At 39.6% G+C, this 143,280-nt stretch overlaps 10 protein-coding genes and 1 long non-coding RNA gene across 12 annotated transcripts in view; 10 read left to right on the top strand and 1 right to left on the bottom strand.

Moving 5' to 3' along the window:
• Window positions 1-10,591, bottom strand: part of LOC147302711 (protein NLRC3-like) — an 18,529-nt gene extending 7,938 nt beyond the window's left edge. Inside the window, exons 1-4 of the mRNA XM_086284418.1 lie at window positions 10,482-10,591; window positions 10,021-10,152; window positions 4,035-4,166; window positions 1,048-1,179 (exon numbers count right to left, since the gene is read on the bottom strand). Of these exons, the coding sequence (XP_086140544.1) occupies window positions 1,048-1,179; window positions 4,035-4,166; window positions 10,021-10,152; window positions 10,482-10,591 (506 nt within the window). The remainder of the gene's footprint in view (window positions 1-1,047; window positions 1,180-4,034; window positions 4,167-10,020; window positions 10,153-10,481) is intronic.
• Window positions 10,592-20,728: 10,137 nt separating this feature from the next.
• Window positions 20,729-21,610, top strand: LOC147302710 (uncharacterized). Of its 2 annotated transcripts, none has more exons than XR_015127162.1 (3): window positions 20,729-20,836; window positions 20,917-21,197; window positions 21,373-21,610. It is a non-coding gene; the product is annotated as an uncharacterized LOC147302710 (long non-coding RNA). The 2 variants fall into 2 exon arrangements; XR_015127161.1 differs by having other exon boundaries at window positions 21,312-21,610.
• A 16,939-nt stretch (window positions 21,611-38,549) lies between these two features.
• On the top strand, window positions 38,550-40,368 carry LOC147302709 (uncharacterized). The gene is made up of 5 exons (XM_086283243.1): window positions 38,550-38,785; window positions 38,889-39,209; window positions 39,403-39,517; window positions 39,907-39,940; window positions 40,023-40,368. Exons 1-5 carry the CDS (start codon window positions 38,716-38,718, stop codon window positions 40,170-40,172), a joined length of 690 nt encoding a protein of 229 aa, XP_086139369.1. The 5' UTR covers window positions 38,550-38,715; the 3' UTR covers window positions 40,173-40,368.
• Window positions 40,369-57,268: 16,900 nt separating this feature from the next.
• Window positions 57,269-61,731, top strand: LOC147302708 (OX-2 membrane glycoprotein-like). The gene is made up of 7 exons (XM_086282874.1): window positions 57,269-57,424; window positions 57,920-58,078; window positions 58,439-58,540; window positions 58,711-58,959; window positions 59,177-59,491; window positions 60,444-60,525; window positions 60,623-61,731. The coding sequence occupies exons 2-7, from the start codon at window positions 58,039-58,041 to the stop codon at window positions 60,672-60,674; spliced, it is 840 nt and encodes a 279-aa protein (XP_086139000.1). The 5' UTR covers window positions 57,269-57,424; window positions 57,920-58,038; the 3' UTR covers window positions 60,675-61,731.
• Window positions 61,732-68,800: 7,069 nt separating this feature from the next.
• On the top strand, window positions 68,801-74,818 carry LOC147302707 (nectin-4-like). Its single transcript, XM_086283394.1, has 7 exons — window positions 68,801-68,913; window positions 70,005-70,343; window positions 71,181-71,483; window positions 71,563-71,601; window positions 71,705-71,792; window positions 73,496-73,558; window positions 73,723-74,818. Exons 1-7 carry the CDS (start codon window positions 68,844-68,846, stop codon window positions 73,838-73,840), a joined length of 1,020 nt encoding a protein of 339 aa, XP_086139520.1. The 5' UTR covers window positions 68,801-68,843; the 3' UTR covers window positions 73,841-74,818.
• Window positions 74,819-76,048: 1,230 nt separating this feature from the next.
• On the top strand, window positions 76,049-79,851 carry LOC147302706 (nectin-3-like). Its single transcript, XM_086283393.1, has 6 exons — window positions 76,049-76,138; window positions 77,379-77,717; window positions 77,850-78,167; window positions 78,243-78,281; window positions 78,378-78,477; window positions 78,883-79,851. Exons 1-6 carry the CDS (start codon window positions 76,075-76,077, stop codon window positions 79,001-79,003), a joined length of 981 nt encoding a protein of 326 aa, XP_086139519.1. The 5' UTR covers window positions 76,049-76,074; the 3' UTR covers window positions 79,004-79,851.
• Window positions 79,852-91,742: 11,891 nt separating this feature from the next.
• LOC147302705 (OX-2 membrane glycoprotein-like) lies at window positions 91,743-94,982 on the top strand. Its single transcript, XM_086283589.1, has 7 exons — window positions 91,743-91,806; window positions 93,318-93,656; window positions 93,779-94,081; window positions 94,161-94,199; window positions 94,307-94,400; window positions 94,472-94,544; window positions 94,944-94,982. Exons 1-7 carry the CDS (start codon window positions 91,743-91,745, stop codon window positions 94,980-94,982), a joined length of 951 nt encoding a protein of 316 aa, XP_086139715.1.
• Window positions 94,983-102,553: 7,571 nt separating this feature from the next.
• LOC147302704 (OX-2 membrane glycoprotein-like) lies at window positions 102,554-106,644 on the top strand. The gene is made up of 7 exons (XM_086282501.1): window positions 102,554-102,923; window positions 104,404-104,742; window positions 104,837-105,130; window positions 105,207-105,245; window positions 105,353-105,422; window positions 105,514-105,556; window positions 105,791-106,644. Exons 1-6 carry the CDS (start codon window positions 102,860-102,862, stop codon window positions 105,536-105,538), a joined length of 831 nt encoding a protein of 276 aa, XP_086138627.1. The 5' UTR covers window positions 102,554-102,859; the 3' UTR covers window positions 105,539-105,556; window positions 105,791-106,644.
• A 6,236-nt stretch (window positions 106,645-112,880) lies between these two features.
• LOC147302703 (OX-2 membrane glycoprotein-like) lies at window positions 112,881-116,456 on the top strand. The gene is made up of 3 exons (XM_086282699.1): window positions 112,881-112,929; window positions 115,707-116,051; window positions 116,140-116,456. Exons 1-3 carry the CDS (start codon window positions 112,881-112,883, stop codon window positions 116,454-116,456), a joined length of 711 nt encoding a protein of 236 aa, XP_086138825.1.
• A 5,837-nt stretch (window positions 116,457-122,293) lies between these two features.
• On the top strand, window positions 122,294-128,657 carry LOC147302702 (OX-2 membrane glycoprotein-like). The gene is made up of 7 exons (XM_086282881.1): window positions 122,294-122,433; window positions 125,948-126,286; window positions 126,407-126,706; window positions 126,787-126,819; window positions 126,929-127,025; window positions 127,112-127,176; window positions 127,792-128,657. Exons 1-6 carry the CDS (start codon window positions 122,370-122,372, stop codon window positions 127,152-127,154), a joined length of 876 nt encoding a protein of 291 aa, XP_086139007.1. The 5' UTR covers window positions 122,294-122,369; the 3' UTR covers window positions 127,155-127,176; window positions 127,792-128,657.
• A 5,550-nt stretch (window positions 128,658-134,207) lies between these two features.
• On the top strand, window positions 134,208-141,394 carry LOC147302701 (OX-2 membrane glycoprotein-like). Its single transcript, XM_086282882.1, has 7 exons — window positions 134,208-134,309; window positions 139,007-139,345; window positions 139,445-139,738; window positions 139,818-139,850; window positions 139,937-140,033; window positions 140,110-140,176; window positions 140,821-141,394. The coding sequence occupies exons 1-6, from the start codon at window positions 134,246-134,248 to the stop codon at window positions 140,150-140,152; spliced, it is 870 nt and encodes a 289-aa protein (XP_086139008.1). The 5' UTR covers window positions 134,208-134,245; the 3' UTR covers window positions 140,153-140,176; window positions 140,821-141,394.
• The last annotated feature ends 1,886 nt before the right edge of the window (window positions 141,395-143,280 follow it).

The following is a 143,280-nucleotide window of genomic DNA, read 5'->3' as shown; positions in this document are numbered from 1 at the left end:
TCCGTTCTTGTAAAGTATAACCAATCTTTTTAGCGTTTGAGCCGCCATGTTTCCTGCCAGGTAAATGACGCTCCGCAACGTGGTGACGTCATTCAGGGTGACTGGAATCGATAAGGGAATCGTTTGCAAAAATGGCAAACGATTCCAAGGAATTGAAACAGTGGGAACCGGTTCTCAACAAGAACCGGTTTTCGATACCCATCCCTAGTGAGCGGTGTTTGTTTTTAACATAGTTCACGGTGGAGAACAGCTGCTGACATAATGTGGATCCGAAGATCCATAATTGGCCTACCTGGGGTTGAAAGTCTCGATAAATGCACGGCGTTTCGGCGGGTACACCGGCTTCCGCGAGTGTGACGCTTATTTGAACGATGAAAAAATAAAAAATATAATTTTCTTTTTATATTTCAATATCACAAAAATCTTCCAATTTAGAACTACAAGTTAAAAAAGAACATAAATAAAATACACTTCAGCTAAATACTTCTAATTTATTTTCCCAAACCACGAGGAGACGCACTGTAAGGACTAAAGAGCCGCAGGTTGCCGACCCCTGCATTAGTGTTAGTCAATGTTGCAACTGAACTGAAAAACAAAAGATTTTGGTCCAAAGAAACAAAGTCACTATTAATACAACACAACCCCCCCAAAAAGAGCCATGTAGACCCCGGGCTCTATGGGTCTTGTGCTCGGAGCTTGTTCCTGTGCTGCCATGATTAGTGCCTCTGTGCTGTCTTTCAGTCCAGCTTTGTTCAGCCACTGGTAGGATTTCTGGATGTCAGCCACTTCCTCTGCCTGCTGGTGGTGCAAACTGTGTTGTTCTGAGTTTCATTGGACGTCTTTGTCCAAAGCACCAGACAAAGGGCAAAGTAGATGCATTTGCATCAGCAGGAAAATACACCCCAAACTAGCATCATCATTATACAACTTTAACAACTGCCACTAAATGATACTTCATACACAGACCAGTGTTAGGTTAAGTTATGATGTCACTGGTAGAACATTTATAGAAACAACCTTTGAACTCTGAGTCAGCAGCTCTCTTACATGGTCAGCTGAGCTCCATGATTGAAGTTCACTGTTGGTGCAGGTTCATGACTGAATTGTAGAGGTCTGTCTCTGGACCGGTCACTCCTCACAGACACACAGCTGGATACTGGAGACTGTGACCTCTGACCTCTGCAAATACAACCACATTGCATTCATTTCACATCAATTAGTACACCACAAAAGGCATGCAAGAAACACAGTATGAAGGCAAACTTCTGGCTTCAATAACATTCAACAGGTCAGGTGGAAACTTTTCTCAGATTTGATTCATGTTTTTATAGAACGATCCAGCTAAAAAAAATATACCATTAGGTCAGGGGTCAGCAACCTTCAGGACCCAAAGAGCCATTTGGAGCCAGTTTCCACGCAAAAGAAAACACTGGGAGCCACAAATACTTTTTGACATCTAGAATGAAGATAACACTGTATATACTGTTTTTTACCTTTATGCTTTGTGTGAACAACTAAGGTGTGTTGCTTATGAAATCCATGAAGTGCTACAGAGAAAATTACATGTTATTTATGTAATGAACACATTTGAACTCTTAAAGAAATATAACAAAAGGAAAGACACCCAGCTGAACTAAAATGATGTAGCAAACAAAAGCTGCTGTGAGCCGCCACCCTTATATCTCCTTTGGGCTTTTGGAGCCTTGAGCTGACTTTTAAAAAATAATTGGAAAAAAAGCTCTATGCTGCTGAAAGATGAAAAATAGATATTTGCAAAATTCTGCCTAAATATGTATTTTACCTGGTTAATGTGTGTGGCGGGGCGTGGTCTGCAGCGCCGCTGCAGGGGAGGCGGACGCACCTGAGCGGCACCCGCAATCACGCCTCGCCGCCTTAACGTCTGTGCTGTTGTTGGTGTGTGTCGGGCTGTGAGCTGCAAAGCTACAGCCGGCTGTGTGCGTACAGCAACCGTGTGTGAAAAGTGGTCAATAAAGAGAAGCTGAAAAGCGAGTTCATGCAAACATCGTCGGGTCTGCCGTGATATGTTTACAACGGGACTTCTGCTCCTGAACCTCTGCGCACAGCGTCTGCAGGTCGGGGCTGTACGAAGTCACTTTCATCTTTACAGGACTGTAAGCTGTCGTCTGTGAGGCGTGAGCGGTAGGGATGGGTATTGATAAGATTTTCACGATTCCGATTCCATTTTCGATTCTGTTTAACGATTCGATTCTTTATCGATTCTTTTTTAAAAAGGAGAACACTAAGGTCGATTAGCTTAGAACTTTGTTTTATATCTTCTCTTTGAACAAGATAGAAATTTAGGAGTAACATGGCCTTACAAACCCAACAGTGAGATCTTAAGAGATCCAGCCTACGGCTCTTCAATGTGGTGTCACAGGGACCCCGGGGAAAAAAATTGTAAATGTAAAATAATAAAATAAATATTTTTCTGTAGCAATAACAAAGTATAACATAAATTATTCTGTAGCAATTACACAAGAATATCCAGTAATGTCCCTGCCTACAATTAAACACATTCACTTACCGAAAATCGGGGGCATCTGCTGTGGCAAATGGGTGCAAGCCTTTGACCACAAACTTAGTCACTGCTCGGTAACATTAGTCTATCCTGGCTTGAAAGGAGACGCTACTGGTAGACTGCAGCGAGAACTGCCAGCGAGCGCCAGCCAGACTCTGTCTCTCTCATCATGGTCACCTAAACGCGCAGTAATGGCAGATAAGGCAGATCGCGCTAACATAATATGCACTGTTAGCTGATTATTTACCTGCCGCATTAACGGGAGAGGACGTGCAAACGTTACCGCTGCTGCTGGGTTGAGATTCACGAGTCCGGAGCGGAATTAAAAACACGACATTCATTTAAGGTCATCGTGTGTTTTGTGAGCAAATGCTTTTGCATATTCGTAGTGTTTCCTCCCTTAAATGAAGTATCTACTTTGCAAGTATTGCAAGTTGCCCTGTTGTCATCCGTTCTTGTAAAGTATAACCAATCTTTTTAGCGTTTGAGCCGCCATGTTTCCTGCCAGGTAAATGACGCTCCGCAACGTGGTGACGTCATTCAGGGTGACTGGAATCGATAAGGGAATCGTTTGCAAAAATGGCAAACGATTCCAAGGAATTGAAACAGTGGGAACCGGTTCTCAACAAGAACCGGTTTTCGATACCCATCCCTAGTGAGCGGTGTTTGTTTTTAACATAGTTCACGGTGGAGAACAGCTGCTGACATAATGTGGATCCGAAGATCCATAATTGGCCTACCTGGGGTTGAAAGTCTCGATAAATGCACGGCGTTTCGGCGGGTACACCGGCTTCCGCGAGTGTGACGCTTATTTGAACGATGAAAAAACAAAAAATATAATTTTATTTTTATATTTCAATATCACAATAATCTTCCAATTTAGAACTACAAGTTAAAAAAGAACATAAATAAAATACACTTCAGCTAAATACTTCTAATTTATTTTCCCAAACCACGAGGAGACGCACTGTAAGGACTAAAGAGCCGCAGGTTGCCGACCCCTGCATTAGTGTTAGTCAATGTTGCAACTGAACTGAAAAACAAAAGATTTTGGTCCAAAGAAACAAAGTCACTATTAATACAACACAACCCCCCCAAAAAGAGCCATGTAGACCCCGGGCTCTATGGGTCTTGTGCTCGGAGCTTGTTCCTGTGCTGCCATGATTAGTGCCTCTGTGCTGTCTTTCAGTCCAGCTTTGTTCAGCCACTGGTAGGATTTCTGGATGTCAGCCACTTCCTCTGCCTGCTGGTGGTGCAAACTGTGTTGTTCTGAGTTTCATTGGACGTCTTTGTCCAAAGCACCAGACAAAGGGCAAAGTAGATGCATTTGCATCAGCAGGAAAATACACCCCAAACTAGCATCATCATTATACAACTTTAACAACTGCCACTAAATGATACTTCATACACAGACCAGTGTTAGGTTAAGTTATGATGTCACTGGTAGAACATTTATAGAAACAACCTTTGAACTCTGAGTCAGCAGCTCTCTTACATGGTCAGCTGAGCTCCATGGTTGAAGTTCACTGTTGGTGCAGGTTCATGACTGAATTGTAGAGGTCTGTCTCTGGACCGGTCACTCCTCACAGACACACAGCTGGATACTGGAGACTGTGACCTCTGACCTCTGCAAATACAACCACATTGCATTCATTTCACATCAATTAGTACACCACAAAAGGCATGCAAGAAACACAGTATGAAGGCAAACTTCTGGCTTCAATAACATTCAACAGGTCAGGTGGAAACTTTTCTCAGATTTGATTCATGTTTTTATAGAACGATCCAGCTAAAAAAAATATACCATTAGGTCAGGGGTCAGCAACCTTCAGGACCCAAAGAGCCATTTGGAGCCAGTTTCCACGCAAAAGAAAACACTGGGAGCCACAAATACTTTTTGACATCTAGAATGAAGATAACACTGTATATACTGTTTTTTACCTTTATGCTTTGTGTGAACAACTAAGGTGTGTTGCTTATGAAATCCATGAAGTGCTACAGAGAAAATTACATGTTATTTATGTAATGAACACATTTGAACTCTTAAAGAAATATAACAAAAGGAAAGACACCCAGCTGAACTAAAATGATGTAGCAAACAAAAACTGCTGTGAGCCGCCACCCTTATATCTCCTTTGGGCTTTTGGAGCCTTGAGCTGACTTTTAAAAAATAATTGGAAAAAAAGCTCTATGCTGCTGAAAGATGAAAAATAGATATTTGCAAAATTCTGCCTAAATATGTATTTTACCTGGTTAATGTGTGTGGCGGGGCGTGGTCTGCAGCGCCGCTGCAGGGGAGGCGGACGCACCTGAGCGGCACCCGCAATCACGCCTCGCCGCCTTAACGTCTGTGCTGTTGTGTTGGTGTGTGTCGGGCTGTGAGCTGCAAAGCTACAGCCGGCTGTGTGCGTACAGCAACCGTGTGTGAAAAGTGGTCAATAAAGAGAAGCTGAAAAGCGAGTTCATGCAAACATCGTCGGGTCTGCCGTGATATGTTTACAACGGGACTTCTGCTCCTGAACCTCTGCGCACAGCGTCTGCAGGTCGGGGCTGTACGAAGTCACTTTCATCTTTACAGGACTGTAAGCTGTCGTCTGTGAGGCGTGAGCGGTAGGGATGGGTATTGATAAGATTTTCACGATTCCGATTCCATTTTCGATTCTGTTTAACGATTCGATTCTTTATCGATTCTTTTTTAAAAAGGAGAACACTAAGGTCGATTAGCTTAGAACTTTGTTTTATATCTTCTCTTTGAACAAGATAGAAATTTAGGAGTAACATGGCCTTACAAACCCAACAGTGAGATCTTAAGAGATCCAGCCTACGGCTCTTCAATGTGGTGTCACAGGGACCCCGGGGAAAAAAAATTGTAAATGTAAAATAATAAAATAAATATTTTTCTGTAGCAATAACAAAGTATAACATAAATTATTCTGTAGCAATTACACAAGAATATCCAGTAATGTCCCTGCCTACAATTAAACACATTCACTTACCGAAAATCGGGGGCATCTGCTGTGGCAAATGGGTGCAAGCCTTTGACCACAAACTTAGTCACTGCTCGGTAACATTAGTCTATCCTGTCTTGAAAGGAGACGCTACTGGTAGACTGCAGCGAGAACTGCCAGCGAGCGCCAGCCAGACTCTGTCTCTCTCATCATGGTCACCTAAACGCGCAGTAATGGCAGATAAGGCAGATCGCGCTAACATAATATGCACTGTTAGCTGATTATTTACCTGCCGCATTAACGGGAGAGGACGTGCAAACGTTACCGCTGCTGCTGGGTTGAGATTCACGAGTCCGGAGCGGAATTAAAAACACGACATTCATTTAAGGTCATCGTGTGTTTTGTGAGCAAATGCTTTTGCATATTCGTAGTGTTTCCTCCCTTAAATGAAGTATCTACTTTGCAAGTATTGCAAGTTGCCCTGTTGTCATCCGTTCTTGTAAAGTATAACCAATCTTTTTAGCGTTTGAGCCGCCATGTTTCCTGCCAGGTAAATGACGCTCCGCAACGTGGTGACGTCATTCAGGGTGACTGGAATCGATAAGGGAATCGTTTGCAAAAATGGCAAACGATTCCAAGGAATTGAAACAGTGGGAACCGGTTCTCAACAAGAACCGGTTTTCGATACCCATCCCTAGTGAGCGGTGTTTGTTTTTAACATAGTTCACGGTGGAGAACAGCTGCTGACATAATGTGGATCCGAAGATCCATAATTGGCCTACCTGGGGTTGAAAGTCTCGATAAATGCACGGCGTTTCGGCGGGTACACCGGCTTCCGCGAGTGTGACGCTTATTTGAACGATGAAAAAACAAAAAATATAATTTTATTTTTATATTTCAATATCACAATAATCTTCCAATTTAGAACTACAAGTTAAAAAAGAACATAAATAAAATACACTTCAGCTAAATACTTCTAATTTATTTTCCCAAACCACGAGGAGACGCACTGTAAGGACTAAAGAGCCGCAGGTTGCCGACCCCTGCATTAGTGTTAGTCAATGTTGCAACTGAACTGAAAAACAAAAGATTTTGGTCCAAAGAAACAAAGTCACTATTAATACAACACAACCCCCCCAAAAAGAGCCATGTAGACCCCGGGCTCTATGGGTCTTGTGCTCGGAGCTTGTTCCTGTGCTGCCATGATTAGTGCCTCTGTGCTGTCTTTCAGTCCAGCTTTGTTCAGCCACTGGTAGGATTTCTGGATGTCAGCCACTTCCTCTGCCTGCTGGTGGTGCAAACTGTGTTGTTCTGAGTTTCATTGGACGTCTTTGTCCAAAGCACCAGACAAAGGGCAAAGTAGATGCATTTGCATCAGCAGGAAAATACACCCCAAACTAGCATCATCATTATACAACTTTAACAACTGCCACTAAATGATACTTCATACACAGACCAGTGTTAGGTTAAGTTATGATGTCACTGGTAGAACATTTATAGAAACAACCTTTGAACTCTGAGTCAGCAGCTCTCTTACATGGTCAGCTGAGCTCCATGGTTGAAGTTCACTGTTGGTGCAGGTTCATGACTGAATTGTAGAGGTCTGTCTCTGGACCGGTCACTCCTCACAGACACACAGCTGGATGCTGGAGACTGTGACCTCTGACCTCTGCAAATACAACCACATTGCATTCATTTCACATCAATTAGTACACCACAAAAGGCATGCAAGAAACACAGTATGAAGGCAAACTTCTGGCTTCAATAACATTCAACAGGTCAGGTGGAAACTTTTCTCAGATTTGATTCATGTTTTTATAGAACGATCCAGCTAAAAAAAATATACCATTAGGTCAGGGGTCAGCAACCTTCAGGACCCAAAGAGCCATTTGGAGCCAGTTTCCACGCAAAAGAAAACACTGGGAGCCACAAATACTTTTTGACATCTAGAATGAAGATAACACTGTATATACTGTTTTTTACCTTTATGCTTTGTGTGAACAACTAAGGTGTGTTGCTTATGAAATCCATGAAGTGCTACAGAGAAAATTACATGTTATTTATGTAATGAACACATTTGAACTCTTAAAGAAATATAACCAAAGGAAAGACACCCAGCTGAACTAAAATGATGTAGCAAACAAAAGCTGCTGTGAGCCGCCACCCTTATATCTCCTTTGGGCTTTTGGAGCCTTGAGCTGACTTTTAAAAAATAATTGGAAAAAAAGCTCTATGCTGCTGAAAGATGAAAAATAGATATTTGCAAAATTCTGCCTAAATATGTATTTTACCTGCTTAATGTGTGTGGCGGGGCGTGGTCTGCAGCGCCGCTGCAGGGGAGGCGGACGCACCTGAGCGGCACCTGCAATCACGCCTCGCCGCCTTAACGTCTGTGCTGTTGTTGGTGTGTGTCGGGCTGTGAGCTGCAAAGCTACAGCCGGCTGTGTGCGTACAGCAACCGTGTGTGAAAAGTGGTCAATAAAGAGAAGCTGAAAAGCGTGTTCATGCAAACATCGTCGGGTCTGCCGTGATATGTTTACAACGGGACTTCTGCTCCTGAACCTCTGCGCACAGCGTCTGCAGGTCGGGGCTGTACGAAGTCACTTTCATCTTTACAGGACTGTAAGCTGTCGTCTGTGAGGCGTGAGCGGTAGGGATGGGTATTGATAAGATTTTCACGATTCCGATTCCATTTTCGATTCTGTTTAACGATTCGATTCTTTATCGATTCTTTTTTAAAAAGGAGAACACTAAGGTCGATTAGCTTAGAACTTTGTTTTATATCTTCTCTTTGAACAAGATAGAAATTTAGGAGTAACATGGCCTTACAAACCCAACAGTGAGATCTTAAGAGATCCAGCCTACGGCTCTTCAATGTGGTGTCACAGGGACCCCGGGGAAAAAAATTGTAAATGTAAAATAATAAAATAAATATTTTTCTGTAGCAATAACAAAGTATAACATAAATTATTCTGTAGCAATTACACAAGAATATCCAGTAATGTCCCTGCCTACAATTAAACACATTCACTTACCGAAAATCGGGGGCATCTGCTGTGGCAAATGGGTGCAAGCCTTTGACCACAAACTTAGTCACTGCTCGGTAACATTAGTCTATCCTGGCTTGAAAGGAGACGCTACTGGTAGACTGCAGCGAGAACTGCCAGCGAGCGCCAGCCAGACTCTGTCTCTCTCATCATGGTCACCTAAACGCGCAGTAATGGCAGATAAGGCAGATCGCGCTAACATAATATGCACTGTTAGCTGATTATTTACCTGCCGCATTAACGGGAGAGGACGTGCAAACGTTACCGCTGCTGCTGGGTTGAGATTCACGAGTCCGGAGCGGAATTAAAAACACGACATTCATTTAAGGTCATCGTGTGTTTTGTGAGCAAATGCTTTTGCATATTCGTAGTGTTTCCTCCCTTAAATGAAGTATCTACTTTGCAAGTATTGCAAGTTGCCCTGTTGTCATCCGTTCTTGTAAAGTATAACCAATCTTTTTAGCGTTTGAGCCGCCATGTTTCCTGCCAGGTAAATGACGCTCCGCAACGTGGTGACGTCATTCAGGGTGACTGGAATCGATAAGGGAATCGTTTGCAAAAATGGCAAACGATTCCAAGGAATTGAAACAGTGGGAACCGGTTCTCAACAAGAACCGGTTTTCGATACCCATCCCTAGTGAGCGGTGTTTGTTTTTAACATAGTTCACGGTGGAGAACAGCTGCTGACATAATGTGGATCCGAAGAGCCATAATTGGCCTACCTGGGGTTGAAAGTCTCGATAAATGCACGGCGTTTCGGCGGGTACACCGGCTTCCACGAGTGTGACGCTTATTTGAACGATGAAAAAATAAAAAATATAATTTTATTTTTATATTTCAATATCACAAAAATCACAATAATCTTCCAATTTAGAACTACAAGTTAAAAAAGAACATAAATAAAATACACTTCAGCTAAATACTTCTAATTTATTTTCCCAAACCACGAGGAGCCGCACTGTAAGGACTAAAGAGCTGCAGGTTGCCGACCCCTGCATTAGTGTTAGTCAATGTTGCAACTGAACTGAAAAACAAAAGATTTTGGTCCAAAGAAACAAAGTCACTATTAATACAACACAACCCCCCCAAAAAGAGCCATGTAGACCCCGGGCTCTATGGGTCTTGTGCTCGGAGCTTGTTCCTGTGCTGCCATGATTAGTGCCTCTGTGCTGTCTTTCAGTCCAGCTTTGTTCAGCCACTGGTAGGATTTCTGGATGTCAGCCACTTCCTCTGCCTGCTGGTGGTGCAAACTGTGTTGTTCTGAGTTTCATTGGACGTCTTTGTCCAAAGCACCAGACAAAGGGCAAAGTAGATGCATTTGCATCAGCAGGAAAATACACCCCAAACTAGCATCATCATTATACAACTTTAACAACTGCCACTAAATGATACTTCATACACAGACCAGTGTTAGGTTAAGTTATGATGTCACTGGCAGAACATTTATATAAACAACCTTTGAACTCTGAGTCAGCAGCTCTCTTACATGGTCAGCTGAGCTCCATGATTGAAGTTCACTGTTGGTGCAGGTTCATGACTGAATTGTAGAGGTCTGTCTCTGGACCGGTCACTCCTCACAGACACACAGCTGGATGCTGGAGACTGTGACCTCTGACCTCTGCAAACACAAACATCAATAACTGATCAGTTCTCTCTGACAGCCATATGATCAGCTGATCCCTCTGTGATATTGTGTCTGCCTCATAACGCCGACAGGTCAGCCAATCATCAGCCAGTTTTTTCTGTCTCTGAATGAACTCAGTTTGTTCTCAGCTCTTCTCTCTGATTCTGCTGCACTGACTTCACTTAAACTTACAGAGTTCAGATCTTAGCAAGAAAACAAGTCAATAAAAATCAAACTCAGATCAAACAGTTTGAACCAATCACAGATCAATGATTCTGTCATGGTTATGTTGAAATGACTAATAAAGTTAGTAGTGTTCTTACATTATTGCTGCAGGTCCATGACTGTAAGGTGGAGGTGTTTGTGTAACTCCGTCACTCCTCACAGACACACAGCTGGATGCTGCAGATGCTGCTCCGTCCTCTTCCTCCATCTTCTTGATGTCAGGGTGGAGTTAGTCTGAGAGGTAAACACACACACTCAGAGGTGCTGTTGTACTGGAAGCATCACACTGACGGCTTTCTAATGTTGGAGCTTTGGCCCTAAAGTCCAAACCAGTTATTTTAGAGGCTCAAAGTCTTTAAAAAACACCAAAACCATCACATTATTTAATAAGTACATGATCAGGTGGATGAAGGAACTCAGTGTGTTTGGGATCATCATCATGGTGAGGAGCCCACATGTTACGGCTCCTTTGGAGAGAAGCTGAGGATCACTGCAGGAAGTGAGCTCATGAAACCAAACTGCTGTTTGTGAGCAGGATGACTCTGTTATTGGACCTGCTCTGTGTTCTACATATGATCAATACTTCAAATATCTGTAAACATCTCATCTTATATTTGTTGCACTTGGTCACATCGGTCTTTAAAAATAGATTTTTAATGTCACTGAGAGTTCTTTTCTACCTTTATTGATTTATTTTGGAATAAATTAAATATAAAGGTGCCAAAAACTGCCTGCAGCTTCTGCTCTGTGACAGGAAACTACTGTCAGGCTCAAAATGACTTCAGATTATTCATCACAGAGTGTTTATAGATCACAGGACACGTTACAGTTTCACTGTCGATGTTTTAGTTAAAAAAATGCTGCGATAAGGTCTTACTGTGAATCTGCGCGCTCATTGGCTAATACCCTGAGACTGACAGGTGGTTATCCAATCAGCGTGCGGCCTCACACGGACATAAAACTCTTAAAGTTTGTTTTTTAAGGGATTTTCAGATCAGACCTGATGTTTCTGCCTACAGCCTGTTTACCGATATAATGGATATCAGACCAACAGAAACCTCGGTGATCAGGACGCCGGGACTGAGAACAGGAAGTGGCTCAAACGTCGCACTTTCATAAAGTCAGCCTGAACTCCACTCACCGAGTTTCTGTCGCCATTTTAGTTTTAAAACACGTCGAGATAAGGGCGGGTCTTACTGTGAACCTGCGCGCTCATTGGCTAATAACTTGAGATGGACAAGTCGCTATCCAATCAGCGCGCGGCCTCTTCCGACATAAAGTAGTTTCGTTTGAAAAACCAAAGTCTGATTATTTTTGCCTCCACTGACGGAGCCTGTTGTTCCCGCCACAGAGACACAGTAATGTCAGAGCGGTGTTAACACTCACCTGCCTCAGCACAGCTCTCACTCTCTTCCTGCTCTCTCAGCTAAACTCACTTCCTCTCTACTTACAGGAAACCAGCGCTCAGAGGAGCCGACCGGCCTCACGTTTCACCCACAGACACGAACAGCGTGGAATTATTTTATGTCATAAGAAGAAACATATTCATGTTAACACTCGCCTGCCTCAGCTCCACCTTCCTCCTCCTGCTGCTCTGAACGGAGGATCAACACTTTCACTTTCACTGCTCCTCCCTAAACACAGAGGATGCTGGGACTTGTAGTCTTTAAACTTCGTTCAGCCGTCTTTAGTCCATCCAGGACACGCACTGCATTTTGGGACAGTTACTGACCCCACATCTGGGGCTCTTCTCAGCTCTTTCCGGGGGTGAGGTGCCCTTGTACCTCGGGCCTCTGGGACTGGGGTTTGGTCTGCTCTGGTGCGACTGGCTGCCGGCAGGGCCTGCGGGCTTGTCGTTGCAGCCCCCTGCGCCCTCTGTACCTTGGCTACTGGGTGACACCAAATGACTCCTTCAAATTACAAACATATATATTGTTTATTAATAAGCAAATATTATGCAAAAAAACTACAAGAGAGGAACAGGCAGACCAGAAAATGACAGACATGAAACATAACTGAGACAAGGACACAGGAAAAGCGTCGTAACAAAACTAAAAACTACACATCAGGAAACCTTAACATGAGTCATGGAGCAAGGAATACTAAAACTAAATAAACACAAAATAAAAACTATAGACACATATCATAACCAAAGCCACTGGGTCACCAGACCCAGGAAAACTAACACCAAAAAGCTGCCTGGTACAAAGAAAAGTCACTGCTTTATTGAGCGAGGAAGAGAAGGATGTTCAGGTTGTGTTTATGCATCCATCCGGCCCTGCTGCAGGTTTCATCTGGCCAACAAAGGAAGAGAACTGCTCAGAGTGCTCAGAGTTATTGATGGACACACAGAGAGTCACTGAAAATGTCTGAACTAAATACTCTTATATGGAGAAAATTTTAAGCTTTAATCTTTAATAGTTGTGAGATATTCATGTTCAAACATTCCCCAGATTTCAGTGTGCAAGACAATGGCCTGAAAGTGGCTCAGTAGACTATTTTATCTTCCAGAGTATTTAAAATATGAAGGTTCACAGCAATCATCATATATGTTCAAACTTTGTATTATAACATTTCTGGAGAAATCAGAGATAGAAAATAAAAGTTCTTGTTTGAGATGGGATGACTTTTGTTTTGTTCTTTCACACTAAATAGTTGAACGACTGAACACTTTCACTTTCATTACCGTTCCCCATTTACAAGAAATCAGCTGACATTTGGTGTGTGTGTGTGTGTGTGTGTGTGTGTGTGTGTGTGTGTGTGTGTGTGTGTGTGTGTGTTGTAAACCACCAGAAGTAGTGTATAGTGCTTCATCACACACATGCAGGCGCAAAGTTGACATAGTTGATGTGTCATAGTTGGCACATCTGTTAGTTGACTAATCACATAATCAAATATTAAAAATGACTTAATTAATAAAATCATTTCGAGTCCCTGCCTGATCATCTTCAACAAAGAGACATTTTCTCTTTTTTGTGTCGTTGTATGTCACATTTGGACACTAGGGAGCGATAACATTTAAACAAGGCCAACAGTGTGTAGCAGTGTCCTCTACAGGCCTCGAGGGCCAGTGTCCTGCAGGCTTTAGATGTGACCTTGATCCAACACAGCTGATTTAAATCGCTAAATGACCTCCTCGACATATCTTGTAGTTCTCCAGAAGCCTGGTAATAAACTAATCATTTGATTCAGGGGTGCTGACCCAGGGTGTTATCTAAAAACTGCAGGACACTGGCCCCTCGAGGCCTGGAGTTCTCCACCCCTGCTCTACAGGTTTGTCAGCACTGACCCAGTTAGGCTGGGCTGTCTCTGTGTAAGTGAAACTGAAACTCAATGTTTGTACTAAAGGCCCGGTAGTTCTGGTTTTATTCTCTTCAGTTGTTAGTTTCTCTGGTAGTTTTTTAGAGTTGCCAGTAGAGGATACCTCACCGCTTTGTATGCCAGAGACAATGGGCAGGGAGGAACGTGGGCATGGCACCTGAGCTTTTCTGCTTAGTTTATTTCTAACCTGTGTTTATGTTGATGTACTCTTGAGTTGTTGATGTGAACATCTTAGTAATTGAGGATTTTCTTTCTGTTCCTTTCAGAGACCACACCCACATACCTAAACCTGTACACTATGCTAACTAGAAGTTTTTCATTATTAAGTGGACTGAATATTTAAAAGAACACAAAGCAAACAAGAGAAGAGAAAACCAAAGAGGAGCCGATTCCCTGTTTGATTCAGCTGGCTGTATCAAACTAGTATTAAAATGTAACCGATTCCTCTGCTGATGAAATAACATTGATGATTTTTGTCAGGAAGCACTCACAGAAGGTTATTAGCTTACAAACAGAGCTTCTCCCCCACAGTTATTTCATAAAGAACAATGAGCACATGCAGTATAAAAACAGGCTAACTCCATCTGAAGTCATTTTCTGGTCCCACTTTCAGGCCTCTTTTTGACATCAAACCCTGAGGCGATGCTTGAACATGAATATCTAAAAAAAAGATAAAAGCCTGAAATTTTCACAGGTCTTTTTTTTTTTTAACCATCAAATGAATTTGTAATTTGGAAAAGCTGCATCTAAAAATGTCTGAGTAATGGCAACAACAAAAAAATGTTGCTGTCCTGTAAAGTCGCATATTTGAGCACACACTAATAAAAAACTTTGCAAAACAAATCGTGATAATTGCTGAATGATTTATAATATTTAAAATAAAACAGAAAAATGTTTTCTCAGTTTTCATGCTGGATTGAACAAATATGACAGTTTTGACATATTTTGTCAAATATGTGCACAGGTATCATTTTTGAGACCTACTATACCTAATGTTTTGACAACTATTGGCCAATGTGATAATTCAGGTGAAGTGTAAAATCTCTGATGGAGTTTAGAGGTTTAGAAGCACCAAGAGCTCAGAAAAGTCTGTAGCATGATAGAAGAAGACTTTAGGGAAGTGAAGCAGTTTCAAACATATGAAGGATTTTCTCTGATGCTCCGTTTTCAGCTTTTTTTCTGTTTTCTAAATGTGAATCTTAAATTGTTCAGAGTCAGCAGGTGAAGTCAGGTTTCTCTAATCCTAATGTGGATCATGTCACCTGGTTCCTAGGTTTCATGACAGGTCAGAGGTCAGCGACTGTAACTCAGTTCTGTTAATGTGAACTCACTGAGTGTTTGTGCTTCACCTCTCAGACTGACTGAGGGTGATGATGGAGGACAGAGCAGAGTTTGCAGCATCCAGCTGTGTGCCTATGAGGAGCGAGCTGTCGAAAGGAAAAATCTAGACTTCAGCAATGAACCTGGACCCACAGGCACAAAGTAAGGAACAGTTTCTGCTGTAAGACTGACGATGATGATGATGATGATCTGGTTTACTATGGAGCAGATTCATTGGCTAATACCCTGAGACTGACAGGTGGTTATCCAATCAGCGTGCGGCCTCACGGACATAAAACTCTTAAAGTTTGTTTTTGAAGGGATTTTCAGATCAGACCTGATGTTTCTGCCTACAGCCTGTTTACCGATATAATCAATATCAGATATCAGAGCAACAGAAACCTCGGTGATCAGGACGCCGGGACTGAGAACAGGAAGTGGCTCAAACGTCGCACTTACATAAAGTCAGCCTGAACTCCACTCACCGAGTTTCTGTCGCCATTTTAGTTTTAAAAGACGTGATAAGGGCGGGTCTTACTGTGAACCTGCGCGCTCATTGGCTAATAACTTGAGATTGACAAGCCGTTATCCAATGAGCGCGCGGCTTTTCCCAACATAAAGTAGTTTCCTTTGAAAAACCAAAGTCTGATTATTTTTGCCTCCACTGACGGAGCCTGTTGTTCCCGCCACAGAGACACAGTAATGTCAGAGCGGTGTTAACACTCACCTGCCTCAGCACAGCTCTCACTCTCCTCCTGCTCTCTCAGCTAAACTCACTTCCTCTCTACTTACAGGAAACCAGCGCTCAGAGGAGCCGACCGGCCTCACGTTTCACCCACAGACACGAACAGCGTGGAATTATTTTATGTCATAAGAAGAAACATATTCATGTTAACACTCACCCGCCTCAGCTCCACCTTCCTCCTCCTGCTGCTCTGAACGGAGGATCAACACTTTCACTTTCACTGCTCCTCCCTGAACACAGAGGATGCTGGGACTTGCAGTTTTTAAACTTCGTTCAGCCGTCTTTAGTCCATCCAGGACTGCATTTTGGGACAGTTACTGACCCCACATCTGGGGCTCTTCTCAGCTCTTTCCGGGGGTGAGGTGCCCTTGTACCTCGGGCCTCTGGGACTGGGATTTGGTCTGCTCTGGTGCGACTGGCTGCCGGCAGGGCCTGCGGGCTTGTCGTCGCAGCCCCCTGCGCCCTCTGTACCTTGGCTACTGGGTGACACCAAATGACTCCTTCAAATTACAAACATATATATTGTTTATTAATAAGCAAATGTTATGCAAAAAAAAACTACGAGAGAGGAACAGGCAGACCAGAAAATGACAGACATGAAACATAACTGAGACAAGGCGACAAGGACACAGGGAAGGCGTTGTAACAAAAATTTTAACACTTTTGCTTGTCTTCATTTTTCTGACTTCAGTTGGCTTCAGTCTGACTTTAACTGACTGAAAACTTTATTTGAACAAAGTTAACTGACTTGCATTCTCTGTATGTTGATAAATGTATGAAAACATATAACATTTAATCAGCGTCAGTTTTTAATTTGGATAGAGGATCATCCAGTGTCTTAACAGACAGCCAGTTGGATCTTGACTTTTTTGATCAATAACCCTCATTTTAGAAATTCCAAATGACTGTCTTACTGCATCCCACCTCAGCAGCGATGGCGCGCTGCGAGAGACCCTGCTTATGCAGTTCAACAACCTGACCGCGTTCAAGAAAGGAAAGTTGTTTTGCCTTTGCCATCAGAACGTCATGACAGTGTGACTACCTGACAGTAAATGACAATGAGTCCACATTTTTGCACAGATTTGGCCTTGTAAAGGCATGTGGTCCTAAACTTTTGAACAGCTGTAAAACAGCCTGTTTCGGTTTAAGCGTTGTTTTCAATAAATTGACCAGCTCATAAAAAAGTTTAGTCTCACTCCATTTCTTCTTGTTGCATGTTGAAGCTGTACTTGGAACCTTGTTAAGATCCAACTATGCAAAATATGATGTTTTGGTTTTACAATTTTTCAAGTGGTCTTAAATTTTTGATTGGAACTGTATAAATATTTGCTTTCAGTTATTCACAGTGAGATAATGTCAAAATAAATGGAATAAGTGAAATATTACTTGATTGCTCCACATATTTCTGTTGAATGTGTTCTAAAACATCCGTTCTTCAGTATTTTTAACTTGCATATATTTAAATTTATATTTCAATAATGCTGACATATCTCCTTTTTCAGTGTAATGGTTTAAGCTCAGAAACATCTGCAGTATCTATACATGAAGTTTATGTGAGTAATTGTCAAATCCAGAAATATGGATATTTATTTCAGAACTTTATTGCATAACTTACATATTTTCACACACACACACACACACACACACACACACACACACACACACAGATCTCTTTATTAAGTTGTGGGCTCATGTGTTCAGCATCACGTTGTTGAGTGCACAGTGCTGTAGCTCAAAGTTCATTCTTCTAAACATGTGAAGACCACAAAACCCAAAGAGTCACTTTTAGCATTATGACTCATTCTATATGAATCTTGCCAGCCATACATATGAACCGTTTGAAACCTGTGTGAATGCTTTATGCTACAGTGATACACTGAATATGCCACTAAAGCTTCTCTTCTTTCTGAAACTACTTGAAATGTGTCTTTATCACAAACAGTAAAAAGTTACGGTCATATAAAGAGCATTCATGAAACTGTCAGGCCGGTGGTAAAGAAAAGCTTGATACAAGTAAAGCACAGTTTGGTCTTACCGGCTGACACATAAAGTGTTGCACTGTTTTTCATTTCATTTTTCTTTACCTTTTATTATTACACTCACTGACATGAAAATGAGCAAATGAGTATGTTTTATGTTTGTATGTGAGTCTGCTCAGCGTTTCACTGTAAGAGTGCTTTAATACAAAGGAACAGGCAGTCATGTACATGCTCTTCCTTTACAGAAATACCCTCACCAGCATGTACCTCTGTGAGTGATGCTACTTTAAGGTCAATATAACTCTTTTCAGTACATCATCATCTGTACTGTCAGCAGCAGTTACACTGTTACTCTGACACCTGGACAAATATGGATGCACTGAAGTTGTACTTAATTCTTCTTCTACCAGTAACTGCAAGCTCAGAAGATTAAGGGGGAGGTAATGTAAAAATCTGATTCATAAAGTAACATTGATTTTTTAATGATACTCCAGCCTCTGTTTTTTTTTTATTGTAGAAACTGTTGTGAAAACAATTGGGAAACAACCAGATGTCACTCAAATATGCACCAATGAAACACAGAGAATCATCACACTGATAGTTTGTACGATCAGAACTCAGAGAAGTGGAGGCGAAAATTGTAGACTGCTGTATTATTATGGACGGTGTGATTTGCACTTCAGGGCCACCGTACAAATGTGACTCCAGGTTCACACTGATGAAGGAAAATCAGACTGAGTTTCTCCACCTGATCAATTTAACATCAGAGGACAGTGGGAGCTACACCTGTCAGTGTTCAACTCCTGAAAAAACAAATATTCTCCATCTTACAGTTCTTTACAGACACTAGGACACATTTCTCAATACTTAGGTCACTTTTGCAAAACTCCTCACACAGTGAGCACAACAGAAGTCTATGTGGGCTAAACTGAGGATCATTTATCATTGTTTTGGCACAAAATGCATTCAATGACTACATCTCTCAAATTTCATGAATTATTTTCTAACTCAGACGCAACAACTGCCAAAAATCTTTGTACGTACAGGACATTTTGCATGTGCTTACATACTGTTTTCAAAACTGTTAAACTTATGGTCAAAACAATAACATAATGCAAAACTGAATAAGACAGCAAAATTCAACGGCAATATTTTATTGAAACATATTTTAAATCTAAAAATGCAGTTTAACCAGCCACAGCTGATTCTCATTGTAGATGAACATCTACACAGGTGTTACTCCTTCAATTTCATTACAAAAGGAGACGACTGCTGAATAGGTTTGTTTTGTGATGTAAACATGGACCCAGCCAGAAATGGAGAAGTGGCTGAAAGAGGAAGAAGAGTGGCTGGGAGGGGGCGAGGAATACGTATGCGTGGTGGAAGAAGAATAAGAGGAAGATCAGAGCTACTGTAATTGATCATGTAGTAAATCATGGTCACTGTTGTGTCTTCACTGCTTATGAAGAAATCGCCTCGGAGCCGTCATACTGGTTCTTTATTATTCCGTAGATATAGGAAACGTATCCACACACTGTAAACTGCTAAGCTAGCACATGAACACACAACTAGCTACTTCCGGCGATTTTCACAATAAAAGTTCGAACATTACAGTCACTCAATGAGAGAGGCTGGTCAGTAGTGATGGCCAAATGAAGTTTTCTGAAGCACTGAAGCTTGTATTGAAAAACGGTTCATTACTCGAAGCTTTTCAACACAGTCCTCTCTGGTGACATCTGGTGGCCAGAAATATGAAGCGCAGCTTGAATCCACAAAATAAAACCAACTGCTTCATTATGATTGCCCACTCTACAGAGTGGAATCCTGTCTGATATTGGGCCGCTGTTGTGTTGCTTTGAACGTGTATTTTTTGGTGGTTAAGAAAATGTGTTTTATTTGTTTAATAAATAGTTTTGACCAGTAAACTCCCCTTGCTTAAACATGCGCCATGGTGTGGTCTTTCTTTGCTTGTGACTTCTTGATGTTGGTAAATACAATAATTGAAAAATACCACGTTACATATATATACATATAATAATGTAAAACACATTATGGAGTAGGCTTCTGCTGTGAGGTCTTGCCTCCATGCAGGTATGCAATTAATCGCCGGAGGGTATATTTATAAATAATATTATATTAAGGAAATTTTCCCAGACATATTTTTGACCTGGGGGTAGAATTGATTGTGAAATGGAAAAGGAAAATGCTTATGAACTTGCAAATTAAAAACATGATGCATTGACGGTAACCCTTTTTCATTTTTATTTAAAAAGAGAATTTGTTCTAGTGTGCGATGGCCGAACCTGTTCCTTTTCGTGGAGATAATTTATCGTGCCTTAAGGAAAATCCCTTCACATGGCACAGAGGAGGCTGGAGTGCAGAGAAACTGGTAGAGATGCAGTTATACAGTCTAACTGGGCCCCACAAACTATCAGCTAAAGAGAATAAAGAAATTCAATTGCTGTACATTTGGCAGACTAACATTTTCAGATTAATTAAACAATAAAATATATATTTTTACAACATTACAAGTAAAGAGTCAAGTGGAAGTTTTTCTAAAGTTATTTAATGATATTTATATTATGGAAGCAGATTTTTGACATTTTACCTTTTTCCCGTTTTCAGATAAAATAAACACGCACAAAACAAAAGCAAACGGCCAGAACACAAAGCTGGAAAACCCACCCGATTGACAAAAATCAACTCAAAATACTCCCACACAACAGAACCTCCTCTATTCCTCGCTGGCTCCAAATCTCTCAGTAGAATGATCAGTGGTTCGCTATCTGTCACCATCAAAACACTCCACAAATCCCGCAAATGATTCGCTTCCTTATAAACCATTGAATCAGACACCGAAGCAGTTAGGTTGGTTCTAAATGAAGCTTCGGACGTCACTGATCACGTGACTCTGGCCAAACGAATCAAGCTTCGACACAGTGCTTCTGAAGCAGTGTGTTGATTTTTTTGACACACGCACCGGAGCTTCAGCTTCAAGCGGACCATCACTAACTGGTCAGAGAGTGTAGCCAAATCTGCAACGCTCTACAGTGGCATCTATTGTTAGAGTTTTCCGGCAAACCAACAGGTAACTTGTATTCTGCAGGGCATTTGCACATTTCAGAAGTAAATAAGCTTTTGTGTAATTGTTGTTGCATTTCTGCTTAGGACTCAACGGTTACCTCACACAGGAGGGAGAGGACGGATGTTCACTGATGTGCAGGAAACTGCCATTGTTGATATGGTCATCAGAAACAATGGGATAAAACTCACTGAAATTAGACACAGTCTTGGCAGACAACGTTACTTTGGCAAATATTCACAGTGTAAGCATAACAACAATTTCTAGAGTCCTGAAAAAACATCAGGTCAGGATGAAGCAGTTGTACACTGTGCCTTTTGAGATGAACTCTGAACATGTCAAGCAACTCAGGAACCAGTATGTCCAGGTAAGATCACAATAAAATACAGATCTGTTTTTGAACAAAACCAAACACACACAAAGACAACTTTTACAAATTTACTACTGTAACAGCTTATGTTGCACTGTGGATTTATGTTAGAGAGTCATGGAGATCGAAGGCAGGCAAACACACCACATTTTCATCTTTGTGGATGAGGCAGGTTTCAACTTGGCCAAAGCACGGCGACGAGGGAGGAATGTGATTGGGAAGAGAGCCACAGTGACTGTCCCGGGGCAGAGGGGTGCCAACATCACAATGTGCGCAGCAATATCCACTGATGGACTGCTGTTACACAGACCACTAATTGGGCCATACAACACTGAACGGCTCCTTGTGTTCCTGCATGATCTCTATGGAAGGGTTGTGCTAGGTGAGGAAAGGGATGCGGAGGGAAGGAATCAGCCAACATTTAGAATTGTATGGGACAACGTGGCATTTCATCACTCCCGTGCAGTCACCGAGTGGTTTGCAGCCCATCCCAGAATGGAGTCTCTTTTCCTCCCACCTTACTCTCCATTCCTCAACCCCATAGAGGAATTCTTTCCCTCATGGTGGTGGAAGGTTTACAACTGAATGCTGGATGCCTGGAGATATCAGCAGAAGATTGCCAGGGATGGATCAGGCATGCCAGAAGATTATTTCCTAGGTGTATTGCCCTAGATGACATTAGATGTGATGTGGATGAGAACCTGTGGCCAAATGGAGGAGACCGAGTAGATTAGCATTACTATTGTATGTGTATCAGTGGATGGTGTGAATACAAATTCTTGTATTTTGGGATTACTTAGTGCAAAAAAATAAAAATACATAAACAAATATTAACGAATTCTGCATGATGTCTGATTCATTCCAGTAACATATATTGAAATTATAAACAGAGATGTGTCCTTGTTTTACACAAGAAAACACTGTGTAATGCTACATGTTGTTAGTGTTTTTTAGGTCATTGTTTTGTGGGTGACAAAGTGTGTTTGTCAGCTGTCAACCTTTGCTAGTGTTCTGGAAGAATGAGTTTATTTGAGACCTGAATAAAGTGTTTTGGTAGTTGTAGTGCATTTTAAATGTGAAATAAACTGCTTTGCCAAGCTGAAGGTCGGTTAGGAGAATTGTGTGAATAGTTTTGCAAAAGTGACCTAAGTATTGAGAAATGTGTCCTAGCGGCTGTAAAAAAAACTGTAATGTCACTGTGGAAGGTAAACAAGGTAAACAACCTATTTTCTTATTTTAACCATTAATTATTTAGCAATATAAAGTCTGTACTGATATTAGAAGGTGACCTTCAGGATTTGTTAACTTCACAAGTCAATAGTCATACATCACACTTAAAACCTTTGTTCACTAGTAATGCCAATACTCCTTTCATGTTTCTGACAACTGCTTTTCTCCTCATACAGAATTAAGCAGCAGGTCTGGAACAGAAACACTTCCTCTTACACTGATTTGTGTAACCGTGTTCATCATTGTGAGTTCAGTTATCTTTGGATTTATTTACGCACGACTGCGCTGCAGGTGAGAAACTACTGTCAGAGCTGTTTCACATGTTTCATGATTTACCTTTTAACACGCTTCATAACTTTAAAATATGATTCTCTTTGCTCTTTTCATTTTGGTTAATCCACTTTAGCTGAAGGTCATTTTGATGTAACGTCCTCTTCAGCAAGACTCTGCACTACTGTTCTTATGTTTAAGTGAATTAAAGTCAATTAGCTGCCTGATAATAATTGATCAGATATATTGATCATAAAAAAGTAATGCTAGCATCATTTGTTATCCAAAGTGGCTGTTCAAGGTCAGAAACATCTGGACTATCAATGAAGGAGACTCACGGCTCTTTGCTGAGTAATTTCCTTGTAAAGACAAAGCAGCAGGTTTAAAGTTTGTTTTATATCCAGTTCTATTTCAAAATGTTGGCTGAGGCTGTTTTTGTGAAGTTACTTTGATTCAACATACCTTTGGTCACCTTGAGTTTTTTTTTATCAGACTTTTAATTTTAGCTTACAGGATGAAAATGTGCAAAATGACCTTTACACAAACCTTCAGTATCCAACAAACGATCTCTACCAAACTGTCACCTCAGATCACCCAAAACACAATGCAACTACAAATTACGCACAATAGGTGTTGTTGTGATTAGTGTTGGCCTTTATAATCAAACTCTTTAATCTATGTAAATTTTAACAGTTATATATAATATATTTATATATAATATGTGAAATAAATAATAATAACTGTAAGTGGCACATGAGCATTAGTGGTCTAAAAGAAATTGTTTTGGATGATCATTACATGCCTTTACTTTCACTGTTTTGTTGTAACTGAGACCATTCAGTCACGACACTCCAGCTCTTTGAAACAGGTTCACAGATTTATACGTGTATACTCTGCATAAGCGTGTTAACAGAATACAAATGCAATAAACTGTGTCAAATATGACTCCTCCTGTAGCATTTTTAATGCACATTCCTTTTACTGTCATTGTGTTTAGTCACTAACAGATGTTCTTGATTGTGATGTGTCATTACTTCAGACTTTTCAGATTCTAACAATAATTGTAATCACCATCCAGATACACAGAGACATCAGTCTGGATGTCTTAGTCGTGGCTTAAAAAGTGTTGGTGATGAATGAAAAATTACATCAAAATTTAAAATGTTTTTCTTTTGTATTTAAGAGTTTGTGCTGTTTGACTTTGAGACTAACAAGAAACAACAGCTTACACTTGCATTTCTATTACAGATATTTAAGTTTAAGCATTTCTGCTTTCAAAATGCTCTACCACACACTGCCAGCCACAGTTACTTCCTCACCCATATGACTGTGTGGAAACTCTGCTCTTTGTCCTAAAAAGTTTATTCTGTTATCTTGGTTTCAGTAGGAGAAAGGTGAGGATTTCCTTACCTGGATAATTGAGCATACACCAAGACATCTTCTCTTTGTCCTGCTTCTGCTTTATTATAATAATAATAATAATAATAATGGATTGGATTTATATAGCGCTTTTCAAGGCACCCAAAGCGCTTTACAATGCCACTATTCATTCACTCTCACATTAACACACTGGTGGAGGCAAGCTACGGTTGTAGCCACAGTTGCCCTGGGGCAGACTGACAGAAGCGAGGCTGCCATATCGCGCCATCGGCCCCTCTGGCCAACACCAGTAGGCAAGTAGGGTAAAGTGTCTTGCCCAAGGACACAACGACCAGGACAGAGAGGCCAGGGATCGAACTGGCGACCTTCCGGTTACAGATGCGATTCCCAAACCCCTGAGCCACGGTCGCCCCATAATATAATACATGTTTATAATCATAATTACTTAAAAAAGCAACCTATCCCTGTGTTTTAAAGATGAATGCTAAGCATTTTATTCCAGTGATATTAAATTTAAATATATATGTGATTAATATATTGTTATGGCCCGTCTAGGCGCGGCCAGACCACAACATAAAGTGATCCATCCCCGTCCAACCCCAAGCAGCACGTCACACGCTTAATATTTTGTGACAGTGATTTATTTACAATAAGTGCAGTTAAACAAAGGAAGGGAGCATACCATAACTTCAGGGTGAACCCAAGGCCAAAACAACAAATAAAAAGTAACCTATCTCAGGAAATAAACACGACAATCACTTTCCTCCCTGCCTAACAAAAACAGGAGAAAACTGATCAAACAAAAAGGCGGTCCACCCCTACATGCTCTTACATTAACATAATATTTTGACACAGTGAATGGTCTGCCGGTTGGGTTGGGCCGAGGATGAATCCCTTGACAGTCCCTGGTGGTCTCTTCTTATCCGCTGCCTCCCAGTCCTCAGCCAATCGGTGTGAGCCATCCACCCTGGGTGCACCAACCCCGGAGGAGCACCTGGACACTCAAATTCACACACATGATTACGGTCACAGTCGTAACACCCCCTTTCCCAAGAATCAACATTACCCCCAAAATGTTTAATTCAAGGAGAAAGTGCTCTAGACAGGGTATCAGCCAACACGTTATCTTTCCCTTTCTTGTAACTGATCTCCAAGTTAAAATCTTGCAATAACAAAGACCAGCGCATAAGTCTTTGATTGGAGTTGCGCATTTGGGAAAGAAACACCAGTGGGTTGTGATCGGTAAACACCTGCACAGGCAGCACACTTGACCCAACATAGACCTCAAAATGTTGTAACGCAAGGAGTAAGGCAAAAGCCTCTTTCTCAATGGTGCTATAATGGGTCTGGTGTCTGTTAAACTTTTTTGAAAAGTAGCAGACGGGATGATCCACGCCGTGACCATCTTCCTGCAACAGAACAGCGCCTGCGCCACACGAGCTGGCATGAACCTCTAGTTTAAAAGGGCGCTCAAAATTCGGCGCAGCTAGCACTGGTGCACTGCACAACAATGCTTTGGCAGATTCAAGTGCCACCTGACATGCTGGAGACCAAATAAAAGGCTTTAAGGGGCTAACAAGATCAGTTAGGGGACTAACCACATCAGAAAAATTTCTGCAAAAACCTCGATAAAAACCAGCCATTCCCAAAAAACGACGCAGAGCTCTTTTTGTCTGCGGGACAGGAAAATCAACAATGGCCTGTACTTTCGCAGCAACAGGGCGCACCTGCCCCTGTCTGACCTGTTTCCCTAAATAAGTAATGGTGGCTTTGCCAAACTCACACTTAGAGAGGTTTAATGTGAGGGAAGATTCACAAAAACGTCTGAACACCCCAGAGAGCGTTTCCAGATGTTCTGACCATGTTGGAGAATAAATGACAATGTCATCCAAGTATGCCTCACAGTTTCTCACTCCAAACAATACTTTCTGCATCAGACGTTGAAATATGCACACATATATCTGCCTAGATATATGTGTGCATATATTGGTGGCATATATATGTGCCACCTCAGTGTCACTGTCTGTCAAAGTACACCAAGAATGTCAACTCGAGGGGCAGGACTCAGTGACAAAGCTAAACAAGGTTGAGTTTCAAAGTTTAAGACAGAATGAAGCCTTAAAAAATATTTTTGTTTTTTTCCTTTCATGACCTTTTATTTTCTCTCATGTTTTCTCTCGTATGTCCTGCAATAGCCTTAAGAAATCTTTCAGTTTCAATATGAACATCATTTTTTCCCCTCTCATTTCTTCCTCTTCGGCACATTATGTGAGTCTCTGTGTCACACAGTGGAAATTTGTATTTATCTTTTATATTGGTTTTATTCTGATTTTTATTGTTTACTTGTGAGTGCAGTTTTTATTGGCATGATTTTATTCTGTTTGTATTGCATGTTTTTAATGTGTTGTTTGACATTGTTTTAATCCACTGTGGATTAGGTGAGCATGGGACAAATTAAATTATAGTGATCACCTCCTGAGGCGTGGGTGTGTCCAGAGGTGGCCTAGCAGCTGTTTAAAGGACCTATTAAAAGGAAGCTAGCGGAGCACTGGAGGGAGCGAGGCTCCATATATGAAGAGAAATGCATGAAGGCCAGGTGCAAAAGAGGGACCCGCTGCCTGATCGTGGGGGAGCAACGTCTCATCTAGAGACAGACCGGTCAGCGTGACGTGCCGACCCAGTCAGTAGGAGACAGCGCGTGTGATTGAGAGCAGGGCACCTCTGCATGGATATGTGAGTAGTGTCTCCTCTGTTGTTCACGGGGTGCAGCCGTGTTGGGAGAGGGTCACCATGGCTGTAAGCCAGGGCGGCTTCTGGGACGGTGGTTATGGCCCCTATCTGTTTATTTACACGGTGATGATGCAACGGGATCCGCGATGGCATCGAGCGACGGACTCTAGTGCAGAATGAAAGCTGGGCTGGGATGTGATGTGATGGGCCCAGTGAAGGAACGAGAGGGGGATAGGTGCTCCTCCTCGTCTGCCTGGGACGAGGCTGGCATGAACCCCGCTCTGGAGAAGGAATTTCTGGACTGCTTGTAAACCCATAACAAACATTCATCCTGGGTTGGGGGATAGTTACATCGTGGGACTGGGTGGGATTTTAGTGCATGCAGAAAATTGTATTTTTACAAGTTTTAGAATAACTTTTTCTACACTTGGTGGAACTTTATCATGTTGAGAACTTTTTATTGTATACTTCTCTTTTCTTAGTATTTGGTTTGTTTTATCCCTGCTGTGCATCTCGGGGAATAAACTGTTTCTGATCAGCCCTGCTTCATCTTTGTGTCCTGGGTTTCTGGCTCGCTCGCTCCTTGTATCTAAAGAACGATCCTCTAGTATGACATGCTGGCACAACAGCTTTAGTGTCTACAGCTGCAATCAACTCCATACTTAAACACACTATGGAAACACTTTACTACCCTATTTGTCTCAAACACCAACCAGCATCACAAAGTGTTTTAATGTGAACTCTTTCCTTTTCAGTGAGTTCTCAGTGTCTTACCATTTTGAACAGGGGTGAGGAATTCAAACTGAAATAATACTTTTATACATAAATTTGAGCCGACACACTGGACTTTTCTGATTCTTTTGCTAAAAAAATCAAATTGTTTCTTCAACTTGAGTTTTAACTTTAAGTTGGAATTCATTAATGGGTAGAAATTTTAACTTCAATAGTAACTTCCAAAAAAGAACTTGAATTCAGCTTCCTTTGCAGTGGACGGGCTTACTAACTCCTGCTTTCAAAGTCAAGCAGAGGGCAGAGTGAGGCAGAAAGGATTTAACTCAAAATTGCGAAAGGAATATCAGAGCTAGAGCTGTAATGAGATAAGGTAGAGGAAGGCAAAAGCCTACACCAGCTTGAGAGATGGCATGTTATTATGCATTACAATTTATAGAAAAGAAAATAAGAGCCTTTTCAGATGAAGTCATGCACACACCGACACACGCACGTCAGCTAAAGGTTTGATTTGTTCAACTGTTTACCCTGTTGATTTTTATAATTAATATAACGTACTAAAAGTGCATTAAACTGTAGCAAAGGGTAAAAGAGTTTTTACATTTCTGTAACCCTACAATTTTATCGAAAGTGCACAAGTTATTATTAAAAATTGATAATTCAATCTCCCTCCCAACCACAAACGGTGAACGAGTCCTTTCCATGGATCCAGATGAAATCCTCTGGACACAAATATGTATAAGTACCTTCAAAATGAATGAATGAGTTTCATAGGCCGCAGCTTTTCACACAAACTAGAAACACAGGGCTTAAATACATAGAGGGAGCAATCAGGGAATGGACAACAGGAGGGAAACACAGCTGGGGCAAATCAGAACTGACGAGACAAGGAAGCGTAAACTGAACACACTGTGTTCTGTCCTCACTAAGCGTTGTCCTCGTGAACGTAGACTCAGCTATACAGACAGCTAAACACTGTCCTAATCAAATTCCAAGGAACAGGCCAATGTGTTGAGTTGGATGATTTAATAAGGAAAAAGTGTGAAACTGTTGACAAAACCAGAAATAAATCAATAAAAATGTTGCATCAATATACAGTATAACAAACACATATTCAAAAATATGAGCACAATATTTATCTGCTTAGTGAGTGCCCGAATAAAACATCAAATGAAATCACACTCATGATCAAAACGTTAAAGAAAGCACATGGCATATGAGCTAGCTTAACCTTACTAGCTTAGGTTATACATGCATTCAAATTAAATTCTAACTACAAACTATATCACGCCTTCACAACAAATAATAATGCACACAAGTTGTCTCAGTGATAACAAACAATATTACTCACAGATGATGCCGTTTATCAACTTGTGAAGGCATGGATGGCAGCAGATTAACAGAGGTGAAACTGCCTCTGGCTAGATCTTACAGAGTAGAAAAAATACACAAAACCAACCACTAGAGGGCAAACTGCTGCAGAACAGAAAATACCTAATGCCAGCATACACTAGACCTTCAAAGTAAAACAGGAAACACATAACACAGACTAAACAAAGACATAGACTCAAATGCAGGCACTACAACAGAGGGAACAGAGACGTGGGACCAGGGCAGACACAGACACTGACTGGACACGGGGATATAGCGGACAGGGGAGACAGCAACTAAGGATTACACAGAGACAAACCATAAGACATGACTCTAACAAAACCCAAAGACTAGAAATTATAAATAATATAATAAACTCAAAAACCCTGGGTCAACGACCCAGGCATCCTAACACTTTTTACAGCAAAAACCCCCCCAAACTTCTGAGCAAGCACCGAGTGCGCTGCCACGGGAATGTGAAATTCACAGAGAAACTCCAGGATCCTTCCACCGACATGACCGTTGCAACACACCTGCACCAGGGCAAACATCCGCCTGCCCCACTCCTGCTAAACAGGTGAAAATAGAGCAACAGGACCGCTGAGTCTTTGATTTTATTCATTTTCTGTTGTGTTTTACTTGCATCTATTTGAAAGATTCAGTGTAAACACAAAAGGCTATTTTATTTTATATGCTGGAATATGCAGAAAAATGTTTAAAATGTTAAAAAGGTTTAAATGTTAAACAAATTTCTTCCAGTAATTAGTTACTGATTACTTTTTTCAAGTAACTTGACCAACACTGATGGTGAGGATGTTCTCTTTACTGCAGTTCTGGTTTGCAGTGATCTGGACAAAGTGTTCTGTACCCCCAGGAGCTTGGTGTTACTAACAAGATGAGGATTATCTCCTTTCTTCTTCTTTTCAAGATGAATTAAGTAAACTGTATTTTTAAATTATGTTGTTCCACTCTCTGTGTAAGTGTCACAGAAATGGCTTATGTATAAAGAAGTTTAATAGATGGTTCCAGCAGTTAAAATGTTCTTGCTTGTACATTTCTGTGGTCAATATTGTAAGGGTGTGTTTATCTTGTCACAAAGAACAAGTTTTGTTACACCACTATTATCGCGAGGTTTGGGCGTGATAGTATAGGCTGTGAGTCCACGTTTAATAATCACGCTAAGGAGTTCAGCGAGCTATCTGCAAAGGCCTGGTTAGTCTACCAGCTGTACAAGGTATTTGTCATTTGCCATAACTGTATTGTAATATTGTGAATATTTGTAATGTATGGTGTTCTAATTATTTTAATGTTTTAATTTAGAATGAACAAGACTGTAAAGGTATTCTTATAGGACCTCCGAAGTGGCAGGCGGCCACGAGGTAATTTTTGTTGTTAAAGCACAAGTGTTACTTTTGATAGACTGAAGCGCTTAAAGCCTTTGTGTTTTATGTTTGTAGTTTTCACGGCGTTCAATAAATGCAGCGAAGCGCCCGTCTTGAAGAAGCCGTGCCTGTGTTGTCATTTCGGAGTTACACTCTGGCTTAAATTATTCAGGCTTACAGAGTCTTTTATGAACCAAGATGGCGGCACGCACAGACGCAGCGGCTTACAGCAGCTCTCCCTATTTGTGCCTTCTTGTATGTTTATTGTGCTTATCGTACATTGTACATGCGTCTACCTGCACAACTGGACGTTACTGTCGTCTGGAGACATTGGACATCGGTTTCCAAACAAAGATGACCATCTCCATCGCACACGCAACATTCCACTGCTGGGTGCTTATCATTACCGAGACTTGGCTATGTACACAAATCCCGGATGCCACAGTGCAGCTACAGGCCGCATGCTACACAGATGGGTCAAGAACAGTGACTCCGGGAAGAACAGAGGAGGGGGACTCTGCATCTAAATGCACAAAGGTTGGTGTAACAACAGCACTGTTGTGGACAGACACTGCTCTCCAGACCTTTTTTTGCCCAGAGAGCTAAGTGCTGTAATAATCATGGCAGTCTATATAGCACCGGCCGCTAATGTAAACACAGCTCTCTCTCTGCTGCTAAATGCCATCGCTTCTCATCAGCGCGCCCACCCTAATGGTATCCACATCATAGCAGGGGACTTTAATAAGGAAAATCTCAAGACTGTTTCACCAAAATTTTACCAGCATGTAAAATGCCAAACAAGACAGGAAAACACTCTGGATCATGTGTGTTGGAGTCAAATTGTTAAATGTTGTCACTGTGCTACTTAAATTTGTAAGTCTTAGTTGAAAATGTAAGATCAAGTACATTCCTTTGTTGCTATTGCCCTCCCCAGCCTGTTGACTGGTGGCAGAGGCTGTAGTGTTTTATTATAGGGACGTCCAATGTGAAGATTACTTCTTGTTTAGTAAGCTTCCTGCCTTTTGGTGAGCAGGAGGTCACACAAACGCACCCACAAACACACACACTCGCATGCATACACACACACATTCTCGCACATACATACACACGTGCTTACACGTGCACTCACATACACACATAGTACCTTATCTTTTAGAACCATAGGTTGTTTTTTTTTTTACAATGGGTGGTGCTTGTGTGTGCTGTAACGGTTTTCAATAAAAGGCAGCAAGCGGAGGCCTAAGTCGGGGTCATTCTGCGGTTGGAGTCAGAGTGCTTTTCTGAGACACCGACCGGGTCTCCCTTGCGCAAGTAAAATCGATTGATCGCTGATTGTCTTGCTTCCTTGTCGTTAACGGGAATAAGTGTCTAAACCAGCGGGGCCTGTGGAAGTGCAGACCCAACAATGTGTGTTGCAACATCAAGCACGCTTACAGAGCCACACCCTTCCCCCACCTGGGCCAGTCAGACCACCTTTCTCTGCTCCTCATACCAGCATACACCCCCCTTAGCCGGCAAAAAAAGCCCATAAAGAGGACCATCACCACCTGCAATGCATTGTGGGAGCGCAGCACCATATTGGCAGCCCACGAATCAAAACAAACACACTGTGTTGGAAGGAAGATTGCTACAAACCATACTTAAAAGCAGCTCAAAAAAAAAAAAGAAGGACTGTATAGAGACAGATTGCATCCGGATGCAAAGAGACGGTACTTGCAAAAAATGGCGTGCACTGGAAATGTGGAATGTGAAATACGGCTGTGGAGTAGAAACCTTATTAACTTATCATGATATATTCTCGTACCTTGTCTGTGGAGTCAGCGCATACACAGCAAACCAATTTTGCAATTATAAATCTCTGGAGGCTCACATCCAATTCACCAAGGATTGGGTACAAGATTTGGCTATTTTTGAGCCTCCACGTTGTGAGTACGCCGTCATTCAAACAAAGGTAAGTCAGCTTGAGTACTGCGAGTAAAATCCGTTTGATTTCCCCCCCGAACATTCAGATTAGTGCAGCATAAATTCATTCATGAGGGGGAAATGACCGTGAGAACATGTGAAGGCTGTTAGAGGGATAACATTGTGAGTTCAGTGCACTGATGTGACATTGTCCTGAAGGATTTAGTTATTTATGGTTAAAGAAATTACACTAAACAACAACAACAACTTCTACTGTTATAACTTGCACATTACTTTTCTCAGTTTGTATATACACTAACTTATTGGAAGTTACATGTATACTTTTTAATGCACAGGTAAAATACACAATCTGCACTTTTCTAATTATTCTAAATATTCTTAACTATTTAAACATCTTTCAGTATCCTGCTCTGTTTGCAAAGTACAGCCTGTGTTTGCCACTTATCTGTACTCTAATTTTAATAACTGTACAGTACTCTGCTTTGGTAACTATTGTCCATCATGTAAATATGTAAAAATTGTGTTTCTGTTCTGTGTCCTATTCTGTTTGTATGTGTGTTTTTGCTGCTGATACAACCAAATTTCAAAGTGTGGGACAATTAAAGGATTATTCTATTCTATTCTACTTTCTAAACACTTTATTTGTTACATTTATGATAAATGGATTTGAAAGTAGATAAAACACATGTGTGTCAGCCTTGGCTCATTAAAGTCCTTGTCTTTAAATTAACTTTGTCTTTGTATGTTTCAGGTACTGCACTCTCAAAGACTGAATGAACCAGCATTGCAGCCATGGGTCATTGTGAGCATCACAGGGAATGTTGAAGCTGCCCACTGCAGCTGTAATCAGACGCGGAGACCTGCACCCATGTCACCGCTTTTCTGTTTAAATTAAACAGTGAGGATCTGTGGCACAAGGACTGTTACAGATGAACCTGCATACTGGGTTTTGCTGGGTAATATGGCCAAGATACAGCCAGAGGTTGGCCATAAGATAGACTTCTCCTTTCCAGCTGAATAAAAAAAGGCTCTCAATCAAACATAAACAGACCATCTGTAGTGACAGGTAAAAGAAGCCGTCCTCAAAAAAGAAAAATTCCACCTGCTACTGTGGAGGAGTCGTCTCAGCTGATGGGACAATATTTCTCCAAGCATCGTTCTGTTCTGAATAACCCATAATGTTTTATTTAGGGGGGGTCTACATTTGTGGCTGAAGTGCATTGCCATGTAAATAATTTGCATTTACTGTGTATGTACTTACTAAGTAACACTGTTCAAAAGTTGAATAAAGAAACACATTTTTTGCCTTTTTAAAAAAAAAAAAATTAAAACCCCTTTGTAGAACATCACATCAGTTACAATGTAGAATCAATGTCATGTATAGTTTATAAATGACAAAATGTTCACATAAAATCACAACAGCATTTAAATAATATCACCCACTACTAGCATTCTGTAATTTACTGTCTCTTTTGAAAACCTATTGCTACATATACAGCACAACACTTTTAAGACTATTTAACAAGAGTATTTTCCCCTGGTTTTACTACCACACTGGGGCACATGTTCACCAAAACGCAAACCTTCACCATCTTATCCAGAAGGGTCACCTCTTCACCCTCACATGGAAGAAGTAATCTGATTGGCATGGTGGTTTGTTTGAAGCAGGGATTTCGTAGTGCCCCATGTGTAGCGTTGGAACCCAGTCAGGATTTGTCTCATTCATTTCATAGGCTGGTTTGCCTGCAATAATGAAAATATTAGCAATTAGAAACTCTATAAATAGAACGTATATCTACAAAATCACTCATTAGGATGTTTGTTCTAATTTTCTATGTCCTCAGAGCGCATTGAAAATAAAACTAACAGGCTATAAAGAGTGATATGAACTTATTTAGAATTTGCCTGAATGAGAATGTCTGGACCACACCAACAGATATCTGTGGCTGGTAGAGAACTGGATATCAGCTCGTCTCACAGCTGCTATCCAGGCTAGACGCCTTCTTTTAGTAACATCCGGTCCTCACCTCTCTTTCCCTCGCACCTGCCAGACAGAAGGAAAACGTCATGGATGGGGTAAAGGAAGACATGCGGTGGGTTGTAGTGATTTTTTCTTTCTCTCACCCTCTCTCTCTCATTTTTTTTTGCTTCACTCTGCATGTGAGCCTTGTGCTTGGGCTGAGCAGAGGGGGCAAGGGAGGTAGTTACACTCGCAGTAGCACAGGAACAGAGCAGGAGGGAGAGAGAGAGAGAGAGAGAGCCAGGGGCAACAACAAGAAACAACATCATCAGATTAGAAAGGTATAATGATCATCCACAACTATTTTCAGTTGCGGATGATAAAGGATTCAGAAAGTTTATTCATGCAGTGAATCATATGTATGTGATTCCAAGCAGGAAAACACTCCCAAAAAATCATCCCAGTTTATTCATGCAGTGCTTCGGAGTTTGTACGTGCTTTTGTCTCTAGGGGCCACCATATGTCTTTGTATATATACATATACACGTTTGTTTTTTGTTTTTTTTTACATTACTAATTCATTTTGTGCATAATTTTATATTGTTGTTGAAAATAAATAAATTAAAGCAACAAAACAACCTGAAGAGCCGGTTGGATGCCCAAATTGCCGGCTCTTCTTAGTGAGCCGAGCCAAAAGAGCCGGTTCTCTAAAAAGAGCCAGAATTCCCATCACTAGTGGGTTGATGTGACAGAGGAGGATGTCCAGTATAATGGAAGCAGATATGTCTAGGTCCTGAGTCTCTGACCCAACATTTTGAGTTTGGTGTGGGTTCATGATTCTTTCCTTTGCTTCCAGAGATTATTTAAGTTTAAGCTTTGTGCGGTTTAGTCTTGAGTTCACTTCTTTTTAGTGTCTCTGTATTTGTTTTTCTGATTCATGGTTCCTTTTGTGTTTGTCCTCAGCGACTCATGTGAAAGTCAGTCTTATCTCTTACCCCAGTCATGTCTCTGTTTATTCTCCACTTGTCTTGGTCAAGTTTGTGTGTCTCTGTCTCCATGTTAGAGACATGTATAAAAGAGTGCAAGTAGCGTGGATTGGGTGGAGATGTATGGAGAGAAATTGTCTTCAGAAGGGTTGCAAATGTGTACAATATTATCCACCAACCAAAACTAAGCTTTACAAATGTGTCCGATGATTTGTTTGTAACTTTTGAGGATTCACACCCGTGTGCTTCAATCCACATAAAAATACAAAGTAATTTGACCACACGTGAAACTATTTTACAAATGCCTCCACCCAAACAAATAAATACTAATCGTTTACACACAATGATTAAGTTCGACTCACAATTCTGATAATTTTCTCTTTGTCTTTCTGTGTGTACAAATATCTTAAACGTGACATCTTTCTCTCTGGTTGAAGTAGCCACAACAGGTTTCTTACAAGGACGGTTGCAAGGCTTTCTGCTTTTAAAACATTCTACCGCACACTGTCAGCCAAATGACTTCCTCACCAGTATGACGGTGTGGAAACTCTGCTTTGCTCTGCTTCTACTTGTGGTTGTTGCACTTGTTTCTCTTTCTGTCTGTCACATTCTGCCTCTCCCTCTCTCGCTCGCTATTCCCTGGCTCTGTCATGTCTCTGTTTCTTCACCCTTTTCTTGTGTCTAGTTGTATTTTAGTCTGCATCTCTGTGGTTGTGTTTGTGTGTCATTTTCTGCTTTGCCCTCCTTGGTTCATTAGTAGATTTTGTTCAGCTGTGCTCCTCAGGTGTTTCCACTCTACTCTTACCTCATGTGTTTATTTAAGTCTTCAGTTTTTCTTTTCCTCTGGATCTGTGTGCTCTCCTTGAGTGATATTGGTCCCTAGTGTTTCGTGGTCTCCAAGTTTTGTATTGTGAGTTCTGGGGTTTCAGCAATAAATCTGCTGTTAAAGTTTATCCTCGTATGTGAGTCCTCACTCTGCAAGCATACAGCAGGCTATGACAAGATAATCCATCTTTGTGAAACCTTAAAGGGAGCAGTCAAAAGAAGAACAAGACACTATGACATGATTAAAGGTTATTTGCTGCTCTATTAAATGAACATTTAAGTGTTTATTTGGTTGTATGATGCATGTATTGTATGCTATAATGTCTTCCCTTTTCTTTATATGTAGTTTAAATAGCAGCACATCCTCACTTATACAAGAAACTGCACCTGTTTAAGGTGGACATAGGTTCAGCTTATTTGTGCATTAAAATCTGTCTGTGTGTAATTGTTATATTTGTGGCTACATTAAGAGTTTAATTTCAATAGAAACTGTAAACTGTATGATGTAATTTATGATTTGAGTTAACTGCAGATGATGTGATATGAGATTAAACTATTATCACAATGTTTCCTTATATACTGTATAGATTCAAGTTTATTTTTCTGAGGGGAAAAACGATCTTTTAAATATTTTAGATGCTTGGGGTTCAACAGAAATATGTTTCCATTTATCTGGTTGGAATCAGTAACTGGAGTTATTCTAGGATTTATGTACACAATGAAAAGTCACAGGTTATCCCAAGTGGATGTTCTAGGTCAGAAACATCTGGATTATCTGTCCATGAGACAGCACTCTGAGAGTAACTTACTTACAAAAAAAAGAAAAGAAAACAGATCTATTTCCATCTTTTATATCCATTTCTATTTCAGGGTGTTAGCTGAGTTTTTTTGTTTTGTTTTTATTGTTTTTTTTAAATGGCAAATAAACAAACAGTGGATACAGGAAGATCAAAATATTCAAAGACTGCTTTTATCCAGCTGGGAATATAATTATAATATAAAAATGTATTAACATAATTATGCAGTGTGACTCTTTATTGTGAGAGAGAACCTTTACACAATCCTTCAGCAGCCAACATATATTCACTACAAAACTGTCAGTTCAACATCAACACGGCACTAAGACCGATTCAGCGAGCAGAACAGAAACTCTCTGCCTGCATAATCAGGAAATGAGTCAGAATTCTAAAACCTATGAAAACAACTCCCAGGACAACATCGCTGTGAAAAGGCTTTGAAACTTCCATATGGGTTTTAGAAATTTTCAAATTCAATAGAATTTTACAAAGTTTTGTGCAGTTTGATGGTGGTGTGTAGATTGTGCATCATATTATGTTGCTATTCTGACTGGAACTCATTGTTGCACATGATCATGGCTTCATGCATAGTTTTGTTACATGTCTCAAATTGTCATGATTACTCATCATTTTCAAAGAAAGTTTGTCTTTTCTTAAACCATCAAACTCTTTTACTCTGGACTCACAGTTTGAATGAAACTGTTTTTTGTGTTTACACGTCTTTCCAGAGGGCTCTTCCTGTAAGGCCGTGCATAATGTTGCTTACTAACTAATAACCTTTTAAAACACACTACATTTCTCTCCTCTCTTCTGTGCTTACTCACTGTTTTACTTCGAGGCTTCCCTACAAAAATCTTGCAGATCCACACACTTCATTCTTTGGACAAAGTGAGAATTTGTGGTTTAGTCACAGGATGTGGTGTCTGAGAGGGCGCAAGTCTTCTGACCAATATGACGCTGTGTGCTTTACTTGTGATGGTAATGTCCATATTTTTAGTGCAGTAGTTTGCACATATTTCTTCTAAGTGAAAGATTATAGGTTTGATTCCAGGAGGAGACAGAAATCCCTTTGGTGCCATGTCGAAAAAGGGCCAATATGACAGTTTGGCAGTAAAAAGTCTGCCAAATCAAACATGCAAAGCTTAAATAAGAGAAAAGCAGGAACAGCTTTTATTTATAAAGTTGAGGAATTTTCTGTTTTTCTAGGAAAATGAAAGACGTGCTTCATTTTCAAACAATTAACTAAAATAAAATGCTTATTTACATTGTATTTCATATTAAAAGTTCCTGACTTATCACAGACACTCTTGTTAGTTCAGCAAATGTCAGTCGAACATGAAACACCGAGTATCACACTGATAATCTGAACGTCACCACAGAAGAGCAGAGGAGGAATGTAACCCGTGTAACATTATGTGACCTGCTTCTTTACGAACACAACTCCAGGCAGGAGCCAAACAAACATGGGAAGCAGGTCAGTTAACATAAATATGAAATATGCAGCATGAATGTGTGCTGCATTATATAAATAGTACAATAGCTTGTGTTAATTTAAATGAGTTGTAGGTTTGAATCACTGATAAAAACAGTCATCAGCCTCATTGCTTTTCTGCTCTTCAGTCCTGCTTTTGTAAAGGAAATTATATGTTGGACTAAAAGCAAAAAACAACTTTGTTTTAAAAGTTGTTGTGTTTTCTTTTTTTGGACATGAGACCACTCAGTGTTTCACTTTTAGAGTGTCTTAATACGGAAGCAGAAGCAGTGTTGTAGGTGCACTTCCTTTTGAGAAGTGTTCGCACAAGACGTACGCAAGACGCATGAGAGCCAATACTTTGAGGTTTATGAAGCACATTGTTTGTCCTCCTTTCTTCAGCGGATCATCTTCTGCACTATCAGCAGCACTTACACTGCAAATCGGACATATTGGCGAGCATGGCTGCACTAAACCTGTGCTTAATTCTGCTTCTACCACTGACTGCATGCTCGCAAGATTTGGGAGGAGGTAATGTAAAACTGTTTTCATAATGTAACATTTATTTTTTAATGCTACTCCAGCCTCTGGTTTAAATCATTGATACTGTTTCTATTATTGGTACTGATTTCAGAGACTGTTATGAAAACAATTGGGAAGCAACCAGATGTCACTCAAATATGCACCAATGAAACACAGAAAATCATCACGCTGATAGTTTGTAAGATCAGAACTCAGAGAAGTGGAGGCGAAAATTGTAGTCTGCTGTATGAATATGGACGAGGCTTTGAGAACGAATGTGACTCCAGGTTCACGCTGATGAAGGAAAATCAGACTGTGTTTCTCCACCTGATCAATTTAACATCAGAGGACAGTGGGAGCTACACCTGTCAGTGTTCAACTCCTGAAAGAACAAATATTCTCCATCTTAATGTCACTGTGGAAGGTAAACAAGGTAAAAACAACAACGTTCTTCTTCTTTTAACCATTAATTATTTAGCAATATAAAGTCTGTACTGATTTTAGAAGGTGACCTTCAGGATTTGTTAACTTTGAGGCCAATAGTCATACATCGCACTTAACCTTTGTTCAGTTGTAATGCAAATACTGCATCCATGTTTCTAACAACTGCTTTTCTCCTCATACAGAACTAAGCAGCAGGTCTGGAACAGAAACACTTCCTCTTACACTGATTTATGTAACCGTGTTCATCATTGTGAGTTTAGTTATCTTTGGATTTATTTACGCACGACTGTGTGACAGGTGAGAAACTACTGTCAGAGCTGTGCTTCATATGTTTCATGATTTACCTTTTAACACGCTTCATAACTTTAAAACATGTGATTCTTTTTGCTCTTTTTATTTTGGTTAATCCACTTTAGCTGAAGGTCATTTTGATGTAAGGTCTTGCCCTGCTGTTCTCATGTTTAAGTGAATTAAAGTCAATTAGCTGCCTGCTAATAATTTATCAGACATATTTATCATATTAATGGAAGTGCACCACTGCTATAAATGATTTCTTGTCTTCAAGTTTCATATGAGCCGTTGAAGGAACACAGTGACTTTCATTTCCTGTTGCCCCCATTAAAACGAGCTACACGATGCAGCGACTGATGATCAAGATCATGTTTGTTTTTGTGTTTCTCTTACAGAAAACCAGAACCATCGCGTAGTCCTCAAAACACGGTACTGAGCAAAAGATGTAACTTTTGATTCATTTATATTGTTTACTTAACCTTAATGTTTTTAAACATATGTGTTTCTGCAGACGTCAGAGGACATTGAGCCGTACAGCACCTACATACGGACAGATACTGGACCATATTCGACTGTTCAAATGCACGACTCTAAACAGAATACTAACAGTTCACATGTGTCAGCAGACAAAACTGAGACAGTCTACGCAGAAGTACAATAATATTATATCACATTTTTCAACACTGACAAGTGTAGTTTGGCAAATTCACCACAGGGTGGCATCATTTGACTGACAAATAAAGAACTGACCAGAACCAGCTTCATCATCTCAGCATTTTAACATTGTGTTGTTATGTAAATATTTTGTTACAAACTGCAGTAAAACTTTATCCATCATTTGTCGTGTTTTTCATTTTTTTAATGCAGAAGAGAGAACTTTGTAAATTATGAGTTTTCATATGAGTAAAATCATATAGTCAACAAGAATTCAACAATTTCAGATCCCTTTTGCTTTATTCACTGTGACCACTTTCATGTAAGTTTGAGGAACTAGCAAGTGGGACATCTAAATAATTCATCTTGTTTTGAGAACTAAGATGAATAAATGTAATTACAGATAAATATCCTTCAGGATAGTTCATGTTCTGGTCTTTCTCATTAGACTGAATAAACCAGATCCACATCATGGTTTCATTGCTTGAGCCATCTGCAGTGCTGATATGATGTACTTGTAAAGGATGTGAATCTCTGAGGGCAAAAATAACAGGCTCCTAAACAGGTCAACAGTCCATATTTGCAGTGCAAACTGTTTGGCCAAACTAGAGAAAACTCAAACTAAGAAAAATAATTTAGCTAGAGAATAAAAGAAAAATTACTTCATGATAACTACAAAATAAATCAAACTAATAAACAATCACTTCTGCATCAGGATGCACACAATTTCAGACCAGGGCTCAACACGATGTGTTCACTGAAAAATGCTTCAACACGAGCTCAAACTCTTGTAAAAAAAAAAAAAAAAGAAAAGTCATCAGCTCCTCCAAATCCAGAAAAAAAGAATTAAACACCAAATAAATATTGAATATGTTAGCGCTCAATCTATTGTTAAAAAGATAATAGGAATGAGCTCACAGTGAGAAAATAAATGCTCTCCAACTGCATAAAATCCTTCAAACATCAGATAAAACTTCCCCTCTTTAATATGACACGTGGCACATTCTTTACCATAAAAGGTCTCAAACAGGGTCTGGACTGGATTGTCAGTTCCTCAGTCCACATTATGAGGAAGCCAAGTGCAGTCTGAGGAGATGTGAGAAACACAGAAATTAGTCAAATGCAAATCTTAGCACTTGGATTTTTAATCAGATTCTCTTTTTTGTGGCAGAATTACACACACAGCAAATATAAAAGCTTCATTTTTAGAGGTCAGAGCCATGCATGTAACTGTCATTTAAAAAGAAAAAGGTTGTCACTGAGATGTGAGACATTTCAAAAGAGAAAACAATCTGAAAGAAAAATGCAGTAACAATTTATTAAATTAAGAGCCAACAAACTGGCTGAAGTGGTGCATAACCGGACAATCCTTTTTTAACACTAGACCAGGTGTAGTCTGATCTGTTGTCCACAAGGTGGCACTGTTTGACTTCAATTCCTTAAATGCACCATTTTCTTCTCTAAGTTGTAAAGGACTTGGTAAGAACAATAAGCAAGGAAAATGTAACTCTGGCAAGAACCACATGATGTAAAAGTGATTACATTCTTTGGATGTCAGCACCATAGTCTATGAATAAACTTAAACATTATAATGTTTCACTTAAAATTGTGCTTATAAAATGAGTCTAGCTGCTGTACTTTATTTTCTTACACCTGAAATTAGGATGATGTTTTAGATTGTTGGGTTTCCCCTGCTTACTTTGGCATTTCCTGCTATCTAAAGTTGAAGTGCGAGGTCGTGGGATCTGAAACTCCTTCCTCTTTGGTGAGTGTTACATAAACAATGGATATTAGTGATAATTATAAGTGATACTCTCAGCCCAGTAAAGGGAAATGTGTCAGCTATCATGATTGTGGCTCAAGAGTTGGCAGTTCGTCTTGTAATTGGAAGGTTGCCAGATTGAGCCCCGCCTCCGACAGTCTCGGTCGTTGTGTCCTTGGGCAAGACACTTCACCCGTTGCCTACTGGTGGTGGTCAGAGGGCCCGGTGGCACCAATGTCCGGCAGCCTCGCCTCTGTCAGTGCGCCCCAGGGTGGCTGTGGTTACAATGTAGCTGCCATCACCAGTGTGTGTGAATGGGTGGATGACTGAATGTAGTGTAAAGCTCTTTGGGGTCCTTAGGGACTAAGTAAAGCGCTGTACAAATACAGATACATATTAGAGGATCAAACTCAGCATCTTACTCCATATGACATGGTCTACATTTTCTCATGCTTAGGGAAATTGCACATAATTTAAAAATTATTAAGTCAATCCAAAGAGATTCTTTCAAACTCACTTTTTCACAAATGAATGCAGGGCTGGGTGCTTGATCTTACACATCTGTGGCAATGGAGCTGAAAACAACTCAGTTCAGCTATCAAGAGATGCATACCAGTATGCATCTGTTGTTCATATAGTGTGTAATCTATGGTTTCTTAATGATTCATTAGTCAGAGCATATGCATTCATCATGTTAAAAATGAAGCTGATTATTAGGCTGAGTTCACTCTACAGTACAAAAATAGTTGTCACTTTTTTTTCAGTCACATACTTGCACAATCATGTTTTGATATTTTAATCCCTTGAACATGTTTTTATTCCCATAAACTGGAATAACCCTTGTACAGATCAGTCAGGGTCTTTCCTGTTCTATGAAAGCACTTGAAGCACTTAAGAGGAATTAAAAATTTTCCCTCTTCACATTATTGTGTAAACAACATGTCACGAGAAACATTTCATAAATTTTTTTTATTGGACAACAAGCCTCCAGAGAAAGATGGGAACTTGTAATCACATGAAAGCCAAACCAATCTGGCCTTCGTGTTGGATCCTGGTAGATTTTCACATGCTACACAATAATGTGAAGAGAGAGAGTGAGTTCATGCTCATTCAAACCAGATTTTTAACATTTCCAGGAAATATATTTATAAACCCACATAGCAGGTCTGGCCCAGATCTGGTATCAAGCCGGCACTGCTGGCTGACTTCTGGCATGATAAGATATATGTCATCCAGATTTGGGCCTGGCATAGATGGCACTGTTTATGTGATGGCATGCCATATCTGGCCCAATTGTGGTTTGGTTTATGTGGCCCAGTCTCATAGAAAACAGGTCTAGCCTGGATCTGGCATCAAGCTGGCACTTCTGATTAACTGGTGTCATGGCAGAGTGTATGTCAACCAGATGTGGGCCAGGTCTGGCAATGATGGCACTGTTTATGTTCCTATTTTCCTATTTTAGTTAGAAGACCCAAATGCCATGTTGCAATACTATACTGCTATGGTAGCCAACGTTTCAAATGCAGGTTTGACAGGTTTGTGAGTGCACACTTTATCCAAAACCTAGTGACGGTTCACTCGTCGTTTCCAGTGGGTGGCTGTAGCTCAGGAGAAAGAGCAGATCATCTACTGATCGGAAGGTTAGTGGTTTGATCCCTGGTTCTTCCAGGCTGCATGGCAAGAGTGCGAATATGTGTGTGAGGAAGCATGCAGTTTAGAGGAAGTGTGTGATTGGGTAAATATGGCGTGTCGTATAGAGCACTTTGAGTAATCTAGGAGAGTAGCAAAGCATTATATAAGAATCAGTCCATTCACTGTCTGAACAGAGTTTCGTCATGTTACTTTTGCACTATTATATTCCGGCACATGTCAGCTCAGTCTCAGCTCTGGGTGGGCCTGTCTTATAGCTGTTGCGCTCTTGCAGCTGAAAGCAAACCCTCGATGGGCCTTCGGGGAAGAGGCCATTTAATCTCTTGGCCTTTGCTACTCTGGTGTATTTTTTCAGTTCAGTGGCCAGAGCCGTCAACCACTGTTTAGCAGTTTCTAGACCCTCAGTAACAGACATCTTTTTTGTGTCTGTTATTCATCTAGGACCCCTCTCTCATGACACACGTTCTGTATGTTAGTTAACTGATTAACATCAGTCCAAAACTTCCCTAACTTTGTCTTCCAGCCTTCTTCTCAATCTATCCCTTTCTCTACATTTATTCTTGATTTCATACCTAAGAGCTTCTAATGATTAGTGTGGCAGCAAATGCAGAATCCAATAGCTCATATATGAGCTTACTTGTTTAGTGGTAGTGAGGATGATCTGTGGTGCTGTTCTCTTTAAACTTCAAGCATCTCCTCAGATGGTCCTTTGTGAGTGAGCTGGGGGACTTGGGACTAGCATAGTAGCGTTGCAGGAATTCTACTGTATGATCTCAGTCCTTGTACATGTATGTCTCATTCCAGTACCTTGTCAAACTGGGCATTCTCTAAACCTTTATGGCTTTTACTTTTCAAATCTAAAACTCTAAATTCATCAGGTGGACTTGCTTTTAGGTAGTGGCATTCCATCAGGAGATATCTTACAGGTAATAAGAATGTGAAAAAATGTAAAAATTATGAGCTGCACTAAAACACTGGCTGGGACTCACAAAGACAGAAAGATATCAGATGATAGCTTATGGCTTTACAGATTACCTGAATGATAATTTGGTCTCACTTAATGCAAAGGTTAAACCATATAGTGCTAATTAAAACTATAGTTAAAGAGCTTGAATTGACATTTGAATGTTACTGTAAATGCTAAGAATGTCACGGGCTGCAATGGCAGACTGTGGAGTTGCAGTGAAAGTAGGGCCCAAACGCGAGACTCTTACTGAAGGACAGTGGATTTATTGATAGGGGGTGGAAAACACACAACTATATACAAAATCCCGGCACTGTGTTCCCGTGGCGATTCTCCCTGAATCCCACACAGTGCAGATGTTCGTGAAAGGTGGAACAGTGGCGACTCCAAAAACTCCCACACCGTGACTTCCAAAACACACTCCGCTCCAGATTCCTAGTAACACAAATACATTCAGGTTAGCAGGGAATCTATGTTCTCAAAAGTTTATACCAAGTCCACGGCTGTACTGACGAGTTCTGACTCAAGGATCTAGCGTTGGCCTCAGCTCAGCTACAGTCTTAAATGCCGCTCCCTTGACGAGCGTAATCTGCTGCAGCTGGCAGAGGACGACGAGCGGCAGGTGTGGCTGTCTCTAGAGCATAAACACTTCCGGGTTCGCAGTCTCCTCAGCACACCAAAACCTCCGGAAGCTCACACGGAGAAACATGGAGAAAAAGGAGAGAAAACCAAAACACCACACGGAAAATATAAACATAAACATACACTAAAATACATGAGCCCTGGGTCCCTAGACCCAGGCCATGACAAAGAATGCATTGACTGCGTTACAGTTAACTCTGTTCCTTTTTGTTGTCATGCATTGCTGATTAACATAAAAGGCTTAATATTTCACTTGAAGTCTGTGGTTACATTCAGCTGTTTCTTTTTTTTTTTTTTTTTTTTTTTGACCTGAACTTCACACATCAGTGGTTATGAAAATATGTCAGCTGACAGGTGGTGACGTTCATTGTGGGAGCTTTATGTCAGCCTCCACAGATGTGTTTTTTCCCCTCTTATCTGGCTTTGAACAGCAATAGTGTTATCCAGAATATTACATAAAAGTTAAACAACTTTGTCTTTAAATGTCTATGAAGGCTACCTGCTACATCACCTTTTGCCTTTAAGCCAGGTTTGCCTTGTGGCAGAGGTGTTTCAACCTTCAGTGAGCTCAGTGGGCAAAAGGTAACAATACCTCACCGTGGAAAACTTTTCTTCGCAGAAAGATTCGACCTCAAGTGCAAGGTATATACATAAATGGCATATAAACGGACAGGAAAATTAAACTTTTAAATAGTGAGAGCCATGATTTAATGGAAAAAATAGAAACTGCTAAGAAAAAAGTTTTTTCTGACCTTTATTATTATGTTACATGTGATATTCAGCTGGCTGCAGTTCTCAAACTGATAAGTTTCATTTGTGCATAAAGGTGAACACAATGAACCACACAAAGGAAGAAAAACCAGCTCCAACTATAGCATAGAACATTTTAGATGGAGTAACCCTGTCCAACCAACAACAGACTGTGACCGTAAAGAACAGTGATCACAAATTCAACACGAGCAGCAACATAACTCTGAAAGTATCTCCTGATTGGAGTGGACACAGCGATTGTGTGCTGAACTTTTGAACGATGGGAGAGAGGAAGGAGATGATGCGTTTACCAGATGAGAAGGAGAAGAAAGGAGGAGGAAGAAGAGAGAGGTATGCATGAGTCATTTTATGGTATTGTGTTTATGTGTGACACTGCATCCTAGCATGTCAAACTGTTTCTGGTAAGTGAACATGCACAGATAGTTCCTCCTGCTCATGAAGTTTGCAGCTGAAATTCCAGGAGACTGTTTCCAAATTATGTTTACCGACAGAAAGTTAAAGAGTAAAATAATGGGACAGAGTTTCGAATGACAGCCAGCCGATGGTTCTTTAGTCACTGATACAAATAGGAAGTTCCTCTGGGTATCCGGTTCTATAGCGAGGTGTCAGCTTCCTTGAAAGTTCCTAGCAGTGCATGAGGTTCAAATGCTCACTGACTCAAAGTGATGTCATTCATTCACCACAGTCTTACCAAAGGGTTACTTAGGTATAAGCTATAATTTGATGTCCAATTTAACCCACAAAAGCACACTGCTGTCTTTTCGTTGTGTTAATGACTTTCTTTTTCTGATTTTCCTTTCTCCCACCCCCGACAAAACCCACTGCACAGTGCAGCACATAAAGTTTTATGACTACTGCATTTTAATTTTGTGTTCATCTTCCACAAAACAACCAGAGTCATTGAGCAGTCTTCAAAACACAGTCCAAGAAAAGTAACATCTTTTCAAAGTTTATATTGTTTACCCAATTGTACATATTTTTTTAACAAATGTCCTTCTGCACAGGTCCGGAGACATTGAGCCGTACAGCAACTTCATAAAGAAAGAAATTTAACTTTATTTTACTGAACGAAATAAAAAGACTCTGAACTGAATATTAATAATACAAATATGTTAACAGAAAAAAACTTTTCAGACGGATATTGTAGGACTGCAATAGTGTCATCACCCTTTTTATAACCTTGAGAAGATTAGTTTGGCATATTGTCCACAAGGTGGCGTTATTTCTCGGGATTCTTTTTACATGCACTATTATCAGTCTAGAAGTAATGTGTGTGACAAACATAGCGCTGATCAGAATCAGCTGATTTAAAATTCGTTAATATGTTTTAAGTAAACTCATGCAGTCTATAAATCAGCTGAAATAGTTGAAAAAATATATTTTTTTGATCATCATTCATTTATCATTTTGTAGTTTTGATGTGAATATTTTCTCATAAACTGCAGTGATCATGTGTGTTTGCATTGTTTCCAATACAGAAGCAATAACTGTGAGTTCAGATTCGACATGTAAGTAAAATAAAACAGTCAACAATAATTCGCCAATTTCACTTCCCTTTTCTTTATGCACTGCAAGTCTTTCGTGTTATTTTGTTGTTATCGCATAAGTGCCAGTAAAAACAGAGAAACTGAGCTGAGTCATTTCTGGATAAGCGTCACAGACTGGTACACAGTTCAACAGTGTCAGCAGCTTTCTTTCTTTAAATCAACATAAGTATATTTTTACTCTGAGTTTGATGCTCAGTTATTTAAAGCGGTGCTTTTCCGTCATGTTCTGCAGAGCTAGTGCATGCGGTGCAAAGATCAGGCTTTCAGTCACTCAAGTAAATCATTCAGGAAGCTAAGATGTCTTTACAGAAACATGAGTGGCAGCAAATAGAACAGAGATGGATATGTGTAATGACCATATTTGTCTTGGCTCAGTCGTGAAGGTTTTCCTCAAGCAGGAAGTTGTTTTTTTATTCCCTCAGGATGTTAATTCATCAGTCTGGAAAAACCTGACCCCGCGCAGCCATGAACAATGTTCCTCTAATTTTTCATGTGTCTGAGCAAACACACAAACTCCCTGAGCGTCACTTGGACCACTGTGAGCAACAGCAGACGTGTGCACTGTGGTCACGCCAGCATCGAATCCATCCAAGTTACACGGTTTATTAAAATAATCAAATTACAGCAGTTACATTTATGTTGAACTACTTTTACTTAAGTGCTTTAGCCCACTTACAATGAAAATTTAAAAAATCTTGTTCATGACATGTGTAGTATGTTAACACTATTGGAAGTAAAAATTACTTGAACTCCAATTTTGAAAACACAACTTTTTTTTTTTTCTCTCCCATGTCCCCTGCAGGGCTCCGTAACTATGAGATGAAGGAGAACAACAGCCTGATACCTGCAGGCCTGACAGCAGCAGATGTATCACTGCTGTAACACCTGTAACATTCAGCAGTCGCCTCATTGTTCTGACACACACAACAAAATTATTGACTACACTACACACTAACTACACAAGATTTGCGCTAAACGTCGCAAATCTCTCCTAAAACTTCCCCCTTCCTAAACAACTAAATTCCATGTTGCCATATAATTTTTTGATTGGTCCACATGATGCATTTTTCCACCAATAGGACAGGCTGCGAGGGTTGGGAGAGCGTTTTCCTTATAAAATGCTGTTTTTACCATTTCTTCCTGCAGTAAATGTAAACAACAATAGGAAAAAAAAAACCAAACATTGCATATATGTATATTTTTTATCATAACTCTGGTTTTACGTGGCCGATCAACACAATTTAAAAACTGGTATAAAGTCCACACTGTTCCCGTCAATTGTTCCGTCTGTCCTGCTCACATCTCCAGTGGTTGTACATGTTGTCATTAACGTGGCTTCACTCCACATCAGCCACGCCGCTTTGCTAGCTAAAACACCGGTGTCGGCACATAAGGACGCTGTCATAGCCTGTCAACCACGTTGATTAGCTGCGTATACGAATGTGAATCGCATCATTTGCTGGATTATGGGATGAGGTGGCATCGTTCTAATCCCATTTTAGGAGCAGCCAGTCACTCACTGACTATGGCAATGCAGATTTTCTGTGCGCAGAGACCGTGCCAGCAGTGCGCAATTGCACACGCGCGCAGCTTAGAGGGAACATTGGCCATGACCCCTTGAGTGCAGGGTCCTCTGCAGACGCTGATATGAGATACTTGTAACGGAGTAGCATCATTTAAAAAAGGAAAGGTCGCTTTTGATTTTTGAGACATTTGAAAATTGAAAACAGTTTATAAAGAATGTGATAATATTGAGATTTCCTTGATGTCCTCAGGATGTACTTGAAATCACTTGCCTGTGTGAATGCATGCATGGGTGTTACACTGGTGGGTGTGGTTTCAGGAAGCCCCGTGTTACCTGTTCTCCATCTTCAGTCAGTGCTGCCCTTAAACCTAGCTCCCAACCACCACTCCTTGTTGTTGTTTTTCTATGCATGCAGAGACTTGTTGGAAAGCCTGCTAAATAGTTACCTTTATACACGCTTGACCCACCCTCACTCTGCTTGCTTTTGCTTTACTATTTACTCAGTCTGAAGCTTCCAGTACTGCAGCTCAGCCCTGGTAAAAGAGTTGTTCTCATGACTGTTTAGTACTCTACCCAAGTGCCACTCAGCCTGTGTACCTGCTTCGATAAACACCTGAAAACACTGAAAACACTTTTCCCTGCAACAGTCATCTTGAGGTTTCATTTTGTTAAATGTGTTCCACTTTTCAACTTTCACCCACATTTGAGTCTTCAGGGTAACTTTGACACATCTGACCTTTTCAGACTCGGTCAGTGTGACGCTGAGGATCAGTTTATTGTTCAGGATCAGAAGAAGCGCTAGCCTGCTTTTTCAGTTATATGCATCTTGCATTAATATGTCAGAGGGGGTTAAAAATATTGTAAATTAGGGAAGTGGTCATAATTTGTCTTTTTTTTTATAATGTGGTAAGCTGTGTTTCTCCAAAAGAGGACCCAGCTAAAGTCAATCATGTGTGTTTGTGTTGCAGGATCGTTTTAGCTGACGGGCAGGCAGACTTTGAAATAAAATGCTATTTTCCCCTCATATTGTTAGTAACAGGGGATGAGGTAAGTTAATCTATGGTTGACATTATTTCATGAGGTCTGCAGCTGTTTGTGTGCATGTGTGATTTTTTTTTAGTCAAATATAGTTCCCTCTTCAGAAAAGGGCACATGCTAAAATTGAACTTCTCTCTCTTTTTTTGTTTTTACGTAGATCCTGTCACACGTTCTCACTGACAGTGCACAGATGTTCATGATGGCATTTCCTGTATATTACCCTGAGCTGGACTGATGCACCTAAATATAGGCTTGCTCTTGGTCAGACCCTCAGGCTGGGATTAGTTGTTTCCTGATGCACACTTTTCTTTACTGTTAAGTGAAACACATTTTTAAAAAATTGACTTTTTAGATATTTTACATGCATATGCAACTTGTGATAGATCAGTCATTTATAGCTGCACTTTTAAATGTGGCTTACTTAGAATTTTGATGAAAAGTGGAAGTAGATCAGACTTGTCTGCACAATAACAGTAATTTCTTTTCTTACACCTGAAGTGAGGAGGATGTTAGAAATCCTTTGTTTTTCCCCTTGTCTGGCTTTCCCCTGCTGCTTTGGTTTAATATTCCCTTTCTAACCAACATAGAGGAACTGTGAGGTCAGGAAGCTGAAAGCCCTTCCTTCTGTGCGGTGAGAGTTGCAAAAACAGAAGACATTAACAATCATTAAAAGTGATTGTCTCAGCATAATTAACGGAAACGTGTCAGCTATCCTGATTGGAGGAACAAACTCAGCATCTTACTGCACGTGACAACCTCTACGTTCTCTCATGTTCATGCAAATTACCTGTAACTTTAAAATTACTCAGTTGTCAAAAGGTCATTTATCAAACCTGTGAGGCTGGAAAGGTCATTTAGTAAGAAGCTGGGCTTCTGCTTTCTACACAGATGAAAGTGAAAGTTAAAGGAAGCTTAAAGATGTCTACATAACCAAGAGAAACTGCTGCAACATGAAATGCGTCAGTAGATTTATCTCTACTGAAGGCTCTTTGCAGTCATTATTTAACATAAACACTGGACGTCTTTACTGCTTCAAAGTGGGCGAAATCAAATAAAGCTGTTGCTTTGCAGCTGAGAGCCAGTGTGTGACTATCTGTAGCTGGTGTGACGAGATAAGTCAGAAAACCAGAGAAGTATCCTCTGCAAGTAAGATTCCTAAGTAATACTGCTTCTAATGATAATCACACAGTTCCTGCCTGTGCTCCCACTGCCGTATTGCGGAAGTTTGGTATCATAGGTTCTTCCCTGTTTTCCTCCTACAGTAAGTCCCTGATTTCAAAATCTCTGCACTCTATTCTGTCTCATAAATCAGAAGTATGAGTGCAATCTCATCTGTATAATTCTAATGACTCATAAAGCAGTCATGGAATAGTTTCCTGGAATCTTCAGAATGAAACTGATAATTTATCTCAAGCTCACTCTGCAGTACCAAGACATTTTTTTAAATATGTTTGTTATCTGTATGAGGATCTTTTGTGGTTTCAATCCCTGCCGTACCTGGTATTCACCTATACTGGAGGAACCCCTGCCCTGTGAGTAGCAGCCAGGTTCTTTCCTGTCATGTGACAATGTTTAAGAAACTTCCCTCTATCCTCGGTTGTTTTGCAAACAAGATATCAGAAGGAGACGTTGATAGTTTGTTTTATGGGTAATGTGCCGGAGGCTCATTAGGAAGATGGAAACAATCTGAAGTGCGTTCCTGCCGATGTATCACTGAAAACTTCTGCAAAGATCAATGTACAAGAAAAATATAAGAGTCATTGTTTCAATTTGCAGTAAGAAGGAACTCTGTTTAACATTTCCTTAAGATAAAACCACATCACAATAGTTTCAGGATTACACAAGTGCATTGTACTCAGGGTGTGACTTACTGCACTGTGGTAAATTGGGTAATACCAGGTAACACCGAACGTCATAAAAGACCTCATAAAAGTGTTGAAGTGTCACGTGATTTATAAAGAAATACAACCTTTGCAACACAAACATGTTTGGCATAATGCTGAGGCTGAAGTGGAGCTCATTAAGACTTAACACAAGGCTGGCGTGAAGCATCATTTGACAGAGTGATTTTGGTTCTGACATTTAAAGCTCTTCAAGAACAAGCACCAGCCTACATCATTGAACTTTTACAGCCCTATGTTCCTAGTAGGTCCCTGAGGTCTTGTGATCAGGGCCTACTTGTTATTCAGTATACAAGACTGAAAACCAGGGGTGATCGAGCTTTTGCCACTGTGGCCGCCAGACTGTGGAATTCTCTTCCTCAGAACTTAAGATCTGCAGACTCAGTGATTACTTTTAAAAAACAGCTAAAAACACATCTTTTTAAAATTGCATTTTTTAAACTTTTGACTGTTTTTGTTTTATGCCTTGTAAAGCACTTTGTGATCTTTTATCTAGAAATGTGCTATATAAATAAAATTTTACTTACTTACCTACTTAGAGTGCAAAAACTGTTTTTGTTGATTATTTTCTGTTTAGCAAAAAGCCAGAAATAAAATATGCTCCTGTTTTATGCTTTTTCTTTTGTTCCACGGTACCTTACTTACCTACTGCCCCCTCATCTGGACAAACTTCCCCAGCACAGGTTTGGACGTCAATTGAAAGCATATTTGTCAAAAACCACACGAATACTTACCATCAGCCTTCAGTAACACATAACAACAAAACTACAAATGGTCTGGGGACTTCTGCTTTTGGGGTTTTCTTTTTTTCTTTTGACCATTTGAGATTACTGGAGATGTTGTAAACAGAGAAGAAAAAAGTGGTAAGCCGACAAATACATGACTACCTTACAGTAGTCTTGTAAGTGTGAGTCACTGCCTTTTTAAGTGAAGTTAAAATATCTGAGGCTTGATTCAGCAAGAATTCGGCGCTAAACAGCCATCCCACTAGAAACTCTTTTTTTTAACAATTATGTCTTTGCCAGTATGTTACTGACATCATTTCTGAGTGTGTCAGAGGAACTGGAATCCAAATGTGTGATGACGGCTTTATCTGTGGTACTCAAAACCTCAAGTACTGTTTTGCTTTCTTACACACACGACTTCATGTTGAGTTTGCTCTTTGGTTTCATATCTTAGTGAGGATATCTAACTGACACAATGCTTTCCCTAGCTGCTTACCCTAACCCTACTTGTGTTAATTTGTTTTATGTTAAGCACTTTGGCATGCCGTTGGTTTTTAAATGTGCTCTATAAATAAAGATTGTTGTTGTTGTTGTTGTAAACATCAAAAATGAATGTCTAATCCTAACCCTTAGCCTAAACCTAACCACAACCGAATTGCCAACCTGTCAGTAAAACCACATTTTGAGTCTCGAAAATGCCTTCAAACTCACGGGGACAGGTGTTTTGTCCCCATAAGGGCTGGTGGTCCTCACAGGTACAGTAACATTCAAATCTTTGGTCCACACAAACATATATGAATAGGGATGGGTATCGTTTAGGTTTTATCCGATATCGGTGCCAAACCGGTACTTTTGAAACGGTGCCGGTGCTTAAACGGTGCTCAAACCGGTGCTTAAAGAATGGAGAACACAAAATTGGTCCATAAACCTCTCATGTTCAGCTGGTTTTTGTAAAAAGATAACAATGTTAGCCTTTTCTGCAGCTATGGGGCATATATGGTATCACTCTTGGCTGGAAGCAGTGCTTAAACAATGGAAAAAACACAAACTTTATCCAAAAACCTCTCATGTTTACCTGTTTTCCACTTTTTCTTTGGTCATTTTAGCCTTTTTGGCCAGGGTGAAGGGAGTATCTGCCATCAAACAAGAAGACAGCAGCATGTAGCTATGATGGTGTTTGCTAGTTCACCTTACTGCATTAATGTAATAACGTGGTTAGCCTACTCAAAGTAAATTACACAGGAACAACATTAAGCTACTCACGCAGAAAAGAACGGCTGCTGCTGCCGTCATCATCCTCATCATTTCTGCTACACTGGCAGGGCTAGGGGCCAGGACTCTCCTTTTCAGGTTCTCGGAGGATGTTGCTAACTCCGGGTCATAACAGGCACCACACCCGCAGTAGATGTGCTCGGTGTGAGGTCTCGCAGCAAGCTATCAAATGCGGCGCATTTCTCGGCTTTAAAAAACCCCGCTATGCGTCGCCAGGTGTTTCATCGGATTCGAGGTGTTACCTCCTTTGACAGTATCACAGTATCAGCTTAAAGCACTTGTTGCTGCTGAATTTGCATATTTTGCTGTGAAGTACAGCCAGACTTTTGACCGCTTCGCCTTGGGCATTTTTAATCTGTAGCTCTGCTCTAAAAGAACGTACGTACCTGGACCCGCCTACTATCCTCGGAAACGTAAAATGATTGGCTAGAAGTGTATCACAGCTCAGGAAAAAAAAGCACCGAAATAAAGCACCGAAATGTGCGCTGCTTTCGGTCTGGTTACTACCGTTTATGTCAGATGGCACCGGATACCGGTACCCATCCCTATATATGAACATTGTACACACACACACACACACACACACACATACATATAGGACATTGTTCTTTTTTTGTATCTGTTGATCTGTTGAGCTGGACCAGTGTCTGTTATAAAACTATTGACAGCCTTTGACAATCAAGCAGTTCTGGCAAAGTTCTGGCAAAGATTGTTCAAATAATTAAATAATAGAATACATATTAAATGAGGTAAAATATTAACTCAGTTGAGGATTTCACTCGGATAGTCCAGGCTTATTGTGGCTTTAAAAGGACGAGGGAGGGAGTCTTCAGCTATCAGGCTGGGCTGGCTTACACTTTTACAAGACACCTGAGGTGAACCTTTGTAGAGCCTGTGATGTGTCAAAGGACAGCTAACAGAGAGATAATGTGGACAAAACAAAATCAATTCATATTACTGAAGTTATTAGCCAAGTTTATTTTGTGGAGTCCAGTACATACACAGTGAATCACTGATATCCTGCCACTTTAAGAGTAAAAGAAAAAGAATTTAATGGTTCCAGTATGATCTGTGTAACACTGATAGAACTCTTTTTAATGGGATGTTTTGGAAACATCAGATAAGCCCAACCATCCCGAAGAGGGTATGACTGAGGGGACAGAGAATAGTCTTAACAGGGTTAACAGCGCTCCATACTGTACATAAATGCCACTTGTTTTTCAAAGTATCCAACTGCTGACCTCTGTATATTTTATTTGATTTATATATACACACACACACACACACACACACACACACACACACACACACACACACACACACACACACACGTATATATACATATTTAGTATGCATATTATATTTATTCTTATAATTTTCAAATTCCCATCCTTATATTTTGCTTGTTCTTATGTTGTTGCATTTTGCACACCTCTGTTACTTGTGAAGCTCGCACACAAGAATTTCACTGGCATGTGCTGTACCAGTGTACCTGAACATGTGATGTGACAATAGAAGTGATTTGATTTGATTTGATTTAAATTACATTATTTATGTCGAGTGTAAAAATATAACATGCAGGCAATTGACATTTAGAATATATCTGCATAATTTAGCCTGTCAAGACACATAGCCTATATTTTGCATCCGAGATCTGAATTGTAGACTGTTATGGATGATGATGATGATGATGATGATGATGATGAAATTTGTACATGAAATCCTTGGATCCTTGTTTTGTCCTGCTTGTTCTTGCTGTAGATGACTGTCCCTCTCTATGTCACGGACACTAGGTTTTGTTTTAAGGTTTGTGTTTCTTTTTGTGATTCTTCTGTTATTGTGCTTTGAGTTGCTATTTTTTTTCTTGCAGATATTCACGGTTGGTTTCTTTGCGTATATCCTCAGGCTATCCCTAGTTTTAGTTTTGCTGTCTATTTTAGTTCTCGGTTATAGTTTGCTTATATTCCCTGATTCTGTTTGTTCTGGTTCCCCCATGTTTCCTGTATCTTGCTATCTTTGTAAAATGTTATTTGTTTCCTGTTTTACTTTGGTAGTGTTTGTCTCACATGTTTAGTAATCAGTTGTATTTCCCCTAGTCTTTTTTCCATGATTGTTGATACCTGTGTGTTCTCCATAGTTGTATTCATTTCCCCTAAGTGGCTCTTGCTTAAAAGACGCCCTCTAATCTGTTTTATTGGTGGATTAGTCATCTGTCATGGTGTGTTGCCAGTAAGTTTTTTGATCACATGACTCTTCTGGATTCCACGGCTTTAGCTTCCTGTTGGACTATGTTATCTGCAAAACCTTCACTTAAGTTTTCCTTTAAATCTGTCTGTTGAAGACAGCATTTGGGGGTCCTCCTCCTCATTTCATGACACCCTGAATCTGGTTGTTCTTCCTGTTAAATAGGGGCCCTTCCTTCCTACTCTCGCCAGATACTTGCTCATCGAGGATCATCAGATTATTGAATTAAATTAAATTAAATTTTATTTATATAGCGCCAAATCACAACAGTCACCTCAAGGCGCTTAAGGAGTTCTCTTTCTAATATTTCTGTATATCTTCTCTCTAATCTTGAGAGCTTAAAAAATGCAACTGGATGTCTTTAGGTTTTTGAAGATGTGTTATCTCTTTTTCAAGAAGCTTCTTCAGTTCTACAACAGCTGGTGGAGAGTCACAGTTTATTAAACCCCCGGTGTGGGCTGTCTTGAGGGTCATCAACCCACTAGTCATCATATGATTCTTCAGATGAGCCAAGATGTAAAAAAGGTGTGGGTCATTCCTGTCATTGGGGCAGATAGTCTTATGTTGGAGAAAGCCTTAAAAAAATGGGGTTTTCAGTATCAGGATACACGTTTTTGCTTTTCTGTGATTTCTTTTGCCAACATGATGACTGATACCTGCTTAGTCCTGCAGAAACAAGTACAAAATTATCAGAGGCCCAAGATAAGGAAGAGTGGATGAAAAATAATGTGCCAAAAAGATCTCCAAAAATTTCCAAGGCGAGATTTATCAAAGGTCAAACGTTGTTCTCTAGAGTCCTTTATGCTGATCATAGACATAGTCCCTTTATTGCACAATGATTTACAGTTTGCCCATAGTCTAGAACAGGGGTGGGCAACTCCAGCCCTCAAGTGCCGGAGTCCTGCAGGTTTTAGATCTCACCCTGGGTCAACACACCTGAATCAAATGATTAGTTCATTACCAGGCCTCTGGAGAACTTCAAGACATGTTGAGGAGGTCATTTAGCAATTTAGATCAGCTGTGTTGGATCAAGGACACAACTAAAACCTGCAGGACACTGGCCCTCGAGGCCTGGAGTTGCCCACCCCCGGTCTACAAGGTCTTCCAAAGGGATTTCCAGCTTAGTTTAATAATGACTTTTGGAAACCCCTCTTTGACGTGAGAACAAAGACGAGCAAACTGGTCATGGAGCCTATCACAGCTGTCTTAGGGCAACAGGTAACCAGTCTGTTGTATGGCTAACACATAGAGACAGACAACCATTTATACCTATGGGCAATTTAGAATCGACAATGAACCTAACAGCACTAACTGCATGTCTTTGGGAGGAAGCCAGAGTACCCAGAGAGAAACATGGGAAGAACATGAAAACTCCACACAGAGAGAGCCTGGCTTGATTGTGGACTTGAACTCAACCGTGCTAATCAATGTGCCAAAATACTGCCTGAAAAAAATATGATTATATTGGCAAATTAATGGGAAGAAATGGAATATCAAACAGAATGAATGCAATGAAAATGTATCAATTAATGTACATTTATTTGCATTAATCAAGTATTTCTTCAAAAAAGTTTTAGGCACACCGTGTATTTGACTTAATTTTTTTTTTTCATATCTTGCAAAAATATATCAAACCACCAATCAGTGCCTCATTTATGAGAAGCTTATGAGCTGAAATACAACCAGAAATCATGCGTTTGTCTTACCTCAAAGGGTTTCATATGGGTCCGCACTCAGTCAGGGAATTCCCTGTTAAAGTTTCATTTTGAGCAGCATAAATAGCCGGTACAGGGACAAAACGAAAGTGTTGACTACACAGCAGTGAAGCAAAGATGATGTCCCTCCTCCTGATTGTTTTTTGTTTATTCAAAGGTAAGTCTCTCTAAACGCAGCTCCTTTATATTATTTGCTATTATTATATTAATCATAATAATATGATACAGAATTTTACAACCCTGCCTTTTTATGGTTTTATGATCCAGATCATCCAGATCCAGACTTTTAATATGCAGAGGGAAATGTATTATTATGTATTATACCATTTAAAGAGTTGTACCAGGATTTTAAAGTAAAAATGCAAAAAAAAATAAAAAATTGTGCGAGTTGTATTTTGGTGAAATTTACAGTTTATATAGGAGATTAACTGTCAGGTCTGTTCCTTTTTACTGTGCTGCATTACTGAGTAGCATAAAAGCTTTTTTCCCTATCGAATCTGCACTTACTTACATTCAGCTTCCAGTATTTCAGCCTCGGCTTCAGTCAGTGTACACGGAAACACAACAGCTGAGTACGGCAGTGATGCGCACTACAGGTGCGCGCTGTTAAACTCCACAGGTACGCTTGTTTGTTTTTTAAATTATTATTATTATGAATTCTATTATTTAGTTGTTGTCCTCGCCCAGATCCTAATCTCTGAGCTGCTGATGTTATCCAGAACATTAGTTAAATATTAACACACTCTATGCAGGGTGCTTACTGGATTACCTTTTGGCTTTTACCGGCAGGTGTGCTGCAGGTTACTTGGCAAAGGTTCGTCAAGGGGACAGTGGAGGACATGGCAACATACAGCGAGCGCTTTGGAATAGAAGTAAAAACGCCCTACCGTGGAAAAGTGCTCGTTACGAAAGAGTCTTTCAGCCCTTCGGCGATCAAACTGACGAATCTCACATGGGAGGATGAGAGTTGTTTATTCTGCGCCTTTAACACCTTTCCTGGCGGCTCAAAAGGAAGCCAGATTTGCCTCAAAGTGCAAGGTAGATTGCTGCAAACCCATTCATATGAACGGACATTATAAGTAACCTCTGAAATTGAGAGAGCCGTTATGTTAAGAAAAAAATAGAGCCAGCTTTTTTTTTCTTTTTCTTTTTTGTTAAAGAGAGGAAAAAATCCTGACCTTTATTATTACTGTTACTTGTGACATTAAGCTGGCTGCAGTTCTCAAACTGATCAATATTTAATTTGTCCGTAAAGGGATATCAAAGGTGAACACAATGCACCACGCAAAGCAAGATGGAGAAGTTGTGTTTAGCTGCTCCGCCACAGGCAAACCAGCTCCCACCATAGAGTGGAACCTTTCAGATGGAGCCACAATCGCAGAAGAACCACAGACGGTGACAGTAAAAAACAGCGACCACACGTTCAACACCAGCAGCAACATAACTGTGAAAGTACCTCCCGGTTGGAGTGGACACGCGGCGTGTGTGCTGAACCGTGGAAAAATTGGAGAGAGGGAAGAGAGGATCGCTTTCTCCTCCTCTGCATCGGCGGACGGGGATGACCAGAGAAGTATGCACGAGTCATTTTATGTAACCGCATTTATGTATAACACTGGCGTAATGCTTGGAAACAAAATATTCCTAATAAATGAACACGCGCTGGGAGTTCATTCTAATCATCTAATTCAAGCGTAGGTGGAGTTTACAGGGAAAAAGACTTCCATGAAACTATTACTAAATATCTAACTATCGGGAAGTGAAGAGTGAAATTATGAGACAGAGTTTTGAGTGACACCTTAGCTGCGGTTGTTTAGAAAATGATGCAGGTAGGAAGTCCCTGTGGTGATCTGGTCCCAGCTTCCTGGAACGTTCCCAGCAGAGTGCGCACTGACTGAAAGTGATGTCACTCCTCCACCACAGCCTGCCCAGAGTGTGATATTTGGATGCAAATCTTGCTTAAACAGGTTTTGTGTTCTATTTGGTGCTAATCAAACTAAAACATAGACTACTGTTTGTGATTAAGAGCTAACAGGAAAATTCAGGCTCACTAAACTGCGTCGTTTTTGTTTGTTTGTTTGTTCCTTTTTTCACTTATCAGGAACGCAGGAATTCCCTGAAATTCCAAGTCATGTTAAATCCATTTCCTGATGACTTGGGACAAACTGCGTGACAATGAAGCAGTCAAGGAGTGTCGCACTAGAAAGATAACAAACAAAAGTGACTAAGAGCAGACTGAGTGAATGCTATGCTGTGAGTCAGCTGATGCTTTCAGTACGGCGATGACGCCAGTTTCGCTTCTGGCGAGTTAAAAAAAAAACCCACGTCACGATACAGTGAGCGGTGCTGATGAGCTGTAGCTCTCTGGGGAGGTCATCTGACGGATGATGGACATTAGTTGTTTGGCTTTAACAGTAAATGTGTGACCATGTAAATCCCCCCTCCCCCCTTTCCTCTTTCAGAGAAGCGTCAGTCATTTTGTTTCTGGAACAAACTAACCAGGTGCTCTTTCTCTCCCGGGACAGGACCGTCTCCGTCAGCGATCGCACTGATCTGCATCACTATAATTGTTTGCTGTATAGCTGTTGCAGTGTATGTGATTAAAAGGTGAGTTTTTAGTGCTGTTTTATAGCATCTTAGGCAGTTACTTAACAGATGAGCCAGCTGATAAACTGTTTTCTTTTTATTTTCTCTTTCTTTCTAGGAGTTCTAGGAAGCACAACCAGAGAGAAGGATCATGTTCCATGCATGCATAACCAATGTTAGACTTTCTAGCTGCCTTTTGCGATGCAAGCATTACAAACCCCTTTCCTTTGTGAATTAAGGTCAAGCATTGGCAGGTAGCTTCAAACTTTCACATGCGTGGACCTGTCCATTGACGTTTCTTATGAACGGCGCTACTCAGCACTTTAATGTCATGGAGCTTTGAGCAAAACATGTTTCATCCGACTCTGAATGTAAAAAAATTAAAATACACAAATATCATGGAGAAGAAGCGGTGCAAAGCCACAAGGATGTGATAGGAATATAGCTTTCGTTTTTTCTGAATTGCATGCAGAACATTTAAGCAGTAAACCGGTGTGTGTGTGTGTGTGTGTGTGTGTGTGTGTGTGTGTGTGGAAGTAAGGAAATACCCCGTAGGCGGTATTACACTGGGGCTGTGCTGCCATCTAGTGGTCCTATCAGGGAATACAGTGAAGCACAGACGGATGCAGGGTCCACATGGCTCACATGAGGCAACTCAAGGAAACGTTCCTAGCAAATCTGAACAAATACCTCAACAAAATAATTTCTATGTTTAAATGTTATGTAGTAAATGTGTACTTTCAGTTTGGCACTTTTCTGGCAGTTTGCACTCCAGTGTTTGTACTATTATTAAATATTATTTTAAGTAATACAGTGCAGTCAGTATGCAAATGTGCTGGCATTTAGCTTAAATGCATTTAATTTACATTTAAGCTACATGCCAGCTTTAGCTGTGGTGAAATGAATGTGAGTTAGTCCCAGTCTTTATTATGTGTTATTAACCTGTGGTGTGGTTATCCTAAATGTTTGCACTGATGTATCTTTAATAATTTATTTTCAAATATTATTTATTGTTGAACTAATTAAATGTGTCTAAACCGTGTGTCTGATTTCATTTGTACAATATTTCTTTCATTTTTCTTTTCTTTTCTTTTTTTGCTTGAAAGGGCTCTGGTTGGCTGAAAATATACTGTAATTTATGACATACAGCTTCTTTGGGATCCTTGTGATAAACCTACAATTTGCAAACCAAAACAAGGATTTTTCTTTTTCTTTACTTACCTGTCATAAAGACTTTCAGTCCAGGTTAAACATAATTTGTTGAAACACATACAGATCTAGAAAGGAAACATGTTTGTGTTAACACCATTAACACAAAAACTGATCATTATGATTAGAAGTAATTGTAGTAGCCGTAGTAATAATGGTAGTAGTGGCAGAATCCTCCCTTAGTTACGCTGCAATGGCTCTAGGCTGCTGGGGGCTTCCCATGATGCACTGAGTGTTTCTTCTTTTCCCCTATTTATGTGTTTATACACCTCTCTGCATTTAATCATTAGTTATTATTAATCCCTGGCTCTCTTGCACAGTGTGTCTTTTGTCTTGTCTCCCTCATCTCACTCCCAACCGGTCACAGCAGGTGGCTGTCCCTCCCTGAGCCTGGTTCTGCCAGCAGTTCCTGTTAAAAGGGAGTTTTTATTGCTCACTGTTGACAAGTACTTGGTCAAAGCGGTCATATGAATGTTGGGTTTTTTCTTTAAACTGAGTTGAGTAATAGTAGAAGTATTTAGTCAATCATATAGTACTTTGGGTGAACTATACCACTAAAATGGAAGGGGAAAACCAGACTGACACATATTTTAAACTGGGAATAAGACTGTGCTTGTTAAATATAGCCTTTGTTTATTGTATAATAATATTCACATATTATCTTTTTGTCTTAGGGTTTTTACTCAGTTGTTAGTTTATGTGTTTCCATGGTGACCTGATGAACAATTTACCTGAAACTGAGTTCAGTACAATTTGAATTTTTGGCGGCACAGTATGAAACTATGTTAATTCCGTTTTTATATTTTGGAGTCCTTGACAAATATGAGAAGTTGTATCTTAATAAAACAAATGTATATATGACGATATGGGAGTTAGGTATTTTAGTTATAGATGGGAAAGTTTACATTTTTTAGTGATGATCATCATGGTGAGCTGGCATGTTAGAGAGTTTAATGGTGCAACCTTGTACAGTATAAACATATATTTTCTCACTTCGTGTGGTGTAATTTGTTTAAATAGGCCTCACTCAAGGAATAGCCTGCATTAGCAGGTTAATTTTTAATTGTTAATTTCTAATGCGATTTGACCATAGTAGTAAACTTGAATGTATTACTCCGATTGGTGGTGATATATCAATAATGCGCGAATGTAGCAACAGCAAGTTCATTGTGGGAATAAACGCATTCTACCAAGAGTAGCAAAGATTAGCAGATCAAAAACAAGCAAAGCTAACGGTAGAAGAACAGAAGAGAAGGACAGAAATACTATAGTGAAGGTGCAACTTTTACACATGCGTTTCCTCTCCAGAAATGAGACATGTCAATGAGAGGAAGCAGTTTTGTTGAGCACCAGAAATATGTGGGGTACATATTGAGATGACAGGAGTGACTACAACAACGCTACCACCTGATATAAGTCGTGTGTCTGTCTCAAGGCAGGATCTAACCTCTGTATAAGCTCTTTCCCTCATGCGCACCATCACTGTGTTGTTTTACTATTTCACTGTTTAGAGATTCCCAAATGATCCTTCAAAGATCTGCAGGTTTTTGTCTCTATGGAAGCAAATTCTTTCAACAGTGTCAAGGTCCTTGCTAAAAAGTCCTCCTGCCAGGGCATGCGTTACCTGCATGGGAGGAGCATGACTCCCCCAGGGGCCAATAGCCAATCAGAGTGCACACCCGTTCTCTCCTTGCTGTGTCTCCCTGCAGGCAAGTTATGGACTTGGATTGAATCAGACTAAGGCGGGTGTTGTGCCAAAACGTGATTGTCTTCCAAAAACTGATTTCCGGTATTTGCCAATTTTTAAGTGGACAAAAGGGAGCTGATTGATTATAATGTAAGTACAATAACACAGTTACAAAGATACTTGAGAAACAGGTAAATCTTTAATTTTGTATATAACCCCTTTGTAATACCTGTTCACCAAAGTCTATTTAGCAACATATGTAACGATATTACACATAAAAAACACACAGAAACATTGAAAATCAGTTTTTTGCACAACACGTGCAAGTGTGCCTTCATAGACGCAGTAAGTCACATTGGGAAAGTATTTTATTTCTGTTGCTGTTATGTATCAATGTAAACAGCTGTTATTATTGCCTTGTGTGTTAGCAGCTGTAGGTAAGTAAGTTGTCGCCTGGCTCCACAGGATGTTCCTTATTTATAAGTTGTTTCAGTTGTTGCCGAGAGTTAATGTTCACAAAGATTTTACCTGATGGAGTTACTAAGTTAGCATACGAGTTTGTTCTTGTTTATAAAGCCTGCGTAAACCTGGCGGCCTTTGAGTGAGTAATTGTGTCCACTAGAGGGTGGTGTTGACTCATAAATGAGGGAATTGGCTTAACCCTGGAGGACCCTGTTTCCCTAGAAAACAAATGGAGTCGGCTCTGACCCCATGGGTTCTCCAGGGTTAAATTGATTATGATTCTGTGTTTATGCCATCCTGTTATGTTGTTATGATAAGCTCTTTTTCTGGTTCTGTTCATTTGTAATGTGGTATGGTGTTCTCTGTAATACTGAAGTGTGAGAAATGCTAAACATTATATTATTTCTTATTTGTATTAATTTCAGACACACATCCTTACTTGCCAACGAGAGCGTGTTTGATTTGGGCTCGTGGTAAATAAAGTTCTTCCACTCTGACGTCATTCCCCGTCTCTGACCGGACGTTATTACCAGCGAAGGGTACAGAATCACGTTTCAGAGATAGTGGTCCAGGGCGTCCGCTATAACAGTCTTCCTTGAGCTCTGTCACCACTGCCTGGTTAAAAAATTCAATGACTCAATCAATCTGTTGCTGCTTCATAGGTTTTCAGGTTAATATTTCCTTCTCGACTGTCTTTTTCTTTAAGGAATCAGGATTTCAGTCATCATACCCTGTCTGTGTTGTTGATCATCAGCTGCTCTCATCTCTGTCAAGCTTAGGAAGAAATCTCAGGATAAGTACTTCTCTTAAAATTGCTTATGTACCTTTTATTTATCAGCTAATTCAGATGATAAAAGTTTGCGATGATCACTCTTTATCATCCTTTGATTTACACCTAAAGTGAAATCATTCCTTTTGAGTCTCTGATAAGTTGTGACATTGTGAAATTTTTTAAACTTATTTCTGGAGTTTCTTTTATGCTTCTATTTCCTTTCTAATCTGGTGTGAATTGCAAATATCAGGCAAACTCTTGATTGTGCAATATCAACAGTGTACCGCTACATTATTTTATTTTATTTTAACAATTCAGGACACTTTCTGTCAGTTGAAAATCAGCTCTAAAAGCAGACAGCTTTTAGATATTAGCTTGTTACTGTTGTTACTTGAAAATGTTTTTTCAGTTTTTACATCATGGGTGAGGGAACTTGACTGCTAAAAAAGCGGAAGTTCCTTTTACTTTAATTAATATAATGAAGAAGTTGAGTTCAGTAGTTGAATTATATTCAAGACTTCATTCAACAAGCCTGTGTAACACACGTGTGTTAGGCAGGTTGTATAGAAAAACGTGGTCAGATTCATGCTTGATTGGCAGGTGACCCTGGTTGCACTTTCTGTTAGCATTCAGCTTTGTGTTCTGTAACTACAGGGGTTCAACAAACAATTGCCACGCATCACACTGATGTCTTCGGAAGTTTATTTTTCTCTCTCTCTTATTTTCTTCAGGCATTGTGAAAACTGAAGAAAACACAACGTTCACAACGCAAATATCTCTGACCGTATCAAAGTCTCTCATCTTAGTGTCCATAAACAGTCTTGAGCTAAATAAAAATGCAATAAAATGGATATCACTGAAAATGTCCTCTTACTGCCAGTGTAAGACATACATACAATATTATATACACAATATATATGAAAACCATTACTGTGTGCGCCTCTTGGACAACATGCAGAATAACATTACTGTTGTGACTTTAGCCACATATGTAGCTCTGTGTCCATGCTCTGACCCTCAATGACTGTGCTCTCAGCTAAACTCTGGTCATGTGACCATTACAAACTCTACCTCAAACAAACCTTACACACTTTACACATTTGACAAACTCTTATTTTGTAATCACATATTTTAGACAAGTTTTTAATCATTGCTACCCTTTTTATCATCTTATCCAATAATTTTTTAACCCTTTCCTACAAATAAATGAACTAATTTAAACAGGAATGTATCACACAAACATATAAAGCAAACACTTATATTTAAGTGTTTCGGGGACGGTTACATCCTCTTTACATTATTCAGCATTCCTTAAGCATTATTACAGCAGAATGAAAAACCTTGATTCATCAAGATAAACCTTTATGTTTATTTGTAGCAGACAGTGCACTTGACTGACAAATGGAAGATCCATGCTTTGTAGCCAATAATGGTAAATAGACTGATTCTACTCTCTCGGAGTACTCAAAGCGCTCTATACAGCATGCCACATTCGCCCAATCACACCCATTCTCACAAGCACTTTATCTATACTTAGTGCTCTCTAACTACATTCATACTCCGATGGACGCATCGCAGAGCAACTTGGGGTTCATATCTTGCCCAAGGATATTTGACATGCAGACTGGAGGAGCCAAGAATCGAACCACCAACCTTCCGATCAGTAGGTGATCAGTAGTGAAAGTAAATGTTTTATGTGTTTTTCCACTTTTAGGAATAGGGACAATCAGGAGTTGGGTACTGTAAAATTGCTTTCATCAATGTAAAAAATCTATATTACACTATCAGATTATTTGCTTGTTAAACATCCGAGTGGATCCCAGGCTTTGTCATGTGTTAATAATAAGCGGGATCTCTGCTTACATTACGGCTTTTACATATACACCCCTTAAAATCCCAGACGGAGGCTGAGTGAGACTCAAACTGCAATCAGAGCTAAATTTCGGCTCAAATGACAGTTCTCTTTGTTATATTATTTTTTACAGGAAAATCTGTGATTTTTAGATCAGGGACATTTTATAAATTGTACAACATGACACCAAAGGAAACTGAAAATCATTTTTGTACATTTATTATAGGTGGGATGTGCAGCACGAGTGCTCTCTGTGTAAGTGTCAATAAACCTTTCAGGCTCTCACAAATGGACCTTGAGATGAGTAAGACACCTAAAAGCAGAGACACTCACAAGTAAGTCACTCTTTATCCTTTTCTGTACTTGCAAAGTTATTTATTGCACGTGTCCAGCATTCCACTGTTTAAAGCTATTGATTTGTTCATAAAACATACCATCCAATATTAATGTATTGATGAAAATTATGAGTGAAAACATATTTTATCTTTGTTTTAAGGGGTAGAGGACATTTATTTAATAGCGATCTCAGACAACAAACGCCTCTTCAGAAAAAGAATGTTGACCAATGTTGAACCTGAAAAAACTGCATCGAAGCTTGAGACACAAGTACTGTCACAATGGGATGCACTCGACAATCCTTCCTGCCCAGATCAGAATACCGCTCACTGACGAGTCACAATTGGAAATATATCTTGAGTAGGTTTCTCTTTGTAGAGTTAATTATTTATTTTTTTGCATTTTTTTGTAATGCAGAGTATAATTAAAGTGCACAGCATCTGTGCAAAAAACACAACATATGAAGTCATAGTTCTCAGGTATTTAATGAAGGAATATTTGTCCATCTGGTAATGTCAAATAAAGCAAAAATTTGAAAAAAGAATTCACAATTTGAGTGTTTAGGAGGAGCGTGTGAAGATTTTATAGAAAACCAGTAACAGACTGATTTAGACAGGAGGATCAACCAACTTGGACAATTTTTTTTAACTAACTGATGAAAGTTAGCTAACTATGAAGCCATGATTGTTAAGTTCCTGAGTTTTTTTGTTTTTCTCTTGGTGCCACATTATTTATAACACAATGGTGATTGACACTGTTTGAAGAACCCAGCTGTGAATTTTTCCTTAAGGAAAGAACCGGCTGTGGAACTGCCACTGATCTCCTGCAGAAAACTCCAGTCTCATTTAGATTTGTGTGGCTGCGGAATAGTGCAATAAAGAAATACAAGTTTTCTTAAATCACAATGACCTGATGTTATATAGTGATAGAAGCCAACTAAAAACCAAAATAGCCAGTGGGAGATAATGTCATCAGTGTAACACACACGTATAATTAATTTAAACATGTTGTATGCCAGGCAGTATGTAATGAACTTGTTGACTTGTTAAGAACCATGTGATGTTTCATGGAGTAAACTATCTATTTATTCAGCATTACATGAGTTTATGGAAACATAAATGTCCCTGATCTTTAAAGGCAAAGTTTTATTTGCTGCCATCATGCATAGCATATTTGCATAATGCATAAAAGGTTCCTGGTTTGTAAATGAAAAGAAACACAAACCCAGCTTCAGGGGAGATAGAAAATACATGACACTGTTAACCTCACAGGAATATTGTAATTTGATAAAGGAGGTTGCCAGAAGAATTGTCTAAATGTATAAATCTTTGTAAAGTCAACAACAACTGTGCAAAATGGAGAAAATGCAAACACACATGTGATATTTTGTTTCTCCACAATATCTCATTAAATGCTTCTTCTTCTGTGTCTTTACTGATATATTGTGTCACTTTTTGCATACTGGTTGTTTATTTGTATGTGATGATAAAAAAAAGTTTCAGCTCTATTTTTTTCACTCTAAGGTCTTCAGTGGTGCTGAGAATATTATGTAATTTACACAAAAGGGTAGCCTACAGCCTCTCTGGGATTCTCAAGATAAACCCACAATTTATATACCTGAAATGTTATTATCTTTGTTTTGCTGTGATTTCCTGTCAGGAAGTTTCAGAACAAGCTGGAAAAAAAACTTGGACAATGTAACAGAAAAGTTGACTTCGATATTTGGTGCGCTGGTATGTGGTTACATAAAAAGAGGACTGTACCACTGCAGCACAAGAGGGGAGACTCGCTCTTCATATCGCATGTTGAAGTGATAACTGAACATTGCCTGTTGAATAATTTATTTGTTATTACATTATAATACCACTCAGGTGTGATTTTATCTTATTTTTTTTAGCTACTTTATTAGTTTATATGTGATTATATAAGTGCTGTGATGAACAATTAACCCGGAACTGCTTTGACTTGCCCAGCCTACACGTCAAATCAGTTTGAATGTTTTGGCGGTAAAGTACGGAGGCATGATGCCGCGCTTTGGAGTTACATGTTATTATGTTACTAATCTTCTTATTTTCGGAGTCTTTCACAAAGGTGAGCTGAAACTGGGTGTCAATGTTACACACGCGCATGGGCCAATAAGCGATTCTTCCCGAAAATACTGACTTCTTCCTCTTCTTTGTTAAACGTGAGGATGTTCATTAAGGTGAACTGGTACTTTGGACTGTTTGGGTTTAACTGAGTATTTAAGTGGGAGGCAGATTTACACGCAGTTGGTTTTTAGGTCTCTATAGTGTACACGCAGAGGCGCGCTTACGTAAAAATGTAAAAATGTTCGAGCAAATTTAAGAAGAGACAAAAAGTCCTCTCTGTCCAGCGTTTCATCGGGAGAGAAAGCGTAATCACGACAAAGTATTTTCACGGGTGCAGGTATGCAGCTCTCGCGTTCAAATTCCTCGCGCGTAGTCTGAGCTCTCAGTGCTCCCTCTGGCTGCTCCGCTTTCCCCAAACTGAACGGTGAGCCCGCCATTCACCGACTTTTCAAAGTTTGGAGGGCGGAGCCAAAAGGGAACATGGGCGACATTCAAAGCAGTACGAAACAACCTCGAGTTGCACCGTGCGGCAACGTGACCGCTGTTTTATACCGTGTTTGTTCTAGAAAATAAATTAAAAATACCGTCATTTTCTGGAGTTTATGAGTGCAAGTACTAATAACTACCATTAGAATACTTTAATTTAAGGCAATCTCATAATCCAGGAGATTCTAAGGCAGGTCCTGAAGCATTTCCGTCCACTCACAGTATGTGCAGTTACATGTGTTTGCTGCAGATTGGCCATTAAATTATGTTTTATCTCGCGGAGGACTTTTGACATAATTCAGTACAGTCTGATGACTGAGCAGAACTGAACTGGAGTTAATGTGTTTAAGCATAGTAATGACATATGTGTAAATGGCAGCCTATGACAAAATTTACAAAGTTATTCCTATTGAAAATATTCACATTTAATATATGTTGGAAGCACTTAACCTATATTTAGCAACCATATTTATAGTAAAACTTTAATGACGGTACATAGACTAATGACTACTGCAAATACTGACGTTGAATTTAAACAGAAAACTGAAAAAAATGGACTAATTGAAAACTGAATGTGCCTCACATCTTAAACTATATCTCCTACAGCTCTAACAGCAGTGATCCAAACACAGCAGACTGTGCTGGCAGCAGTGGGAGAAGATGCTGAATTCAGCTGTCAGCTCTTGGAGACTAAAGACGTCGTTCAGGTCACATGGCAGAAAATCTCACATGATGTGGAGACAAATGTTGCCACCTACAGCAAGCAGTTTGGTCAGAGAGTGAATGATGGCTTTAAAGATAAATTTGAGTTTAAACACACTGGACTACAGAACTGCTCCATAGTCATCAAGAATTTGACGGAGCAGGATGAAGGCTGCTATCGCTGTCTGTTTAACACTTATCCTGAAGGAGCCTTTATCGGTAGACCCTGCCTCCAACTCTATGGTGAGAACTTAAACCTTCCTTTTCCAACAATAAGTGACTCTGATGACAGATTAGAACTGAAGTTGTAAAACAGCTAACTAATCATATGCAGAGGAATGGCTTATTTCAAGAGTACTGTACCCTCATCGCAGTACAGAAACAGGTTTAGGGCTTGCAGTTTCACTGTTATGCAGTTGACACTTAGTTAAACTGCCGGGATGTCTTAAGTAAGTAATGACCTGTGTGCCCTCTCACTTCCTGCTTCTAAATTCAGATAAAATGTGCTTTACTTGGCACTAAAATTTCTTAGAAATATGGTATCTAACCAGATTCTTACTCTGGATGGCATTCCCTTGGCCTCCAGTAACGCTGTGAGGAACCTTGGAGTCATTTTTGACCAGGCTATGTCCTTCATTGCACATATTAAACAAATATGTAAGACTGCTTTCTTCCATTTGCACAATATCTCTAAAATTAGACATGTCCTCTCTCATAATGACGCTGAAAAACTAGTTCATACTTTTATTACTTCTAGGCTGAATTACTGTAATTCATTATTATCAAGATGTCCTAAAATTCCCTGAAAAGCCTTCAAATCCAAAATGCCGCAGTAAGAGTCCTGACAGAGACTAGAAAGAGAGAGCATATTTCTCCTATATTGACTTTTCTACACTGGATCCCTGTTAAATCTAGATTTGAATTTAAAATCTTGATATCCTGACAGCTCACATGCAAGGTCTTGAATAATTAGGCCTAATTTGAATTGAATTGAACTCAAACAAACATAGTTGATATAAATGTGTGAGCAGCTGGTGTGTTTGTAAGAACATGTTGATGATATTTCCTGATCCTTCACAGAGCTGCATGAACCTGTTGTTGATGTCAGAGAGTCAAACTCTACTGAAGAGTGGGTTGTTTCCTGTTCAGCCACTGGTCGACCTGCTCCCACTGTAACACTCAGTGTCTCACAACAAGACCTCAGCTTCTCACAGTACAACACTGTCAGTGTGTCCAACACCAACGCTACATTCACTGTCACCACTACAGCTGTGCTCTCAGGTTCACGTAGCAACAGCACACAGGTGGGATGTGCAGCACGAGTGCTCTCTGCTCCTCACAGAGAGGTGATGGTGACGATTCCTGAAGATGATGATGATGATGGTGAGAAATTGTTTCAACATCACCGATTCATAAATTAATGATTACTCTGTGATTCTAATGTTTGTGTTTCTTTTTCCAGGTTTGGATAAGAAGTCAGGATCTAATCAAAGGAATTTAGGTGTGTTAACATTTGTATGTTTTAAAGTCAGCTTTCCTGATCCTATTTTGTTTTGATAGATGTTCAAATTTTTATCACTTTCTTTCTCCTGTTTGTCGTAAAGGAATCACGATTTCAGTGACTTCATCCTCTGTGGTGTTGGTGCTTGGTGTTCTCATCTGTGTCTGGCTTAGAAAGAAATCTCAGAACAGGTACTCCTCTTAAACCGTGTCTATGTTGCATGTTGTCCTGATAGATTTTTGTGCAGCAAATATCTTCAACCTGTTCTTACAAACACACCAGCTGACACATTTATGTCCACTATGTTTGTTTCAAGAACTTACCATTAGGGATGGGTATTGATAAGATTTTAACGATTCCGATTCCATTTTCGATTCTGTTTAACGATTCGATTCTTTATCGATTCTCTTATCGATTCTTTTTTTTTTTTTTTTAAAAAGGAGAACACTAAGGTCGATTAGCTTAGAACTTTGTTTTAAATCTTCTCTTTGAACAAGATAGAAATTTAGGAGTAACATGGCCTTACAAACCCAACAGTGAGATCTTAAGAGATACAGCCTACGGCTCTTCAATGGGGTGTCACAGGGTCCAGGAAAAAAAATTGTAAATGTAAAATAATAAAATAAATATTCTTCTGTAGCAATAACAAAGTATAACATAAATTGTTCTGTAGCAATTACACAAGAATATCCAGTAATGTCCCTGCCTACAATTAAACACATTCACTTACCAAAAATCGGGGCATCTGCTGTGGCAAATGGGTGCAAGCCTTTGACCACAAACTTAGTCACTGCTCGGTGACATTCGTCTATCCTGGCCTGAAAGGAGACGCTACCGGTAGACTGCAGCGAGAACTACCAGCGAGCGCCAGCCAGACTCTGTCTGTCTCTCTCATCATGGTCACCTACATGTACAGTAATGGCAGGTCTTGTAATAAGGCAGATTGCGCTAACATAATATGCACTGTTAGTTGATTATTTACCTGCCGCATTAACGGGAGAGGACGTGCAAACGTTAGCGCTGCTGCTGGTTGAGAGTCACGAGTCCGGAGCGGAATTAAAAACGCGTGTCATCGCGTGTTTTGTGAGCAAATGCTTTTGCATATTCGTAGTGTTTCCTCCCTTAAATGAAATATCTACTTTGCAAGTTGCCCTGTTGTCATCGGTTCTCATAAAGTATAATCAAACTTTTGAGCGTTTGAGCCGCTTAGGCGCCGTGTTTCCTGCCAGGTAAATGACGCTCGGCAACGTGGTGACGTCATTCGGGGCGACTGGAATCGATAAGGGAATCGTTTGCAAAAATGGCAAACGATTCCAAGGAATTGAAACAGTGGGAACCGGTTCTCAACAAGAACCGGTTTTCGATACCCATCCCTACTTACCATACACTTGGAGGCAGGTTTTACTAATGAAGGAGCCTTCAGGATAAGTGTTAAACAGACAATAGCATCCTTCATCCTGCTCTGTTACATTCCTGATGACTATGGAGCAGTTCTGTAGTCCAGTGTATTTAAATTCAACGTTATTTGTAAAGTCAGTACACACTTTTTGGCGAAAGTACTTATTGTACGCGGCAATGGTTGTCTCCACATCATGTGAGATTTTCTGCCATGTGACCTGAAGGACGTCTTTAGTGTCCAAGAGCTGACGGCTCAATTCAGCATCTTCTCCCACTGCTGCCAGCACAGTCTGCTGTGTTTGGATCACTGCTGTTAGAGCTGTAGGAGATACAGTTTGCGAAGTCAAGAACTTTCAGAACTATTGTGAACTGTCCATTTTTCTTAGAGGTCAAGGGTCCAAACTATGGTTTTTATTATTTATTTCAAGTATATCATAATGCATTTGTGTGAGTGTATTAGCAATAATAAATCTAATAAATTTCTTACATTTTTCAGTCTTTCACACATGGCGATTCAGTTGAATGAAACACCTGAAACTGCAAACAGAGACACTGATGAGTAAGTGATTCTTCATCCTGTGAATGTACAACTGGAAATTTCAGCCTCTGTTGTTACATTTCACTTTCAATCTTTTAAATGTTCTCACACTTTGCTGTAACTTTATTCTCAATCATACAGTAATATTTAAAAAATGTAACTTTTTTGTTTGCTCTCATTTTAAGGACTGATACACAAGAGTGCAGGGAAGTCAGACAAGAGACTCCTGAGCGAACTCAACAAAATCATAACCAAGTGTTGTCATCAGCACCCGCAAGAAGACTCATTTTTGATGAAAACTGAAACAAAGATTTGAATGACAGAAAGTATCCCACAAGATGGTGTATAAGAACTTCTTTTATTTATGTATTAGTCACATTAATTAATCCTATACTGCCTTAGTGCCACTGGACCTTAGCATGTTTCACATTCATGCAGTTCGACAGATGGTGGGGGCCTGGTAAGGATGTTGGGGGGAAGCAGACCACTCCACAGGAAGAGTCTTTTGTCTCTTAGGCTTAGTCCACGCGTTTTGGTTTGAAAATGCATCGTATTTCTCCGTTTTGGCCTCGTGTCCACACTGAGACTTGAAAACTCTCCTGAAAACGCAGACTTTCTAACACGAAAGACGCATTTTAGTCATGTGATGCAGTCATGTGACCAATTAAACAAAGATAGTGGAGTGCATTATACAGCAGTTGTTTTGATGGCTCTCAATTTTGACATGCGCAGTGCTGGAACATAAGCGTTTTCGGCTGTTTCAATGTGGACGCACAACTCTGTGAAACGACTGAAAACGCTAGTGTGATGAAAACGCCTTTTTCAAATCTATCCAGGCTAGTGTGGACGTAGCCTGAGAGACTCTGCTGACCGTCTCTCCACCAAGCTTAGTTTTCTGTTCTTTGTTTTGATTAAAGAATGTTAGCTACCGCTCACCACTTGTCTGCAGGCTTTATTTAATGGAAAACTTCCACAACAACGGTAACAACAAAGAAGTTCAATCCTGAAGAAAAACAAAGGACTACACCAAAAGAAATCATCGTACTGGGGCTTAATTAACTTTCTGTTTACCATAATGAATTTTTTACACAACTGTACCGTGTCTGTAATTATGTAACATACTGTAAATATGAAAAATATGTCTGTTTGTTTTCACTGTGCATATTTTCATGTTGTTGTTCTTTTTAGTGTTCTAGGTTAGAGAAGTAATCAAATATGTAAAAAATACACATACTGCATATAATTGTTTTTGTTTTGTTTTGGCCCATCATGTTACTTTAAATTGTAAAAAATGGGCGACAGTGTTGATTTATTTAAGTGTGTGATTTATTGATTTATTTTGTAATCATTAAATATATCCATCCATCCGCTTCTGCTTATCCTTTTCAGGGTAGTGGGGGGGGGGGGGGGGGGGCTGGAGCCTATCCCAGCTGTCATAGGTCAAGAGGCGGGGCACACCCTGGACAGGTTGCCAGTCTGTCGTAGGGCCAAGACACGGAGACAGACAACCATTTGCACATTCACACCTAGTGGCAATTTGGATTATCCAATTAACCTATCCCCACAAGTTGCATGTCTTTGAACGGTGGGAGGAAGCCGGAGGGAACCCACGCAAACACAGGGATAACAAAGACCCCGGCCTGATGGTGGAATTGCACTCAGGACCTTCTTGCTGTGCGGCAACAGTGCTAACCACCGTGCTGCTCAGTGTTGATTTATTTAAGTGTGTGATTTATTGATTTATTTTGGAATCATTAAATATATATGTATATTTATTCATTATGAATGTTTGGCACCTCTCTCTAAAGGGGAATGCCATATTTTAAAAGGAATTATGCGTGTAACTGTAGAAAGATAACAAAACAAAGGATTTGTGAAACAGTAGAATAAATATATATTTATAGTATGTTTCATTTGAATATTATTCTTGACTCACATGAGAATATCGTGTATTCAATATTAATTTCTTTTCAAAGAGTTTCAGTTTATCTGGTAACTTTACACTACGATGTGCAGCTGGTTTTGATGAACATCTGTGTTCAGCAGCTGAAAGACTTTGGGATCTATACAAACAACCTGCAATTTAGTTGTAAATAGATGAGAATATAACAGCTTTCCACAGAGAGACCTCTCACAACAAATGTCCTATAGCTTAATATCCCATCTGAAAACATGACTTTAGAGAAAATTCTAACATTTCTTTTCTCTTAGTGACAGAAATGCTTTTTTTTAAACCACATGAAATGTAGTAAAAGATAATATGATTCTGGACTGTACTATTATCATACGGGGATCATAAAGGCAACTGCGATGTATGTTATTGCACTTTTAAGTAATAAGTAACCATCAGTTACTGACAAATTCTGTTACTATGTCCTTATAATCATGAAATATGTGTTTTATCATCAGGCATTATTGCTTCTTTACATACATTACAGAAATTATTACAACAATTTACCCGGAAGTAGTAGCGGTTTCTTTCGCAACCATACTGTCCAGCTTTGGCGGTACTTCTGGCGGTGCAGCATGGAGCAACAATGCCACAGCTTAGAATTACACATTATGTCACTGCCGTTTTTATTTTTGGAGTCTTTGACAAAGGTAAGAAGAAACTTTTATTCCAGAATACCTACGTCTATGTATGTGACCATAGGGTGATCTTATTTTATTTCCAAAAAAAGAGGACACTTGGCTCAGTCATGAAGAACTTGCTTAGAAACATATTTATAACATATTTAAACGATGCCTTCTCTGTGCGGTTAATGAATTATGGAATAAAATATGTCATATAGGCTTTTACAAGTCAACAATTGCAAAAAATAACTTAAAAGCCTCTGGAATTAAATAATGGTACAGAAATAATGCCTCATCTACATAAGAAAAAATACCAGTACTGGGTCGGTACGAGGGAAATTCTTTTGCAGTTCGTCTGAAAAGATGCACTTGCGCTTTGGGATCTTTTAAACATCATTAGGCGTGGGGACGGTTGGTCACCCTAGACCACACGGACGTGTTACACTCTTTTTTTCGTATAATTTGAATTGTGGAACCGCTTTTCAGTGGGTAAGCGTTGAGTGTGATATTACACGAGTTCGTCAAATTTCAAATAAACGCCTTGTTAAGAAACGAAGTGTTTCTTTTACAGCGTTTTAAATTTGAAAGGGGCTACAGGAAAAGTTGATTTTGCATGACGTGACTTCAACGGCGCAGAGTGTAAATAACCTAATTTATTTTTCACTCATTATTGTATCAAACAAAAGAAAAGAGAAAGGTTACGTTCAGCAAGATGAAGGTTGTCTAAATGAAGTAACGCTGTTCCTGATTTTGCTCAGCCTACAGTTTGAGATTCTTCAAATACTTCTGCTGCTTGTCATTTTAAAAGCAGACGCAGCTACCAGCAGCTTTTAAGGTACAAAGCTATCACGTCACGTTACGATGTGATACCTTTGTCCATAGACGTTATTATGGACATCGCCCACAGAACTTTCTTTGTTTCTTTTTATTGCTTTATATTTCTGTTATCATCATAAAAGTTACTGCCTTTGAAAAAGATTTTTATTGCTAATAAACTCACACAAATGTATTATGATATACTTGAAATAAATAATAAAAATCACAGTTTGGACCTTTGACCTCTAAGAAAGATGGACATTTCACAATAGTTAAACATTTATGCACACAATAGTGGTAGAAAAAAAAACGAATGTGAATTTGAAATTTGAATTTAAAAAAAGGTATGAAAAATTCCTTTAGGACAATGACAGGCCTTAATAAGAGTGACATGATAATGACAGTTTACTTTTCTGAAAGTTCTTGACTTCTCAAACTGTATCTCCTACAGCTCTAACAGCAGTGATCCAAACACAGCAGACTGTGCTGGCAGCAGTGGGAGAAGATGCTGAATTCAGCTGTCAGCTCTTGGAGACTAAAGACGTCGTTCAGGTCACATGGCAGAAAATCTCACATGATGTGGAGACAAATGTTGCCACCTACAGCAAGTACTATGGTCAGAGAGTGAATGATGGCTTTAAAGATAAAGTTGAGTTTGTATACACTGGACTGCAGAACTGCTCCATAGTCATCAGGAATGTGACGGAGCAGGATGAAGGCTGCTATCACTGTCTGTTTAACACTTATCCTGAAGGCTCCTTCCCTGGTCAAACTTGCCTCGAGGTCTATGGTAAGAACTTTAATCTTCTTTAACCAACAACAAATGCTTCAGGCATTTATGTCAACATTTACTGGACATAAATGTGTTTGCAGCTGGTGTGTTTGTAATTACATGTTGATGATATGTCCTGATCCTTCACAGAGCTGCATGAACCTGCTGTTGATGTCAGAGAGTCAAACTCTGCTGAAGAGTGGGTTGTTTCCTGTTCAGCCACTGGTCGACCTGCTCCCACTGTAACACTCAGTGTCTCACAACAAGACCTCAGCTTCTCACAGCACAACACTGTCAGTGTGTCCAACACCAACGCTACATTCACTGTCACCACTACAGCTGTGCTCTCAGGTTCACGTAAACACAGCACACAGGTGGGATGTGCAGCACGAGTGCTCTCTGCTCCTCACAGAGAGGTGATGGTGACGATTCCTGATGATGATGATGATGATGATGATGATGATGATGGTGAGAACTCTTTCAATGTCATTTATTTATGAATGAATCATTACTCTAATCTAATGTTTGTGTTTCTTTTTCCAGGGTTAAATGAGACATCAGGATCTAATCAAAGAAATTTAGGTATGTTAATGTTTGTACTTCTTACAGATTCAGTGTATTGTTACTTTCCAGGTGTTCAGATTAATTTTTTTTTCTCCTTTCCCGTTTGTCTCAAAGTTCTCAGGATTTCAGTCATGGTTGCCTCTGTGTTGTTGGTTGCCTGTGGCTTTTTAGCTCCACTCATCTTTCTCCAGCTCAGAAAGAAAACTCAGAGCAGGTACTCGTCTTAAACATCATCTGTGTTGCACTTTCTCTCTTTCATTCATCTGATCAAAGTTTGTGCAGCTTTAACTGTTCTTGAATCTTTCAGTCTGTCACACAGGGAGACGATTAAAACACTTGAAACCACAATCAGAAGTAATTCCATCTTTATCATCCGGTCATCTCACATTTGGAAAGTTACTCCATTCTTTTTCACTCTCTGATATGCTGAGACATTTGACCTCTAAGTTACCTCTAGAGCTTCTTTTTTCTCTCATTTATTCGTAATCTGATGTTTACTGCACATCAAACAATCTCTGATACATATTCCGTTGTGCTGTCTAAGCTGTTAATCTGTCCAGAATACTTTGCTTTGCAGTATTAACAGAGTCATGATTCACTGTTTTTGTTGTATGTTAAGGCATGAAACACCTTCAGTCAACCAAAGTGAAAACAGGCTTAAAAAGCGGAGACCTGAGAGAAACCAACCAAACCACGATCCAAGCCTTTCACCTTCACTTGCACAAAGACTTACGTTTTAAGAGCATTGACTTGTTTTTTGGAGCAGGGTTTGCAGCTAGATGTCCGGCTTTTCTTGACGGCACACATGTTTAAATGGACAGCTAGCATGTTCTGAACTCTTTTTTTAACTGGCTTAATCAGTTAAAACTGAATTTACAGTAACTAAAGTGTCTGTTTTCACTTCCATTTCCTTCAGTAATCAGTGTCCTCGCCCTCTTTGTCTTTGAAAACAAATTGGTGCCAGTATTAATTTGTACAACACTAATGATTCACTTGATCTTTGAAAACGTGCTCAAATGATTTCAAACACTAGATGTTAGCGGTGTAGCAATTCTGTAAAACCTTTAATACCTCGATTGTTTGAACACAACTTTTGCCGATACCTCAAAATTTCTTTAGGGTGAAGGTATAAAAAAACAACAAAACAGTATAACTGTTTTGTTACCAGAGGTCTGATCACTTGATCAGGACTGTATCATGTGAATAATTTCTATGTATCTTCAGTTTACTTTCTGGATGTACTTAATTTACAGAGACCAAGTTTTGTGTGCATCTGTAGTGTAGTGGGTTATGCGCTTGATTGAAGAGAAGAAGGCCTCTGATTGGCAGCTCACATGTTTTTTTACTCAGGAAGAATTTTTGTGTTTTTCAAAAGTGATTGAAGTGATTGAAGTGAGAGTTTAAAGTTGACTTGTTTTGAAATTTCTCTGCTTTTTCACTTTTACAGTGTGATGTTAAGATTTGAAACACAAACCCAGAATCATATTGATGTGTTGTGATTTGCTTTTTTAATGTAAATTCTTTGTACTATTTTTTTTATAACTTTTTTTAAACATTAAACCTTTTTATACAATAATTTTGAATGACTGGTTAAACTGTTTTTGCAGCCGAATACTCTTCAAATACGAATAACCACAATTAAAATCCCATATTGTGTTCACTTAGACGACAACAGATTTTCATGTGAAATTACACAAAAAGACCACATGAGGTCTCTGTTTATTCATGATGAAGGTATGGAGGCTTTTCAAAATTTGAAAAAATGACACACAAATACATATGTTTATATTTACATTCATGAAGTTTTCAGTTCTCAGCCCAGTAATAATTGTCATGTAAGACCATGTTGGTGTTTCTTGTCAGGTATTGTTGGTATAGTGTTTTAGTGGTTTTATTTAGTACTTTTGTTTATCTAGAAAAGTACTTTTAGTCTGATAATACAGCAAATCAGAGACGAAGCCTCGACGAAGTGAATTATAAAGATGCTAATTAGGTTACCTGTCTGTTATTTGGTGTGTAAGTAATCCTGAGCCTGTTTAGCATCAGTAGCTCACAGCTGAAAGAATAGTTTTAGGATTTTCATCATCAACCTGCAAATTATTTGCTGTTATATTGAGGCAAAAAATGAGAGATATTTCATACTAACGATTGTATTTTATTTTTCAATTTTTAATTGTCTGTTTAATGTTATGTCCACACTCAGAAACTGTTTCCTCCCTTCCTCCTCTTGGTGTCTCTGTGGGTTAAACAAAAGGAAGGAAATCTGTATGATCAGTGGCCTTTACACATTGTCCAACGTGAGCATTACAAACACTTCTGTTAGGTCCATATGGACTGTGAATTAAGTTGGCAGGTAGCTTTTTTCTTTATAAAAAGTGGACCTGCATGTTGTTACTCATATTTCAACTGAGTGTAAAAATACAGAATGTCTAATTAGTGATGTGAAGACACACAGAGCAGAAAAAATATACACTTGAAGATAACATGTAAACTTTCATGCAGTAAATTTTAGTCTCATGCAGAGTTACAGTCACCGCAACAGCACACGTTTTCACGAAGCACGGTAACGTGTGGGAAGTGATCTCAAGGACATACGCCTTACAGAGTAGCTCTGTGTAGAAGGTCATCATTAAAAAAAAAAAGGATAAAGACTCACCGTTAGAGACAGAGGAGGACAGAATTATTAGCAAATGAGAAAATTTCACTTTTTAAAAGCTATTTCCCAGGTGCTGTTTAACAGAGCAAAGAATTTGAAACACAGTTTGATCTTTGGATGTTTGCATTATTTTATTTTTCTCACACAAAGAAAGTCATTTCATAAAAATAAAAATGATATTAATAATTTTGCTTTTCTGTGTATGACGGGTCCTGACTGATCAAGAATAAAAATTACATAAACAAGGTTAATCAATCAAAAACACAGGATAAGAAAGTCGTTTTATATTTTTAATGTGTGCACATTTTCAAACTAATCCTCATGTTCACTTCCCGTTAGTCAGAATTTCACTCAGCTTGAGCTAAGCAGATAATTTCTAATCAGAGATCTAATGTCATGGGGATGAGGAAAGTAGGACCCAAAACGCAGGACTCTGCGATGCCACAGTGCACTTTATTTACAGTGAATAGACGGGTCAGTCCAACAATTAACTCAGAGATGCAATTTGCCAATGGTGCTCATCACTTGCTCCCAGTGCGTCCCGTGCTGTAGCCCCCTTAGTGTGTGTGCTCCCCAACTCGCTTCTTCGCTCGACTTTCCTGGAGGAAGAAGGAAAAACCACAATTAGCCACACACGCTAGCCGACTACCAAGAGCGCACGTCTCGCACAGACTATACCAGTCAGGAGTAATAATCCCACGTCGACTGTCGCCGCGAGTCCAGGTTAAATACCTCTTCCTAGCCGGGAGGGATGATTACCACCAGCTGGTCAGGTAATCAGCTGCAGGTGGGCCACGGCAACAGCGAAGAGGGACTCCCGATGACGACAGTCGCCCGGACACGCCTCTCCCACGACGCGCGCTTCCGTCAACAGCCCCGAGGACTGGGGGAGAGAGAGAGAAGCAGACACACGCACTCTACATACAAACGTGGACAGAACAGAAGACGACACAGACCCCAAATAGTAATAATAATAATAATAATAATAATAATAATAATAATAATAATAATAATAATAATAATAATAATAATAGCTGCTCACGGACCCCTGAGGGTCCGTGACATCTAAGTGTTGGAGTTTTGACTGAATGCTGAATGTTTGCCTTATAAACCTGTTTCATGATTGTTTTTTACTGATTTATCTTTAATATATTAATGTCTCAATTTCCATAGATTTATTGTTGGTCAGCTGATTTGTTTAATGGATTTTGCCTGTGTTTCAGATGTTGACATGAACATAGCTCATGCCCAGTAATTTCTTTTCTTAAAGCAGGTTCAGTTTAGCCGCAGTTCGTTTTGATCCGCATCAGTGACTCTGAAGCTGAAACTAGCCAACAGTTTAGGGTCACATGAACAACTTGCACTTTAGCTGCAAATACATAATAACATCTTAGAACAAATATAAAAACTTCCAAACTCTCTTTTCTTTATGAACAGACAGTTTCTTTTAACCACTTTAAATGCACTTGCTAAAATAAATAAATATCTATATATAGATATCCTGTGACTCAATGATCTGAGGTGTTTCGCCGGAACAATAACCCAGTACTTTCTCAGCCGTGCATTTCCTTTCAGTTTAAAGTTTTAGCGTGTGGAGCCACGATGTCGCATCTTCTTGTCTTGTTGTAGTCTCGTGTTGCTTTGTTGCTGTCATGTTGACTGGCATTGATTGGTTATTCTTTGTTTTATGGTGTTTTAGTGTTAACTTTTTATTACGTTTTAATGGTGCTGGTGTACCATTTGCATGTACCTCTGCTGCACTGCACTCAGTTGGTGTTCAGCTTGGATGTGCCAGATGTTGCTTTTAATTGAAGTTGTATTTTAAAGTGCATGTGTGTACGTGTGTCTCTGTGTGTGTGTTACTGTTTCTTTCTCTATTATTTATTGAGGTGTTTCGTGTTTTGTATTGCTTGATTTATAGATTTAATTTTATTTGCTTTAGTGGAGACACAACTGCTTCCACCTGTGGTGGAATTCCCTCTCATGCATGTGAGTGTACACACTGAAAAGCAAATATAGTGCAACATTTTAAGTTGCAGTAAGAGTGGTAGTAAGGATTGCAGAGAGACTGCAGGGGTGAGTAATTAGTGGCACCCCTTGGGCATTCCTCTAGGTTGCCTCCCCTGGTGGCCAGTCTCCACCATTAACTATTTTATTGAGCTGCTATTTTAACTAGGCCAGCATCGTGGCAGCGAACCTTGGTTTGTTTTGGGTTTTGGGTTTTTTTTTAAAGTAATGTTGGTTAATAAAGTGTCTTTATTAAAGGTTTAGTATTGGAAGTCCTGCTCCTTAATTTCCTGTTTTCTTTTCCTCCCCTTCTCTCATTCCAAATATAAAGTGTTGAGTTATTCAAAATGAGAAAGAAATGTAAACAGAATGAACAATGGTGACATGGACCTAAAGCTGTCAGTCGAGTGTGTGAAACTTTCCCTGCTCTGAATACCCCTGAAGATGTAAACACAGTAAGCGCACCAAAATGAGCTTTGCATCAGCGGTCAAGTGTTCAGCGCGCAGAGTTCGCAATATAGCAGTCACAGTTGTAACGCAGTTTCTTTTTAGTTAATGAGACTGTAAGAAAGTCATGTCTTTGGTCAGGTGCATGATGGTGGTCATAACTGTGTTTACATGTTTAGATCATATGTGTCATCATTGATCATTTTTAATCCTGGTTTACTTGTAAATCTTGTTTGAGTGTCAGTTCAAAAGCAGCCCATACACTCCTGCTGTATGAGCTGTATTAGAAAAAAGAGCTCTGATCATAAATGTTCTTCTGCCCATCGTACGGCTCAGCAGTTACACACAGATTTCAGGTTTGTACAATGGAGCAGTTTGCTATAGAGCCCCGCAAAGGACATTGGAGAAAAAAAAAAATTAAGAAGAACTTTTGCGAGATCTTGCAAAAGTAACTCGGGATCTCGCAAAGGTTTTGCAAAATCTTGTAAAAGTTCTTCTTAATGACTTTTTTCTCCAGTGTCCTTTCCGGGGCTCCGTAACAATCTATTTCCCAGAACTTCAAAAAAATTATTCAAACTCTTCGCCTCAAAAAACTGAGTAAAGCTTACTTAAGATAATATGTTATGACAACTTATTAATTTCAAGTATATAGTACTAAGAATAACGTTTTAAGTTCTAAATTAAAAATCAATTTGTGGGAAATTGAGCAATTTGTGGGAACTTGACATTGTTTTATCACAATTTCTAGTACAACACTTATATTAATACAACACTGAATGCAAGTATGATTCAAAAAGAATAGTTAACAACATTTCTTGTAATGGCGTCAAAATCAGCCCAACTTTTACTTCCAAATGCAAAAAAGTAAATCAGCCAACATACTGGACACTGTTCTTCTGAACAACAAATAATTATACTGCCAACACTGTTTCACTGTGAGGTTAATAACAAAGTCTCCGATTTCATGATTCTGAAACTAAGTTTAGACTTCCTACAATTTTGTTTTACAAGTTACATGCATTTTATTTTCATTATATATTGTTCAGTCATAAGTGCAGTCTCTAGATCAAACAATACATTTGTTTTGCATTCAAACACAGAAGCTTGGTATGTTGTAATACTTTAAGGATGGCTTGTTTCCAGTCCAGACATTACTTCCTGAATGACTGTCATGGATTTAGGTGATCCAAATGTAAGTGCAGGAGAAAGTCTTTAACTTCTCTTCCCTTAAGTACAGTGGCAGTGGATTTGGGCTGGAGATTCAATGACCTTGAACCTGCAGGCGGCCATCTTCACTGACCACACCATCTGTCACAGAGAACTCATCTCTCCTGGTGTCCTGCAAGCAAACAATCATATTATGTAGAACCCCATCTTATTTGTTTTCTTAATTTTTTTAAATCTGCATTTACTATAGAACAGACCACAATTTAGACAATCTCAGGCTCCCTTCCCACCGGAGAGGTAACATTCAATGTCCTACTTGTCAGTCTGGATATCCCTGACACCACCTGACACACAATAATGTCATGAAAGCATTTTTTTTTTTTTTTAAAGGGCTGTGCAAACACAGCCAATAACTTTTCATCCTGATGATCTGCAGAATAATTTGGGCATAAAACAAATTTCACTGTTCAAAAAAAAAAAAAGGAGGGGGGGGGGGGGGGATAGCTCAGTACACTCTAAAAAATGATTCATGGGGTTAGTAAGTAAAGCTTAAAATTAATAGCTTTTTCTGCATAAAAAATTAAGTTTGTTGCATGTACACATTGTAATCAGTTGATAACTTAATTTAATGAGTTGGTCGAAATTAAAATAAAGAAAACAGTCTTAGCTCAGTAATATATCGATTTTGAACAGACATTTCTGTGTTAACTTAACATGAAAGTGTATTCAGTTAATACAACTTAAAAATCTCGTAAGCGTCCTTTAAAAGCTGAGTACAAGGCTGACTTGCCCGGACATGCTGCTCTCAGACCACTGATCGAAAGAAACGGAGGCAAAGAGAGAAAGCAGAGAAGCGGCATTTTGTACGGAACATTATCAAACGTTAAAGCTTTGTGGTGAGTACAATTTTTTGCCTTCACAGCAGCTAATAACTCTAACTTTAACTCTATCAACACGCACTGCAAGAAATCCTTTTTACACAACACTAAACTCTTCCTCGGCGAGTGGTGGTGATAAGCTAGTAACATTACACTTCTGGCTAACTTGTGAAGTAATTCGACCGTAACATTAGTCTTTGTTAAGTTTTGTTTTACGGTGGCAGCCAAATGGTGTTAATTGACACTGAGCTTCTGTAGCAGTAGTTTTAACTCTGCAAAGACAGGGTAATACATGTTTTTCTTCTTTCTACTTTGAAATCGTTGCAGCGTTGATGAAGGTTTGACCAGCAAAAGGCTGGGCCATTTTACATTCATGACTAAACAAATGTAGGTTACTGAGTATACATTCGGTTTAACATCGATGCATTTTGATGTTTAAGTCCTAGAGTTATTTTTATGTGAGATTGAAGTTTGTTAATTGAGCCCTAGCTGAAGAACAGCCTGTGTCAAAGTTCAGTCAAAAAACGCGGGCGAGGAAGCGAACGCCATGTTGTAGAAACGCCACAGGAAAGATCTTAAGTAACATTCATAAACTAGTTGTTTTAATGACATTACATTGAGTGTGCATTAGCACATAAAATATAATTTAGCTCTTTTAGGTGTTAACTGCAGATACATAAGCGCAGTTGTATCACTTAAGAAAAAATATCTTTGATTTGGAAACATAACATAACATTCTCCATTCGCAGGCAGGAAGTTGTCAATCAAGCACCAAAAATCAATGACCTGAAAGAAAGATGGCCTGCTCTTTTTGATGCAGTTCAGGTAAATATTTTTCCATAAGATAATTTGCAGTATGTATTCTTTTAAAGTAAATTGTATACATTAACATGTTGTGCCTATTTGTGCCTTTTTTTTATACAGATAAACCAAGAATTCAGAAGGATCACCACTGTTAACCTGGAGACAACATTCATGGCAAAGCTGGACCAGTACTCTCAGAAAATAATGTCCTTGCTTTCCTCAAGAGGAGGGGCTGCAAAAATGCGCATTCGGCGCATCCAGAACATGCTGCTAGAGGTATGAATGAATGAAATGTAGTTTATTTCAAATAGGATAATCCACTTTTTTTTTCCAATAGGTGATATTGAGTCTTAAAAGGTAGCTGTTTACAACTCAACTATGTCAAATTATTGTTTAGAGCTTGAGGCACAAATATCAATTAAAACTATAAATACTTAATAATAAAACAAATTATAGGTGATGTGGATCATGATTGGCAGAGTAATTTGCAAGATTTTGCAGTTTTTCTATTTGTTACCTGGATTTTTCAAGTTCATGAATTGATCATTTCAGAGAAATGATCAATTCATTATTTTGATTATCACTGGAAATCTATAATTGGTACAGTTCAGGCCATATAAAGTCAATCCTTTTTTTTTTTTTTTTTTGGATGTAATTATCAAAAACCCATCCTCCTCGAAGAGCAGTTCGACATTCTTTTTCTTATTCACAGGACGATTCTGTGGAGAGAAGGCGAGAGGTCGCTATCCGTGGCTTAGTGGTGTATCTCAGGGAAAAGGAGGAGGATCTCTTCAAAGAGCAGGTAAATCAGACATGACTATACTTTGTATTAGAGGTACGATCTAATCTATTATTAATTGATTTCTAAATTAATCAGCAACTATTTTGATAATTGATTGATCGGTTTAAGTAATTATTTTAGAAAAAGAAGTCCAAATTCTCTGGTTTCAGCTTCATAAATGTGAATCGTTTCTGGTTTCTTTACTCCTCTATGACAGCAAACTGAATATGTTTGACATTTGAGGTCATCATATTGGGCTCTGAGAAACATTGACATTTTTCACCATTTTCTGACATTTTCTGGACCAAACAACTAATCAGATAATCGTCAAAGGAGCTTGCAAAGAGAACCTTCACAGACATAATCAGATAATCGAGAAAATTGTTAGTTGCAGCCCTATTTTGTGTTACTCTCATGTATAAGTATGATTGCTTAAAACATTTATATTGATTCTGATCTACCAGGATGGTGGCGGGGATATTACCAATGAAGTGATGAAGATTGTAACCAGAGGTGCCACAACGTCTGATCCAGCCAGCGCAAGGATCATACTTGAAGGAACAGAAGTCCTAGCAGACCTGGATGTACCCAGAGCCTGTGCCTTGCTAATGGGGCTGATATATGCACTCAACCTCAGCTACCCAAAAGAACTGAAAAACACTTTTGAAAAACACTTTTGAAGTGTTTCAAAAGATATTCCTCGAGCTGGATGATCTGAAAGCCAGTCCTAAGGTAATGTCACTAAAAAGTAAACTGTTGTACTAAAAAATGTGAAGAGTGAGGCTATCCTCAAATTAAACGGGAAATGTTCCACTGTTGTTTGCAATGTGTTGTGTTACATACTTTACAGTAGGCAGTAGGTGTAAAGTTGAGCGTTGAGCATTAAGTACACCTAGTTAAAAATAATGCACTTTAAAAGGATAGCTCGGGTCTTTTGAAGTGAGGCTGTATATGAGGTACATATGTATTGTGAGTGTATTACACACAGTAGATGGCAGTCAGTAAGCTCCACCTACGGAGAAGCAGACGGGGCCACCGGCACGCAAGATGAGCCTCCATCCTAATAAAACTGATGTCAGTTTAAATGTACATTATATCAAGAATATGTTTACTGCTTTATTTTGCTATCAGACAGCCTTTTCTGTGAGGAAAGAGAAGTTCTACTGCTTGTTGTTTCAATCGCTCTGGCCCACCAGCGTCCATGGACAAAAACAGCAATTTTACCTGACAGCACACAGGAGTTGCTGGTCTCCTGCTGCCTTGATCAGTAAGTGTAATTGTGTTATTTGGTGACTTTGGTGTTAGTTCGGGTTAGTTCAGATTTACCAAAGTCACACAAACAAACTGAGCCTATCGTGCGTGTTGGTGGCAGGAATGTGCTGACTGCTGTCTACTGTGTGTAATATACTCACAATGTACTTCATACTTAAAAAAACCTAAACTATCACTTTAACACAAACAAACTTGAATCAGAGCATGACTGTCAAAATGTTCAGTCTTTTTGAGACAGATTTACAGGGGTGTTTTATGTCATTTATTTTATGGAGGCAACAATTTTGTCTGCTATTGAAATGTCAATGAGTCTGGAATGGTGGACTGGTGTTCTAATAAACAGTTTGATCATAAAACTGGAATTTCAATGTGTAATTTATTGTATAATTGTAAGTTATAAGTTATTGTAAGTTACTAGTACTCAAAAAAATTAAGGTAACAATTTGCATGGATATTTCTGAGTAGAATAAAAGTAAAAAAATAAGTTTTAATAACTAAATGGAGTAATTTTTTAAACAATTAAAATTAAGTTGGTTCAACTTAATTAAGCTTGTAGAGGACAAAGCAAATCATGTTGTTTGTACGTAAGGAATAGAGTTTGCCTAACTAGAGAACTCTTGTGGCATTTACGCTATAGTGGCTAAGCTGAAGTAACTTAAAAAGATCCATGCAAATTGTTACCTTAATTTTTTTACGTTAAGCCAGCAGATCTTTTTTTAGAGTGTAGGTAGAGTGATGGCCCCATGATCGCAGGGCAGGGGTTTGAATCCAATAGATGGCTACCCTGAGGTACTGCTGCAACACGTTCTCACTCCCAAAGCGTAACATTTAACGCTGGGTGACAAATCATCAACATGTCACGTTTTCGGGCACGTTCCTAAATGACAACTTCGGAAAAATGAGGAACCATGAGAACCGTACCGTCCCCATTGTCCCCCGGGCACCCAATGGCTGCCCACTGCCTCACTGAGTCACTGAGTAAAACTGGTTTAAAAAGTGGAGACCTGAGAGAAGCCAACTAAACCATGATCCAACCCTTTCACCGTCACCAGCACAAACACATGCTTTTTGACAGCGTTGACTTTTTTTTGGGCTGCAGGTTTTGCAGATACACGGTTTTTTCTGGATAAACATACGTTTTGTGTGGATTTGCAGTGTAGTGGTTAGTGCACCTGACTGAACAGCAGAAGATCTCTTATTAGCAGCTCACACATTTGTTTACTCAGCAGGAATTTGTGTTTTTCAAAACCTGAACTGAATGTGATTGAAGCAAGAGTTTACAGTTTACTTGTGTTGAGTTTTCTCGACTTTCCTTACAGTGTGGTGTTAAGATTTGAGACAGAAAAACCAGATTAATAATATTGTATTGTGCATTGTTTTTTTTATGTAAATTCTTTGTTTTATTTTTTTATTACTTTTTTGAACATTAAAATTATTTTTTCAATAATTTTGGATGACTGGTCAAACGGCTTTTGTTGCTGAACACTCTTCAAAAACAAATAAACATAATTAAAGTCCCATATTTTAAACACTTAGCCGTCAACAGATTTTGAGTGAAGTTACACAAAAAGGCCACATGGGGTCTTTGTTTATTCATGATGAATTTATAGAGGCTTTTCAAAATGTGTACAAAAGACACACAAAATAGAAATACGTATATCGATATTTACATTTATAAAGTTTTCAGTTCTCAGTCCAGTAATGTTTATCATGTAAGACCATGCTAGTGTTTCTTGTCAGGTATTGTTGTATAGTGTTTTAGTCATTTTATATTTTATTTGGCAGCGACATCAACACACAAAAACTGGTCCACCCAAGGATTGGGTCCCCCAACACTAACAGTAACATAGTGTACGCTGTTAAGTGCCAGCAGGATTGCCAGGATTTATACATCGGGGAAACCAAACAACCTCTGGTGAAGCGGATGGCACAACACAGTTGAGCTATCAGGCCCAGACTCTGCAGTCTATTTACACCTACAGGCCAGTGGACACTCTTTCAATGATGAGGATGTAACATCCTGGACAGGAAGGAACGCTGGTTTAAGCACGGAGTCAAGAAGGCCATTTATAAATAACCATCTGAAGAAGAAGTCACTTGAATAAGTGACTAATCGTTTCTCCTTGTAAAAACGCTACGTCCAGATGCACAGTTAATTAAAGTTCTTTACAAAAAAATGAAAAAGAAAAAAAAATGTAGTCACTGGGGCTATTGTGCCATCTAGTGAGTCTATCATGGAAGTGGTTCACATGAGGCAACGACTATACTACCAATTAACTCGGAGCTGGACGGACTTTGAATTCAGAACGAAAACTTTAATAAAAAGATTTTAACCGAGCACTGAAGTGTCGAATAGAATATCCAAAGAAATAAATGTTTCATTTATTATTCCATCAGTTAAACATACATTTCCCCTTCATTCCCAGACAGGATTTACAACAAATTCTACTAATATCCCAGCCGCACATGAGACCTATCAAACCAAAGGTCCAAGCAAATAGCACTACAATGCTCACTAAAAACAATCAATATACGTACTATATTGATTGATTTCCCCGCTCACAGCCGATCTAGAACTTGATTGATTCAACCATTAAAACCCTTGGTCACACTAGAAAGTCGAAAAACACGCATTAAAAATGAGCACCTACAATACTGAATAATCAAAATCAAACAGCCAAAGTCTCTGAGTTAATCGTCTGTGGAACTTCCCACAGAAGAGCGCTGACCTCACGTCACTCACCCTAACTTTTCAAAGCTCCTCTGCTGACACGACGGAAGGCAGCAAACTGCTAGGTGACACTTGCTACAAGATAATTCACACAAAAACCCTCCTTCACGAATGATTTAGTAGCAAAAACACAGTAGTTCTGTGTACAAGGTAAGTATTATTTTTTTCTTTTTAAAGATAAAGACTTACCTTCAGAGACAGATGAGGGGTTATTAGGCCCATATGAATAGTTCTCCTTTAAAAAACTATTTTCAAGGTGTTGTTTAGCAGAGCAAAGTATTTTAAACGCAGCTTCTCCAAACGTCCCAGTTTGAATTTTGGATGTTTGCATTTTTATATTTTGCTCAGAGAAAGAAAATCATTTCATAAAAATAATAATGATATTAATAATTTTGTTCTCATGTGCACTCGTTAAGCTGCTCGTTTTGATCAACCTGAAATTAGCCAACAGTTTAGTTTCACATGAACAACCTGCAATTTAGCAGCAAGTATACACAAAAACATCTTAGAACACATGAATTATAAAAGCTTTTAAACTCTATTTTCTTTATGGACAGACAGTTTTTTAACCACTTTAAACGCACTTGCTAATATAAATAAATATCTCTTTGTTTCTCTCTCTCTATATATATATATACAGTAGATACATATACTGTGACTCAGTGTCGGAGGTGTTTCCCCGGAACATTCACATTTCCGTTCAGTTTGAAGTTTTAACGGTAAGTGTGGAGCCACGATGTCGCATCTTGGAGTCTCATTTTATGTGATTGCTATTTTTATTCTTGGAGTCTCTGACAAAGGTGGGAACAAAGTCTGTGTTAATACAACTCTATACAATCTCTCTCTCTCTCTCTCTCTCTCTCTCTCTCTCTCTCTATATATATATATATATATATATATATATATATATATATATATATATATATATCTGTGTGTGTGTTCGATAGTTTACCACTCAGTTTTACTAACTTTGTAATCATTTGAAGTATTTGGACTTTCCCATGTTCAGCACGTAGGCGTCAAAGTGACAGATATTACTCAAGTTATGATAAATGAGAACTTGAGTTTGTGTAAACTGTGCAATGCAGTAACTAACAATGAGGGGTGAGGTTATCTGATTTTTACAAATTTACAAATTGGGAAAAATTGGCAAATTAGCGGATGAAAAACAATCCTGACAGGAGAACAGTAATGAGTGTGCAGTAATGGAGCCGCTTTCACGCACGTGTTTCTCTCCAGAAACAGCACGATGACTCAGCGCAACGAGAGGCAGCTGAAGGAAAATCAGTGTGTTTAATATCAGAGAGGCTCGTGTTAAAAAAAGCTGCGTGTGGATAAATGTTCCTGCGTGTCCTTGCACAGCTCAAGTTTCATCCAGAGGACTGCTTCATTGCAAACTCTTCCACCACGAACATCAAGTCTTTTTAACAGCTCACGTGTACAATGTGAAGAAGAACACAGAGCATTATTTACAGTCAAACCCTGAACCATTAGAATAAATATGAGCTTACGTAATAACTGTGCACACTGTTGTCCTTTACTAAAGTCGATATTCTGTACTGAGAGTGAGCAGACAAGTTTGCAGGGTTTCAGGATTTGAGTCACATTTCTGCACGGAGGCACATAATGAAAAATGTCTCACACTAAATGACTTTTGGTAAGTACTTTTTCTGCTCACTGCCTGCAAACCACAGCAAAAGGGACAGTTACAGTATCTTCATTAACACAGGGACTGTTGGGGCTCTGATCATAAATGTTCTTCTGTCCACTGTATAACTCAGCTGTTACACAGAGATTTAGAGGTTCATAGTGGAGCAGTTTGTAATACCTCAGATTTCTCTGGATACTCCCTGAGTCTCAGGACCTCACAGTCCCCTGACTGGTTCAATCTTATATCAAAAACAGAATAATTGCCCTTCGGCCTCCTCTCATTTAGCCGAATTGCCGCGCTGTTTACAGAAAAACACTTACACTCTGTTATTTGCTTTTAAATATTCATATTTAATGTTTCGTCAGGTCTGCTCATTTCTTTACTCTTAATTTGCAATGCTCTTTTTGAAATGTCGGTCAATACTAAAATCCTCCTTGTAGTGTTAGAAAATCCCCTGCAGCAGTTACTGTATACTATTGGGGCAGTTCTATTCAGGAAGGAAACTCAAAAAAAAATAAAATAAAAAGACTGTAAAACATGTTATGAACAGTGAGAAAAATAACAAAAAAGTTTTAGCAGTGAAACTGCAACTTTGTGTGTTACAGTTCACCTGAACAAAAACTGAATGTGCCTCACATCTCAAACTGTATCTCCATGCAGCTCTAACAGCAGTGGTCCAAACACAGCAGACTGTGCTGGCAGCAGTGGGAGAAGATGCTGAATTCAGCTGTCAGCTCTTAGAGACTAAAGACGTCCTTCAGGTCACATGGCAGAAAATCTCACGTGATGTGGAGACAAATGTTGCCACCTACAGCAAGCACTATGGTCAGAGAGTGAATGATGGCTTTAAAGATAAAGTTGAGTTTGTATACACTGGACTGCAGAACTGCTCCATAGTCATCAGGAATGTGACGGAGCAGGATGAAGGCTGCTATCACTGTCTGTTTAACACTTATCCTGAAGGCTCCTTCCCTGGTCAAACTTGCCTCGAGGTCTATGGTAAGAACTTTAATCTTCTTTAACAAACAACAAGTGCTTGTAACAAACATACTGGACATAAATGTGTGAGCAGCTGGTGTGTTTGTAAGAACATGTTGATGATATTTCCTGATCCTTCACAGAGCTGCATGAACCTGTTGTTGATGTCAGAGAGTCAAACTCTACTGAAGAGTGGGTTGTTTCCTGTTCAGCCACTGGTCGACCTGCTCCCACTGTAACACTCAGTGTCTCACAACAAGACCTCAGCTTCTCACAGTACAACACTGTCAGTGTGTCCAACACCAACGCTACATTCACTGTCACCACTACAGCTGTGCTCTCAGGTTCACGTAAACACAGCACACAGGTGGGATGTGCAGCACGAGTGCTCTCTGCTCCTCACAGAGAGGTGATGGTGACAATTCCTGATGATGATGATGATGATGGTGAGAAATTGTTTCAACATCACTGATTCATAAATTAATGATTACTCTGTGATTCTAATGTTTGTGTTTCTTTTTCCAGGTTTGGATAAGAAGTCAGGATCTAATCAGAGAAATTTAGGTGTGTTAACATTTGTGTTTTTAAAGCCAGTTTTTATGTTCAATGTTTTTCATCATTTGATAGTTGTTCACATTATTGTATCCTTCTATCTCCTGTTTTTCTCAAAGGAATCAGGATTTCAGTCATTCTGTCGTCTGTGGTGTTGATGCTCTGTGTCGCTGCACTCCTCTTTGTGGCTTATATGAAAAAGAAATCTCATAGCAGGAAATCCTCTTAAACACTTTCTCCTTTTGATTCCCCTCATAAATGTTTGTGCAGCTTCATAAATCTTTCAGTCTGTCGCACACACAGTTCAAGATGAACGAAACACCTGAAACCTTAAGCCAGACACACTCAGGTTTATTGGTTATTTATCATCCTGTCATTTTGTGCGTGGAAATTTTTGTCATTCTTTTTCACTCTGTTATGTTGTCACATTTCAAATCTTCCAACTTGCTTCTAGAGCTCCCCCCCCCTCCAATCTGATGTGTACTACACCTCAGTAGACTCTGCTGCATTTGTCTTTGTTCTGTCTAAGCTAATCTGCTCAGAATGCTTTGATTTTGCACTATTAACAGACAACTGCTGCAGTGTTTTTTATTATTTTTTATGGGACTGAAACACCTCCACTGAAACACGATGATAATCACCTCAGATAATGGACTCCTAGGAGACACCAACCATGATGATCCAGGACTTTCATCTTTATGAGAGCCAGCTAGACTCAATTCTGAGTCTATCTCCACCTGTCCTCATTTTTTCCAGGTCCTGGAGTCTCTGAAATATGGAGAGCATAGTTACTGAATTGCTTCCAGCAGCCCTGCCAGCCTCCCTGGCACAGCCCCTCCTTTGCAGCGGAGCCACAGACCACACTCTGCTTGCAACGGCTGCCAGACAGGACAGTCAAAATAAGAAACAAAGATAGCTAGCTAGATATATTAATTAATATAATGGTACATTGCAATTTTACTCTTAGTGATTTGTGCTATTTATTTGTTTATCTATTTATCGATTTACCTAAACACCAGAACCCAAAGTTGCATTACATATATATTGGCTTATTCTGCTTATTCCTCCTAACTTACGTCGTAACTGGAAACTGCTTTTATCCTTACACCATAACCTTACATGCCATTCAGCTTTGTCCCCTTTACTTTATGCTTTAAATACATTACAGCAAATCAGACATGAAGCCTCAACTAAGTGAAGTAAGTAGAGGCTAATTTAATGTCTGTGTGTTATTTAGTGTGTTAGTAATTCTGGGCTCACGGTCTGTTTAGTTCAGCATCAGTATCTCACAGCTGAAACAAACGTTTTAGGATCTTCATGATCAACCTGCAAAATATTTAAAAATCTGTGAAACTATAACAGCTGAACACTGAGAAAGAAAACCTTCCACTTGAAATACAGAAATCTGGAAACGAGGCCACGGGACGTAACAGTGTGTGTATTTGTGTGTGTGTGTGTGTGTGTGTGTATGTGACAGCTCAGGATTCATCCAGAGGAGGGCTGCTTTGTTAGAAACTCCTGCACCATTAACATGAAGTCTTTGTAACTTTGTAACACCTGACTGTCCAATGTGCAGAAGAGCACAAAACATTATTCACAGTCAGGTCTTTTTTACTTCCTGCATGACCTGTAACATTGCAGACATTTATTAAAGTCAATATTCTGTACCAAAAGTTTCAGACATGAATCTAACTCACTTCTAATATGAGTGACACTAATTGCAGCATCGTGACAGATGTGCTGTAGGCTGTAGTGCAGGTCTGAGAGAAGGAAAAACTACATGAAATTGATTTGTAATGTTGCAGAGGTTTGTGTGTGTTTGACTCCAGTTTTTGTTCATCATGGACCGATTACAAAATGTGTATACATATCTGAAAGAAGTCACTGTGAAAACTCAGTTGATTGTCTGTGTGTGTCTTTTATTGTGGCTCTCCTCCTTGACCCCGAGGCTTCATCTTCAGTTCTGCTCTGTTTCATAAAAACTGCAGAATTACTGAGGAGCAGAAAATGCAGAGTCAAAGCTTTGAGCACAGTGTGTCACGGTCTGGCTGGCAGACCGTGGCGATGAGGAAAGTAGGACCCAAAACGCAAGACTCTGCGATGCCACAGTGCACTTTATTTACAGTGAATAGACGGGTCAGTCCAACAGTTAACTAAGATGCAATTTGTCAATGGTGCCCATCACTTGCTCCCAGTGCGTCCCGTGCTGTAGCCCCCTTAGTGTGTGTGCTCCCCAACTCGCTTCTTCGCTCGACTTTCCTGGAGGAAGAAGGAAAAACCACAATTAGCCACACACGCTAGCCGACTACCAAGAGCACACGTCGCGCACAGACTATACCGGTCAGGAGTAATAATCCCACGTCGACTGTCGCCGTGGGTCCAGGTTAAATACCTCTTTCTAGCCGGGAGGGATGATTACCACCAGCTGGTCAGGTAATCAGCTGCAGGTGGGCCACGGCAACAGCGAAGAGGGACTCCCGATGACGACAGTCGCCCGGACACGCCTCTCCCACGACGCGCGCTTCCGTCAACAGCCCCGAGGACGGGGGGAGAGAGAGAGAAGCAGACACACGCACTCTACATACAAACGTGGACAGAACAGAAGACGACACAGACCCCAAATAATAATAATAATAATAATAATAATAATAATAATAATAATAATAATAACTGCTCACGGCCCCCTGAGTCCTCCAGAGCCGGTCCGTGACACAGTGCCAAAACTTTCTTTCCTCTAACTCTTTCTCGGTCCCAAAAAAGTTGATTCTGTTGATCTGGATGTAACGTTTTCAGTGGGAGAAATGTTTTGTTACTCAGCCAAGTGAATTCTTCAGTCTCAGCTGACTCCAGGGCCCTGTTTCAGGAAGCCGGTTTAGTGGAAAAACTGAGTAAGTATACCCTGAGTTAACGAAAACTCTGGGTTTTCGGTTTCACAAAGCGAGTTCAGCTGAAGCCTGAGTGAGTCACTATGACGACACACGCCGTGAAGCTAACCTGCCCCCTAGCAGGTTTACTACAACTAACCCTGACTGTCTCCGCCCCTTTGTCGGAAACCTGACAGTAGGAAGTGTCGGACATGGCGTGTCCCTTCCTTGAAGAGCCAGTAGATCGTGAAGCCCAAATTCTCCGCAGAGCTCTCCGCCGGGAGAGAGTGATTAGAGCGCGTTTGGACATTTTATCATTTCCTGATGATTTTCTGTGCGAACGTTACCGTTTCTCAGCACAATCTATAAGTTATTTGAATAACATCCTCAGGCCATATATTACGCATGTGACACATCGCGGACATGCTCTCAGTTCTGTACATATTATTTGTATTGCGCTTCGTTTTTTTGCAAACGGGAGCTTTCTGTATAATATTGGTGATGCTGAGCACGTTTCCAAGGCTACCGTCTGTCGGGCAGTCAGGAATGTTACAGTTGCACTGAAACGTCTCCTGTACACGTTTGTGGTGTTCCCCGGTCATAGACCCACAAGATTCATCAAAGAGGGATTCCACAAAATTGCAGGTATCAGGATGACCAAAACTTAATTTATGGTGTGGTGATACTTGAACTACTACTTAAATTTTACATTTATTTTCAGGGTTCCCAGGCGTGATTGACTGTATAGATGGCACTCACATTCCAGTCATTGCTCCTTTAGTAAATGAAGGAGACTATGTGAATAGGAAGTCTTTCCACAGCATTAATGTACAGGTACATAGTTCCCTGTAGCATGTCAAACTAACAAATTATTTCATTATAGTAATGGATGCTAATTTGTGTTCTCTGCACTGTGAAGATCATATGTGATGCTGCCAACATTATCACAAATGTGGAAGCCAAGTGGCCAGGCTCTGTCCATGACTCACAAATATTCCGTGAATGTACACTGAGCACAAAATTTGGACATGGTGAGTTGAGAATACTTTAAAATATATAAAGACCAATTGCTTCAGGGACATTTGAACTGAAGTGTATCCTTCTGTCTTAGGAGAGTTCACTGGCTACTTGCTTGGTGATAGGGGGTATCCATGTTTACCCTATTTGCTTACCCCTTACCCTGACCCTGAACCGGGCCCACAGCAGCGATATAATCTGGCTAATTGCAGGACAAGAGCCAGAATTGAAATGACTATCGGAATGCTTAAGGCCCGGTTCCAGTGCCTGCAAAGACTCAGGGTCACCCCAGAAAGGGCATGTGACATTATTGTGGCATGTGTGATTCTTCACAACATTGCCACAATTAGAGGAGAACACTGTCCTTCTGAACCAAACATCAGCAGTGATCCAAACCATGAACATCCTGACCCTCCCAAGGACATACAAGATGGAAGTGCAGTCAGAGACACCATATGTCACAATCATTTCTTTTGACCCATCACCTCAACATGTTGAAAGAAGAATAAACAGATTTTTTGTTCAACTGGCTTTATTGGTCGCCTGTATTTCCTGTACACAAAGTATTAAAAGATGTAAACCTCATAAAGTGTCTCTGTTGCTTCCTCCTCTGTAACAGCTGTCAATGTTTCTTCATTATTTTCCTGCAGTAAAGAAATAAACAACATTGCTGTTCTACTGTAAACTCATATAATCTGTGGAGTATTACTCACAACTGCATGTTGGTCTGGCTCAACAGGAGGCTGCACCAGATGCAGTACACCATCACCATCAACTGATAGAATATGAGGTTTATACAGGTCACTTATAACTTACAAGGGACCAAATGGCAATTAACAAACATACCAATCACCTTACACTTCATTGTCATTATGCTCTCAAAGACAACCAAGCCTGAGGGAAGGCAAAATCAGTAGGAACATAACTTCACTACAAAATAATCCATTATGGTAAAGAGTTTATCAAATGAATGAGTAGCACTGCAAAGGTGACTGTGAAGAAAGGATGTATGCACATCATGTATTATTTTGAATTTACCCCCTATGTAGGCACTTGTGTCTTGCGGGGTTATTGACTCAGAGGATGTCCCCGCAGAGATGCCTTCAGCCACAGGGCGCCCACTGTTTTGGCTGAGGGCCAACTGCTCAGCCTCTGTGAGTGGTGGTGGTGGAGGACCCCCACCTGTTTTTCGGGCCTCCGCTTTTTTTCTGTTGGCTATAACGGGCCACATTTGAGCATACAGAGTAAGCAAATATGTACTTGTAATGTGCTCAGATAATTTCAATAAGTGCTTACAGAAAGAAAATTAATGTAGCCTCTAACTGCAATTGATTTACATAGGACAAACAGACCAAGCACTATGGCTCATAATACAATTACACCTCACCTGTTTGGACTATATTTTTATATTTCATTTTTACTTGCTGCCAGGAACGTTTGGGGCCTGTTGGGTTGCACCTGCGCTCACATCACATCACAAAATAAAATGTATAAAATAACAAATAAAATAACATATGATAAAATAACGTGTTAAATGGGTGGAAATCCCTAGATCAATGTTTATATTAACACTCACGCATTGACTCTGTCGGCTATGTTTTGCCATACATGCTCCCTGTCTTTCGCAGCTGTGGCTGTGTTACTTTTTTCCGCGGAATTTGCGTGTTATCGGCATATACTGCCATCAGAATTTCGGCCTCAAGCGCTGTAAAATACATTGATCACGCCTTCTTTCCCTCCGTCTCCATGGTGACTCGCTTAATCTGTGCTCCGCTTATCAGGGCTTTATGTATCCTCGTCCGCGCGCTTCACTTGGGGTTAAAGCAACTCCGCGTTGACTGAACTAATTGTTATCAGCCTTTCTGAAACCGAATATTCCGAGTTGGACAGTTCGGGGTTACTCAACCCTGAGTATCGTTTTTCACTCTGAGTTTTCTAAACCGGCTTCCTGAAACAGGGCCCAGGTTTCCCCAAACTTATAAACAATACATTTCCATAATGACTGAAACCAGCACCACTCATGCTGTGAGGTCAGTTTCTTGGTTATTGATGAATGCAAATTGTCACTATCAGAGAGAAGTGACTGTTTAGAAACTCTTTTAAAGTAATTGATTCATAAATTAATGATTACTCTGTGATTCTAACGTTTGTTTTTCTTTTTCCAGGTTTGGATAAGAAATCAGGATCTAATCACAGAAATTTAGGTCTTTTAACATCTGTGTTATTAAAGCCAGTTTTTATGTTCAGTGTTTTGTCATTTAATAGCTGTTCAGATTATTATATCCTTCTTTCCACTGTTTGTCTCGAAGGAATCAGGATTTCAGTCATTTATTTAGTCGGTCTTTGTTACTGCACTCTGCTTTTTGGGGGGGAAATGCACTTTTAATTTTAAAACTTTGTATATTTGTATGTTTGTATATTTCTTTATTATTAGGAAAAACTGTTGTTCATAAAAGGTAAAATTTTGTCTTGTTTGTCAAATATTTTGACATCAAGTGATTTTAAGTGAGAATTGTGAAAATGAACAAACAAGCTGCTCGTGTTGCTGAAATGAAATCTAATGCAACAGTTTATTCACTGCACTGCTGTTTGACCTCTTTGCAAAGGTAAATCAAACTCACAAAGACAACCTAGTTGTGTGAACCTTGATTTATTTAAAAAATTTACACAGGAAATGTTTTTGAAAACACATTAATAGATCCCCACTTTTGGATGTCACCACATATAAGGTAATTTATTGGGGATCTTTTCACATTATATGTTTATTATTGGATACAAAAAAAAAAAAGAAGAAGTTGAGAGCATCAAGCTAAGGCTTCGTTCATTAGGAATTGCATTCATTATAGGGATGGTATTGGTTTCCTCCAGACATGATGCTTGGCATTCAGGCCAAAGAGTTCCATGTTTGTTTCATCAGACCAGAAAAGTTTGTCTCTCATGTTCTGAGAGTCCTTGCCTTTTGGTAAAGTCCAGGTGTGTTTCCATGTGCTTCTTGGGACCTTCAATACTGCACACATTTTTCTGCACACTTTCCTACAATCCCGTCTCAGAGATATACAACCAATTCCTTGGACTTCATGGCTTGGTTTGTGCTCTGTCACCTATGTGGCCTGATAGAGACCGGTGTGCGCCTTTTAAAATCCTGTCCAATTCAACTGAATTCATCACACATATAGAAACATCTGCCAGATGATCATTGGCAACAGGATACACCTGAGCTCAACTTCCAGTGTCATGGTAACATCTGTGAATAGTTGTGTGTGTGTTATAGTTTTGGTTTTCTTTTTAATAAATTTGCAAGAATTACAAGCAAACATTTTCACTTTGTCACTCTGGCGTATTGTGTGCAGAGTTTCAAGGTGAAAATGAACTGAATGAGACAGTAACATGACAAAATGTAAAACAAATGACTGTGGTTACGTTCAGAACAGACTGCTGCAGAGAGACTTGCCTCCTTATTTATGGTGACCAGGCTTAGGAGACAGAAGTATCTGTAGATGGTTATTCTGCTTATTAACATTTCATAAATGCTCCAGTGTGATACAATAAAGCGAGTAAACTGACCATTCTTCCATCAACCATATTTTTCTAGTCTGCCTCGACACTCTGAATATGTGTTAAAGTCAGGTACCAACGTAGCTAGAAGGAACTACAAGAAGGTAACGTCTTGCTGTAGTTCCAGGCTGCACATGTTTATATTATTATTATTATTATTGCCTTTCATGCTGTTGCAGCTATTGTATGTGATAACCCACTGACTCCTATACAGTGAGACTTTTTTGTTTCCTCTCTGCCAACTGATGTAAGAGTTTGCTGTTGAACCATAGGCTGAGCAGTCACAACTGTTCAGTTAACATTTTATTTTATACAAAGTGCCAAAACCAGCTACCTATGACAACTACTGAAAAACATAAACACGTCGCTACAACAAGCATATGGTAGATGTACTGTGATCTGTGACTAAACCTGCCCTGCATCGCGCAACCATCACTACCAGCCAACTAATGTGATGAAGACTGAGTAGCCTACGCCACCTGCTGGTATACATGTACACTGAGCATGAGAAGCTCGGGGTTAACGAGCTTTAGATTACAAATGAATCTCTGCACAGATCAGATGTAGGAGAAGAGTAGCAAAAGTCGCGTGTAAAAATCAGACAGTTGAACAGCTGAACGACTTGTAACTGCAGATATTTAGGGGGGGAAATCGTAAAAACAACAAACAATTAAAATGTTTGAATGCTGATTGGGGTTTCACGTGTGTACAAACAGTCTGTAGGATTGTGCTGCTCTTGACCTGGAAAAAGATCTGAAGAGAAATCGAAAGTTACGAACATTGAAACGTGTTCAGTGCAGCCGCTGTCTGTGCTTTTAATCCTCTCGTGTTATTATGTAAGCTTTCTGTGCTTCTGCCGCTCCTGGTAAACTCCGCTTTCACTCTATTCCCGTCCACTTGTCAATCAATCAGCACTCGACCAACGCTATCCCTGTCCAGAGACATGCAGGTAGTCTGTTGAAAGACTGAACAGGAGCATTAATGGGGTGGGTGGAAAGCCCACTCTGTCAGAACGAAACACTTTAAGCGTAATTTATTGTCCTCGAGTGCGTTCACATCTCCGTTTGGACAGCGAACTGAGAGATGATGGTGGAGCTGCTCCGACTTTTAGAGCTGGAAGTGACGTAAAACGTTGAGTAACTTGACTCCACGCGAGCTGTACGCATTTGATTGGATCAAACTCGAGGAACTGCAGAAGCAGGAACCTGGAGTTTAAATGAATGGCGAGTCAATGCAATGTCCTCCTTTGGAGTTTTATATTATTTTCTTGCTGTTTTCATTTCTGGAGCCTTTGACAAAGGTGAGAAAAAATGTATTTCTGTATGTATGTGAGTTAGACCCTTTTATAGAATAGACTTTTATTTTTATTTTTATACAGTAGAGGTCACTAAGGTGACCTGAGAATTTAGATTATGTTGTGACAAGTACAACAAGTTGTGACAAGTTTTTTCCAATTTCATTGTACTACTGTACTATGTATGACTGTGCAATGACAATAAAGAGTTATCTTATCTTATCTTATCTTAACCACCGACAGTGTTAAAGTTTATTTTCTGTGGTTTCTCTGAATATTTAGGAGGGGTTAGTGACGGTCACGGGGCTGTTGGAGCTTGTTCTTTAGGAAAATCATAGCAACACTTCAGCATTCCCAGTATGTTTTTTTCTTTTGTGTGTGTGTGTGTGTGTGTGTGTGTGTGTGTGTGTGTGTGTGCGTGCGTGTGTGTGTGTGTGTGTGTGTGTGTGGGGGGGGGGGGGGGGGGGTGAATTAATCTCACTCTGAATCAATTTTCAATATGTGAATGTCATAGTTTGAAAAAGTAATAAGGTCCTGCAGCTTATTGTTGGTGTCGACCGGCAAAGAAGAAGAAAAAGTAGAAGAACAAGAAGGGCAAAAGGGACAACGTGGCAGTTGTGATATTATGTCAGCTTACGATCTAAGGAAGTGTATCCGGCTTGATGGCTAATGATGCCCTGAGTGACGTTTGTCTGAAAATGTTTGCACAGGTTCATGCCATAATCCACACAATGTATTATTTATCAAACATGGTAATGTGAGAATTGTTAATGCTGAATGGAGTTTTTATAATAGTCATTTTATAATGTTGTTTTAACAAATGTTTTTTAAAGAACTCAAACAGAGAAAGTGCATATGTCCCCCAGTGAGTCATTTATTGGTTTAGCTTTAAAATTTGGAGATTTTCCTAAACTGCAAACTGAAAAAAAAAGTTTGACCTTGACCTGTGATGTATGACCTCTAAGCATTACATACTATTGCATGTACTTTAACTTTCATATGATATATTAGCCAAAATGATAAGTCAAATTTGACCTTGGGCGCTAACAATGAAGCTCAAAACAGCCTGTTTTTTGTTTTTGTTTTTTTTACATTCCTTGGCATAATTATAAGTCTGTCTATGGAGACACTGGGATGAATCTTACATCTAATATATTATGTAACCTTAAAATCTTGCCTTGTGGCTAGAAAGGGTGGATAGTGATCTGCACATGTGTGTGTGCACCTCTATGGTTGTGTTCGGGGTGTTGCAGTAGAACTAAAAAAAACATGTACTAAAAAACCTGAAACAGCTGGAAGCAACTTTGATTCCTGTTGCAATAACACAGTTACCAGATTTCTTTAGGCAGAGTGTCAGTGTGAGGCTGAAGGTACAACTGTGTGTTGCAGGAACTGGGATAGCCAGTAACACTGGACCTCATGTGTCAGCAAGTTGGACTTGAACATTATATTTAAAGTGCCTCACAGCTTGATCTATCTCCTACAGCTCTAACAGCAGTGGTCCAAACACAGCAGACTGTGCTGGCAGCAGTGGGAGAAGATGCTGAATTCAGCTGTCAGCTCTTGGACACTAAAGACGTCCTTCAGGTCACATGGCAGAAAGTCTCACATGATGTGGAGACAAATGTTGCCACCTACAGCAAGTACTATGGTCAGAGAGTGAATGATGGCTTTACAGAGAAATTTAAGTTTAAACATACTGAACTACAAAACTGCTCCATAGTCATCAGGAATGTGATGGAGCAGGATGAAGGCTGCTATCCATGTCTGTTTAACACTTATCCTGAAGGCTCCTTCACAGGTAAACCCTGCCTCCAAGTCTATGGTAAGAACTTTTACCTTAATGTGATTAAATGCACCAGAAGCTGGTTTATTCTTGACAACATGGTCCTTATAACATATTTCCTGATCCTTCACAGAGCTGCATGAACCTGTTGTTGATGTCAGAGAGTCAAACTCTACTGAAGAGTGGGTTGTTTCCTGTTCAGCCACTGGTCGACCTGCTCCCACTGTAACACTCAGTGTCTCACAACAAGACCTCAGCTTCTCACAGTACAACACTGTCAGTGTGTCCAACACCAACGCTACATTCACTGTCACCACTACAGCTGTGCTCTCAGGTTCACGTAAACACAGCACACAGGTGGGATGTGCAGCACGAGTGCTCTCTGCTCCTCACAGAGAGGTGATGGAGACGATTCCTGATGATGCTGGTGAGAAACTCTTTCAACATCACCGATTCATAAATTAATGATTACTCTGTGATTCTGTTTGTGTTTCTTTTTCCAGGTTTGGATAAGAAGTCAGGATCTAATCAGAGAAATTTAGGTGTGTTAACATTTGTGTTTTTAAAGCCAGTTTTTATGATCAATTTTTTTTGTCATTTGATAGTTGTTCACATTATTGTATCCTTCTTTCTCCTGTTTTTCTCAAAGGAATCAGGATTTCAGTCATTCTGTCGTCTGTGGTGTTGGTGCTCTGTGTCGCTGCACTCATCCGTGTCAGGTATAAAAAGTGATCTCAAAGCAGGTCGTCTGCTGATATTACAGCATCTTTACATATTCAACTGTTCTTAAATCTGTTGTCTGTCACACAGAGAGCTCATGGTGAATTATAACTGAAACAAGAAACACTCAGGAGTAAGTCTCTCTTCATCCTGCCAGACTGCACTCGGAAAGTTGCTGGTTTCTTTTTCACTCTTCAGGATATTTTCACATTTCAATTCTTTCCAACTTACCTTTTACTTTTCTACTTTCTTTCTAATTCATCAAACCCGTCTTTGGTTTGTCTAAGCTATTGTTCTTTGTTCAAAAATATTTTTATTCAGCAATATTAACACAGTGATGCTAAAATGTTTTTGTTTTTATTTTTAGAACTGGACCATTTTCAGTCAAATGAAGGGACACTCAGACACTCAGCGGCAGAAGGCAGACACCTCCTGAGGAGTGTCAGTTCATTATGCCAGAGTGTTACTTTTTTTTTTTTTTTATCTCAGTGCTTTGTGCTGTTTATTTATTTTTTGTATATCTTTGAAATGGTGCTGTTTATAAAAAGTCATGTTTTGGTGTTTTGTCAGATATTTAAACATTAAGTTACTTGAAATGCGAACTGTGAAAACGAGCATGAGTGGCTAACATGAACCTTTCTCATCAATAACTTTGATTAAATTGATTTTATTGATTAAATTGATACTACCAGAGACAACTACAATGAAAACTGCACTGTGCTTTTGTAAATAACAACACTTTTCCACCTGAAATTGCAGAAAATGGCAGCTGAAGGTCTCTGTTTGTTCACTGTGAACATGTTATGCTCAATTTATTACTACGTGTATTGTTAAAAAACCAACACATACATTTGTGTTCAGTTACTCAGACCAGGAATATTTATCACCTTAGTAATGTAAGACCATCCTAGTGCTAGTCAAGTATTGTTTTAATAATGTTTTAATGTTTTTTTTATCTGCAAACATTGCACTGCTCATCAGAAAGTGTAAAGAAACATTTGACGCTTTTGCTTCTTCTCTGTGTCAAACTGGACTTAATGCAAAACACTCCTTATTGTCTCCATGTAGTTTTGCAGGTATACTATCTGTTGATATGAGTTACCTTTCCACACATAAAGACAGCAATTTTCAGGCTTACAGTTTGTCAGTCTAAACACATGCAGACTGCTGTTATTCTCACTGTACTGCTGACTGACACATTTTCAAAGGTAAATAAATTTCACAAAGTCAACCTGCTTGTTTTTGTCTTGGTTTATTTCAGATTTCTACAAAAAATGTTTTCATCAAACAGATGATCAGATGGATGCTTTTGATTGGCGGCACATGCACAGCTGCACGTAAAACTGTTTGTTTTACATATACTGAACACACATGAAAAAAACAATTTTTCGTCCACTACCTGAAGTGAAGGTGGCAGACAAGCCCAGACCAGCTCAGCCAAGAGATGCAGTTGTATTTCATTAAATGTAATCTCTCCAGCGTGTCCTGGGACCTCCTCCCGATAATTAAAAAAGAAAAAGAAAAGAAATCCCAGTGTTGTGCCAAAAAGTGATTTCCAAATAATAAAAGCATCTTTGATCTGTGAAGTGTTCTGTTAAATAGATCATTTTTTTCCTTTCGTACTTGTGTTGCCGATTGGCGGATATTGGGTTGTTGCTGTGACTTCAAGTATAACTACTCTATAGAATAATAACGGTTCCATATTGCGCCTGTTTAGTTGTAATTTGTGACTCACTCACCTGTTATTGCTCAAAATGACCACCTGGTCATAATATGGATTCACATTTAGAAGAAGAATATGGAATAATCCTTTAAATTCAGCTGTAGTTCAATTTTTGTTGTGGACATTAAGAAGGAATTCTTGATTCGTGAATGTATCCATTCAGATTTGTTGGGAAGGGTTCCTTGGTGAGCCACACCAACCACTGCCTTTGTTTGCACTTTTTTCCACTAGGTGGCACTACAGCCGTAGGATGACCTCCTACAACATCTTTCCTTGCTTTCGCTTCACTAATCAGCTCTGTGTTGCAGTTACCAGCTGCACAGTGCACGGTAAATATGATAAATAATGACAAATGAGACTTATTGTGTGTGTGAAAAAAACCTTGAACCAGTGCACCACATGGAACAAATATTGCAGGACATCATTTGTGTGTTCACACTCAGGACCAACAGCAGACACAATGAGCACTACAGAACACATCACACACAAGTGGAAATAATTCACTCAGCCTTCAGAGTTATTGAATTCAGGTGTTCAATCATTCCATGTCCACATAGTGTATAAAATCAAGCACCCAGGCATTTACACTGTTCTACAGACATTTGTGAAAGAAGCCTGGAGAACTGCAGTGTGGTACTGTGATAGGATTCCACCTGTGCAACAAGTGCAGTCATGAAATACGGGTACGTAAAATCACAGAGCGGACCTTGAGGCTCATAGCGCGCATATGTCACATAACTTTTGCACAGTCACTGAAAACCTCTAAGCTTCATGTGGTCTTCAGACTAACTCAAGAACAGTGCGCAGAGAGTTCACTGAAGACTTCATGACTTTCATGCGCATTTTGTCATCTAAGACTTAAACAAGAAAAGCGCACAGTTTCGGCTTGGACTAATCTCAGTACACTCAGATCGAAACTGATAGTTGTGAGGATGTTCCATGACACACTGAAGAGGAGGGGGAAATATATGTGTTGTAAAAAGCAAATACCTATGAAATCGATGACTCGTTAGCTATTTAAGTGAAATTTGTGATATGTCATGTCACTTTTATTAATGGAGGAGGCCCTATTTAATTTGCTGTTTTGACGCACGCACTCACTCAGTGAGACTGTAGCCTGACTGAGCGGAACACCTACTGATTCAAGAGCCATGTGTTTTGAATTTTGGCGGGCCAATGGCAGAGCGTACAGTCATATTTATATTTTCTTTGATGGCGTTTTTTGTTCCAAAAGTAAGACAAATAATTTGTTTTCTGTATCAGTTTGATTTGGTTGTAAAATGATTCGTTACCTTCAGTTTAAGAAGCGTGTGACGTGGAGTGCTGAGTTTCACTGTAATTTCAGTCCTATCGATGTTTTAATCGTTCTGTGTCGGACACGGCTTAAGCCCTGCACCAGTAACAGTCCTGCCATTTTCTCCGTGCAGATCTACAGCAGACTGGCAATAGCAGAAATCCTGAGCTCATGCATTCTGAACATGTCCCTCAAGTCATATGGCAGAAAATCTTAACAGAAAAGAAAGATGACTGCCAACAAGTTCTTTGGTCAACAAGCGAATCTAGACTTTACAAAGAAATTGGAGTTTAAAAATTGTGCACTGGAGAACTGCTCAACAGTCACCAAGAAGGTGGCAGAGAGATAAAGTCTGTTAGTTTCACAAAGCTGCCTCCAAGTCTAAAGGTAAGACGTTTTGACCTGGAATCACGGAGAAACAATATTCCTATCTGATAAATGCATCCACACATTCATAATACACCCAACCAAAATGTGGCAGAAGCGAGGCTTTTCACATCGATATACTGGTTCTCAAATTCTCTCAGTTTAGAAGTTAATGTGATATTTTTTCTTAGGAAGCATCAGATGTTTCCTCCTGCTATCTATTTCATGTTTATGATTTTTTTCTCTCTCACCTGCTACAGTAAATCTATTTATGAGAATAAACTGTGCCTGGAGAAGTGTTTGATTGAAACATTGCACAGCTGTAGTACACAGATACTTGGCAGCACATCAGTTTGCTGATTCTAGTTTCTACCACCAACACACGGAGTGCTTGTGATTTCTATGTACGGGATTTCATTTCATGTGTCATTTATATTACCTTTGCAGAAAGAAAACAAAGTAGGCCGTTACCTCTGATATATGAGTGCTCAAGCGTTCATTTACTCTTTCATCGAGTACAGTAGCGGGTTGAGCAGAGGAGACAGGAAAACACTTCGTCTGGTGGAGAGCGAGGATTGCACAATATAAAGAGAATGAGAGGAGGGGAAAACCGGGTTACACGCGCAGTTAACAGCGGTAATTAGGCGATGCGTGTTGACTAGGATTGTACTGAATTAAGATATTGTAATATTCTCCCGCACATATCATTTTTGCTGTTGGCTTATGTGCTCTCGTGAAGAATACTTTAGGCATCACCGTGGAAGCGTCTTGCGCTTGTTTCAATCTTTGGAGGGATGTATGGAGTGAAGATGTCACAGTTTGGAACTGTAAACTACGTTATTGCCGTTTTTACTTGTGGACTCTTTCACAAAGGTGAGTAAAAAGTGTACATTAATATTACACACATAGGTGTGTGGCAGCATGCGAGTTAGACGTTTTTACACAACGACAGATCACGTCCTTTAATTTGTTACAAGCACACAACCCATTAAGAGTGGTGGGTGAAGCTGCTGTGACAGGTTTTCTGGTTTTGGAGGAAACGCATTAATCTGGTCTTGCTCTTGAACTGCGAGGAGAGAGAGAAAAAGATAAGTTCTAAGATAAGTGGTCAGCTGTGCGCAAATAGGTTTATTACATACATTGACTGTTGTGTCTTAAGAAACGTCGCAGTTGTAAGAATTGCACACGTGTGTCTCTGTGTGTGCGCGTGTGTGTGCGCGCGCGTGTGCCTGACATGTGTGCCCTGTGCAGACCACTGCGGTTCAGTTTTGTCTTGTCTGCCGTGTGGTGGTAGTTGCAAGACGAACGTACTTTGGAGATACAGTATATTGGAATGTAAAAAGAGGAATGGACTACTACGTATTTTATACCTTAGAAACTAGAATTTTTATAAGTACCCGGAGCACACCGCCCGCTGAAAAAGACATGCACATTTACGCACCCTGCGCAGAAACATTATTTTCATTAACACAGGGACAGATCGACTCAAGATACATCAGAAAGATCTCTGGCCTCGTTATAACGATGTAGAGTGGGAGACTTTGGCCCACTCAGTGAGACATTAGAAACTGCTCTCGTGTTTGCTGCGCTTCTGACCTGAAGCGCTGAGGTGACGAACCAGACACTGAAAATTAGTTTGAGTACATAACGTTTGGATGAAATGTCAGTGCTCGGAGTTTCACATTATGCTGTTGCTGTTTTAATTCCTGGAGCCTTTGAGTAAGTTGAGAAGAAACTGCACATTAATGATAATATGTAAGTTAGACCTTTTGAAAGAAAATTCTTTAAAGTGAGTGCAGATGAGTATTTAAGAGGGGATTAGGGACTATCAGGGGTAATTAATATTAATTTTCACTTTAAATATGTTAATAACAGGTGTGGTGCTGGCAGAGCACGGCTGTCCTGTTCCGTTTCTATTTTCTCTACTAACAGTGTCCCAATTTATATAGAAAGTTGCAGTGAGTTCCTTTCAATAATGACCTACAAGGAACAGCGCAAATTAGTGGCTCAACAATGAACACACATGATGAAGGAGTGTGAAAGAGCCTAACAAAAAACAAACAAACAAAAACAATATAAGCAAAGGTTTTACTCCTGTTTCTGTCTGGAAAGAGAATTCTCTGAACAATCTGCGTGAAAATCATGGAGAGACTTATGAGACTTCTTGTGATTTTCATTGCAGAGGAGTACGAGATGCTCTGATGCAGTACTTGTTGAACGATAATTAAAATATTCTTGTTTTCCTGGTTAGATGCCTATAAAAGTACTCCTATTTCATGTCACCATGGATTTTGACAAAGCTTTGTTCCTTTCGCGGGTATGTCTTTACACTTGTAGGTTTTGTGCTGATGGCCAAGATTTCGTGTTGAAATTAAATGCTAAAACTTTGAAAAAGCAATTTAAGAATAATCCAGCAGTTTGGTGAATCTCTTTTAATTTGGTCCAATTAGGTCAATAGAATGAACCATTAACAGTATATGTTGATGGTATCACTAAAGTGTGCAGTCTCGTCAACACTGTCATATGCAAGAATACAGTCTTTTTTGTGTGATGACACCTGCTGAAGAAAATAACTGGTTGCTTTTTTCTTAAGAAGGAACCATCATTTCACCAAAACTTCACTGATGAATGTTTGTTTTTTCCTTTTACTCTTTATGCAGAAATGGGAGGGGCTAAAGAAAGCCAGTTTGAAAGCGATAGTGGGTTAATACACTATGAGCTAAAAGCATCGGCGTAACTTTGTGCTGAACATTGGGGGGGGTAATTAAATCTGGGTAAATTCCCAGATGATTAAAAATGCAACTATTTTGCTGGTAATAACTGAAATGAGTAAAGAAAATCATAACCCCCCTAACCCCCCTGGAAATTACGCCCCTGGCTGAAAGTCAGTTGTGGAATGTAAAAGTGCTTCGGTTTTGTATTTCAGATCATGTTTTATGAGGCTGTGCGTCTCCTAAGTGGATGTAAACACTGGCTGGCTTACATTTGAAATAATTTATTCTTGCTGTGACCTCAGAGCCTAGAATCAGTTCATGCATTAAGTTGACTTGAATCTGTGTAATGTGCTTTTACAGTTGCACTTTAACTACATTTGTCATTCTTCGAGTACATTTTTGACACTTTATCGGTACTAAGTACCTGAGTATTTCCTCTAAAAACAGCATGGTGTTTCATAACAGTGATAGCATGTTGCTGTGTGTTGCTGGATGAGGATGTGGGTAAATGCACCTCACACGGTGAAAGAGATTAATGAATGAAAATACACCAAACACCAAGTACACGCACAACACAAAATTGCAGCACATAAAAACCACCAAAAATAATTTTTTCTGATGCTGTTGACATGACGACTTTATGTTTTGCTGTTAGAAGTAAGCGGAGTTAGTGTTGATGTTTAACTAGCTAGCTACATTCAGCAACACATGCAGGAAACAACGGCGCTACTTTCAAAATATCCTTCTGTATTCAAAGGCCACCGAAGAGATCGTATACATGATGCTTAAACTCACAAAGCTCTCAGAAAAAAAAGCAACGTAAGTTGAGTTTGTGCTTCAGTCTGTCAGAATCAATAACTGATCAGCTCCGTAACCACCCTCTCCTTCCCGTTACTCCCTGGTCGGTGCCCATAAACGGCGCCCATTGATTAACCCACACCCACTCCTTTCTGTTCGACCCATTTCCACGAGTCCCTCTTTGCTGGATGTTGTGCCAGAAAGTGATTTCCGACATTTCTGTATGTTTTTAATGTTAATTAATTTGACTTATTTTGTTTTTTAGACTGTTCAGAAAGTTTTACTTATGTAAAGGAGCCACGTGATTCAGTGATGTCAGTGGAAGTATGGAACAAAAGGTGAAAGTTTTGAATGTGTTTGGCACAGAAGTCTTTATGTGCACCATTCAACCAGTGAAAGTAACTTATGCACAATGGTCTATTCCACTACACACAGAAGAGGGGACAACGAGGAATAAGTGTGTTGTACAATAGCAGACGTTTTGCAAAATATTGAATCTTATGGAATCAGTGATATCACACTGAGCGTAATATGTCATGTTGCTGTTATTAATGAAAGGGACATGGCTGGGCGTACAATCACACTGGTCTCTTCTTTGCTGGCGATTTTTTTCAGAAGGTGAGCGACTGTTTTCTTTACGACCTAAATGCGTGCTGATTTGCTGTAGTCAGTTTGCTGTGTGGTGATCGTATAAAGTAAAGTGTACTTCACTGCAGACAGGACATACAGTGAGATTTGGCATGTGGTTTCTGGGAAAATAAACTTAGTGTATAAGATGGAATTTATAAACAAATCAGCAAATATAGTAACTTAAATGTAAATTGGAAGAAACTGATCTTTAATTGTGAAACAGGCACACACAGAAGTCAAAATAAGACATGCTTATAACACTATAATATTAAATAAGTAAAAATGGCAGACGCAATTAGAATAAGGCATTCCCAAATTGCAGAATTAACATGATTGCACTTTGCATAACACACACTGATACGAAATAATTGTCATCTAAATCAGAACCTTTCTTGCCTTCCTTGGTGCAAAGTCATCAATAATGTCATCATATGAAATCTGGTCAGCAATTGCATGATTGATGCTGATGATGGCAACGCCAGTGAGGCGTTCCTGAGACATAGTGGACCTCAGATATCTCTTCACAAGCTTCAGCTTTGAAAAGCTCCTCTCTCCTGAAGCCACAGTCAGAGGCAGAGTGACTACAATTCTCAGAGCAGTCCAGAAATGTGGTTACATTTGTCATGCAAAACGTTCAGCAGCTCAAGAGAGGTCAGCGATGTTGATGCTAAGTCAGGCAAATTCGTAATCTCTGGCATCCAACTCTAATTGGCCTTGAAAAAGCAAAGTAGCACTGAGGGCCTCACACTGTTCAGTGAGGTCATCATTTGAGAGATTTGGAAAATGTGTTAGTACTTAGTTTTCTAATGTGGTGAATCCCGCTTGGATGGAAGACGCTGCAGCATCAACAGCAACATTAAAAAGGTCACCTACAGCTTCTTTAAGGCATCACTCAATGGCTCATCAAATGATTTGTAAGAGAAGTGCTGCTTTGTAGATCTCAGTCTTTTCTGTGGCAGAACAGCCTCTATGTTCATGTCCTCACACATATCCTTGGCTGACATTTGTGCAGAATCAAAGCCTGTTGCCCTGTAGCTGTAGAGACCTCGCTCTGTCTTTTTGAGCAGGTTGACTGCTACATCGCATGCATGTTGGGAGACTGCATGAGTTTGCTCACATGGTGGGTTTGGTTCAGGATGTCATACCACACCCTTGTACAAATGCTGAATCTGTATAATCCCACCTCCTCAGACAAAGACTGGGCTTTGGTGTGGTTTCTCAACTCAATCAAAGCCTCTTTCACTATTTTCTCTTGTAATGACACAATCCGAATCACAACCGACAGATGTTCAGTGTGGCTATCTGGAGTGCAATCTAGAGTTATGGAGAAAAAAATTTCCAAGCTTGACATCATCAACCATTGTTGAAGTGATCCTGCTAGTTTGTTTCGTACATGGTAACATGGTAGCTGCTGTGACTGCAAGAGCCTTTCTGGACAAGGTTAATGCACTCCTGCATTATGAGTCAGTACTGCTCTCTATCTTATTTTCTCAGCCTGCAGAAGTGCCGTCTCTTGTTTGCTAATTGTTTCACCTTTTTAATCCTCACTACCATTTTTTCCATGCTTTCATGGAGTTGTGGTGTTCATGACTATTGTAATACATTACTTTGTAATTACAGTAAGTTCCTAAATAATGCAACTTAATAGTGTGAGGATTTTTGTTGTTTTGCAAAGTCAGCTAGACTACAACATTATACTGTCATCCGGTTTTAGCGTAGCACAGTATGCAAACAGCCAACCAACAGCTATTATAATTCGTCACACATTCTCCATGATGACACATCGCTCGCTTCTCCTCCTCTTCTCCCTTTTCTAAACTGAGCAGCTGATGGCTTTGACTTTTTCTTGTCCATCTTCCATCGGTGTTCATTTTGCACTCCGTAACAACACCCCTCCCAATCGGAGAATCGTCATAACGTAAACTAATAGACCTGCACCTTAGTGCGCACATTTGGTTTGTATCGTTTTTCCCCTGCGATTGGCACAAACCAGGAAGAATTAATTGTGACATAATGGGCTTGGATTGACGATATTATGAATGAAATTAGCTTTATCAGGAAGCACCCCGCCCCCTCCTGTTTTGAAGGTAAGGGGCCCATTTGAAATCATTTATTCTTGAACAGGCTGTCTGTTGAATTCTCTCGCAGTCATAATCGTCATGTCTTTGGTGGCCATCTTTTCTAAAGGTGAGGGAGATACTGTGTTTTCTTTATGACACTTAATGCGTGGCGATTTATTGCTCTGTGGTGAGCTTCTGTAGTGAAGTGGATTTCACTGCAGAAAGTAGATTTGACGGGTGGTTCCTGTCAAGCGGAGCAGCAGAAGGAGGTAATAAACTTAAAGGAGGTGAAATTTCTTAAGAGCTGCTGACAATTCAACGGTCTCTTTGTTTCTCTCTTATCCACATGATGGTTTATTTACTCATTTAAGAGTATTTACTAATTTAAGAAGGAAGAGTGTGGGCTAGAGGAAAGTACTCAAAGGAAGAGGTTAGCAAAGAAAAAGTGTGATCTCATAAGAAAAATGTAAAGTGTTGCATTGAATGGAATCTGGTCAAACGAAATGTACTTGACTGGTACACATTCAGTTAATACGAAAAACATTTTCTTTGATACTTTCGTTTATTTAGCATCAGAACTACTTGGGCAGCATGTGAGTGTGAGAATGAAGGTATAAGTGTGTGTTACATGTGTTACATTCGGTGTGAGTAAGGGTTGGACTTGAACTGAATATTTAAAGTGCCTTGATCTTTAACTCCTACAGCTCTAACAGCAGTGATCCAAACACAGCAGACTGTGCTGGCAGCAGTGGGAGAAGATGCTGAATTCAGCTGTCAGCTCTTGGACACTAAAGACGTCCTCCAGGTCACATGGCAGAAAAGCTTACATGACGTGGAGACAAATGTTGCCACGTACAACAAGTACTTTGGCCAGAAAGTGAATACTGACTTTACAGATAAAGTTGAGTTTAAATACACTGGACTACAGAACTGCTCCATAGTCATCAGGAATGTGACGGAGCAGGATGAAGGCTGCTATAGGTGTTTGTTTAACACTTATCCTGAAGGCTCCTTCATTGGTAGAACCTGCCTCCAAGTTTACGGTAAGAACTTTTACCATCTTGACATAAATGTGTGACCAGCTGGTGTGTTTGTAAGAACACGTTGATGATATCTCCTGATCCTTCACAGAGCTGCATGAACCTGTTGTTGATGTCAGAGAGTCAAACTCTACTGAAGAGTGGGTTGTTTCCTGTTCAGCCACTGGTCGACCTGCTCCCACTGTAACACTCAGTGTCTCACAACAAGACCTCAACTTCTCACAGCACAACACTGTCAGTGTGTCCAACACCAACGCTACATTCACTGTCACCACTACAGCTGTGCTCTCAGGTTCATGTAAACACAGCACACAGGTGGGATGTGCAGCACGAGTGCTCTCTGCTCCTCACAGAGAGGTGATGGTGACGATTCCTGATGATGATGATTATGGTGAGAAACTTTTTTGAAGTCACTGATTTATAAAATGATGACTACTGTTATTGTAATGCTTATGTTTCTTCTACCAGAGCTAGATGAGAAATCAGGATCTAATCCCAGGAATTTAGGTGTGTTAACATTTGTATGTTTTAAAGTAAGTTTTATCATTGAGTCTATTGACTTTTGATAGTTGTTTAAATTATTATACTCTTCTTTCTGCTGTTTGCCTCGAAGGAACCAGGATTTCAGCCATTCGGTCGTCTGTGGTGTTGTTGGTGCTCTGTGCTGCTGCGCTCATCTTTTTCTGGTATAGAAAGAAATCTACTCGTCTTAAACGATGTTGTTGTTTGTTTGTTTTTGTTTCAGCTGATAAATGTTTGCGCAGATTTAACTGTTAAATCTGTTGTCTGTCACAGAGAGAGCTCATCTTCTGACTAATCAAACTCTGATGAACTTGTATTTGTTTTTTCCAAGCCATCCCTCTTTCCAGAATACTCTGATTTTGCAACCTTAAGAGTGACATGCAATATTTTTCTTTTTCTGGTGTTTGTAGATCTGGATCATCTTAATAGAGGTTTCAGCGATTACACCACGATCCACGACTTTCACCTTTACCAGCAAGAAATGTTTTGACAAATTGTTTCTACTGGTCCATCTTCTGTTTTTGTTTTTGGTCTTTTTTTAACAAAATTTGAAAAGATAAAAGAAAAACACTCACACACAAAGCATTCATTTTTACTCATGTTGCAGTTTCTACTTCAGTAGTTTCTGCTTTTATTTATCTATTTTTATATTTATTCAATATTGTGTTTTTGGCAGATTTTTTAACATTAAGCTACTTGAAACAAAAAGTGTAAGAATGAGCAGGAGTGACTAACCTGAAATTGTTCTCATCAATAATTTTAGCTGATCGATTAAATTGCTTTTATTGCAGTAATTCCTCCTAATACAAGCAACCATGAAAACCTGAAGTTGCAAAAAACGGCCACTGGGGGTCTCGGCTTATTCATGGGGAGCATGTTGAGACATTTACTGGTCAATAAAACAATAGGTTGTTTTTTTTTAAATCAACATATACATTGTTCAAACTTTAAATTACTCAGTGTTGGGATATTTGTCAACCTACTAAAACGATATCAACGATTTTTGTCAAGTATTGTGGGTATAACGGTTTATTCTCATGGTAAATGTGCAATCAACACTGTGCTCTTTATCGAAGATGTGTGTAGTAAATGTCATGAGCTTTTCACCTAAAACTCTATAAAACCTTTGAGATTTTGTAAGTTCTCTGTGTCATACTGAACTTCCTGAGGAAGCACACAAGCACACATTGTGTCAAAATGCACACAACATGTGTTGTCCCTGACCTGATGCAGCACTCTCAAGTGTTGAGAGTGAAGGGGGCCTAACCAAAGCAGGCCGTGCCGTAATGCTGGGTTAAAACCACTGCATTTGAGTGGATTATATTTCTTGCCGAGTGAGCCCACTAGATGGCACTACAGCGTCAGTGCGCAGGACATTTCCTCGTTTTCACTTATCACGAAAACTTGCTCACCGTGCTTGAGGAAAGCATGCGACACTGCTCTGTGTTGTAGTGGAGAAAGTATGTTTTACTTTCATTTTAAGGATTAAAGCATGTTTTGAAACACAAAAATCTTAATGCTGTGGCTCAGTTAACTTTGTACCGCTGCACATGTAACTCAGTATATAGGCCGACATAGCAGATGTCATTTTTTCAGACTGAATGTAAATACAAAATTTCCATGTCTTGTGATTTTTCGTTTTTATGGGCCGTTGTTTTTTTGGTTTTTTTTGTTTTGTTTTTTTTTGTTTTTTTTGTAACAATGAATGAAATGAATGAAAGGTGGTGGATTGGCCAGATGCTGGCCCATGTGATGTGGGGGGCTAGAGGGGCTTGAGCACCCGCCCCTTTCCTGATGGGTGCCCAAGGTGCCCTTTTGTTGAGGCAACTTTAAAAAAAACAAAAACAATTATTTTTATTTTTTTTAATGTGTGTGTGCGTGCGGAGTCCTGTCTGTGCCCCTCAACAATAATATTTAACTATTAATCACAGTTTTGCTAAATAAAAGGATCTGGCTTGCATCAGTCACATGATCACATTTAACCAATGATCGCCCTCGACGGCAGAACGCGCTGGTTACGAGCCGGTGTTCCAGATCTACTGGCGTTTAGATCAACTGGCGTTGGTCGAACAGATGTGTGGCAGTCTTGCGTTTCAGGAGCTGCTACCGACAAACCAGCAAAAAAACGCCAAATGTGTCACCTGTGACACTTGTGAGGTTGTCTCAAACACACTCCGTCAGTCTTGATGCTGTTGAACAACAAAATGTTTAAAAATGTGGCGAGTTTACCTGGTGATATCCTCGTGCGCCACGCGATCGCGAAAACAGCAAACAAGTAACACCACGCCGTTGTTGTTCACGGGACAGCAAGAGTAAACGATCGGGAGACTCTTGTCGTCGTTATCGTTCCCCTCGCACGGTTTATTTCTCCGAATTCAGCGTTTTTGCTTCACAACTACAGCGAGCAGTTTACTTTGTGCACTAACATGGAGTCGAGTCAACCAGCGCCACCTCTGGCCAAGTGCCACAGCCTACAGCCAGATCAACCTGTGACACACATCTGCACCACGTTTGAATTCGTGTCATGCACATTTGTACCTTTCAATTGTGTCTGTTTGTGCGTCATGCAAATAAACCTTTGGAAAGAATGAAATGATATCATATATTCCTTATTGGCCTACATTTGTACAAAATTCCAAATTATATACACAAAGTCATAGAAATCACCACTCCTATTGGTCATCATGATTTTAATATTCTCTTTTTCCATAACAATGAAATACACCTTGGACAAATATGACACATCAATATTTCATTAGTGTTGTCACATCACATCCTGTAAGCATCGTCTGTCTGTGTCTTTTCCCTGAAAATGAATATTTCCAGCCAATATAGGCAATTCATCAACATGGCTGGAGTTATATACAGTCTGTATAAGTGTGGTTAATCCAATGAAGATTTGTAAGGAGACGGCAGTTACTGTGAATTCACAGCAGTTACACAGTGATTAGTAATAAACAGCCAGTGAGAGTGAGTAGATATGACTGTTCCCACCACTAACACATGACCATAGGCCACTACTAGATTAACTTGTGACACATCTGCACCTGCTGCTATGATCACATTGAGTAGAGGCTGAGTGGCTGCACTTACCCCTGGTACATCCAAATCTACCCACAAACATGTTGAAAGATGCAATGCCAGCAATGTGGATTGTCAACACTGAAAACAATCAGTAAGCAAAGACAACAGGGATCATTTGTTTCTGTTTATTTAGCACCCACAACATTTGTAGTCGCCTTCTGCACAGGGGAAGTCCACACACACCGTGTGGTACCACTTTCCACAGAAGGTGCAATCTGCAAGATTGAATGAGATTGTCAGGGTCATTGTCTGACTGTTTATTACTAATCACTGTGTAACTGCTGTACATTCACAGTAACTGCCATCTCCTTATAAATGTTTATTAGATTGACCACACTTATGCAGACTGTATATCACAACCAACTCTAACATGTTTGTTTGCAGAGGGAAGACACAGACAGACTATGCTAACGACATGTGATGTTACAACACTGGTGAAATATTAGTGTGTTCACGACATTTTTCGTATGGGCAAAAGTATTGATATCAGGATGGTGATTCTTATGTGTATGTCATTTGGCATTTTGTACAAATGTAGGCTGATAATAAATACATGATATCATTTCATTCATTTCAAAGGTTTAGTTGCATGACGCACAAACAGACACAATTGAAAGGTACAAATGTGCATGACACGAATTCAAACGTGGTGCAGATGTGTGTCACAGGTTGATCTGGCTGTAGGCTGTGGCACTTGGCCAGAGGTGGCGCTGGTTGACTCGACTCCATGTTAGCGCACAAAGTAAACTGCACGCTGTAGTTGTGAAGCAAAAACGCTGAATTCGGAGAAATAAACCGTGCGAGGGGAACGATAACGACGACAAGAGTCTCCCGATCGTTTACTCTTTGTGTCCTGTGAACAACAACGGCGTGGTGTTACTTGTTTGCTGTTTTCGCGATCGCGTCACGCATGAGGATATCACCAGGTAAACTCGCCACATTTTTAAACATTTTGTTGTTCAACAGCATCAAGACTGACGGAGTGTGTTTGAGACAACCTCACAAGTGTCACAGGTGACACATTTGGCGTTTTTTTTGCTGGTTTGTCGGTAGCAGCTCCTGAAACGCAAGACTGCCACACATCTGTTCGACCAACGCCAGTTGATCTAAACGCCAGTAGATCTGGAACAGCGGGAACGAGCTCACAAAGAGCACGCGCATTTGTTGCGGTCCGGAGCTGTAGGAGAAACACAAGTTAACTCAGAGACACAGACTGATGCGACAAACCCAGTAAGTAGCTGTACAGCGTACACTGTAGTGTATAGCACACAGGAGTATTAGCTTATTACGTACACGTTGGTAAGTTGTCTTGTTGCAGCTGACGAACTGAAACAAACGAGCGTGCTGTGTGTGCAACAGCGCGACAAACATTACCTGTCCTTTTATTAACTGCACATGTAGTGCTGGTCATAGCTGCTGGCTACCTGTGTAAGGCTGTCATGGGTCTGTAGCTCTGTCACCGTTTTAGGGAACATATTTAGTTTTAAAGCAAGTTACAGAGCATTTCCTGCCTTTCTGGGGGGATTATATTTCACTAACGATCTAATATGCATGTCCAAATAATTATTATTATAATTATAATATATTAAAAACACACGCTGTATTTAAAAAAAACATACATTAAGAAACAGATTATATTATATTTATGTTTTAAATAAGACAAAAATTGGATGTTACAGCAGTAACATTATTGTATCTCTACAGTTTAAAAGTGTAATAAGCTTTGCCCTGCACAGAGTGGATAGTGAAACAAATGGAATCATCATAAATACATTATTTCATATTTATTACTTCCCCCTCCTCATTGCTTTATTATTGTAGCTCTAGTAATAAATAATAATGTAAGGATTCTGGATCAGCACCGTGATGCCCATAGTATATACAGTATTCTGAAGAAGGTCTAAAATGTCACTGTGTGTGCGTGCATGTGTGTGTTTTATTTAGATGGATTTTTAAAAAAAAATATTACTCATGATATAACATTGTGCAGACATGGCTGGTAAGGACATGAGGAGGAAACAGCAGGAGCTGTGTGAGGCTACTAAAGGCAGTGCTATAACATTTTTCTGTCATCATTTTATTATAGATTAAGTGCAAGAGTTGTTAGGTGTGGATAATTAGATTATAGTTTATTGCAATAGCAAGTTGTGCCTTGTTCTCAGATGGACAGCAAGTGGAGAGTGATGTATGAAATGATGGAAGGAAGAAGAGAAGCAAAGAGTGATTCACAGGCAGAGCCTAAATTATTTCTCACAGATTTTTGTTGCCTTATGGTTCCAAGCGCTGTCACCAATCTTTGCATTTTGTTATTATCTCATGACACTTGTTTAATCAGCTACCATCTCTCCTGTGGACTTTTTAATGCCTACAGTCTCAGATCAACACAGCCCTGCCCTCCTATCAGCAGCAGGAGCAGCAGAAACACCTCAACAGCAACATTGTACCCATCAGGTAAAACATAGGCTACGTTTGCTTTGCCTTGTTGCCCATATTAGATTCTTGATGAATGTGTGTTGTTGTTATTCAGCCTGGTTCAATGTGCCCCTTTTTAACTTTGAGCACCCGCCCCTTTAAACGTCTCTGCACGGCCCTGGAGCTACATGTAAATCATTTGCAGCTGTTCAGTGATCATGGGGAGTGGCACATGCGGCAGTTTGCTGTAGTAGCTGAGCCCAGTGCCAGACAAAGTGTCAGCCTGAATAAAGTTTATATGAAATGTCCTTTTTTGGAGTTTCACCTTATCTTGTTGCTGTTTTTATTTTTGGAGCCTTTGAAAAAGGTGAGAAGAGACTGCATGCTAATGATTATACTATATGAGTTTTTTGTGAGACTTTTGAGACTTCAGTGAAAATGAATTAATTTTGTTCCCTCATAAGGTGATGGCACATTTCTGTTGTAGTGGTGGTAGGTCGCTATGGTGAAGTAACCTCTTAGAAAATGTTGTGATACAGGTGGAACCACAGGCAGCATAAAAGAGTGTTTTCTGTGTGTGTAGCTGAGTATTTAGGCGTTACTATCATTGGGGCAGTAGCGTTTTTAGATACGGGCGACACGGGCGGTTGCCCGGGGCGGCATCGTGGTGGGGGGCGGCATAACAGGCATCGGCAAAAAAAAAAAAATTGCTCGTACACATGCTGCCCCGACATCATGCCAGCGCATAGGGATGGTACAGGCACCGTCGGTTTTCTATCGCCCATTTGCTGGGAGTAAGGGCGCCCTCCGTTTGTGAGGTGCGCCTGCTGCTTGCGGCACAGGGAGGAGAGGACGGGCCGGCGGAGGGGATTCTCTGTCTGTCAAAATAAAAACAAACCAACAAACACGAAAACACCAGACATTATGATACAGACTTTCTATTCTATACGCGCGAGAGCCCTCGGTGCGCCTGCTCGCTGCTGAAGTCAAAGTAAACTTTATTGTCATCTCCGCTACTTACAGTCGAGCATATATAGAGACGAGACGACGAGGCTCCAGTTACAGCAGTGCAAGTAAACGAACAGTAAATATAAGAAGAGTAAGAAAATAAATATACACTTTAGGACTCGGGGTAAAGGGATCAATAACAATTTAAAATGTATATTTTATATTTTGTTGATTTAAAGTCTCACACACAACCCGTTTTTAAAGTTTAAAGAGAGAAAAGAAGAGGAGGAGTGTAGCGACTTCCACAGTCGCTAGAGGCCGGGGATTGAGCCTGCCTATTTGCCTGACGCGCTGTCAACTTTACGCAATGAGAGGTGGAATTGCTCGCTTGTTTATTGAAGTGCTTGAAATTTTTACAGAGAAATGTGATCGGCTCGCGATTCAAACTCTTAAAACATCACAGACTCTCATGCAACAAGGGGAAACTCGTTGTGCTGCGGTCAACAAAGGCAGGTCATGTATCCTAAAACATTAAGAATCAGAATACTTTATTACTTACTTAATATGTTTTGTGTGTGTGTGTGTGTGTGGGGGGGGGGGGGGGGGGGGGCAGAGGGAGTGTTCGCCCAGGGCGCCAAACGGGCTAGGACTGCCACGAGATGCAGAGAGGAATTTCCCCACGGGGATAAATATAGTATACTATATATTATTATTATTATTATTATTATTATTATTATTAATAATAATAATAATAATAATAATAATAATAATAATAATAATAAACTTGGTTTAGTCTCTGCACTTACGATTCCAGGGCTCTGGCTTTAGCTACTTTGTAATCACCTTTTACTCAGGAAACATCAATTGGTGGGAATTCAAAGAGTATAAAAATCTAGCAGGATCATCATTAAGGACAAAACAACAGTCTTCATCACTCAAGAATTCCTGTTTCTCCATCCTGCAATGATTTAAAGAGGGGTTTATAGACGTGCACAGCTTGGACCACTGGCCCTCCACCCATGGCAGTAAAATCATCAATGCCTTCAGACTCAGCCCCAACAGCTGCCCCAGTGGTCAGTCAATTTTTTTTTCCATATATAGAACAAATTCCAGACTAAGAAGACACATTTTAACATTTGATTCTACAAACTCTTTAACTTTAACAACATATTTAACATTCATGGAAATGATTTAACTGGTGACGGGTGAACACAAACCGGTTTTTGTTTCTCCTGCATTCTCCGGCATAATTCAGTGAAAGCGTGTTTATGCAGACAGAGTTATGAATCTTATGACTCTCATATGTCCTGTGAGTTAATACTTGCCTTTTGTCAAACACAAAAAGGCAGTTGTTGCAAACAGGATACTGATCTCTACACAAGTGTGTGCAAATATCCTTGTATTTGTGGTGTTGTAGCGGAAAAATTGATTTTAAATATGTTTACACACATACTTTTACAGCATGCCTTCATAGTGGAAAAGACAGACTGATAGGGGTGTGCCTGCTGATATTTAAAAATAGAAAAGGCATGTGATGGAGGTCTCAACGAAGGGCGAGTCAGTAACATCAGTTACAAAGGAATGTCGACTCTGCCATGTAACACTGAGCTGATACTGCACACCATTGCAAAAGCTGACAGAAGAGTAACAGGAAAAAAGTAACAAAGTTAAAAGAATATTGTGAGGGACCAAGCAGCAAAGAGGACACAGGAAAAATGTCTTCAAAATGTTTTTTATTTTTATTTTAACACTCAAAAAAATTGCAAAAGGACAGAATTCAAAGACATAATTAGCAAGCCCCCTAGCAGGTCACTTAAATATAGTGGAGGGGGACTATTCTGTACTAAATAAGCACAGAATAGCGCACATAAACCTAAGCACCCCTGTTTCTGATAGCACATGGTTGGTATTTTGACATTTTGTTTTTAAAGTCCTCAGCCACACCCCAAACCAGGTAACTCAAAGAAAGAGAAACATAATTAATGTAACAGAAAACATTATGATCAGTCAGAGAAATACAGATCGAGACTCTTCTTGTATTCCAATAAACCCCTTTTTTGAAGTATGTTCTCTGGTGTGGACTCCCTTTTTGTTTCTTTTGTCTAATGTTTGCCATTCTCCCCAGCATGTGTTACAACCCACCCAGATATTGGGGCAGATTGTAAAAAAGAAATGCAATGTATTTAACATTAATACACAAGGTCTGTGGCATTCTTGCAGGGCTTTGAATAGATGTCATTTATAGGAAACAAAAGTGGGTGTTTTGTGTAAAAGCTTGAGCGCTCTAGCCCCAAATTTAATTGAGTTACAAGTGCTAAAGCAAAAGGGGTTGCAGCCATACCTGATCTCCCCTACGCCAGAGACATATCACTCTAATTTTGGCTTCTCTTCATTGGTTGCCAGTAAATTTTAGGTTTCATTTTAAAATCTTGATTTTAACCTTTAGGGCGCTACATGGTCAAGCTCCCAAGTATATAGCTGACCTGCTGAAAGTTCATTCCTCTTCCCGAGCTCTAAGGTCATCATGTGAGAGGCTGCTGGTGGCCTCACACGACTTAAAACTCAGGGTGATTCGGTCTTTCAGACAGTGGCAGGTCGTGGAATTCTCTTCCACTGTTTTTATGCTGTAGAGACGCCATTAACTGTTTTAAAAAGCATCTGAAGACATTTTTAGATAGACCAGCTTTTAATTAATTAGTTTTTTTCTTTTTTTTTACATCAATATGTTGTATATTCATTTCTTATTTTATTGTGAAGTGCTTTGAGATTTTTTATTTTTTGTTAAAAGTGCTTTAAAAATCCTTTTTACTTATTTACAGTAGTGTGAGAGTGGAGGTAAAACTGGGTGTTAAATACAGGAATAATGAGAGCTAATGTAATTGTTGCATTAGAACATTCAAAGTGCCTTACATCTTGATCTGTATCTCCTACAGCTCTAACAGCAGTGGTCCAAACACAGCAGACTGTGCTGGCAGCAGTGGGAGAAGATGCTGAATTCAGCTGTCAGCTCTTGGAGACTAAAGACATCCTTCAGGTCACATGGCAGAAAATCTCTCCTGATGTGGAGACAAATGTCGCCACCTACAGCAAGTACTATGGTCAGAGAGTGAATGATGGCTTTACAGATAAAGTTGAGTTTAAATACACTGGACTACACAACTGCTCCATAGTCATCAGGAATGTGACAGAGCAGGATGAAGGCTGCTATCACTGTCTGTTTAACACTTATCCTGAAGGCTCATTCATTGGTAGAACCTGCCTCCAAGTCTATGGTAAGAACTTTTACCTTCTTTAACCAACCACAGAAGACTCAAACTAATATAGTGGATATGAAAATGTAAGAAGCTGGTGAAGTTAAAGAGATATTCCTTACATTTCCTGATCCTTCACAGAGCTGCATGAACCTGCTGTTGATGTCAGAGAGTCAAACTCTACTGAAGAGTGGGTTGTTTCCTGTTCAGCCACTGGTCGACCTGCTCCCACTGTAACACTCAGTGTCTCACAACAAGACCTCAACTTCTCACAGTACAACACTGTCAGTGTGTCCAACACCAACGCTACATTCACTGTCACCACTACAGCTGTGCTCTCAGGTTCACGTAACAACAGCACACAGGTGGGATGTGCAGCACGAGTGCTCTCTGCTCCTCACAGAGAGGTGATGGTGACGATTCCTGATGATGATGATAACGGTGAGAAACTGAACTCAGTGATTTATAAATTGATGACTACTTTGTGATTGTAACTTTTATGTTTCTTCTACCGGAGCTAGATGAGAAATCAGGATCTGATCCCAGGAATTTAGGTGCGTTAAAATTTCAGTGTTTTAAATGTACTTTTTGTCCTGTTGAGTCTATTGTCTTCTGATAGCTGCATAAATTATTATATTCTCCTTTCTCCTGTTTGTATCAAAGGAATCAGAATTTCAGCCATTCTGTTGTCTGTGATGTTGTTGGTGGCCTGTGTTACTGCACTCATCTTTGTCTGGTATAGAAAGAAATCTCAGAGCAGGTACTCGTCTTAAACAGTGTTGTTGATTGTTTTTTTTTCCAGTTAATAAATATTTGTGCAGATTTAACTGTTCTTGAATATTTCAGTCAGTCACACAGGCAGGTTGAGATGAATGTTATACCTACCTGAATCTACGATGAGAAATAAAGGGGTAAGTCACTCTTGATCCGTCATTCTGGACCCACGAAGTTACAACCCGAGTTGTGAAAAAGTTGGGTTACTGTTAAATATAAATGAAAACATATTTCAATAATTAGAAAGGCTCATGAACCTATCATTTAATAACAACAGAATATAGTAAGCATATCAAATGTAATGAAGTAATAAAATGTGACATTTTATTATTGTGTGAAAATAATAGAAATAATTTCATGACAATATTTAGCTTATTTTTGATTCGGTTTGTCTGAATGCATCTAAAAAAATGTTGCCACAGGACACCATAAGTTCAAAATGTAAGAAATAGCTGGAGGAACATTTTACAACTGATTAAAGGTTGACTTTTAAGATTGTGAACTCATAATTATAATGTAGTGAAACATGCAATGGAAAGTAAAAATTAAAAATATGTTGTGACATTTGAAGTTCTCTGACTTACCTCCAGAGCTGCTTTTTATTCTTTTACAATCTAATGTAAACTGCATGTCAACCAAACTGATGCGTCTTTCCACTAAGCTATTACTTTGTTTAGAATTTTTAGATTCTGTATTATTGACAGAGCAGTGATATAATGCTTGTTTCTTTGATTTTGTTTTTTAATTTAAAGGACTCAAACATCTTCAGGTAAACACCGTGACAAGTGGGTACCTGCTGACACCAAATGATGATCTGGGTCATCATGTGGTGGTGATGAACAGCAACAAAACTACATAATGAAAAATCTTTACTTTTTTTGTTTACTTATTTTTTCAAGAAGAGTGTGTTACCTAAAACAACGGTGCTAAAATTTGACAAATAACTGCATTAAAGTTGTACTAAAGAAAATGTCAAATGTTACATTTACATTGACAGTTAAAATTGTTACAATTCTATTTTTTTTATAATCCTCTGTGCTATATATTTATAGCACATGTATTTTTATTTTATTTTATTTTTCAACAGTTTTAAATGTTGTTATTCCTTTTTACATTTAGAAACATGTAACCATGTTCTTCCTTAGCAGAATAGCACAAAAGTTCAATAAGCACTGAAATGTGTTGCACTGAAACATTTGCAAACCATTAAATAATATTATTGTCCTGTACATTTCCATTTTCATGTACTTGATGCTATCTAATTTTTACACTGTTTTTTAAATATTTGAAAAAAAAAATTGAAAATCCAAGAAAATAAAAATTTGGGGTCAAACCGTGGGGTCAAATTTGACCCCATGGTTTCCCTAGTAAACCAATGGGGTCGGCTCTGACCCCATGGGTTAAATTTAACTCACTTTAATTAATTGAAAGTCAGCAGGAGTGGCTAACATGAAACATTGTCAGTAACTTATGGCCTGGTAAATGGTCTGTATTTGTATAGCGCTTTACTAGTCCCTAAGGACCCCAAAGCGCTTTACACATCCAGTCATCCACCCATTCAAACACTGGTGATGGCAGCTACATTGTAGCCACAGCCACCCTGGGGCGCACTGACAGAGGCGAGGCTGCCGGACACTGGCGCCACCGGGCCCTCTGACCACCACCAGTAGGCAACAGGTGAAGTGTCTTGCCCAAGGACACAACGACCAAGACTGTCCAAACCGGGGCTCGAACCGGCAACCTTCCGATTACAAGACGAACTCCCAACTCTTGAGCCACGATTGCCCAAACTTATCCGATTGATATAATTTCTTTTCTTGCTGGAATTGATATTGATACCAACAACCAAATGTAAATGATTCCTAACAGATTTTCAGGTAAAATCGAATAACATGGCCCCTGAGCTTGTCTGTTCATTCATGATAAAAATGCTGAGGTTTTGAGGAGAACAAATTTGAAGTTTATTACTAAAAGGACTCAGCATTTGTTAAGTACGTTTAAAACTTTTGGATTTCTTTTAATTTTTTTTTGAGTAAAAGATATAATAACGCAAATGTGTTTTAAGTAGACTGTAGGGCAACACCCAGAGTAAAATGCTAATATGCATATAAAATATATGTAGTCCAAGCAGCTTGGAAGGAAAGCGACTGGACCTCTTTCAGTTTCTTGAAGATGTTTCACCTCTCATCTTAGAGGCTTCTTCAGTTCACTAGATGAGAGGTGAAACCTCTTTACGAAACTTAAAGAAGCCCAGTTGCTACCATGATCTCACGACCATGACTGACAACCTACACAGACATTGACATATTTAATTACAACAGTTGAAATTGTTGTAAAACTGTTCTCTACAACCCTAGCTGGAAAAGGATTACCAGGGTCCTGTAGCAGGGAGGGTGCTCAAGGAAGAGTGCCTGTTGACCAGGCCTTAGCCCATGGGGCCTGGTTCGGCACAGCATGAAGAGGAGACATGTATGATCCGTACATGTCACCACCCACAGGGAGCGCCGTAATGGTCAGGTGCAATGTGTGCCACATGGTGGCAAAGAGAGGAGACCCTGGCACACCGATCTCTGGCTACTGGAACAAATGACTGGGACATGTAATGTCAAATTTCTTGTGAACTTCAACATAAATCCTTTGGCTTTGAAATACATTCTTTAGATCACATGACATGATTTGAACAACATCTACCATTCTCCCATGATGGGGAGGTGAATGTTGTCACCTACAACAAGTACTTTGGTCAGCAGTGGCGGTCCTAGCCTGCCCCCCCCCCCCCCCCCCCCCCCGCCGCCACACACACATAAAACATATTAAGGATAAAACTGTTGTAGGAACCATACTGAATTTCACCAGAGAAACACACACACACACATATGAGGAGAGAGAGAGTATGCATGCAAACGGATACCAAACAGCCATCATAATTTGTCATACAATGAGAACAGGGCAAATCAACAATTGACAATGACTAATTAATATTAAAATCTGTAACATAGTGTATTGTTTGGAGTTTAGTCTGTTACTGTTGCTATTTTTACCATTTCTTCTTGGAGCAACTGTAACGCACATAATTTCCTTAGGGATTAATAAAGTATTCTGATTCTGATTCTGATTGTTTCAGGATGACCTGCCATTATCCAATGACACATCTGCTTACCTGCATCTTTTGCTCGTTTCTCCTCCTTTTCTCTTTTTTCTAAACTGAGCACCTGATGGCTTTGGCCTTTTCTTGTCCATCTTCCATTGGTTTTCATTTTGCACTCCAGTATGAACACAAATCCCCCAACTCGAAGGTCACCACAACATAACCTAACAGACCTACACCTTAGTTCACAGATTCACTTTAGTTTATTTCTGGGATTTCACACAACCCAGGATTCAAATCATGAATACATAATGGGCTCTGATTTACATTATGAATGAAATGTGCTCTATGTGGAAGCAGCCGCCCCCCCTCCCCTTTTGACATGTTGTGTGTGAGACTTTAAATCAGCAAACTGTAAATTATACATTTTAAATTGTTATTGATCCCTTTACCCCGAGTCCTAACGTGTATATTTATTTTCTTACTCTTCTTATATTTACTGTTCGTTTACTTGCACTGCTGTAACTGGAGCCTTGTCGTCACGTCTCTCTATATACTGGACTGTATGTAGCGGAGATGACAATAAAGTTTACTTTGACTTCAGCAGCGAGCAGGCGCACCGAGGGCTCTCGCGCTCACTTTTTGCGTAGAATTTAGAAAAAACATCGGTGCAAATTATAAGTCTGTATCATAATGTCTGGTGTTTTCGTGTTTGTTGGTTTGTTTTCATTTTTTTTTTTATTTTGCGAGCTGGTTATTAGATGCTGCTCCAGCCGGTCAGTGAATCATCCGCCGCCCCGCCCTCTCCTCCCTGTGCCTGTGCCGCAAGCAGCAGGCGCACCTCGCAAACGGAGGGCGCCCTTACTCCCAGCAAATGGGTGAGAGAAAACCGATCGGTGCCTGTACCATTCCCAATATGCGCTGGCTGACATCGGGGCAGCATGAGTACGAGCAATGTATTTTTTATTTATTTTTTTGCCGATGCCCGTGATGCCGCCCCCCCACCACGAAGCCGCCCCGGGCAACCGCCCGTGTCGCCCGTATCAAAAACCGCTACTGTTGGTCAGAGAGTGAATCATGGCTTTGCTCAAGTTTAAACATACTGTACAGAACTGCTCCATAATAATCAGGAACGCGACGGAGCAGGATGAGGTCTTCTATCACTGTTTGTTTAACCCTTAAGGTTCTCAAACAAGTGGAACCAGCTAAGTGCCAGAAACAAATATGCTGGATAACAAGGTGTTACCAGCCGGATGAACGTGTAACACAAATGCTGATTGTTTTTTTCATTCAGTACTCTGTGTTTTATACACTGTATATACATTGTATACATGTGCACGTATATGTAATAATGTTTTGTCTCATGTTCCACATATTTACTTTTGTCCTGCTAATTAATTATGGTAAATGGTGTTTGTAATTTCACTTGTGTACAGTGTTTTTGTTTCCAGTTATGACATTAAGATGTAAATAGGTGTAAATAAACTACAGCGGTGCTCTCAGGTTCACGTAACAACAGCGCACAGGGGGGATGTGCAGCACGACTGCTCTCTGCTCCTCAGAGAGAGGTGACTGTGAAGATTCATGATGATGATGAAACTCTTTTGAAGTCACTGATTTATAAAATGATGACTACTTTGTGATTGTAATGCTTATGTTTCTTCTAACAGAGTTAATTGAGAAATCAGGATCTAATCCCAGGAATTTAGGAGTGTTTTAAAGTCAGTTTTCTCATTGAGTCTTTTATTTTTTTTTATAGTTGTTCAAATTATTATACTCTTCTTTCTCATTTTTTTCTAAAAGGTATCAGGATTTCAGTCATTCTGTCGTCTGTGGTGTTGTTGTGCAGTATCTTTGTCGGGTATAAGAAGAAATCTCAGAGCAGGTACTCGTATTAAACACTGTTGATTGCTTTTTTGTTTCAGAAGATAAATGTTCGTGTAGATTTAACTGTTCTTAAATCGTTTGCCTGTCATATTACAATTACTCAGTGTTGAGATATTTGTCAACCTAATAAAACGACGACGATTTTTGTCAGGTTTTGTGGGTATAACGGTTTATTCTCATGGTAAATGTGCAATCAACACTGTGCTCTTTATCGAAGATGTGTGTAGTAAATGTCAGCAGCTTTTCACCTGAAACTCTATAAAACTTTTAAGATTTTGTAAGTTCTTTGTGTCATACTGAACCTCCTGAAAGAAAGTTTCCATGTAGTCCTGAAGATTTACTACATGTAGATGAGTTCCTTTGCACACATTAAGATAACAGACTGTATTCTGTGAGCATGGCAGGTTATTTTAGTTCAATATTGCAGGCTTACAGTGTGTTCGTCTTAAAACATGCAGACTGTTGACATTCTCACTGTACTGCTGATAAACACATTTTGAAAGTTAAATAAATTTCACAAAATGTGTCTTGCATGGTTTATATCAGATTTCCACCACAAATCTTTTAGAAAACGTGATCGGATGGAAGCTTTTGATTATCTGATTGTAAAAAATCGGAACACAAGAATGAAAGTCATTTAAACAGTTCACACATGTACATATGCATAGAGTAGATACACTGTCACCACTACAGCTGTGCTCTCAGGTTCACGTGAACACAGCACACAGGTGGGATGTGCAGCACGAGTGCTCTCTGCTCCTCACAGAGAGGTGATGGTGACACCAACTAAACAATCACCGTCACCACCAACTAAATTTTGACAATTTTTTTCTTTCTTTCTCTTTTTGTGTGTGCCTTTCCAGACAAAATAAAAAGTAAACAAAAGAAAATGTAAAAAAAAAATGTGCTAAAGCTTGACAAACAACTGATGCACTGAAGCATTCTGAAAATATTAATTGCACATTGCAGTTTTTGTGTGAGTACTTTGTGCAGTTAATTCCCCCCCCCCCCATTTTTAAAGATTTCATTGATGTTTGTGATGAAAAAAATGATGGAAAAAATGATGTTTATTGGCACACAATATGTGTCGTCCCTGAGCTGATGCGGCTGATGCGTTAAAAACATCATGTGTTGAGAGTGAGGGGGGACTAACCAAAGTACCCCGTGCCTTGATATTAGGTTGAAACCATTGCATTCGTGTGGATTTGTCTCTTTCTTGCCCACTAGATGGCACTACAGCGTCAGTGCACAGGACATTTCCTTGTTTCCACTTATCGCCAGAACTTGCTCGCTGTGTTTGAGGAAAACTTGCAACACTGCTCTGTGATTTAGTGGAGAAAGAATGTTTTTCGCCTTTCGCTTTATGTCAGCTGGGTTACGACTGCGACTATGAACTGGAAATGGGAAGCCGATGGATGAATGACAATGCAGGGTTTCACTTGTGTACAGTGCTGTGACATGAAGATGTAAACTAACTAAAGTCCAGTGAAGGCGTTTACTGTGGACTCCTGTATGAAGCCAGTTTAATTCAACCTTAAAAGTTAATCATCAGATTTAGGTCGTAATTTGCAGATGTTCGGTGATCCATGCACAGCAAAATCTCCAGCGTTAAATTAACACTAGAGAGTGTCTATATGGGCCCACTCCTCTGAGTGTTAAATGAACACTTCTGACAGTGTTATATTTTTAAAGGTAACCTAGTCAGTTTTGAAGATTAACAATGACTAATCTGAGCAGTGCTGATTTTCTGACACTGGAATATTTCTAACATTTTGAGTTATTTTCCAGTGTTAGAAAATCAGAACCGTTAGTCATTGTTAATCTTCAAAACTGACTAGGTTACCTTTAAAAATATAACACTGTCAGAAGTGTTCATTTAACACTCAGTGGAGTGGACCCATATAGACATTCTCTAGTGTTAATTTAACACTGGAGATTTAGTTGTGTGGGGAGTGGCTACAGCGCATGCGACATATCGACTGTACCATTATAAAAGGGGGCAAAATGGCGACACGTGCCTTTACATCGCACTTTAAATTGATAATTCTCGATTATTTTTTGTTATTTGTCTCACTATATGATCATGTACACATGTATTATCTTATGATTCTTTTTAGCTAACCTGTTAAACGTTTATATGCATCAGACCAGCTGAAAGTTTACCCGTAACTGTAGTAGCTGAGCCCAACGCCAGACAAAGAGTCAGCCTGAATGAATGAAGTTTATATGAAATGTCCTTTTTCGGAGTTTTGCTTTATGTTGTTGCTGTTTTTATTTCTGGAGCCTTTGAAAAGGGTGAGAAGAGACTGCATGTTAATTATTATAATATATGAGTTTGACCTTTTTATAAAGTAAAAGTTCATTTATTTTGTTCCCTCGTGAGAAAATGACTGGTTTCAGTTGTGGTGGTGGGAGAGGTCGCTAAGGTGAAGTAACCATTTTGATAATGTTGTGATACAGGTACAACCACAGACAGCATAAAAGAGTGTTTTCTGTGGGTGTAGCTGAGTATTTAGGCATTACTATCATCAGGGGTGTGTGGATGATCCTGATGTGTGCAGGAAAGGCACTTCAGCTATTGTTCTGTGAATTATTCATATCAATTCTCATTTAAATAAGCAAATACGATAATTTATAGTTTGAAAAATATAATAACTACATTATTAAAAAGATATTTTAGATGAACATAAAAAAAGTAAAATTCAGGGGTTTTTTTTCCTCTGCACTTACGATTCCCGGGTTCTGGCTTTAACTACTTTGTAATCACTTTTTACTCAAGAAACATCAATTGCTGGGAACTCAAAGAGTATAAAAAGCTACCAGGCTCACTGTTAAGGACAAAACAACAGTCCTCATCACTCAGGAGTTCCTATTTCTCCACCCTGCAATGATTTAAAGAGGGATTTATAGATGTGTGCACAGCTTGGTCCACTGCCCTCCATTCGTGGCTGTAATCACAGACTGCAGTAAAATCATCAGTGTCTTTAGACTCAGCCCCAACTGCCGCCCCAGTCATCAGTCTTTTTTTTTCCATCTATAGAACAAATTACAGACTAAGAAGACACATTCTGACATTTGATTCTACAAACTCTGACATTTTCCAACGTACTTAACGTTCATGGAAATGATGGTGATGGGTCAACACAAACCTGTCTTTGTTTCTCCTGCATTCTCCGGCATAATTCAGTGAAAGCGTGTTTATACAGACAGAGTTCTGAATCTTATGACTCTAATATGCCCTGTGAGTTAATACTTGCCTTTTTTCCAACACCGAAAGGCAATTGTTGCAAACAGGGTAGTGATCTGTACACAAGTGTGTGCTACTATGCTTGTATTTGTGGGGTTTATAGAAAAATAACCTTACTGCAATGTCAGGTGACCCCATAGCACCACATAGGAGAGACCTGGTATAGTTGTAACATTGGGATCACTGAATTGATCATATGACTCCTATCGCATCCCATGATCACTTCAGTGTTTAGCCACTTCCATCCCTGATTTGGGGCGATGGGGCAATTGTGGCTCAAAGCGTTGGCAATTTGTCTTGTAACCGCAAGGTTGCCGGTTTGCCGGTTCGTGCCCCGGCTCGGACAGTCTCGGTCGTTGTGTCCTTGGGCAAGACACTTCACCTATCGCCTACTGGTGTTGGCCAGAGGGGCCGATGGCGCGATGTGGCAGCCTCGCTTCTGTCAGTCTGCCCCAGGCTGTGGGGCAGCTGTGGCTACAACTGTAGCTTGCCTCCACCAGTGTGTGAATGAATAGTGGAATTGTACAGTGCTTTGAGGGCCCCGAAAAGCACTATATAAATGCAATCCATTATTATTATTTCACATGGTGGTTATCATGGCTGTAAGCAACTGCATGTAGATTGTAGAAAACTGATTTTGACTTATGAAATTACTTCTTTTGACCAGCACTAAGCTTTGTTAGGAGTTAAACAGCTGCAGACCAAATAATATGACTAACAGTATATTAAATAGGCAAGCTGTAATACATTTGCCCCCTGCTAATTTTAAGCCGCTATGCTAATAAAGTTAGATAAACAATGACCGACAAGGGTGGGGTGAGTTGTAACATATACTTTCAATGTGTTACAACAATTCCCTTCCCCAAAGTATGAATAGCTTATTGATTTTAAATATGCTAACACATGTACTTTTACAGCATGTCTAGATAGTGGAAAAGAAAAACTGATCAAGGTATGCCTGCTAATATTTAAAAAAAAAAGAAAAAGGCATCTGATGAGGTCTCAACGAAGGGTGAGTCAGTCAGATCTTCCATGTAACACTGAGCAGATACTCCAAGTCATTGCAAAAGCTTATGGAAGAATAACAGAAAAAAGAATGGAAAAAGAATATCTTAGGAAAAATATATGCAAGCAGAAGAAAAAGAAAGTGAAATCTGCCCCCCAAAAATTTGAAAAATAACGCTGAAGATTCTGAGACAATGAATGATGAAAACCTTTGCATTGGTAACTCAAAGGCAAAAAAAGTTTGGGTAAAATTTACCCTGTGCAGTCTTTGGGCCCACCAAGCCTGCACTGCAGAGCTACCAACATTCATCTGTCAACATTGTGAATCTGATTAATACATGCACACTGCCATTGGTTTTTTTTGATACAGATAATATACAACAACATTGTGTGTGTGTGTGGTGTTGAGCTTTAACAACACACCAAACCACACCCTGAACCTGCTGGTCCACTCATCCCCTGCAGCCATGCCACAGAACACACCCAACCAGAAAGACCTACATCTTTTTCAGACAGGTGCATTGTACCTGTTCGTACCTGTGACTGAACTGTTTATTGAGTATTTGTGTTTGTTCTCTTAAGCTAATTTACACACCCACACACAGCAGAGTGCATTTGAGTTATGTTTAGTCACAAAGAGAGTTCTTTTATTCCAATAGACCAGCGGTCCCCAACCTTTTTTGCACCACGGACTGGTTTAATGTCAGACAATATTTTCACTGACCGGCCTTTAAGGTGTCGCGGATAAATACAACAAAATAAAATGATACGACCAACACTAAAACTGTGGTATTTTTTAAATTACTTTATTAGTAGCGTCCTCCTGAAATGTGCCAACAACATTGAGAGCAATATCCTCCTCTCTGTCCTTTAATGGTCTCTGGTATTTCTTTCAAAATAAGACACACAACTACAACACAGGAAAAGACCCAGGGAAATAGAGTTAATGATAAAAACCCTGAAAACCATAAATTTCACACCTGGGCCTCAACTCTCGTGGCCCAGTACCAAACGTGGCCCAATGAGTGCAATAAACCACTCTTTGAAGCATGTCCTCTGGTGTGGGCTCTGTTTTTCTGTTTCTTTTGTCTAATTGTTACAATTCTTCCCAGCATTTGTTACAACCCACCTGGATATTAGGGTACATTGTAACAAATTTAATGTTAACACACGAGGTCTTTTCTTGCAGGGCTTTGAATAGATCCCATTCATTGGAAATAAAAGTGGGTATTTTGTGTAAAAGTTTGAGAGCTTCAGGTGCTAAACCAAAAAGTCCTGTCAATGATCTCATTGAGAGGGTTCAGGCCTATGCAGAACAGCAGCAGGGACAGCATCTCCCTGATCCTGCACTTGATTGTGACTTGTGCTTGTGCTATGGACTTAAAGTAGTGTTGTACGCCACATCCCCAGTGAGCTCCCAATGAAGGCTCTTAGGATCCTGTTGATCTTATGCAATTATAAGCATTCCAGGATCCATGTGTGTGGCATCGAGTCTTAGGCTTTCTTGTAGTCAATCCAGGCAGTGCACAGGCTGGTCGGTCGCTCCTCTGGTATTCCTGCCTTTCTGTGCCCCGCTCAAGTTTTTGAGCCATGTGCCTGTTCATCTTAGCTGCTATGATGCCTGACAGGGGCTTCCGTGTGGTACAGATTATTGGCCAGTAGTTAGATGGGACTGTCCCTTCTGGGGGTCTTCGGGAATTAGGGCTGTCCGGCCTTCAGTAAGCCATACTGGGTGTCCAGTATTGCTCCATCTCAAGCCTTGGTGGTGCTGTTCTCATATTGTTCCCCCTACCACTGAGAGTACAACTTGGATGGTTCTGTGGCGAGACAGCTGGTTTATTCTCCTGCCTTCGATCTCTCGGGTATACTTCTTCAAACGGCTGGCCAAGGCTGTGATTCTTTGCTTGGCAGTTTCCAAGGCCTCAGGTATCAACAGTTTGCTGTACTTTTTAGGCACCTTCTTCATTTGACCTTTCTGACACTCTGATAGTTGGCTTACCTCCCTCTGTACTACCTTGATCTTGGCCTCTAGCTTCCTTCATGGAGGGTACTGCTCCTTGTGGTTGTTCAACTTGTAGCCAAGCATCTCACTGATCACTGCTGCTATAGTGTAGATCAGCTGGTTAGTTTTGGTAATAGTCACAGTGGGCATTTTCCATAGTACTGCATTCACATCATCAAGTCGATCCTCATAGGGTACTTCAAGTAGTCTTGGTAACCGGCTATGGAAGATCCAGGTTTCAAGTTTCATCATGATCCTATGTTTCAGGTCAGTTCCTCTCACACTCAACGATCCTTACATCCCACTTGGGGCTTGGTACCCAATCTCGGGTGGGGGTGATGATATCTCCTCCCTGACCTGTCATCCTGGCTCTTCCTTGCAGCAGTAGCATTCCAATAGCAGATGATTTTCAGCCTGTCAGTGTGTTTGGCAAATCAAGCATATAAACTGTTTTGGTTTTTTTTTTTTGTGTATTATCTGATGCGTATGGACCAATGCTGATGTGAATGCTGATTGCGGATTGCAGCTTTTTCATAAGGTGCTGGCTTTGATCCTTTCTTTAATTTGATATTGTATTTGTTTGAGCAGAATGTAAATGTGAGTGTGGAGGCAAAAAAAAAAGGTTGTTAATTGCAGGAATAATGATAGCTAACGGTACTAGACTTGTGTCAGTAAGGATTGCACTTGAACTTGAATAGAATATTTAAAGTGCCTCACAGCTTGATCTATCTCCTACAGCTCTAACAGCAGTGATCCAAACACAGCAGACTGTGCTGGCAGCAGTGGGAGAAGATGCTGAATTCAGCTGTCAGCTCTTGGAGACTAAAGACGTCGTTCAGGTCACATGGCAGAAAGTCTCACATGATGTGGAGACAAATGTTGCCACCTACAGCAAGTACTATGGTCAGAGAGTGAATGATGGCTTTAACGATAAAGTTGTGTTTAAATACACTGGACTACAGAACTGCTCCATAGTCATCAGGAATGTGACGGAGCAGGATGAAGGCTGCTATCACTGTCTGTTTAACACTTATCCTGAAGGCTCTCTGACAGGGAAACCCTGCCTCCGAGTTTATGGTAAGAACCTTTACCTCAAACAAACATACTGGAAATAAATGTGTTAGCAGCTGGTGTGTTTGTAAGAACATGTTGATGATATTTCCTGATCCTTCACAGAGCTGCATGAACCTGTTGTTGATGTCAGAGAGTCAAACTCTACTGAAGAGTGGGTTGTTTCCTGTTCAGCCACTGGTCGACCTGCTCCCACTGTAACACTCAGTGTCTCACAACAAGACCTCAGCTTCTCACAGTACAACACTGTCAGTGTGTCCAACACCAACGCTACATTCACTGTCACCACTACAGCTGTGCTCTCAGGTTCATGTAAACACAGCACACAGGTGGGATGTGCAGCACGAGTGCTCTCTGCTCCTCACAGAGAAGTGATGGTGACAACTCCAGATGATGATGGTGAGAAACTCTTTCAAAGTCATCGATTTATAAATTAATGATTACCCTGTGATTCAAATGTTTGGGTTCCTTCTTCCAGGTTTGGATGAAAAATCTAATCACATAAATTTCGGTATGTCAAAATGTACACTTTTTAAAGCCAGTTTTTCTTTTCCATCTGTTGATATTTAAAACGTAATACCCCCTCTTTGTCCATAGGATCCAGGACATTAGTCATTCTATCCTCTGCTGCGTTGTTGTTTGCCTGTGTTTCTGCACTCATCTCTGTCTGGCTTAGAAAGAAATCTCAGAGCAGGTATCCTCTTAACAGCGTTGCTTTTTGTCCAGCTGATAAATATTTGTGCAGATGTAACTGTTCTTGAATCTTACAGTCAGTCACATCGGCCGGTTGAGATGAATGACATGGCTACCTGAAGCTACAATGAGAGATACTGAGGAGTAAGTCAGGCTTGATGCATCATTCTGCATCTACAAAGTTATAAACCCAGCTATGAAAAATTTGGAATGCTGTTAAATACGAATAAAAGTATAATGCAGTAATTAGAACATTTTATAAACCTATCATAATATAATGTTGAAAGTATATCAAATTGATGAAATGTAAATCTAATGAAATAATGAAATTTTTAGCTTATTTTGGATTTGGTGTCTCTAAATGCATCTCAAAAATGTTGCCACAGGACACCAAAAGTTCAAAATGAAAGAAACAACTGGAAGAACATTTTACAACTAACTAGATTAACTGTCAAAATGCTAGTAGTATAAAATGAGGATTTTAAAGAGACAGGGTTTGTCAGAAAATGGCCAGATGTTGACTTTTAAGATTGTGAACTTGGAAAATAATGTAATAAAACATGCAATGGAAAGTTAAAATTAAAAATATGTTTTGACATTTGGAATTTTCTGACTTACCTCCAGAGCTCCTTTTTATTCTTTTACTTCCTTTGTAAACTAATGTAAACTGCATGTCAACCAAACTGATGCATATATCTTTCCACTAAGCTATTGCTTCATTTACAATACTTAGATTCTGTAATATTGACAGAGCAATGATATAATGTTGTTTTTATTTTATTTTAAAGGACTAAAACATCTTCAGGTAAACAACGTGTCAGTCAGCGCAAAAAGCGAATGCCTGCTGACACCACATCATGATATTGGGGCCTTTGAGTGATGAAACATTTCTCCCACAAAACGCTACGTTCAGATGAACAGAATCAACTTTTGGAAATTCATTTGCATCAAAACTACAGTTTGACAGATTTTTGCTTTTTGTGTTTACTTTTTGCTTTTTTATCAAGAAGAGTGTATTTTCTAAAACAATGGTGCTAATTTGACAAATAACTGCACTAACGTTGGACTAAAGAAAATGGTAATTGTTACAGGGAAATTGCAGCTTTTATATCATCACTTTGTGCTATATATTTATAGCATATTTATTTTATTTATTTTTTCACCAGTTTTTAATGTTGTTATACCTTTTTATATTTGGAAACACGAGACCATGTTGTCCCTTAACAAAACAGCACTGAAGTTCTGTTTACAAAGTACTAAAATGTGTTGCACTGAAACATTTGCAAACTGTTAAATAATATTATTATCCTGTACATTTAAATTTTCTGCTGTTTATTTTTTCCACTGTTTTTTTAAATATTTGAAAGAAAAATTGAAAATGCAAGAAAATAAAAATGTACTGTAAAAAGTAATGTTTTGTTGTCATTTTACGGATATCCTCTGTTGTTGACTTGGCTGTCTCTGACCACTACTGTGTGTTTTTTAACATCACCGGTTTTATTCAGACCTCGGTGCGAACTGTGAGAGGCGCTATCTAACCTCTGAAGTGGCTGCAAATTTTACCAGGGTTTTAGTCAAATGCCCCCCTGTGATTTTACCTGCACCCTGCGATTTGATTTTTAGTTATTTTAACAGCAAACTGAAGAAAAGCCTTGACTCCGTTGCTCCACTCACTACCAAAAAGATTAACGTAAAACATGCATCACCCTGGAGAAACGAAGAAGTCAAAAAACTCAAAAGAAATTGCAGGGCAGCAGAAAGGAGATGGAGGAAAAATAAAAATAATATCAATCATCAAATATTTTCCGAGCAACTTAAAATGTACAATAATACATTAAGGAAGTCAAGAAATTCATACTTCGCCAAAATAATCAGTATTAACAAAAATAATCCCAAGGTCCTCTTTTCCACCATAGATCATTTATTTAACCCTGATTTTAAAAGCTCCAAAAGAACCCCCACAGACTCACTCTGCGAGCAGTTTGCAGACCACTTCAGGGGAAAGATCAGCGCCATCAGATCTGATATTTTATCTAATCGCGATATGATTGTAAACACATCTGAGGGCTCGATTGTACCTGAGGAGACACTGGACAGCTTTGTCCTGGTTAATGCTGAGAACCTTCAGAAAGTTTTCTCCACAGTGAGATCCACCACATGTCTTTTAGATCCAATTCCTTCTTCACTCTTTAAAACACTTTATGGATTTTTTGAGGCTGAGCTTTTATACATGATGAATTGCTCTCTTCAGTTGGGTGTCTTCCCTGCTGCCTTTAAAACGGCGGTGGTGAGTGTTGTGATATTTTGATACCATGGTAGCATTTACAGGATATTGTTTTATAGTGATATTATACAGGAAAACTGTTACTCAATAAGGCCCATTTACTAGTTGTTTTTCTCTTTCTCTGTGACCCAAGAATTAATGTGTAAGAATCACAGGATGGTACCTCAAGGTTGAAAACACCACAGAGATCACTCCCTTACTCCCATTCTCCCTTCCTTATCCTTTAGAAAAGAGCTTGTTAAAGGCCAGGTGGTTTGTTTCAGAATTCACTAATGAAAGAACTCTGTATTCTATGTCTAGGAGTGTATTTTGCTGGGATGATCATAAATTGTAGCTGAACTGAAAAACTACACAAAGGATACTTCTTTGCTCAGAAGGCAGGAAGACGTTTCCTTATTTGGTCTGTACCGGTTTGAACTGAGAACCTGCTGACACACGAACCTTTTTTTCTTCTATATAAACTGTTGTCTGATGAATAAACCTTTGAGTTGATTGTGGGAGAGCAACCTGAAACAGTCTATGTATCACTTTGTTCTCCTAACTGCTCCCGGCGCTGTAACTAACCCGCTGAACGGCATACTTAAGCGTTACTTTGAATAATTAGGAGTCTTATAAGGAAAGGACAAAACTCTGCTTATCGGTGATCACGCCTCGGAGGAAACCCGATCCACGGATGAACCCGGGACGGAGATTTCTTTCAGTGAGGCCCCTTCTGAAGAAGAGCAATTTGGATTGTAATGATTTTAATAACTACAGACCTGTATCCAACTTACCATTTTTAAGTAAAGTCTTAGAAAAACTTGTTTTTACTCAGATTACTGATTTTCTCAATGATAGACAGATCCTGGAGATATTCCAGTCTGGATTTAGGGTGAACCACAGCACAGAGACGGCTCTCCTAAAGGTTTTAAATGATCTTAGATGTAACTGGGACGCCCAAAAGCTCTCAGTCCTGGTGCTACTG

Source organism: Aulonocara sp. 'chitande type north' Nkhata Bay, linkage group LG23 (genome assembly GCF_057382095.1).
Source record: "Aulonocara sp. 'chitande type north' Nkhata Bay isolate Kocher_YH1m ecotype deep benthic linkage group LG23, A_spYH_male_GT1.1, whole genome shotgun sequence".
In the NCBI taxonomy this organism is placed as follows: Eukaryota; Metazoa; Chordata; class Actinopteri; order Cichliformes; family Cichlidae; genus Aulonocara; species Aulonocara sp. 'chitande type north' Nkhata Bay.
Note: the sequence above shows the minus strand (reverse complement) of the source record. Positions and strands in the feature narration are given on the sequence as shown.

Bases quoted from the DNA above. Each gene is read 5' to 3' on its own strand.
- LOC147302708 (XM_086282874.1), top strand. From the start codon at position 58,039: ATGATGTCCCTCCTCCTGATTGTTTTTTGTTTATTCAAAG. The intron at 58,541-58,710 runs GTACGCTTGTTT...TTTTACCGGCAG, and splicing joins CGCGCTGTTAAACTCCACAG to GTGTGCTGCAGGTTACTTGG. The intron at 59,492-60,443 runs GTATGCACGAGT...CTCCCGGGACAG, and splicing joins GGACGGGGATGACCAGAGAA to GACCGTCTCCGTCAGCGATC.
- LOC147302703 (XM_086282699.1), top strand. From the start codon at position 112,881: ATGGCTGGGCGTACAATCACACTGGTCTCTTCTTTGCTGGCGATTTTT. The intron at 112,930-115,706 runs TCAGAAGGTGAG...GATCTTTAACTC, and splicing joins TTCTTTGCTGGCGATTTTTT to CTACAGCTCTAACAGCAGTG. The intron at 116,052-116,139 runs GTAAGAACTTTT...GATCCTTCACAG, and splicing joins AACCTGCCTCCAAGTTTACG to AGCTGCATGAACCTGTTGTT.
- LOC147302702 (XM_086282881.1), top strand. From the start codon at position 122,370: ATGTCCTTTTTTGGAGTTTCACCTTATCTTGTTGCTGTTTTTATTTTT. The intron at 122,434-125,947 runs GTGAGAAGAGAC...TATCTCCTACAG, and splicing joins TTTTGGAGCCTTTGAAAAAG to CTCTAACAGCAGTGGTCCAA. The intron at 126,820-126,928 runs GTGCGTTAAAAT...TTTGTATCAAAG, and splicing joins ATCTGATCCCAGGAATTTAG to GAATCAGAATTTCAGCCATT.
- LOC147302701 (XM_086282882.1), top strand. From the start codon at position 134,246: ATGTCCTTTTTCGGAGTTTTGCTTTATGTTGTTGCTGTTTTTATTTCT. The intron at 139,346-139,444 runs GTAAGAACCTTT...GATCCTTCACAG, and splicing joins ACCCTGCCTCCGAGTTTATG to AGCTGCATGAACCTGTTGTT. The intron at 140,034-140,109 runs GTATCCTCTTAA...TGAATCTTACAG, and splicing joins AGAAAGAAATCTCAGAGCAG to TCAGTCACATCGGCCGGTTG.
- LOC147302706 (XM_086283393.1), top strand. From the start codon at position 76,075: ATGCCACAGCTTAGAATTACACATTATGTCACTGCCGTTTTTATTTTT. The intron at 77,718-77,849 runs GTAAGAACTTTA...GATCCTTCACAG, and splicing joins AACTTGCCTCGAGGTCTATG to AGCTGCATGAACCTGCTGTT. The intron at 78,282-78,377 runs GTATGTTAATGT...TTTGTCTCAAAG, and splicing joins ATCTAATCAAAGAAATTTAG to TTCTCAGGATTTCAGTCATG.
- LOC147302709 (XM_086283243.1), top strand. From the start codon at position 38,716: ATGGCTGCACTAAACCTGTGCTTAATTCTGCTTCTACCACTGACTGCA. The intron at 39,210-39,402 runs GTAAAAACAACA...CTCCTCATACAG, and splicing joins CACTGTGGAAGGTAAACAAG to AACTAAGCAGCAGGTCTGGA. The intron at 39,518-39,906 runs GTGAGAAACTAC...TTTCTCTTACAG, and splicing joins TACGCACGACTGTGTGACAG to AAAACCAGAACCATCGCGTA.
- LOC147302707 (XM_086283394.1), top strand. From the start codon at position 68,844: ATGATGCCGCGCTTTGGAGTTACATGTTATTATGTTACTAATCTTCTT. The intron at 71,484-71,562 runs GTGAGAAATTGT...TTCTTTTTCCAG, and splicing joins TGAAGATGATGATGATGATG to GTTTGGATAAGAAGTCAGGA. The intron at 71,602-71,704 runs GTGTGTTAACAT...TTTGTCGTAAAG, and splicing joins ATCTAATCAAAGGAATTTAG to GAATCACGATTTCAGTGACT.
- LOC147302705 (XM_086283589.1), top strand. From the start codon at position 91,743: ATGTCGCATCTTGGAGTCTCATTTTATGTGATTGCTATTTTTATTCTT. The intron at 91,807-93,317 runs GTGGGAACAAAG...ATCTCCATGCAG, and splicing joins TCTTGGAGTCTCTGACAAAG to CTCTAACAGCAGTGGTCCAA. The intron at 94,200-94,306 runs GTGTGTTAACAT...TTTTTCTCAAAG, and splicing joins ATCTAATCAGAGAAATTTAG to GAATCAGGATTTCAGTCATT.
- LOC147302704 (XM_086282501.1), top strand. From the start codon at position 102,860: ATGTCCTCCTTTGGAGTTTTATATTATTTTCTTGCTGTTTTCATTTCT. The intron at 104,743-104,836 runs GTAAGAACTTTT...GATCCTTCACAG, and splicing joins ACCCTGCCTCCAAGTCTATG to AGCTGCATGAACCTGTTGTT. The intron at 105,423-105,513 runs GTATAAAAAGTG...TCTGTCACACAG, and splicing joins GCTGCACTCATCCGTGTCAG to AGAGCTCATGGTGAATTATA.